Raw genomic sequence first — 144,179 nt, forward strand, 5'->3', positions numbered from 1 at the left:
AGGCATGACTGTGAGTGCGAATGGTTGTTTGTTTCTATGTGTCCTGCGATTGGCTGGCAACCAGTTCAGGGTGTACCCCGCCTCCTGCCCGATGACAGCTGGGATAGGCTCCAGCACGCCTGCGACCCTAGTGAGGAGAAGCGGCTCAGAAAATGGATGGATGGATAACCAAAATATGCGCAGCACAAGAACGCCATAGTCAAAAACCTATAGACTTTGTCTTGTTTTCTTGCTTGTTTTTGTAGAATACATGTACATTTGATGGTTGTGCTTAACCACTTTTCATTCATCGTCTTTTTGTACATGTGCCGTATTAAATTATATTCTTGATCTATTGATTGATTTTTTAACAAAGTGCACTCTCTTGGCACCATCAACTTCATAAAAGCCTTATCAGAGTAATCCCAGTTCACAAGAGGCATTGCTATCAGTCCGGTACCCATTGTTCCTATCAAGAGGAAAAGTGACAACAACAGAACAGGAGAAGATGAGAGGAGTAAGAACGAGACAGTGAGTATTATACGTCGCCTCTTGTACCGCCTTGAGCGATACATCTCCCTTGAGAGGTTACGACTGACAACTTGATATTGAAAGAGGCTGAACATGGGGGGAGAGTGAGAAAGGTAATCACCTGCTACAGGCACGAGAGGTATGGAGATCAGCATGCACTACTCCCATAATACTCACACAGTTATCGTCACTTGAGAATTAAATGGCTAACATCAGCTGCATACAGAGTGACCCACGAAATAAACAGTAATTATTCAAAGACAAGAGCATAAGCATTGTAATCTACCATCTATGACAATCAAAAGCATAGTCACATCAGCACAATATGTTCAAAAGTCTTGGAACATTAATTAAATAATCAAACATCCGTGCATGCCGCTGGTTCCATCATAGCAAGACGACTGGGCTAATTCTGTTTCAATCTTGTGGAAACAGTTTGAGGAAGGCTGTTTCTGTTCCAGCATTCCCTTGTCCCAGTGCACAAAGCAAGCTGCTTTAAGGCTTCCAATACCTTTGGGATGAGCCATTTACTGTATCCTTAAGTCTAGACTAGGGTTGGGAAATGTTGTTATTTGTCCCCTTACAATATTGTGCTGTTGTCTGCTACTAATGGAACCAACCAGATGTGGTGGATTGTACAGTGGACCTTTGGATTTTGAACAGTTTGACAAATTTAACTGTAATTTCCAGGAAAATATCATCCTAAAACGCTCAGAAAGTATGGTCTTAAAATGTCCAGACACGACCAGAAAAAAATGCATAATGCAAATGGGATCAGAGTGTACAGTGAACCCTTGGACTTTGAACAGTTTGACAAATTTAACTGTAATTTCCAGGAAAATATCATCCTAAAACGCTCAGACAAAAAAAAAAAAAAAAGTATCCACAGCACAAATGGAAACAGGGTGAGATAGCACAAGATAAGATAAAGTGATAAATGTATTTGCTATGTATACCCTTTTACAACAATACCAAGGATGACAATTTTAAGAGGAAAATGGGAATAACAAGGACAGAAGCAAAACAGGAGCTTGATACCAAAATTGATACTCAGGTAGGTTTTGCTATACATTTTATTGTTTTAAGTTTTATTATTAACAGTAATTTGTATGTAAAGTGTGACAGTTCAACCCCTGAAACTTAATCTCATTTCTATTATTATGCGGGCAATTTATTGTGATCTGAACTAGGTTGATAGCACCACTATGCAGTATTTTTAAAATTATGATAATTAATGGCTCATTCGGGTCTTTGTGAACATCTGATGTATGAAAGTATCCCATTTGGTTTTCATAAATCACAAGCAACTTAAAAATGAACAGTGACTGCCTGACTGATGTATTTTTCCAAGGGGGAGACCTTCAAAGGGTGTGATCCTGAGATTGTGAGTGAGTGATGTGACAAAAGCACATGTTCGTCAGACTGACAGACTTCCTGTCCATCAAGGTATTTAGGTGGTTATGTGGCTCAAAGGCCTGTCACAGCAGTTTATTAGTTGTCATACCCTTATTATACTAATTATAATCACAGATTTGGCTTGCCTCAGTTTAGTCATACTATGAAACCATTGTATGCAACATCGGCTGTGCTGGGGGGCGTTGATGGTCAATGTAGGCAATTGTCCATTGTCCTTGTCGTATGACAGGATTGTAGCATTATTCTATTCATGCTACCCTGTAGATCATTGATTTGTGATCCATTTCTAAAAAGATTTCACATACTGTATGTGTATTTACTATATGATTACAATAAATGAACAAAAGCCGAATAATGCAAATTAAATTTTCAAAATCTACTGGCCAGCTAACAATCCAATCGTGGTCGAGCCGGACTCTGACTCTTCAGCTCCAGTAGATCGAGCTGTGTTATTTTGCTTGGATAGGATAGGAGAGGATTAAGAGCTAGAGGGAAGTTAGCAACAAGCTGGCAAACAAGTATTTGACAGCCCTCTGAGTATCCGCCAGGCTTGCAAAAATCATGTATGTGTGTGTTTCAGTGTGTGTGTGTGTGTGTAAGTGTAAGTGTGCATGTGTGTGTATTTGTAGGTGTGTTTGTACTAGTGTGCCAACCTTTGTAGCCCATTCATACATGAGAAAATGTACAACATGCAGCACCCGTAGTCAGGAATATGCTCTTACAAATAGATGTAGTTCAACTCGGGCAGCAGGACATCAGTCCATTTTTCATGTCTGTTTAATGATAATGAAACTAAAAACAAAGAAATGCATGTTAAAATCTGAACTCCATTTCAAAGGAAAGTGAACATGTATACCTGTCAACAGGTTATTAGTCTTAAATAGTTCATTCAAGCATCTGTCTTGACTGGCCTCAGTACTTGACTCTGATTTTATTTTGCAAGGGCCAGCATAGTGATGGTTCCCATGTAGCTGCCAATTTCCTGAATCAGTGTGACCCTAAAATCCAAATAAATTAGAGGAATGGAGTAGGCTGGAAGCAGATTAGAAATGTATTTTATGATGAGCCCCTCAAACATGCTCACACACACACACACACACATACACACATGCACACACACACACACACTCACGTGTACCAATGCCCAGTTTGTTTTACTAAATCGTTGGTTATGAGTGTCAGCAACGACAGTATACTCTCCTGTCAGTTTGAGTACCACTTTGGCAAAAAAAAAAAAATAATAAAATAAAAAAATACGAGTAAAAAACTGCAATTCCCAGAGCAAGATTTACAAATGCTTGTGCTGTTGCAAGATAATTTTCCATATTGCTCCTGTCAGGCGGAATCTTCGTATCTACAGAAACGTCATTTTTCAGGAGACCAAAAAAAGGGCACATTTGTTGAACCATCAACATGACATCAAAGAGAGTAAGCACTTTTCAACACTTTAGATTGCTCAAAAAGTTTAAAAAATATCACAGATGTGCAGACTCACCAATAGCATGAATTTGTTAAAAAATATGAAATTTACAAAATTTTGACATAGGAGGTTTCGGCCCGACGCTAGTGTTATGCTCTACGTCAACAGATTATCGTTAATACAAAAAAAGAAAGCACATTAAGAATGTATAAAGAAACAATAGATGAAAGGATGGATTGTAACGAAGTTTATTATGATAAGAAGGCATATACAGTATTAAGTAAAAACAAATGTGCACCAATAGTTATTGCAAAATCCACAAACCAACCAAAATATGTTCATCACAACCGTTGAATTCATTGTCTTTGAAAACATAATATTTTTTTAACGTAGTCTCCAGGTGAATTCCCCAATTGCAACCCCAACATATCTATAGCCAGGTTTACATGGATCCTTTCATTCCGATTAGAATCGAGTTAGAAGTCCATCCATCTATTCATATTCTGTACCGCTTATCCTCACTAGGGTCACGAGCGTCCCTTCTTTAGCAGCCAACTGTATCTAATAGGAGTGATTTGATACTGTACATAATGTATAATGTCTTCTTCACTCAATGTTAGTAACAAATACTTGCCAATGATAAAATCACATTATCACATTATATATAATTACTTGGTGACACAATGTTTTTTTAACTAATCCCTACCTCGAACTCATATTCTCCATAATCTTCACAGTCCGCCCGGTGAGCTTTAGGGGAGAATACATTCTGTTATCAACAGCCCACTTCCAAGTTGTGGTGCAGTAACCCGCCCCAGGTGGGCCCCAGTAGATTTGCCCATAATTTCCCCCCCATTCTTCTTGCTGATCAACCTGATTATTTAATGGCATGTTCTTTGGTCTAGGTCAGGATTTAAATATTTTGTTAATTTTTCCCATTTTATCATTAATTTTGGTCGAAAAATATTTTACCCAAATGAGAGGAAAATTTACAATTTGTGCTATATCAGCAGAAAAAAAGTTTAACTTGGACCAACTTGGAAAAAGTTGGACTTTAGAGTGAAAGACAGAATGTATCGGGAAGAGCTAGAAGCAAGGATTACTTCTTCTGCATAGAGAACTTATCCAGGATCCATATTTAGCCTTCCAAGTATCACAGCTGACCTTCAGTTAAACAAAAAATTTAGCAAAATGTGCATTTGCACAAGCTTTTGGTGTTAATTTGTCCCTCCATAATATTAAAAGCAACATCATTTGTACGAGTTGGTGTATAAAAGGTTTACTGACAGATTGTACCTAACAAGGTGGGCGGCACGGTGGCTGACTGGTTAGCACATCTGCCTCTCAGTTCTGATCAAATCCCGGTCCCGCCTGTGTGGAGTTTCTCCGGGTACTCCGGGTTCCTCCCACATCCCAAAAACATGCATGGCAGGTTGATTGAGGAATCTAAATTGCCCGTAGGTGAGAATGTGAGTGCGAATGGTTGTTTGTTTATATGTGGCCTGCGATTGGCTGGCAACCAGTTCAGGGTGTACCCCGCCTCTTGCCCGAAGATAGCTGGGATAGGCTCCAGCATGCCCGCGGCCCGAGTGAGGATAAGTGGTATAGAACATGGATGGATGGATGGATGGTTTTATTGGACAGACCATGACAACATTCATACGACTGGGTGAAAAAAGTAAGTGAAACCCTTGGCAAATGACTTCTCCTAGAGCTAATCAGAGTCAGGAGCCAACCTAGACTCCAATCAGTATTATGGGATTGAAAGTGTTGATTGAAGTTTTGAGTCAAAACCATTGCCCAATGTGAACCATATCTTGAGCTAAATACTGTAGCCTCAATGATATTTTACTGCATTAAGAATTGTTAACTTGCATGAAGCAGAAAAGGGTGACTAATCTGTAGATCAATGGAGAAAGTTCAGCTTTCAGTGGCCTTCCTGTTCCAGATGACTGCAAGAACACAGCTCATGATGCCCCATAAGGCGACGAATAATTCTAGAGTGTGGCTAGACACCTAAAAAAATATATCTGGCTTATGCTAACATGTCTCTTGACAAATTGACCATAATTAAACCATTAAACATGGAGGACGCTACTGCTGTCAGCAAAAGAAACATTGCTACAGGTTTGAAGTTTGCAAAAATGTACCTGGATGTTGCTAGCGCTATGCAAGCATGTGGACCACACTCCCTCGATGCCTGAAAGAGAGGGCGCAAGCGGGTAGGCTGGCAGCCCAAGCTTTTAGCCTAGCGTTTAGAGCACTCAGCTTTCAACCGGTGAGGACGGTGATGGTGGCTGGACCACGTAGGACACTACCGTCACATATGGGTACCCTTGTTTTGTCTCAGGATCTACGCAATCCCTTCTTTTTAACTGTTGTTGCTAACCAGAGGTGGTGCTAAAATGTTAGCAAAACACCTGAAGCCTGAGGAAACAAGTCAGTGTGAGGCTGCAGTGTTGTGCCTGGCAAAAGATTGACTGTCTCACCGTCTGTCTCTGATAGATTGTTCTTCCTCGGGAACGGTGGCTTCTAAAAATAAATAAATGAATAAATTTGCAAACCCCCTTCAATTACTGTATTTTCTCAACTACTATGGACTTGTGGTTGAGTAGCACCATGGATGGGGTCTTACATTCAGTATTTGCTTTACAGCAAAACATTTCAGCCTGTTGTACGTTTTTTTTAAATATCAGCAGTTATTTGTGTTCGTTTCCACTACATATTTTTCACTATAGAGTGCTAAGTTTTAATTTCAAATTTTGAGATAAATGTTCTCAAAACTACATTAAAGCTTTTTGAATTTAGATTTGCTAAGGATTTAGATAACCCATTCAGAAACACTTGCATTATAAATTTACACTTAAGTTTATATTGCCACAGTCACAGCTTTATGAAACAAATTCACAAATATCAACCATAGGTTTTTCCTGAAGGTAACCTCTGCGATAAATGAGGATTTACTGTGTTCAATTACCGTAAAGCAATTTAATTTATTCCTTAATATGAATTATAGGCTTTATCGTCTTTGATGAGAGCCTGCATCGTAGTCTCGCCAAACCTAGAAGATACCTTCACGTCATCTCTGGAACCTTCCAGTTTCCTCTGACTCCTCCGCAGGGGGGAAAAAAATTACATTACAGCCAGCACCTCATTATCTATCCACATCTGTGGTAGGTTTTAGTCTGGGTGTCTTCCATCTCGAAGCAAGAAGCAAAAATGTCAAATCACAACAGTTGGTTGCACAAAAGCAGCTGTAGAATTTTCAAATATGGCGGTTGAATTAATCATCAAATCAGAAATGCTGTGCAACGTTGCAGACCCCGCCCTTGAGGGAAATGTTCCTCAATAGACGAAAAATTGAAAATGGCCTCAAACTTTTCTAATCCAAGAGGGTCAAATTTGTTAAATAGGGGACCATGCAGTAGCTCAGGGGTGTCTGTGAAAATTCTTCCCTTCAGACTTGATACATTCTACTGTCCTCATAGGGCTCATGTTTCCCCCCACAGCAGGAAAAACGCGGTGTTAGCTCTGGGTCAGGACTTCGAGGAGATTACCTGTCTGTGTCGTGCCTTTGCTTGTTCACACCTCCCTTCCCTGACGGTGTCTCTTTGGGTCATTCCCTTGTCATCTCCATCTGCTTGCGAAAGACTTATCTTCTGTCTTCATCTACCTTCACCTCATTTTTCTCTCTTGCGCACCCCTCACTATTATCTTTACTTCTCGCTTTGCCCTGCCTTGTCATTGTTACCATGGTTTCTGGCAACATCTAAAGCTTTGAGGAGTTAGAGGGATTGATGTAAAACACAGCATCCTGTGATATTTATTCCATTCATCTGCATCCCTCTAGCTCACCTCTTAATTCCTTATCGCTTTTAAGGCTTCATTTAAATGTTGTGAGAGGAAACTCATCTGAGCTTGTGCCAGACTCACTCTATTTGTCCATTGTTTGTTTCCCATCAAGAAAAGCAACACAGGCGTTTGGCAGCGCTAATTCAAAGACAGCCTCATGTTGGGAAGAATTTGAAAAAAAGAAAAAAAGAAGTCATGATGTTATCTTGGTTAACTTCAGTTAGTTATTTAACAATTTATGCAAAGTAGTACAAAGCCAGAAGCTGTACTTTTCTCAGCCAGTGACAACAATGTTGAAAGTATAGGATCGGAATATGTTACAACCTTAAAAGGAGGACACCTCTTTAGCATTTTCTGCTAGTTAAAAGGTTTAATGTATCACGGAGCACCTACACTGGTGTTTGCACGACAATTTTGCATCTGTTATGCATACATATATGCAGATCAATGCATGTAAATAGAAAACTTCACAATTTAAGTTAATATGAATGATTGTTATTGTGCACATCATGTCTATCTAGATCACATCTGGGGGGATATTTCTCATCCAAAGTTTTGTTCAGCTTGTTAGATAACAGGATAAATAAATGCATGGTGCATATGTATTAGATACCTGCAGTGATCCCTCAGCGCCTCAAAAGATAAGCGTCTCCCAATTAAGCAAGGAGCAGTTCACGTGCACACAAAGTCGCAACAGCACAAATGTGAGTATTTAAATCTCCACTGGCAAGATTAGATTAAATTAAACTGTGCTTATAAACTTGAGAAGACAGAAACAAGAGGAGAATTAAATGTACAAGTGCACCTTGTTTTTAAAGCAATTTGCATTGTGATTCTGGTTAAATTCATGTGATTGGACATTACAGTCGGCCGATATGATGTTGTATTTGGACAAATCATCTGCACCCAATGCTTGCCCTTTGTCACTTAACTGTAAGTCATCCACACAATTTATGAGTGAAAAGTATACAACACAGGAAATCAAGAGGAACTCAGAAAGGGGCTCATACGATGGCTCGTAGACAGATGAAGAGCATAGGGCCAACAAGAAAGGGGAGAGATGTCTGATGTGGTGAAGATCAAAGTCTGATACCCAGGGAGTGGGGAAAGAAGAAAAGGAGGAGAAAACACACTGACAGTGTTTGTGTGTGTGAAGTCACAGGAGTGAATCCTGTGAATAGGAAGAGCAGTGATCAAAAGCGAGATGAGGCGATGGCGAAGGTGAACCGAGGATAAACAAGGAAGTGTGTCGGAGCCACAAGACCTGTGTGCACATTCCAACTTTAATGTTTAGTGTACTACCTTTACGGGAGGGCTTTGCTTCCATGTCCCCTTCTCCTCCGGTAGTTGTATGCATACACATACACATAAACCTAGGTTCAAAACCCCGACTGGACCATCCGCCAACATCCCCCGGACTCACGGCTGTGGTGTCCTTGAGCAAGACACTGATACCCCAAAATGCTCCCCGGGCGCTTCAGCTGCCCCCTGCTCCAGTGTGTTCCACTAACATGTGTATGTGTTCACTGTGATGGGTTAAATGCAGAGAACAAATTTCGTGTGCATGCATGCATGTTCATGACAATAAAAGATGATTCTTCTTCTTCTTCTTCTTCTTCTTTGCAGGAAGCGCCACTCCTGTAAAAGCAGTCACACAGTGCCCCACAGCTTTGCCTTGTTTTGCCTGACCAGAAACAGAGATACAGACTGTATATAAAAACCTAAAAGCCAATGGGTGTTGCAGATGCTGTTGCTCCTTCCTGTAGGACCCAATTTTGAGAGTTTCCCTCACTAATGAGCAGTCACACGTAGAGGACAAAACAAGGGAACAGCAGGAAGGTTTAAATACACACGATTCCCACACAGCGGCACAGGAAGTGCTTTGCATAATGGTTCCCTGCTTGCCTCCATGTTGACATACTGGTCTTGTGGGTAAGGTGAGAAAAAATATAAAATGGAAAAAAAAAAGGCACAATGTCTTGATTTCCTGTGTTGCATGCGATGGCTAATGAGATAATAATCTGCACATTTGACATCAGTGGCCTATTTCCCTTGTCTGTTTTCTGTATTACCATATTCTTATTATTCAAGGCCAGGTTGCTAGGTCAAAGCATTCCCTGCATTTTTGTACGCATCATTAAAGCCTTTAAATTGAATAGTTTAATGAAGAAGACATTTTGACGAGAACAGGAATGCTAGTTGAACTCAGATTTGTTCAGATTTAGAATCAATATCTAAATAATGGAAATGTCAATCTATTGCCATAATAAAATCTTCATTAACTACAGTATATGAGCCCTTGAACCTTATCAATTGTCACACAGTGTAAAAACTATTTTAACACTCTTAGCAGTGAAACCTGAAAGTTATTCAGGAGCAAAGCTCTCATTAAGTGCACTTCAGCTCCCATAAAGACAGTAAACAGGAAGTTAACATTGATTGTTTTGTTGACACTCGTGAATGTAGTAACATTGAAAACATTGCCAGCACGTCATCCCCATCTTATAAAAATCCAAAAGTAGTGAATCGTTAGTAGTTACCATTCAGCTAAAGAATGAGAGTGTCTACAAAACCCACAAAACATAGAGTGACTTTATTTGCGAACAGGAGGAAAAAGGAAATCTGACATGAACATGATGAGCTACGGGGCGGTGATTGAAGCCTGAAGTCACATTGGTCGACTCTATTAGCAGTAAAATGAAACTTTACTTTTTAATTCTGTTCCTATCTGACACACTTCATACTTGTGTGTTGTCAGTCAGTTCCTGATAACCGTGATGATGTCAGTGGCAAGTTTGTCCAATTTGCAAGTAAGCAAAAGGACAGCGCGTCGCTCATCAGCATCAGGTCTCTGAGGGCTCAACTTTTGCCTGGAGGTTTGGAGGCTTCGGAGTTGCTGACATTCTCTTTGCACTCCATATTAATGATGCACAACTTAATGGTTCAGTGGTCGCTGTCTGTCACAGAACCAGTGGCAAGGCCAGACACTTGCCTTAGCCCACCCTATGAATTTGTCCTCTTTTTTTTCTTTTTAATGTTCTGTGGTGCGAGCACAAGCTTTGGCATTGACAAGCAAGTAAACCTCGTGAAAATCGGTTGAGAAATTAGCAAATTATGACTTAATTTCAATGTCCATGCTTTACCGACCTTGGGAACATTGACCTTCCCAACATGGCTGCCATGTAGGTAGGTCGGTTAGCCGGGCTGCTACAACGCTCTGGTATATCGTCTTTATATCTATGGTCAGAACTGCTACACACATTTCCAGCTGTGTGAATGCTAATCACCATGTAATGCCTAATTTACAAACCTGACACAATCTATAAAATGACAGTTGACCACACGGCGATGCTTGAAGTGCTCTATGTTATGTGTCGGCACTGACTCGGCAGGGGCTTGTAATGATGCGTACTGCATAGCTATTAGCTAATGAAATCATTAGGCACTTCGATCTATCGCTAGCGAATTCAATAGCAAAGTTTTTTCCCTGTGTATCTGATACGATATGAAATATCTCCGTGAAGTATCTTATGCCAAGATAGATAGATAGATTCATATGTGGTGGCTTTCTTGGGGCAAAAATGCCCTGCAAAAACTCTAAATCTTACCAAAAATATTTTATTTCTAGTTAAAACTAATTAAAATTAGACGCATCACATGAAAAAAAAAATTAAAATAATTGCCAGGCAGTATGGTGTACGACTGGTTAGCACATCTGCCTCACAGCTCTGACAACCTGGGTTCAAATCCGGCCTCGCCTGTGTGGAGTTTGCATGTTCTACCCGTGCCTGCGTGGGTTTTCTCTGGGTACTTTGGTTTGCTCCCACATCCCAAAAACATGCATGGTAGGTTAATTGAAGACTCTAGATTGCCCGTAGGTGTGAATGTGAGTGAGAATGGTGGTTTCTTTATATGTGCCCTGCGATTGGCTTGCAACCGGTTCAGGGTTCTCGCCCAGAGTCAGCTAGGATAGTCTCCAGCACACTCGCGACCCTAGTGAGGATAAGTGGAATGGAAATGGCAAAATTGCCAGTGGAGAATAAAAAAAATACAAAATAAGTTACACCCCTGGCAAACTTTTTGTCAACATATTTCAAGAAAAATTTGTGTGAAACAAGTGAAAATTGTCTAAAAACAAGTTACAGTACAAACAGTTACATTAAATAGACCTGTTACAAATGAGAATTTTAAAATTTGGATCCAGTATTATAAAAATTTGTATTCCAGTATCCTACTGACAATTCTACCAAAACAATCAAGTAATTGGATAAAATAAATTCAAGTATAAAAAGTAAAAGTAAATTAAAGAGCAATTATAAATACACAAGAGAAAATGATGATAATGAACGACCATTTGGTTTCCTTTTTAAAATAATCAACAGTATTTTTCTTGTATTCATATTGTGCATATAGCAAGAAACTGCATTTTCTTGTCTACAAACTTCTTCTGTTGAGGCGAATTCATTCATAAAAATAAATACCACAAAAAATAAATAGATTTCAGTTTAAACTTGGCATTTCTTGTGAGAAAACATAAAAAAACATAAGGAATTAAGTTTAAAAAAGAGGAATACAAATTTGGCATTTTGTTATAAAGGCACAATTTTATCCAACTGTGGTATCTCAGTCAGAACACTAGGGAGCATTGCGTAAAAATATTACGTTAAAAAGAGGCGAAGAAGATGAAAAGGACGAGAAGAAGATGTCGCTTCATGTTGAATAGATGCTAGCTGTGTGCTGATCGGTAAATAAAGTGAATTAAAAAAAGAAATACAAGACTAAATCTTGAGAACCCTACACTAACTAAACCAGACTGGAATGAACAGGATACCCAGACAGCACGCGGCCGGCCCGTCGTGTAACTATTTGTGTGATCGCTCACAAAGCTGGCTGCTAATGCCAACAAAAACAAGCATATGTGTCGTCAAGCCGCTGTTAAAAATAAATAACCTCTAATTAAACATTAGACTAGTGGGACAAATCCACCTGTGTGATATCCAACTTTTTAGGTACATTATTCTGAAATTCTTGTAATAAAATGAACATTGGCATGTTAAGCTCTTGAGAGACAGAGTTTGTCCCTTAATACTTTGGTAAAAGTCGCAAATCTTTTCAAGTCAATGAGCTCAAGTCTGAATGAAATCACAAGTCACTGCTGTTCAAGTTCAAGTCGAGTTGCAAGTCTTGTGACATTTTATCAAGTCGAGTCAAAACTCATCAAATTCATGACTCGAGTCTGACTCGAGTCCAAGTTATGTGACTCAAGTCCACACCTCTGGTGTGTGATGTACTCGAGATGACAAACGCAGCACACGTACAAAGAAAACGATATCGCCTTCGACAATGTTGACTCCACCCTCCCCCAAACCAGATGCAACCATTGCAAAAAGGCTGGCCTGCGAATGGCAGCATGGTGCCACAGGGCATCTAGACAGTCAGAAAGTACAAAGAAGAACAAATACATATGCTGTAGAAGAACGAGAAGAAACTATGCTAACTGTTAGCTTATATGGTATCTACATTGAGGTTGACAACTCTTCTCCTTGTCATTTTGTTGTAGTTTTTTTTGGTGAAGGACTCCGGTGACACATTGTACAAACACTCAACACAACCAGTTGGTCATCTATTAATTTCTGCTTCACATCTTAGTCACAGAGTCTGTGGCTGAGATGAACTCAGTGTTGACAACAAACAAGATTTTCAATCTTAAATATTCAATAGTTTTAACATTTACAATTGTCACCCTCCCCATCCCCCTTTAGATTGGAAGAGAGGAGAAAAATGGTCAAATTTAACCTGATTATCAGTCTGTGTGCATCCTGCTTTCAGAGAAACATTCAAGTGTGTTAACATTATTGCATGTCATCATCAAAGTACATACAAAATTGTACATATTCCATTTACAATGCTCTTAATGCTGAGGCAAACTTTCATTCCTCGATATTGTAATTCCACATCTCAATGTAGTAAACATTATGCAGAGGTGCAATACCTGAATTACTACAATGTAGTATGCGGGTCATACATTTTGGTAAAGATCAATCTTGCTTTTTTTTTTTTTTTTTTTTTTTTACTTTGACAATTTCAAATAATGAATTTTCAAAATGGTCAGTGTGCCTACAGCTGACATATCTGATAAAATATTAGAAAATGTGTAACAACCTTTGATGAATGAATGCGATGGATCAGGTCTGCTGCTCCTGACCGTTCAAAAGTGTTGTCCGTCCTCCAAAATGCATGAAATTGTTGACGTTTAACCTTGCAATCTAAACTTTGAGAATTTAAATAGAGGGCTCTCTTAGATTTGATTTGAAAAACCCTTTGGAAAATCAGCCTTTTATACTGCAGTAGTTTCACAATTTACTTATTGCAGATGTCACTGTTACTGTATGTTGCGTTCACAACTATAATTTGCTTTTTGTGGTCTGAATCAGTTGATGAGTATTTACAGATGGTCCGTTTCCGCACGCTTTAGTTTCTTGTTACACAGTACAAAAACAACATAAGAACAAGCCTTGTATCGTCACTCCTATTACTGAGCAGAATAATGTAAATAGGGAAGCGTGCTCATGAATGCAACATGGGGCAGTAGGCTACCACAGTGGATTGCACCTTAAGTGGACATTGCAACAGTTACCTTTCACACAGAGAAAAGATGCTACGTTGATGTATTCGGCAACTTAACAGTTTCGTCTGTTTCCATGCAAATTTAAGGAGTGTCGTGCCGTTTCATGTCAAAATCAGATTTTTTAATATGCCAACTGGACTAAACAAAAGGGTGCTCAGGTAAAGACATCCTTAAACCCTGGATCACTGTGATCCACTTGCCATATATATATATATATATATATATATATATATATATATATATTTATATTTATATATATATATATATATATATATATATATATATATATATATATATTTATTTATATGTGTGTGTGTGTGTGTGTGTGTGTGCATGTGCCCATTTGTCAGAACATGCTTTTCCAGTAGTTTTTCATGAAATTATTCAAAAGTACTCCGTGTTATAAATTGCTGTTTGCGCCATTACCCCTTCCATTCAGTTGTTCTCAATTGCCTGCTCTCACGGTATTTGATGTGTCTGTCTCGCTCTGTCAACGTCTCAGCTTGTGAGGCCTCCGGTTACGGTGCCTACACGCTAGTTCAAATTGGCTGTGTGCCACAATCCCAGCCAAGTAGACTTTTCTTTTTTTTTTTTTTTTACAGCAGGCATTTTGACGTGTCATGGGCATAAAATGCACAGGTGTAAATAATAATACTAATGATGGGCCCCAAGTGTATTAACTGGCCCTGCAATGCGTGTCAGTCAGTGAACACGCACGATAGCCATGTCCTAAAACTAACTCGCCTGTATGGAATCCAGCAATCATAAATGTAATTAATCATTGTTCCAGATGTAGGTTTCTTGCTTTGACATGCCAAAATGTCTACAGTTTGGTGACTGCCTGCAATCATCCCCGTTTCTAATAATATAATGGTATCTAACAGCATAAGCAATCAGTGATTGTGCTGCATTTGCAGCTACGAACAATTAGTAGGTCATGGAGGTCAAATACATTTTTGCAAATGGCGAATTATAACAAAATAGACCAAAACACATATAACACAATATATGTGCTGTCAACAACTGAGATATTTGTAACATATAATGTGACTGGTTTTAGATGTAAAATTATCCTTTACTATTATCAGTGATCAATGACACCAACCAACCAGTTCAAAACTGGAAAGTCAGTGAAAAATTAAGGATATTACTAGTCAAGTTTAGAAAAGAACTAAACGGCCACGTCGGCTGAAAAGCTGGCATGTTGTTATTTTCAAAGGACTTTATTTTAGTTTTAGATCTTGCATATCTTCCCAACTATATCAAGCAGAAAAATCTATGCTCCTATAGTCTATGATCGCCGGATCTTGTCCTATTGTCGATACCTAACATAATTATACATGAACATAAAGAATTACAGCTTTATAGCTGATTTTGCCAGATGTTTTTTCTTCTTCTTCTTTAAAACCCAGATTTTATTTAACTTATTGTGGGTCATCTGAATATAAATGTCTTGCTAAACCGAAGTGTTGGGTTGCTAGTAATCTTTTCGTCTTTTTTTTTTTACTGGTGTACTGCTTTATCTCTATGTCTTGATACTATGGCAGCTGCATTAACTGTGCTGCTGCGTTCCGGTAAGAATAGATCCAATTGAAGCTGACGACAGTCAGATATGTAAACCACTACACTTCCAATGGCCTGCTTGGGTTGATTCATCCATCCATTTTCTATACTGCTTGCCCTCATTAGGATCGCAGGTGAGCTGGAGCTGACTTTGATGAAAGCCAGGGTACATTAAAGTTCCTTTCACCTGGACTTAAATAGCAAAGTAGGAAAATGGTTTTTTTTTTAGCTCATATTTACAGCTAAACTTTATCAGATTATTAGCAAATCTGAATTGGTAATGCTTTCTTTTGAAAGTTATTATCTATACTGACTTACCTGTAAATGTTCTTTCCGTGGTGTCGTTAAACTCCGCCTTCAGAGACTTGGAAAATAAGTCTGTGAAGTCTTAAACCACTGCAATACAACACATAAAGGAAATCTGTTTGCTTTTATTGAAAGTGAACACGTGTATGAGCTGCATAGCATTGTGTAAACTTGCAATGTGGACACACGAGAGGTTTAGCTGTTTGACTGATTACCCATCTGCCTTTCAGCACCTTTACACTACCGCATCTATCGCTTGCCGCTTTGCACGCCCACCTCAGTTTAAACATGTGCACAGAAGCCATTCAGGGGGTGACAGAGGCCCAGCTAAGAGCATATTAGCCACCTGTGGGCAAGCCAAGTGCTGTGTAAATACTCAGGGAGAGAGGGGATGAGTTGAGGCGCCCTGTCAACCCTAATCTAGGAGGACACCTAATCCCCACAATCTCCCACAGATCCGTCACCATCACTCTCAGGAAGATAGTAATAATTCCAGAAGCACTGCTATGACAAGATGAGAGCAGAAAATCTTAAAATAAATTTAGACTGAATGCATGAGTTCAATAAGTGCCACTGATGTTGCTGAATATGCTTTTCTAAATACAGTGACAAACAGTGGTGGCTGGTCAATAGAGGGCACCACAAATGTGACAAAAATGACAAATAATATATACAAATATTAGTAGTTTAAAAAAAAGAACACTTTGAAATGTTTTTTGTCGATACATTACAGTTTTTACTCTTTTTTAATAATGGTTGTACAATATTTTTGTGTTATCCATTGCTCTTGCTCTCTCTCTATATGTTACGTTTTTAAATGTGTTTGTATAGTTTTAATTTTTTTTTTTAAAGTGTAAAGTTGTTTTGTCAATCTTTGTTGTCTGAAATCATGATGCATTTCTCGTCTGGGGCACAGAAATCTTAAGCCATTGACATGCGCAGTAGCTTCTTTTCAGTTCAATAGATTGGGACAGGGTGGGGTGCTACATTCTCGGAACCCCAGATCACCGACGTCACATCCGACTGTTGCAGCTCGGTCTTCATTGATGTCTATGCATAGACATTTATTTCTATGAATGTCTATATATGTCTATACTCTGTAATACTGCAGCATCCAGAGCTAAGGTACAGCAACAGCGTACGCTACCGTTATGTGTTCTTTTGTTTGTTGTTTTTTTCCTTTATAGCTAAAGTATGTATGCATTCTCTAAAATGAATATTACACTGCAATGACAAATCTGCTTGACTAGAAACAGTTCCTGGTATTACTTGTCGTACCAAATGGAAAAGTGTTGGTAGTGAGTGAAGTCATGTTGAGCCAAGCAGGTCAAAGAGCTGGCAGTCAGACAAAATTGCACGAGGAAATTACTCCAAAAATAGCACTATACAATTAAGTTTATTCATATACTGTACATTACTTTCCCGAATGACACACTGCTCTGTAGTATATTTAAAATATAAAGAAAGAAAGAAAGAAAGAAACTCAACAACTGGTGGGGTACTGCCCCCTCTCCCTTAATGCAGCGTTTAATTAATTATTTAATTGAATTATATGTAACATAATATTTATGTCAGATTTTGTTTTATATCAGCAAAGGCATTTCTCAGAGCGTCACGTTTACCAAACTGCAACCAAGGCGAATATATTACTATCTCATGTTTATGAGGATTAAATTTCTAGTAATGTAATGCAGAATACATTTGGACATTTTTCTTACAAACTTTTAAAGATATGATTTAATGTTGTTGCAGCTGTAATAACCCATTCACAAGACGTTGCTGTTTCCACTAAGGTCTCTAATTGTGGTTGTTGAGCAGCTTCCTGTTCGTAACTCAGCTGAAGTTCAAAAGTGTGCCCTTGACCCATAACCTTGTCTTTTGCGTAAGGATGTGGGCTGGAGGAGGTGTGGAGGTAATGTAACAATAAATAATACATTTGTCTGAATATGAAGCTTGTTTAGTCATGTCTCCAATACTGAATCAGATATGTTGGGCAAGGACAGACATATAATAACTCAATTGGCTTCTTCTGAAGGACATCAAAACACATTCCTTTGGTTTAAACATCTGTTAAAGTGACTGGTCAGAGGCGGAGTGGAGAGTCTGTTTTTATTGGAACAAGGACCTTTCTGTGAAAGTGGATCTGAGCTGCATCTCCACCCCAAATGCATTTACTCATACCCTAATGTTAGCGCTGTAATAGCATGGCTGCACTTCAAATAGCACTCAAAAGGTGATGGTGGGGTGTGGGGCTGTGTGCGGGGGGAACAACAAGCAATTAGCATTTTTCAAGTACCATTCAGACAGTTGGAGTGTTAAAAAACCATTCTATGATTAATTCATCTGGATCTCGTTTGCACACAGCCGCCATCACAAAGTGCCGCTTGAATCTCTGTGGCGCCATCAGAAGTTCTAATGAGACAATGGCATTAATCAGGCAAAAACAAGTGTGAATTCACCAGTAGACCATCCATTAAGTAATAGCTAATTAGGTGACAGTTTAAAATATTTTATTGCCTCTCAGTGCCATGGATAGTCTTTTTTTTTTTTTTTGTATTATGCATTTAGGCGTAAAAGACTAAGAGAAATTGCTACAGCATACATTTTAGAACATTTGAAGAACCTGCCATGCCTCCCACAACCATTTAGTGAGGGTGCATAATGTCATTCATGCAGTCCTAATCTTGCTCGACGATGATATCCATAACACATAATAAATGATTCTGCCCAACAATAGGAGCTTTTTAATATGTTATATAATTTTATTTTCACAGAATACATTTTAAAGCTACCAATCCACATGCTTGTTATAATGCATTTGCCTTCTAGTGTCTCAAGATGCAGATGTTGTTTTTTTTACTGACAGTCAATTAATACAGCTATGGCACCAGACCCATCGTTATAAAAAATGTTTAAAAAAAATAATAATAATAAAAGGTGAGGGAGAGTAGTTCCAGCTCAACCGTGTAACAATAAGCAAAGCATCAAAAATCAATGACCTCTGACATCACAAATGCTCCTCTGGATCAATGAAAAAAAATCCCAGACACCACAACGTTTTGGGTAAACCTTTTTTTTGTTCATGTTCTTATGACCAGGTGTAAGGAATTTATCAATTTGGGCTTGTGCGTGGGGACGTGTTTAAATTTATGCACATCTCTGACCATGCATGCACACAAAACCTTGTGGTAGAACAGTAGAACTACAAATTGAATGCACGAAGCGGGTCACCAAAGCCATCCAAGTGACATCCAGCTTCTGTCATCCTTGGGATTTTTGGCCACCAGACATATGCAAAGATTTCTCAACTATTACTAAGCTTAAACATGCCCAGGGTGGATTTCTTGGGAGCAGTACTCCACCCATTCTGCTTCGGACTACTTGTTCTCAAATCGTTGGTGGAGCAGAATCTTTATGTGTGCGGTTTTGCGTGTTGAGATTATCGAAGTACACTACACACAATATGACCATAACTGTTAAATGTCTCTCTTTTTAGCCACGTGTGCGTATACTGTACTTCAATAATAAAGTTGTAATCTTACAACAATAAAGTCTTAATGTTACAAGGATACATTTGTATTTTACTTGAAAATATGTTGTACGCTTGGAAGAATAAAGGCTCACATTTACATTCACAAGTGTATACAGTACTTGCATTAAGATGAGGACTGTCCAGCATCTTGCCAAGTTACACTTAAAGTATAAGTTGGACAACATTTTTTATATTTTTGGCACATCAACACTATTATCCGTATGAAGAGTGTTATATGATTGTGTAAATATTTGTGTCTGTTCCTGGGAAGAAAAAAACTGTGTGGAATTTGTTTCTTTTTGAGTTTGCGCTGTGATCTAATCTTTGTTTATTATATAACCCAATTACTATATGCCCAAAACCTTATTTCTAGAGGATTATGATTTTTAATTTTTTTTATATATATATAAAAAGAAATTATCTAGCGGCACGGTGTACGACTGGTTAAAGCATCTGGCTCACAGTTCTGAGTACCGAGGTTCAATCCCTGGCCCCGCCTGTGTGGAGTTTGCATGTTCTCCACGTATCAGCGTGGGTTTTCTCCGGGCACTCCGGTTTCCTCCCACATCCCAAAAAAACATGCATGGTAGGGTAATTGAGGACTCTACATTGCCCGTAGGAATGTGAGTGCGGATGGTTGTTTGTTTGTATGTGCCCTGCGATTGGCTGGCAACCAGTTCAGGGTGTACCCCGCCTACTGCCCGATGATAGCTGGGATTGGCTCCAGCACGCCCGCGACTCTAGTGAGGAGAAGCGGCTCAGAAAATGGACGGATGGAAGAAATTATCTCAAGTATTGCAAATACATTATATAATACTGTTTTTTTTCTTTTCAGTGTAGCCCTACAGCTTCTTTGTACATTCATAAGCAAATGTCTGAAAACAGATGGTACCATTAACCATTAGTCTTTGTAAATTAGCTTGACAAGATAATGGTAACATTGTAATGCATTTATTTCCACCTACGCCCATGACATTTATTTCAGATTCATAATAGTAAACACTTGACAGGAGGCTGGCCTTAATGAGAAAGCATGGAAAGCTGTTAGACGACATAAACAATTAACTGTTATGGAAAGTGTATCACCATTTTGCTCTTGATCTTGAAAATCCATTCAAAGAATGGTCTACACAAATATCATGAAAATATGTGAATATGTAGTCCAAACCAAGTCTTGAGAAAATGCGCTATTGTACCGAATAATTAATAAACGCAGTGTTGTATCTACTTGAGCGTGATAATATACAGTTTGGTACCTCATTCAGAGGGATGTTTACCCATCACATACCCCCATAAAAAAATAAATAAATCAAAACAGCATTAGTGCCTCATGTGAACTGAATAAATTGCACTCTTTGTTCTCCTACCTCCCCTTTACTAGCACAGGGAAGAGCTAAAATACTTGAATTAGATCCCAGTGTTGGCCATGTGTCCTCCAACCGGCCTGCAGTGATATGCAAAATTCCTGATCTTCTCAACAAAAAAGGCAGACAAAGCACATGTCAAACTGTGTGTCCCTGAATTGGGACTAGTGATGCCAGAGGTGGGGGGGATATTGGTGCCATGGGGAGGTTATGCAAAGTTGTTGTGTGTTGGCTGGCAAGTGTACAATGGATGCACAGAAAATACAAATGTTTATATGCATGGGTACTTATGTCTGGGTGTTTCGATACGCTATCATCAGTTTCATCAGACATCACCCTGCCACAACATGTCACACAAACATCCGTGCACAAGTGTCACGAGGCTTAAAGTATGGGTGGGGAGGAGGGCGCCTGGTGTTACTGTGGGGCCCTAAGCCAGTTAATGATAGCAGGCAACACAAGCCCCACAGATGGCTAATCTAACTATTGTCTTCCTTTCCTAGTGCCTCCAAGCAAACTCCATCCCATTGCCCCCCCATGTAGCATGCTACCTTTTACCCCTATTCCGCCCAGTTCTAATCTTGTTTAGCAACTTTCTAAGATCTCTGAATGGCTTATCCCCCTCTCTCTCTCCGTCTCCACCCCCCCCCCCCCCCCCCCCCCCCCCAAATGATAGAAAAGCATGATTGTGGGTGAATGCAGTTATCTTCAACTTTTTTCTTTAGAGATTGGGCCTGGCGATGTGGGTCGAAGGGGACCATCGGGAGGACCAAGGAATGTTCAGAGTTTCTTTCAAGGCGAGTTCATGCCCCCGCCTAATTAGCAATTATACTTCATAGTTTAGTTTTTGCCTTCACTAATATGTGGGGTATGACAGATATGGTGCTGACATGCTCAGACTCCTGATGCTGCCCTCGCACCAGGGGGGTCAGCCTTGCTCTCGTCTCGTATCATCTGTCACTCTACATCCACCATGTCAAGTCCAGCTACTGTCCTACTTGCTGATACCACAAGAATTCCTTCCCTTTTATCTGGAGGAAGGTGTTTTTGTTTGATAGGTGCCATTGTGCCATGTCCATGTACAGATGCACCTTTATTTCAGCTAAAATCAATTTTTCAAAGTAGTTTGGCCTTTTAGGTCAAAGGTTTTTCAGCGATTTGTGCAGCCGAAAACCTTTCTTTTCTTTTTCTTTCTTTTTCAATTAGAATTTGGGACCGCAAAAGTAAATTTGCTAACCTCTCTTCCACCATGCTGTTTATAGGTAATATAATCCTTTAATATGCTATCCATTTCTCTGTGATTCTGAGGGTACATCAATTTACCCTGAGTTCGCAAGTGGGATCGCCAACTTTGAATGGCATTCTAATGCCCATTCCAGAGTTCCCTGTTTTATGAAACACAGAATGACTTTACTCCACGATCATTCCTTTTCCTTGTTTCAGTTAGTAATTGTTTGCCTTTTCAAGGAAGCACTTTTTTTGATTTGCTCATACAAAATTACAATTAGGGCTTATACAGTAAGTCTCAGCCGTTCCTTTAGCATGCTTTTAAGTGTGAACAGAATTTCTTTTTAAGATCTCACTCATGTCAATTTTGTTTTTCATTATTGAAAAATTTGTGGGTATAGCCTAAAAGCATCACTTCATTGCTCACACGTTAATCCAGACTGCTACACAGAACCTTGTATAAAATGCCTCAAAGTAGAGCAGATCAAGAAGACTGGGCTTGTGTGTTCACAATGCCTTCTCTGCTCATCATTTTACTTTTGTTACCATACATATCAAAGAATTTTCAGTTCCTTTTCTCAGCTTGCTAATAGGACACGTTGCCATTTATACAGATTTGAATAAGTGGATAAGTAGCACAAAGGCCCCCACAGAATAGGGACTGACTTGGAACGCTTTCATCGGCTGCTGAAAAGGACATTGTTACTGTCCAACCTCACTGCTGATTTCCACAGGCACAGGGGGAGATTACAGGCGACGAAAGAATCCACTTAACACATTTTGTTTTGTATTTCTATCTTTTCTTCTCCTCCTATTTGCTAAATGTCGGATGCATGAAAAGGAGGAATTATTGGTAAATGGGATTTGTGTCTGTGTGTTGCGCCCAGGTATCGGCAGGCCTTGACATCAAAGGCTGCAGCAGTGCTTTGAAGTTTAGCGTGACGAGCAACACCTGTGTCGTTCTCGTTGTTAAAAAACATTCGTCACACTTACACTCAACACCTGTGCCTGAGCCCAGCTTACAATCTGGGATTTGTCTTGGTCACAAAATCCATCCATCCATTTTCTATACCGCTTATCCTGTTCAGGGTCATTGGGGGCCGGAGCCTATCCCATCTGACTTCGGACAACAGGTGGATTACACCCTAGAACAGTCACCAGTCAATCACAGGGCACATATAGAGAGACAAACATTGAAACTCACACTATTACAAATTGGGAATTGAACCCACGCTGCCTGCACAGAAGACAAGCGAGTGGACCACTATACCATCAATAACTCAGTCACAAAGTATCTAAATATGCAAATGTAACCGCACAATATTGGCACAGGCTTAACTAATGTGGGTTTGGTGATCTATAAACATTGTTAAAATGGGATCAGATATCTAAACACATCTCCAATGTCAACCCGCTATAATGAGGTTTCTTAAGCCTTGTGAGAAATGGTTAATGAAATTGTAGTCCCTGTGAAGCGACTTCTCCAAATATGCAGGGTTTGCCTTTGTCAAGGCATTTGTCTTGTAGGTGTGAGGATATCTGACTACATTTGCCCTGATTAAATTTGACCTTAGTAGCTCTAAGGTCACAGTATATCTTCCCTGCCTGATTTCTTTGTCATGGACGTTCTCCAAACTTTCAGAGATTAAGGATAGCAAAGCATTTACCCTTTTAATATTGCATGATCTCTGACAATAATCAGGAAGCGTGGAGTTAACGGTCCAATACAGGTGGTCCTTGGTTTACAATATTATCAACCAATGACATTTCATGGTTCCGAACGGTGCACAAGGAACGAGTTTGCACCCCTTCTAGTGTGCAAGCAACCATAGGAGTAAAGGTAAGGAATTGTTCTCTTTTTGTTAGTTTTCACTATACAGTACTCTGACGTTTCTATTGTATTAGCATACTATAGGTTTGAGACTACATAAAAATCAAGTTAATTCAATTTCATAGGTAGTAAGTGGAATTCATAAGAATTTAGCAATTCACACCTACGGGCAATTTAGAGTCTTCAATTAACCTACCCTGCATGTTTTTGGGATGTGGGAGGAAACCGGAGTGCCCGGAGAAAATCCACCCAGGCACGGGGAGAACATGCAAACTCCACACAGGCGGGGCCGGGATAAGAACCCCGGTCCTCAGAAATGTGAGGCAGATGTGCTAACCAGTCTTCCACCGTGCCGGCCATTTTATTATCATATATATATATATATATATATATATATATATATATATATATATATATATATATATAAAGCAAAATATTGGCATCAAAATTGTAAATAATAAAAACTCCAACGCTTGACGTGATTTAAATGCCTTTAAGCACATTTATTTAACAGCGGAAGGATCGCATTGTTTACATCATTCTCGTGTGTTCATATACAGCTGCCTGCTACTCCTGTAGCAGCAGAAATAGTTTTACACATGAATGCTTTTCTGTCTCATACAAACAGACACACACACACACACACACAATTCTCCAGCCCTCCCATCAACGTGCAGCGTGCTTCCCTGGAATAAAACTAACTGAATTTTACTCTCCCTCTCTCTCACACTCTCACACAAACACTTCTTACTTTTATCACTGACTATTTCAATATTATGTTATTTTGTTTCAAATAGTTAAACATTTCCCTGGAACTACAAATACAGTTGACATGGCAAATTAGCAGCTAGCTTGGTGTTAGTCTGTGAGCTAACCTCTTCACAATTGTCTACTAGCAGCAGTTAGCTCAAGGCAAGACACTGGCATCTTTGTTTATACAGTGAATTTAATACACAAGGTAACTCAATGTGCTGTACATAAATGAAAGTACAATATTTACTGTAAGCAAACTCACAACTTAATAGGCATGTCTGTTGGGACTGTGAGCGAGAAGAGCTGCCGTGTGTTTTATATAACCTTAATGGGATCATGTTACAAGTAGTTGAGCGTTGTAGAGGACTAGGATTTAATACAATTTATGTAGAGTCTGCTGCCTTAACTTAACCTTGAAACATATATTTTCTCCCTGGACCGTCTCTATTTGGTAAAACCTTTCTCTTCTCTGTCCCGTGTGTGGGAGACTGAGAGCATTGTGCATGCATTGCACGGCTTTTACTGAGTGCTGATTGGCTGTTACCCGTGCAGTGGATGTGCACTCGTAACCAATCAGGTGGTGCTGTAGGTGGGACAATGCTGGAGAGAGAAGTCACAGAGCAAGAGGCTCGCCGCGGCTGCATCACAGCCAAAACAACCCAATATTAAATTATCGTCTGTCGGATTAGAAAAAAAAAGGCTGATGCCGATATGTGCCAAAATGCCAAATATCGATCTCGATAATTGTTATTGATTGATAATGGGCACTTTCATATATATGCTTCGTACCCTTCCCTGAGGCGTCACCTTATTTTGGTGGAGGGGTTTGTGTGTCCCAATGATCGTAGGGGCTAAATTGTCTGGGGCTTTATGCCCCTGGCAGGGTCACCCATGGCAAACAAGTCCTAGGTGAGGGACCAGACAAAGCACGTCTCAAAGACCCCTTATGATGACAAACAAATATGGATAACGTTTTCCCTCGCCCAGACGCGCGTCACCAGTGACCCACCCTTTTTGGAGTCCTTGGAGCGGGTGCTGGAGAGCGCCCCTGCTAGGGACTCCCTCATTTTGCTGGGGGACTTCAATGCTCGTGCAATGACAATGAGACCTAGAGCGACGGGATTAGGAGGAACCCCTATCAGAACCCAAGGGGTGTTCTTTTATTGGAATTCTGTGCTCATTATGGATTGTCTGTAATGAACACCACGTTCAGACATACTGTAAGAGTGTCCATGTGTTCTCTTGGCACCAGGACACCCTAGGCCGCAATTGAATGATCGAGTTTGTGGTCATGTCAATCGGACTTGCGGCCGCATCAAGAGAACGTTCAGGGAGCTGTGAACCGATAACCACTTGGTGGTGAGTTGGCTCTGATGGTAGGGGGAGATGCCAGTCTGACCTGGCCAGTCCGACCAAGCGTATTGTGAGGGTCTGTTGGGAATGTCTGACAGAGTTCACTGTCTGTGGGACCCTCTGGGAGAAATATTTATATACTGTATATATATATATATATATATATATATATATATATATATATATATCCATCCATCCATCCATTTTCTGAGCCGCTTCTCCTCACTAGGGTCGCGGGCGTGCTGGAGCCTATCCCAGCTGTCATCGGGCAGGAGGCGGGGTACACCCTGAACTGGTTGCCAGCCAATTGCAGGGCACATAGGAACAAACAACCATTCACACTCACAGTCATGACAACGGGTAATTTAGAGTCTCCAATTAATGCATGTTTTTGGGATGTGGGAGGAAACCGGAGTGCCCGGAGAAAACCCACGCAGGCACGGGGAGAACATGCAAACTCCACACAGGTGGGGCCGGGGATTGAACCCGGGTCCTCAGAACTGTGAGGTGACACCATGTTGGAAAAATTCAAAACCAAAAACACTTCACTCATTTACAACATAAAATGAATGGATATGCAGAATCATGAGACAAGCAAATAACTGATTCCTAAGAATCCAATTTCTGGGAACCAGTTCTCAAATAGAATAGTTTTCGATTCATATCCCTAATCTTAAGAATGGAACTCCATCGTAAACCAAGCAGCACAAGATGACCTATGGCAGTGATTCTCAAAGTGTGGTACATGTATCACTTTTGGTATGCAGGTTCTCACTGAATTAAATGTTCAAACTGTGCATAATGTTACGGTGGGTTAAACCCTTTTTTTTTTTTTTAATCCGGTAGGCCAACAGTACCTTTGTCAAGTACCGTTCAGTTGTACGGTATTTAAGTACAAGACATTTTCATTCATTTTTTCAGAACTTCTTGTTTTCAAATTTTAATTTAAGTACACTTTTTAACTTTTATGTGAAATACATTTTAATTAAATCATTATTTACGTATGTTTTTTATTTGTCTATATTTAAGCGCAGTGTTAATGTTTATGCTGTGTATAATGATACATTCATTCATTCATTCATCTTCCGTTCCGCTTATGGTCATTAGGGTCGCGGGCGTGCTGGAGCTTATCCCAGCTACCTTTGGGCGAGAGGCGGGGTACACCCTGAACTGGTTGCCAGCCAATCACAGGCCACATATAAACAAACAACCAATCGCACTCACATTCACACCTACGGGCAATTTAGAGTCTTCAATTAACCCACGATTATAATGATACAGTGATGTACAATTACAGTATATTAAATACACTCTAGGAATAAAACCTACTGCAGTACTGTATTTTAATGTTGATTATTATGGTGGTATTTGGAGAGATAGGTATTTTTTGAGGTGGTACTTGGTGTATAAAGTTGGAGAACCACTGACCTAAGACATTTTTTTTTTACCCTACTGTAAATAATAAAAACTGTTCTGGTCATAAGGCGCGTTACATCCGTCAATATGATTAGTTTAAAAACATAGTTTCTTAAGCCATGCTTAAATGTTTTTGGGAAACAAACACACAAAAAAAGCTTAATATTTAACAAGCACACTGGTGTTTTTCAATGGTTTGGTAACAGTAAGTTAAAAATGACTTGGGCAATTATGCTCTTAGGCTAATGATATAGGAATGTCTCTGTTGTAGGATGAGTGGCTCCACCTCAGTTAATCTGTAGATATCTTTTGAGTTCTCAGATATGCCTGAGTGAATTAAAATACATGAGTATTATGTTACTAACCTCAATCCAGGAAACACATTCTTTGGAGCAAATTTTACCCCGAATACATTACAGCAGTGAGTGCTGGCATTTAAAATGGGTGTCACGTTTCATTTGTTTACATTGAAACAACTATTACAAATTATTTACAAGTAGTTTATTTATTTATTTTTTTTAATTCCTCCTTTCCAATAATAATTTCAATGACAATGAGTAGAAAATCTGTCAACATGAACCCATATAACTATATGGTGCTTGCATGTAGGCCCTATCAGTCATTTGTATTTTTAGGAGGAAGGTCCTAAAAGGCTGTGAGAATTTTTTTTTTTCTTGTTTATCATACTCAGGGAAAATTATTTACATTCAAAGTCAATCTACTAATACCTGAGACCTCAAAGTCAGCATAGCAGGCAGCAGCATCAGTAGCTCAAACCTGGAATGTGTTTCCCAAGTCTAATGGGAAAGCCCCAATACAAAGAGAAGTTTTGTTCCCCCATTGATGAGCCAGCACAAATGGCCAGCCTCCGCTCTGAATCATTCTCCCAGGAAACGTCCTTCACCACTGGCTTTTTTTTTTAATGCAGTAAGTCTCCTTCTGCCCAGGCTCCAGGCACTGTAAATGGCATGCTGGGTCAGAGTAATTGAAATCATTAATCGTGTTTTATTCCACTTTGGGGCAAAGTAAGCTTCAATTGCAAGGAGGCTAGTATAGATTATGGTCCAGTGTTTGTGCAAAGCGAGTGACACAAAATTGAGTTCCATCCACTATTGAGTTTCAAAGGTGGAATAGATCATTATGCAATCATAGTAAAACTATTGATTTATCACTTAAATTTACTCTCATACTGAACCCAGACACCCTAAAAGACACACGTTAGGCATAAGTACATTTTAATATGCGTGCATACATATAGTTTTATTCTTTGTAATCCAGGAAGCGGATGCTGATTTTATGTAATACTGTTGCATATTGTACCTATTTGCTTTGACATACAGTATGATAAATAAAACAGCCATTATTTTAAAAAAATAATTATACCAATCTCATCATAATTAAGATAATCATTTTGCATGAACACCAATCTCACAAAGAGCAGAACATTCTGCATTGTCATGTTATATCACATGATACAACTGCAACTTTCCTGACTTTGTGGCTTATTTCTGAACAAATTGTCATCATTAATACCTAGATTTTATTAACAACACCGTTTGAAAGTCCTTCCCAGTAGGAAATACTCGTGTTATCTCTTCCTGAACTCTCTTGTTGACACTATCCTGGCAAAACCATGACAATTGCATTCTGTGTTATTGAAGTTGGCTATTAGCCAGAATTCATGAATTATTTGATTGATAAGCACAAGTAATCAATCATGGCCAAAGTAAAACTATCTTTTTTAGATACTTGAATAGGAAGATTTCAAATAAATATATATATATATATATATATATATATATATATATATATATATATATATATATGTATATATTGGATTTGCTGAAAGGCTCTGGGTATTCTTTGATTACTGGTAGGACATGGTCCCATGTACCACTAGAAAATTGTCTCAGGACAGGGTTCATGTAAACAGGCACCTCTTAGGACAGTATGGCAGTGCCAGACAATTGTTTAATACCCCTACTATCAGCCAGATAGTTGAGTTTATCCAACTCAAGTGAACATAGGCTTGCTAGCACATTGACTGAAAGCAAACAGTATGCTTGACCATTTCCAGGGACTACATTGTCCTCCTTATTTCTGAATGTTTTTGTGTTCTGTGCTAAGTTGTTCCTTTGAAACACGTTTGCTAATTGGCAGCACCTCGAGACAAGATACTGTAAGTCCATGGTAGGCAATATAAACAAAGCAGATGATTCCACTTATGCATTCATTGAGAAAGAGTGATGAACTGCATATTGACACGCATGAACTGGAATATTACTCACAAATTGCTGTTCACTGATTTGTTGTCTTTCTGTAAATCCAGACAACGCGGTTAAAAATGACACCAATGACTCATAAATGTTATTGATTCTTGATACAATGGTGTAATAAAATAAATGGTCCTGTAACTTCATTTTACTTTGATTAAATTCTACAGATTGATGTTAAATGTTCTTGTTGCCAAATTCTTAGTCAGCAACAGTCAGTAACCCCAACAACTTTGGAATCTCACACAAATTAAGCTAAGCTTCCTCTAAAGTCTCTGGAGAACATAAATCATCTTTAAATATGTTCAAAGAGACATTTAATCTTTCACAAGGTTAAATGTTTTTTTTTATGTGTAGGACAGACAAATCCTATTAGATTGAAATTATTTCCTTACAAAGAAATCTGAGCACCTTTTCTTCCTAATGGCAATTATCTGACTAACCCCCCTCCAAGAGGTGTGTGAACCCATTTTGCAGCGTGACTGAAAGCTATTCATCAGTCAGACGTTTCCTCCCTTCTATGTTACATCTCAGTCAAAGTGGGAAGAGCATTTAAGCCTAAGGTTAATGTTAAAGACACATTGCACAATTTAGATTGTAAAAATAAATACAAATAGGACCAGAATGTTGTTGCATTTGAGGTAGAAATTTTCCATGACACCACCCATGATTTAATTATTTGCTGCAGGGCTATGCACGAATGAATAGGTGGTGACTTGAACAGACATTCGAGTCCGCTGAAATAAATGATCGCCGAATCAGAATTTTTGGATTCGAATCACAATGAATCAAAGAACAACATACTACTTAATGTATTCTGACAAGCGCTGCAACTGCTGCCATGCCTCATTTACTTAAAAAAAATACAAAACATTTCACCTTTGCCATTTTTTTATGGCCGACACCATTTTGACTTACTGCGCGTGCTTATATATGCGCAGTTGTACAGTAGCTACCAAGTCCTGCAGCTGTTCATGAATGATGGATGCAGGATGGATGGAGAAAAGCAGTGGCCAAAAACGCACCAGCCAAAACGTGTCAGTGTACTCTTTTTCGGTTTCAATAGACAGTTTACAAATAATAAAATATAATTTTTCTATTTCTGAGCAATGATGTCTTTATTTTGGAATAGTACAAGGAGTAACAATTCCACTCAGATTCTGAAGTGGTTCGTTACTGTCAACGTGAAAAACCGAATGGGGTTTTAGGGGCCGAGTTCAAGCCCTAGATGCATTACTTGTTAATATATATTTATTTTTATTTTTGTTTACGCTTTATAAGACACAAATGGGTAACGAGAACACAGTGGTGATTGGATCTTGGCTACTTTTCCTCACTGATCTTGTTAACTAGCACACATAACAAAGGGACTATTTGACATGACTTGAGGAATGGAGGTTGACCATTCAAAACCTCCTTTAGATACTACAGTGGGTTAAATTATGACTGTTTTCTATAGGTAGGCCCTTGAGCAAGGTACCAGGAGCCAACTGCTTGGTACACATCATTCATTGCATGTCCAAAGGATTCTGTTTGTACACATGGATAAATATACTGTAAAGGTTTTTCTTAATTAACATCCAACTATAATATTTCACTTTTCAATACCCTTTCTTTTGTGCAACAATATAATTATTAGAATGGGTAGAAAACACAAAAGCACTATTTGAAATAATACTGTGGATTTTGAAGGAGAATTCAAATGTTTTTTTGTTTACAGGTAGTGTCAAAACACTACTGTCACCATGTCATGTTTAAATTATTTAATCAACTAGCGAAGTACAGCTGTCCCTCAGATATACAGTACTATGATGTCATATGATATTTACAGTACATCAATGATGCCTGATCAGGGTTTACCTGCTCTAAACCTTTTCCTGCAAAGTTAGAAAATATAAAGGACATGGCTTTAAAGTGTGCAAAAGAAATGTTAGATACATTCTTGACGATGCAATCTGGCACTGACAACCATCGACTACAACAAAAGTAATTCAGTTGAGTGCACTGCAAATACATTGAGGTTTCAAAGAAACATACAGTAGCAGATTAGGACAACCAACATGGACAAGCATGTGGTTTATTTACCAGATTGATAACATTTGCTTTTTCACGAATTCAAGCATGCATGTGCAGGCAGGATGAGAAGACAGAGAGAGACTGTGTACATAGAGGAACTCGATCAAGGGTATAAAAATGATCCAACCAGAACCGATCTACATGAACATGACCTCTCTTTGACCCTCACAGCAGAGACGAGAGGCAAATGGAGATATATTAACAAATTGGTATTGGATGAAGGAGGAGGCATCATGCTTCAAGTATGAAGCAACAAACGATGATTATAGTAAGAAATTAACATTTCTTTTTAAGTGATCATCTGTGGCTTTTTCATTCATAAACCATACCAAAGGCGTATAATCATAATCACAGCTTGTCTCCACTACCATCAAATCGATCCATTTATCCTTCCATGTTTCCAAAGTCCTCAAGTGTCTGTGTTCAAGGTGAATCATGTGCACAGGCATGCATGTTTTTTGTAAGATTTTTTTGTGTGTGTTTTGTGTTAAGGGAGGTTGAAAATGTGTGTGTGCACATCTTGTGGTAAGGGAGGTTCCAAACGTGTATGTGTGTGTGTGTGTGTGTGTGGGTGTGTGTGTGCGTGTGTGTGTGTCTGTGTTTGTGTGTGTGACAACGATGTTCCCTGGCAAAGTCAATAAAGTCTGAAGATAATCACAGCCCAATGAGAGGATGTATGTCCTGGGGAAAGAAAAGCTCCCCAGCCAGTAAATACAACCACATGATGGCAACTACACATGGTGGCAAGTTGAGAGTGATAAAATTGAGCCGTTGACCAGTGGGTCGGCAGTTCAAACCAATTTAGAAGGTCTAAACAGGAAGGTATGTGAGATGTCTGTTTCTCTCTATATAACTCGCCATGTCAGTACAATTCATCTGCCCTCGAAATATGACATGTGACCCCTTAAGGGTGCGCAATAGGGCACAGCAGAATTTTTGCTTCTTTGGACTGTTTCTTGGGCAAAGATGCGCATGGGCACGTCCTGGATAATGCAGCCGCTTTTAAATACTTTCACCTTCACACACGGTTTCAAATGTTTGCCAATGTGGTACAAATTGCGATGTTTTTAGTTATAAACAGACTTGTCTAAAAACCCAAAATGTTGTCATTTAAAAAATGAAAGGGAAATTATTATTATTTTTTTTTTGTCACAAAGAACTTTTAGTTAAATCAAGTTTATTTGTATAAGCCTTTATCAAAGTCTCAAAGGCCCATACTTGACAAAGATTGATGACATCCCCTGATCTAAACCCCGCAGTTGGGCAAGGAAAAACTCAAAACCCCATTTTTGGAAAAAAAAAAAAAAAAGACGCAACTTTGAGAAGGGACTGCAGATGGAGGAATCTCCCGTTCAAGATCACCAGGCTGCATTTGATGTCAAGTGGGCAACATTTATCACATATTGTGCTGTACAATGTTAATTAAGTTCATCATGTAAAACTTAACACTTCATCATCATTCATACATCATGTAAAACTTAACCTTAACAAGGAACATGACCAAATATAACTTTTGCCCACACACAATCGTACATAATATATAATCCCCCCCCCAAAGAAAAATATTAATCAGTGTGGAAATACACCATCAGCACAGCCAATAATAGTGCATTGTGATAGCATATACAGTATGATTGCTTTTATCACAGCCAATGTTTTGCTTGTGTAGTAGGAGCTGTGTAGTATTCTTCTTGTCAAGCATGACTTAATTCCACCCCAAACAAAGCTGTTACCCGTTGTGTGTCTCACGGCAAAGCAACACCTCTGAAGAAATGCATGCAAGATATGCATGGTGTCTCAACAGAGCGTTCAACATAACAGTAAACATGTACAGCCAGAGTTAACCACACGCAATCCGTACGATTCTGTATTTTCACTAGTTCCTGGTATGAGCAGCAAAAGCAATCTCATCTTTAGTGCCTGAATAATATTTAAATATTAAGCATTTTTACTTGTTATGAATACAAAACTTATTAGACCACCACCCAATGTAAGGTTTATGCCACAGCTGCTTTAAAGTAACAACACTGGTAATTACCAAATCGTTTTATAATTTTGTAATACACTAGTAAAGAACTAAATACACACGTGTAAGTAATACACAACAAGGAAATACGCATGTAGAAGGAATTCTGAAAAATGTGGAAATTAGAAATGAAATAGTAAGAGCACATAATTATTTTATTCCTCAATTATTATTATTATTATTATTTTTTATAACAAAAAATAGCTTCAATGATTGAATGGTATGCTTGTTTATAATAATTTCTGAATTCTCGTCGAAAATTTGGGTATCAAAAGTCAGTTTGAAATTCCAGTTTCCTGTTCCTGAAGTTAAAACATTGAGACTTCAGATAAAATTAATAGCATTTGCATCAAAGCACTTCATGAAGCTGGATCGCCTCCGCATGATACAGTAGGTGGTCTCATAAATTTGATAAGCACTGGAGTAGATTTGACCTTGGATTTAATCCATCAAAATGGACACATAAAGTAGACATTCATGACTAGAAAATCCACCCGTATTTTAGAAGGCAACTACCTGAAATCGCACCATTTTTTGGATTGATTTGATTGAGTTTATTCTTCAAACAAAAGTAAAATTTTTAGATGACTGCAATTTTGATGCTACATTTCTTAATTAATAGGCAACTTTGTGGGGGAGACCGAAACTGACTAAAGTACAAATGTTAATGCTTTTATCTAGATGCTCAATAAAATTTTATGGATACATATATAATTGGTGCCATTTCATGAAAAGCAGTTGTGTAGTTGTGTTAACTAACTAACTAACTAACTACAATCCCAGCGGTACCTCTCAACATTCATACTTGGCACTGGCAGAAGTTATAAAGATAAAACAGGAGACCAGAAATCACAGACTTTTGCAAAGGTGAAACAAAGAAAAAAAAAATTGGTAGAAAACAATTTATTGATTTACCTGTTGAATTGTTTGAGTGAATTATTATGAAAATACAACTAAGGAGGTTTGTGTGAGTGAGCCAAAACAGAAAAATATATAGATATAATGTACACCTTTATCTGGGAGCCACAATGAAAAATTTAATGTCTTGTTTGTATATAAATTTACCCTCTTGTGCTTGACTTATCTGACTTGCATGACCTGTAACTGTAATCCTACATTACATGTGTGACTCTGATCACTCCAAAACGTCTTGTTGAATAAAAATGATCTTTAAATGTGCAATCAGTTCTTCATCTTGTAACAACAATCACATCATTGTTGCTACCGTGAAAGGCGAATAATACATACAGGACTACTTATAGTCCTTATTATGTATTTAACATGACGGCTCGAATGATCTAGAATGTAATGAGAGGTAATTGCTGGCGCTAACTACCCAACTATCGAAAACCTTTATTGTTCTTTATTGGACACCATTAACATCGTGATAATGCACTCTAAAATAGGCTTGATGCAAATCTTTGTTAATGTGTGTTATGTGAGCTGTGTGTGTTTGGGCTTGTCTCGCTCTGGCGATTAAATACAAAACTCATTGATGTAGCATGAGGCCAACAACTATCATTAAAGTGTGAACGTCTAATTAGACTATTCAAATCTGTGCCTCATTTCAACAGAATGATGGCTTTTCTGTTTACCAGCTGTCCTATTGTGTTTTTTTATTTCACAACTGTACTCATCCTCCCTGGAAAAATAGGACACATTCTACCCAAGATGCATCATGATATGGCCTGAGTGTGACCCCATCCACCATGATGCCAGTGATTGGCTGTGGGTGGGGTCACAATTTTCTCCAATCAGAAGCCTCTTCTGTGACCAGATGCCAGTGAGTGGTCCATCGTCTGACCCCAATGATCTGATTGGACCGAGTGCATGAGAGACAATGCAGACTGTATATGAACAAAAAAAATGGAGGAATTGAACAATGCCCTACTTTTCTCAATATACTATATCTTGTTTTACAAATGAAATAATTGTTTTTCCCACTGTGTTTTCCTCATACTCATTTTTACCCTCTGCTTTTGTTTCATATCGACGCCTGGCGATTACTGTTCGCATGTCAGCGTCAATGCTGCAAAGTGAGTTTGAGACTATAATGAACTGACACCTGGGAAAAAAAAAAAACCTCTCTGGCCTCAGAACCCACACAGCTGTGAAGCCCAGAAGAAGAATGTTAGCACATTAACCAATGCCCCCTGTGTGCGCAACTTTGTTTGGCTGCCACTTGACATTATGCTGCTTTTCTTTGGCCTTGTTAGAGGTCTTTAGTGAGGTCAAGGGCTAAAACTGGACACCTGACGAAAGACTTGCATGGCTAGTTTACGTGTGAACAACAGTGGTTACTCTATCTATCTATCTATCTATCTATCTATCTATCTATCTATCTATCTATCTATCTATCTATCTATCTATCTATCTATCTATCTATCTATCTATCTATCTATCTTTCTTTCTTTCTTTTTTTTCTTTCTCACTCTCCTTTTGCATGGCACTCACAAACTATTTCAACCATGCTGGACTGTTTAACCCACCACAAATCAAGGACAGCAGGGAGGACGAGGTATGATTGCTTTCCCACCCAGGAAGTAATCACAGCGGAACTGCCACAGCTCTGATTAAGACTGATAAATATCGACGAGCAGTTAATGAGATGTCAGGCAGGAACAAGGCCCTTACCTTCATGCCTACCGATGGTACCAATGGAGAGGAAAACTGACCTTGAGATGACAATGTCACCACTGTCTTTCTAAAGTGTGTGTAGTTTCAACTGTTTGTTATCATTTAAGATAGATTTTTCACATGAAAGAAAAAAAAGAGTAACAGCAGATAACTTATTTGGTCTTTATATCTCTTACCTTAAATTGGAGAATATATATATATATATATATATATATATATTATTATTATTATTATTTTTTATGTCACTGAACCATATTCTTAACCCTTTACAGGGCACTCATGGAAATAATTGAAACGATCTCAAACATAAAAACAATGAGTAAAGTGCTTTTCATATTTTAGTCATGTTTTCCTCATATTTGTCTTTAACGTCATGTTTTCCTCATAATTGTCTTTAACATATTTAGTTCTCTTTAATTTGGAATCTGTCATTTTTTCTTTGTTGATTGGCTGTGAGAAAACACATGCCTCATATTGAGGTGTAACCAATCCCAAATACGTAACCAAATCTGGTTCCTTGCCTAATAAGTGCCTACAAAGGTCATATTAACTAGTGGTTATTAGTTGGCTCTCCCACATACTAATGCCTTCCCTTCCCTTTAATCCCATGAAATGCAGAGTCTTCAACAAAGTAATAAAATGCAAGTAGAAACCGATTAATATGTTGTTTGCTATGTGTTAAGTCCTTTGAAAATACAACAAGTATTATTAGTTCAGCAAGCAAAATGCATGGTATTTGTCCTTTCTCAATGAGTTTTCATGTTAGGCCATGTGATTTATTCGTCATGCACAGTATTTCTTTTACGCCCCATTTCCTATAAATTAAGACTCTAATCTTAATAATGGGAGCCAAGGATGTCTTATCTCCTCCCAGCAGCATTTTAATGTCCTTGTTGAACAGCCTCGTTGTACCTGGAGGCTATCATACCACTAACATGTGACACATTCTCGCCACCTGTCGAGCTTTGACCATGAACTTCAAGTCACCTGCTTGGTATGTTGACTGTTGTCCCCGTGCCTTGGCAGACATAATCAACCATCTCACAGACAGAACATGCAGCTGCACCCAAACAATCGACAATAGGAGGCTTATGCAGGCCACCAAAGGCCAAATGCCCCTTTTTGAAGGCGGAAGATATGAGCTGAAATATTACAGGGTTTTGCAAGTTGTCTTATTTTTCCCTTCAAACATGAAATATTTGTAAATTCTTACTTATTACTATTTATGGCTACTGGATATGTTAAAAGAAATCACCTCACATTTATTTACAAATTGCTGTCATTTGTTAAATAATGTATGCAGTAAAGTCACAGATGGTAAGAGGACAATACACAAACTATTTAAGTGCAAAGGTGGAGTGATTGGTGGCAAAAAAGTGTTTGTATTTTGTGGTTAATGTTTTTTCCCTGCAAATGTTCAACAATTCTTCAATTAAGTTTAGGAATAATAAATTCAAATGCTTTCAACCCCAAAGTGGTACCATTTAAAATCAAATTCGAGCGTAAGGCCCAGGCATGTGAATATGCTTATATGTCAGAATTTTTTATGGTGACAATTAATAAGGCTAAGAAAGACAGATTTATTTGGGGGGGATTTAATATCAATGAATGTATTAAATATATTGATGTGACATTTTCCCATTACAGTGTGTGTGTGTGTGTGTCTATTTTACTGAACTATTATTCATTACATTGCTCAAGTTTATTGGCATTAGCTAACTGGCTAAGATGCATTTGTGTAGTATTGTTTTTCATGGTAAGAAATTCATTTATATTTCAGTTTTTGCAATGCTGCTGCTTTAATAATGGACCAAAACAAAGATATGCACTCAGAGTAAATCTTTGTTTATACTTCCTGCCAATTAGCAAATTGTGCAGTTGGAACGGTAATTGGGTTTTCCAGTCGACTGGCGCCTGTGCACAGCTCAGCCGAGAAAGGTCCGACGCTAAACACCTTGCTATTTGTCCAGCCATTATGTCGGGTCCCTGTGTCACCATACAGACGTGACCAATTAGCTGTGCCCAGCTCGAATGAAAGAGAGGGATTACTGCAAAAGCGCGAAGAGGGGACGAAAAAGTAGCTTGTTGAGGGAAGCTTGTAAGGGGGAGGATGAGGGATAGTCAGTTGAGAGATGATTAGGAGTGTGTAGTGGTGGGCATTTCTCCTGTCTGTCTGCGTTTCGCATTGATCGGCATCCTGACCGACATGTGGCTAAGGCATGTTAATGCACACTGATATTTATGCTAATACTGTCCCGCAGACCGACTGAGGATTAGAAATTAATCTTTATTGACATCCCAATCATTTTTTTCCCTGCATTACAGTTTATGACATTTTTTGATGAAACAGGTCTGCACACAATCAATAGTTTCCATCTTGGAGTACTGTGACACAATGTCAATAGATGAAGGAATGTTTATAGTGTTCCAGTTCATCTTGCAATACGTTTACCTCAAAGTGACATAGAAAGCACAGATAGAATACTCCCCAAACAGGACAATGTGCATGATATGGCTCGTCTGTCAGGATGCAATGTCATAGTTCCCAATAAGGCTTGCCAAAAAATTGTGGTAACCTCCAACCTATAGCGTTTGATTCCCCTAAAGTAATGCAATTCAGAATTTGAAAAAAAAAAATTCAGAAAAAAACACAAAGCACATCTTGCAGTACATTCTTCACAAAAATTAAGGCTGAGTATGCATTGCATCCATTTTCCACGTTTCCCGTGGGAACTTGGACGTTGACCCATGTCACTGAATGGATTATGTTCTCCACTGTAAGTAAGTATAAATACTGAGTTCATCAGTGCTAATGCATGACCCTTTAATTCCAATAGTCCAAGAGAAACCTCACCAAACAGCACGGCGAGAATGAGAAACTGAAACTCTCTCAAATATAAGATATTTCTCTTCCTGCCGACTGTGTGTGTGTTGCAAATATCTGCAGCTATCCAGACACCGAGACCACAGATGCAAGGCTCTACATTTTCGGTAATTGGACAGGGAGAGGAAGAAGACAGGAGCCTGGGGACAAGGCGAGTGTTGGATGAGGTAGAATCTATGATCTGAGCATCTTTCTCTTATTAGCTGAGAAACAAAACCGTTGGCTCAGTGCCCTAAGAGACTAGCACATATTAATTGGTGGGTAGGAAATACAATACAGGGAAACTGTGTTGCACATTATTGGCACATTGTGCATTTCCAACTTTTTTTTAATTTGATTGCAACAAACTGAAGATTTTTTTGCCCTCTTCTAAGATAAACGTATTTTTGCTAGTCCATCCATCCACCCACCCACCTCGCCATCTGTCTATCCACAGCCATCCTCTGTTGTTTCTTCTGCCATAAATCAATAGTCACTCACAAGGTGCCTGTAGCATTACCGAAATACCGTATTTTAGTTGTTTTACGTACATTTAACTGTAAATGTCATCAAGCTAATTGAGATAACCAATGCAGTCCAAACTGCAGTCTGAACAGAATCTCAAGTCATTTCAAATCATCCATCCATCCATCCATCCATTTTCTGAGCCGCTTTTCCTCACTGGGGTCGCGGGCGTGCTGGAGCCTATCCCAGCTGTCATCGGGCAGGAGGCGGGGTACACCCTGAACTGTTTGCCAGCCAATCGCAGGGCACATAGAAACAAACAACCATTCGCACTCACAGTCATGCCTACGGGCAATTTAGAGTCTCCAATTAATGCATGTTTTTGGGATGTGGGAGGAAACCGGAGTGCCCGGAGAAAACCCACGCAGGCACGGGGAGAACATGCAAACTCCACACAGGCGGGGCCGGGGATTGAACCTGGGTCCTCAGAACTGTGAGGCTGAGGCTCTAACCAGTAGTCCAACGTGCCGCCATTTCAAATCAGACCTATAAAAAATTAAAGAAAAAAAAAAGTTTTAGAAGCATAGTCAGGAGAACGGGTCATGTTTCTTAAAATAATTTAATTACAAAAGAGTAATTGAAAAATATTCCTACAAGAATGCATCATAATTTTTTTTATTTGTTGTCTGCAACATCTAAGTAATCTCAATACTTTTCAAAGAGGAATTTCATCTCCAGCAGTTCCATAGTATATCCCATCTTCCTGTGGTTTGTACCGAGCATTTATATTGCCCCCCAAAAAAACAAAAAAACAAATGTGAAATGAGGTCAAGAAAGAACAAAGTGGACAGAATATACTGTACTGATAACCAACTGAAGCAAAGACAGCAATGTTGACCGTAGAAAGGTTTGAGACACATTAGCAGTGTGTGTTATATGATATATAAGACAAAAAGAAAGGGCATGTTAGTCAGAATGATGATGATAGTCAGAATCTGAACACAGACTATGCTGAAAATGTTTACTCATTTTCAGGTATAAATTATCTCGGACACATCGAGATAACCTTTTTACAGCAGCCAGGATAGTCACCAACGATTTAAAAGTTCTTTTCTGTCATGTAACTGTTAAATATTACAAGCACTTCAAATGGTCTGTGGTGGAAGTAGAGGCCATTTTAGTGGGCACGTCTGCTGCTGTGTACAGTATATATATATATATATATCCAAAACAGTACAGTCCTGCTTGCCACAGTACAATTTAAAATTTTAAATCCTAATTTTACTTGTGTTATAACAACAGTGTGTGTAGATCACCATTCCAGTGCAACACGGTGTAATACACCATTTAAATCAACAGAGATACACAAAAAGTAAAAAAAATAAGTACAAATATGAAGAATATCCAGAATTTTGTTTTCTTTCGTCTTGGTATGTGGCTGTTTGAAAATAAAAGGTGCATTTTGGGATCTTATTTTGTTCCCGTTGTTGCTTGCAAGTGGCAAATCTGTGCCAACAATCAATGAGTTGGAGTGTGTCTGGCCTCGTTTGGTTACTTTGCCACTGCAGTGAGTACCACAGATGGGTAAGTGCGGTACAGAGTGGAGCAGTAATTTGGTACCGTTATGAAAATGGAAGTACAATCTGAAATTCAAATGGTACTGTATACTGCATTTGTACTTATTTACAACATTGAGCCTGATTGAGTAGTGCTCTATTGTCGACTGATAATATTACCTTGTGGTACAGCATAATTCTAAAAGGCGAGTAGGCCCTGAAGTGCACTAGTGGCAGTCTGTGGAGAAAGCATTGTAGCATAGGGAAAGGGAAAAAACATTTTTGCATAATTTCGCCTGTGGCTATTAACGGGACTCTCTATACAGGAGAGACATATGCATGGCCACAAACAATATCACAATATCACATCAATACACACCTGCTGTAGCATTCACATACAAATGCATTCACCTTCTAAACTTAAAGAACACACTGTCTGGAAGTTGACAAGCACGACTCCTCGACTGGTCTGTATGAAATTGATGCAATTATTTAGTAAGATGGTGCCTGCAGGTTTTGGTCGTGTGCATGCCAGAGCTGTTCATCAGCAGAAGCCTGTGCCGAGACAGGATGATTGCAGGCCAGACAGGAAATGAAGAGAGATAATGATAGGTCAGCCTGCCATATGTCTGTGTTCACCGTGTCCCAGCAAAGTCAGACCAGTTAGAAGCATTAATGGACCTGACAGACAAGACCAATAGGTTTCTCTTCTGACAGCTCTGGATTCTTTGATGAAGATCATCTTTTACTGAAGATCCTTGCATGGAACCTCTTCTCAGGGCTAGTTGATAAAATGTACTTTTGTTTGACCTACCTCTTACTGTATGCTTAAAATTCTACACAAAATAAGTTGACTAAACACAAGTAGTTTGAAAAAGGTTTTTGAATTGAAAAATATGCCAACATTTTGTTCACTACTCACTGCTTCAAAAGGTCAGTTTACATTTAGAGCATGGATTCAGAAGTTGAAATATCTCTTACTAAGGATCAACATGAGGTTGTAGTTTTATTTATTACCTTTAACTAAAGCGCTCAGCTAGCCGAGCTGCTCTTCATCTTATGTCTCTCTCTTCATCCCTACGCCTTCATCATATTTCATGTTGCCAAAGAATGCTTTGTTTAATAGTTACTTATTTTATGGTTCTTACAAAACATGTACTTGCTGTTTGGAGCGACAACAAAATACAATATGCAATGTACTGTATATGTCATTTATTATTATTAATTTTTAATCATCATCAATTCATCAGCTGAATCCTCTTTGCGTTTCCATCTGATTGTTTCATGTCCAGGTTCCCAAATGGTCTAATGATCCATTTGGTAGATGGTGGTAGGGAGGTGTGGGAGAGGGGATGGTTCACAAATAAATACATGGGGAAGGATGTCAACAAATTAAAACAATAATTTTGATTATTTCTCAATCCAGGTACTAGTAAGAAGAAAGTTGTCCACAATGGGTTTCTCTGCATACCATATATGCATATATATGTTTCTCCAAAGTTGACTTTCTGATTCCATAAAAAAAGGATGTTTTTAACAGTTGTCCACAGAATATAGCATAATTGTTCCAGATATAATTGCTCCTTGTCACGGTTCAGTTCATGCGTTAATTCTCCACAGTGGCAAATAGCGGAAGCTGTATTGTACAGTATACTTGTGTGCAACGTGACACACCTGCACATCCAAGCACACTTAATTACACATACGCCCACTCACACACACAGACGCACACGCACACATAAACACACTAAAAAGGCCTAGTGGTCTGTCTATTGTGTTGCCACAGTCATTGTGTCCCCATCTCACACTTGGGGTATTTCATTTTGACCAGCCATTTTGAAACCACAAATCTCTCTAAAATTTAAGAAAGTCTAAAAGAAAGTAAAAAGTTCAATGTGGACAAAAAAAAAATAAAAACATTTTTTTTTTAAATGAAACTGTTGATGAGCAAATGATCCCGATCTTGTAAAAACCCTCCTTCAGGTCAACATGAGTCCAACTGTCCTTAAACAAGTATCTGACTGACCTCCATAATTATCTGATGCTTTACTTCAGTTCATCATAGCACCTCACCCTTCTTGAGCAAGTGCCCTTTTGTACATAACACATCTTCAATATGAAGATGGAAAACAACACATGCTCAGTGAAACAACTTCAGGGAAAGAATTGTCAGCTCTCTCCTTTTAGTTTTTTTTTTCTTCCAGCATCTTCATTCTTTGCTATTGTCCATCAAAACTGGGTTGCAGGGCTGAGGGAAGGGGGTTCTCACATCAGGATCACTGTGACATTTCAGTTACCAAAGACAAGCTCCCTAACACACAATCATGCAAAGTCAGCCTACACCAAACCTGGTGAGGCTTCAATGGGATGGGTAAACTGACCCCTCTTTCAGGGACACACAAATTGTGATTGAATAGAAAAAACTACATGATGAATAACATAAAACAGGAAGTGGTAGTGGTGAAAAACAAAAAGTAAACAAGTCTGAGGCACTGCAAGTCAGTTTTGTAGTGTCTAATTGGCAGAGATGGGTCAGGCAGCTTGGATTTTTCCAATGGCTCAATCTGGCACGGTTCCTCCCCCTTTTCTATCTCAAACTGGCCGTCTTGCAACTGCAACACTGTGGATGCCTCTTTCTTCACACCTGGACAGGAAGTGTTTGGTTCATCTGTAGTCTCATGTCCTGAATGCTACCTAGAATCTTCTTCTGGTGGCCGGCCAATGTAACCCCTATCCTCAGCAAGTCCCTGAATGGTGGAAAGAGCAAAAGAGGAAGAAGGGAAAGTGAGTGCAGGTGGTTCAGTCATAAAAAAATAAAATAAGACAAAGATCACATTTCAAACGTTGAACTGTAAATCTAATTTCAGGCCCAAGTAAACACATGTAAGAATAATGATGATCCACTGTCTTGGTCATCCCCCATAAATGCCTCCCTCACTTTAAGTCAACAAAACGGGAACTGCGGGAACATGCTTCTGTTGCTCAGCAGGTGAGCAAAGGGCATGAGTTAAACTGCCAGAAAGTGACAGCTAATGATTAAATAGCAAATGTAGCTACTGTTAGGCAAGTAGACGTGTAGAGCTGCGCGACATGCCCAAAAGCTTCTGTTTCCAAGAAGTGCAGGTTTTTGTGTTTCCTTTGTTGCAAGTTGTAAAAGGTACGATAATACCCAATTCGTGGAACTAGAAAGATCCCTGGACAACAGAGAATCATCACGGGGAATAATTTAAAAAAAAAAAAGTAGAAGAAGACAAAACCATGCTTTTTGATCAGGGATTAAAAAATATACACAATTCAAAATGGCATTTTTTTCCCATGTTGCAAACTATTTCTATGGAAGAGACAACTATCACCATTTGCCAACACAATCCTGAGTTTAAAATATATATCAAGCGAACTCCACTTCACCACTTGATGGAGGCATGGCTTTAAGGAACATTTTGTTTGGTTGTTTGATGTAACATATAGATATTTCCATGCAGGTAAATACACATTTAAAACACCTAGGAGAGTGCATCATCTTCATTACTTAAGAGGGTCTAATCCAATCCTTCTGGGGCAACGATTAGTTTACTGTTGGGACTCTGCCACAGTCTGTGTCTGCTCCGTTCAATCACACACAAATAGTGGATAATCTAATACTGTATTACACTCAGATACCTAACACTGTGCTTGACCCAGGGACTTGTGGCTTTATCTATTTGAGCTCAACCCAGAACACAAACATGCAAATATGAGCGAACACACCAATTATTCATCGCACAAATACATTAAGGTTTTTGTTTTTTCATAGTTTTTCATTCCCATCAGCACAGCGACAGAGGATAAAATGATAATAAATGGGCGCCATTAGAGGAATTACTGGCCATTTGGGGCAACAGAGAGCCACAGTACACCACACCTGTCAGCCTGACCAAATTGAAACAAATTACCCCCACCTCTAGTGCCTATTACGCGGCTAATGAGGAGGATTTATTTATCATTACAATCGTCATTCATTTACTTGATCATCACCGGCATCCTATTTTCATGAGTTCCATTACATAATTTCCTGTTTGTGAACAGCAGGAGGCAGGTGAATTTTCAAGGTAAACAATTAGATGGCTGAGGGGAAAAAAATCCATAGTCAATATTAGTCTGAATTAAATCATACTGTAAACGTTCAAGACAAGATTTAGAAATAGAGGACAGTGAAGCAATTTCTACAGCGTTACTGTGTCTGCTTAGTGCTTTATTTCCATCATTTGTTTTTTCTATTCATGTGCTAAACTTACACTATGACTGCCCCTTCACTATCATCACCACCACAACACGTTTAATTTAGCCTTTTTAAAATTCTGGCAAGGTCAAGCCACATTCCGCTATTTAGGCCTGATTAGCTGAAGCGACTCCACTCACTCTGCTGTCATCTGGGCAACCAGGTCAAAGGAAGCAAATCCGGCATTGATGAAATTGTCATGGTAGCGGCTCATCTTGATGGCATCCAGCCAGTCTCCCACAGTGGTGAAAGTTGTGTAGTCTGGCACGCAGCGGTCAAGCAAGGGTTGGGATACCCTGCGTGGTGGAAGGCAGGTAAGGAGGAGAGAGAAAGAGAGAGAGGGTTAAGGTGGTTACTCCATTGCCTCTATGGGCCAACCGAACACTCTCAAAACGCCTCACTGCTGAGCGCCACCTCACCACCTCTCCTCCTCTCTCCTCTCCTCTCCGCCACATGTAAGGAGTTGTGCCATTTGTGTGGGGGGGATGGAGCTAAGTGGGTGTCACTTTAATGAGTGGAGAGACTGGCTGGAGGTTGGTTGGTGGATGCTGGCGCTGCAGCTGGTGAAAGGTATAAAAGGGGCTTTTAGGTCTTTAGAGTAAAAAAAAAAAATCCTCTGTGTACAGGCGACACTGGGATAATAATGATGGGTGAATATGAAAAACCCTTTAAATTAGGAATTGGAATCCACAAAAAACATCTATGAATGAAAATGGAAAATAATATTTGTAGTAACAGCTTTCAATCAACTTTAAAGACTTTCTGCAGGGCTTCGGCGCGTGCTGGTTAAAATCAACGGGTATTCATGAGATACTGAATAAAAAGCATTGCAAAAACCTGTAAATATGGAGATGGTAGACTTCCTCTGAGTTTGTGGGAATGTCTTTACAGTGTGAAGTACCATTTGAGGGAGTGTATTTAGGCGACAAATTGGGTGACAAAGTGATGTTTTGCTTATCAAGACAAACAAGGTTTAGCACTATGCAGTATATATTGATTAGTAAGCATAGGGATCATTTCCAGATTACCATTAAAGAATATTTGTGAGTGAATGTATATTGTATCTTTATATTGCTATTGTATACTGTATACCATTGTTGTTTTGTATGAAAAGTATTTTATTCCTGCAGTGTTTTGCATAATCCTTCACCCATACAGTATTTCACAAAAGGCCAAAGAAGGAAACCTTTTAAAAAAAAAAACAACTCAAGCCCGTATGCTGATCAGTGCTTCAGATAGTGAGGCCACCTTGGAAGTTTAATAAAACTGTAACAACTCAGAGAAAATTGGAAGGGATGCAGAAGAGATGGGAGAGGAGAGTTAGAGGGAGGTGTGTTGAGGGAGAGTTGGGAGAGAGAAAGACCTGGGAGCAGCCAGAGAGAAAGAGCGCTACTGTCTCCTCTCTTCTCTGCTCTGTTGAGCCCTGTCATCCTTTTTGATGGCATTAGATTCATTAACAATTAAAAGAGGAATGAAGAACGGTGGAAAAAGAGAGAACAGGCAAGTAACTGGTGCTAATAACTGTGATACAGAGGCTCCATTGAGTGGTGTAGATTGAGTGATTTTTAATAAGAGCTATGCTTCAGCGCTCAAGGCTTCGAGCTGTCGTTAAAGCCAGACTAGGGCTCTTCTTTAATAGGCTATTGTTGGTGCGCCTTCTCTAAAGTTATCTTAAAAAAGACCCAGAATGTTGCTGGCCACATGTGCGCAACTAGTAGGAACACAGTAGAAACACAGGGTAATGTCCTAGTATCTCCAATGGTAATGACATGAGCCACAACTAAAGGTTTCTCCAAACTGGAGGTCATTATTTTTTTTGAAGACTGCAAAGCAGTGGGTGTTTGGAATATCTGTTTGTAAATCATGAGAGAAGCAACAGCTGAAAGAAAACTACATAAACGGCCAAACGCAATGGGAGCCTGGACTAGTATCACAAATACTATTGCTCATTACTCTGACCACCTACGGTGCAGTTTGTAATGATGTCAAACATGACGATTTTACATCATTCAAAGAACTTTATGACAAACTATGTTAGGTAGCCCCCAGCTAGCCTTCAATGCCAAACAGGACAAGCCGTCTCTCCCTATCGCAGATTTGTCGGCAGGAGGCCACCTCTCTGCTGGCCCGTTTAAAATCTTGTTAGTGGCTAATTAAAAGGCGCTCCCATCTTCTTTTTGCATCGCCTTAATCGAGCTAATTAACTGCAAGCTTAATCTTCTAAGAACGGCACTACAGTGGCCAACCGAGACCCTGGTTTCCCCCTTGAGCACAACCCAGGATTGTCGGCAGACTTCCCTCAGGACAAAAATACCCTGATGCAGGGACAGACAGATAGGTCACCCCCTCCCCAATCCCAATCACTCAAACTCTGCCACCTTACAGTATATCCTTCAAACTCTTTCCAAGAAACAGCTTGTGGATAATGACAGCGCTACTCAGATAGACAGAGAGGCCACCTTGGAAGTTTAATAAAGAGACATACATAGAGAGCATAACTGAGCTCCTTGTTTGCAAAAATATTTTTTTTAAGTGACTAATTTAGATCCACATACTGGCCCAAGTTTAATTTTGCAGGAATTGTGTAGATCTAGTGGAAAATGGTGACCCTTTGAGAATGTGTTGGATAAAGAGTGTTTGCACAGTAGAATACAATATTGTGATAGTTCTGGATTATGCTTAACTACCGGTAGCACAAAAAGTCTTGACTAGTCGCATGACTAAAGCCATGATGTCACCAAAGTCTGATCCAGTAAACATCTAAGATTTTTAAGGGACCAGTCAAACCAAACATTGATTCCTGCCATCTGCCCACCAATCCTCCTACTTACCCGGTAGACTGTGTGCTGTTAGTGACCACTTTGAGGCTTGCGGCATTGCGGATTAGTTTATCCAGGGTGGCAACAATCTGAGTGAATTTGGGCCGCAGGTTGCGCTCTTTCACCCAGCAGTCTAACATGAGCTGGTGCAGTGCTGTGGGGCAGTCCATCGGCGGGGGCAGTCGATAGTCCTGCTCCACAGCATTTATCACCTGTGAAATGATCATACAGAAACAACGGTAACCTCCACTTGCCAAATACTTTGTAGAGCAAAAGGGAAAGCGAAAAAACTCTGAAAATGAGTCAAATGACAGAAAAGCTCATCAGAGAAAGACTTCTAGTAAAAGATGTAGATTGGTAGTTGTGGGTAGGTGAGAAAAATGTTGAGAAAGGCAGAAAAGCCAGAATGGTGAGACAGAAAACAAAGTATTCCTAGTATGCAATGCAATGCATTTGAACAAAAACCTTCAACAGTCTTAAATACATCTGCACTTGTCATTTTGTGAGCTTACATCTTGATTGCTCATGTCCCAATACGGCCGCTCTCCATATGACATCACTTCCCACATGACAATGCCGTAGCTCCACACGTCACTTGCTGAGGTGAACTTCCTGTAGGCAATCGCCTCCGGTGCCGTCCATCGAATAGGGATCTTCCCTCCCTGTGGATATGCGAATGAGTAGGTGAGCATGAAATACTGGAGGGATGGAGCACAAACACAGAGTCACACACATACAAGAGGAAAAGAGAGGGTGAGATAAATGCAATCCGAGGAAACATTTATGCACGAACACAAGGGTGCAAGACATACAACATACAAGGTTAGTAGCATGGCTACAAAACAATGACATTTAGGAACATATGAAGTTTGGATAACAACAATATGTATGTGCTACAAATTTATTCATCAATCCATTCATTTTCAACACCGCTTATCCTGGTTAGTGTCACGGGGCGTTGGAGCCTATCCCAGCTGGCAAAAGGCAGACAACACCATGAACTGGTCAACAGTCAGTCACAGGGCACATATAGGCACGGGCAACCATTTGCACCCACATTCACACCATCACTGAGTGGGAACTGAACCCACACTGCCCGCACCAAAGTCAGGCAAGTGTACCACTACACCATCAGTGACCAAATTTATTCATGTTGGCTAATAATGTTTACTGATTAGCTGAACAAGCTAGTGTTAATTTCTATATTTAGTTCATATTTGTGTATTTTTAATTTAATAAAAACAACAATAAATGAATTAGTCTAATAAAGTAGAGGTTGCTGTTGCTAACTGTCATTAGACAGTTGGTGTTATAGAAAAAAAACCAAATTGTCCCTGCACTAACTGCTTTGGTGGCAAATTTTGCAAAATGCTGCATTTTTTTGCTACAAAATATAGCATTTTCAGCAACTGTTAGCAATTATTGTAGAGTGCAGTGCAAAGAGGGTTAGCACATGTAAAAAATGGCATGTTAAAATAAAAAGTAATGTAATACAGTGTATACAATACTGGACTATATCCCTTAATAGAAAAACATGGTGGTGTCAAGTCGGAGTAGACCTGTTCCACTCTCATGGATTCCTTTGGTGAGTTGGGCTCAGATTTATAATTTACTTATTAATACATGATTTATTAATGTAAAAATGTTAGATGTAGCACGAGTATACACACACAAGCACACACGGACACACACACACAGACAGATATTGTCAGAAGCTTACTAGTGAGCTTGTGTAGGTAGGGTCTGTAGGGTCATCCTCAAGGAAACGAGATAGGCCGAAGTCAGACACCTTGCACACCAGGTTACTGTTGACCAGGATGTTACGGGCAGCCAAGTCTCTATGCACGTAATTCATATCTGAAAGGTACTTCATTCCTGCTGCGATGCCACGCAGCATGCCAACGAGCTGAATCACTGTGAACTGCCCATCATTGAGCTGGCAGAGGAAAAGAGAACAGAAGATTAACTGGATTGTAAAACAATGTCAATATAACTTGGCTTCTTTTTATTTATCTTTTCTGTTGTCAGTTATGTGTACCTTTTTAATATACCGTAATTTCTCGTGTGTAATGCTCATTCCCCCCCCCAAAAAATGTCAATAGTGCACATTATACATAGGTATAGGGGAAAATGGGGGAAAAAAACAATGTATCAATGTATACCGCCATCTAGAGGTTATGAAAAAGCTATACACGTCCATTCCAATATGCCACTGCCACCTAGAGGTTATGAAAAAAGTGTAGCCTACACTTTCATTCCAATAGGACAGGGGTACGTATGATGGCATATATGTACACTTGTGCTCATAAGTTTACATACCCAGGAAGAATTTGTGAAATATTGTTTTCATAAATACGACTGATGACTGAACAACAACCATCATTAATTTCTTTAAGGTTATGTTTTGTTTAATGGTAACGCTTTTCTGAAATGCTTGACAGTTTAATTTGAATCCCATTAAAATAAAATAAAATGTGTTTCTCCATGTTTTCATTAAAGAATTGTACCCATCTTACAAATTCTGCCTGGGTAATCAAGCATATGAGCAAAACTGTGTGTTTTCTCATTTACTAAATAAAAGTAGGGCTGTGAATTTCAAAATAAGAGCAAGTAAATAAAAACAAAGTATTACGTGTTCAAATAAAGTGATTAACTTCAGAATAATTCCTTGAAAAAACTAACAAAATACAGACAATCATGTTTTGTTCATATGGGTAGAAGCAAAATCATGCATTGTAAAAATGCATTATACATATGTAGAAAGGTTTTCCAGAAATTTTAGGTCAACTTTGGGGGTGCATTATACACAAGAAATTACGGTAGTTTACATTTTCTACTCATTTTGTTTACTGAAGCTTTCATACTTCATACTTTACAATCACTGTCACCAGTTACATAGATCATAATGTCGAGCAAACCTGAATAACTTGTATCTCCAATGTAACTGAAGTAAATAATAGCATATTTTTGTGCATATTTCTGCAGATAATTCTCAAAGCATTTCTTAAATTGAATATCTCACAATTGCGATAAAAACTTGAGCGCATTAAATTTGTCCTCACCCTAAGGAAAGAATCCAGTGCTCCATTTTCCATGAATTCAGTCACAATCATCACTGGTCGACTCTTGGTGACCACACCTTCCAAGCGGATGATATTGGGGTGGTCAAACTGGCCCATAATGGATGCCTCTGAGAGGAAGTCTCTCCTCTGTCGGTCAGTGTAGCCCACTTTGAGAGTCTTGATAGCAACAATGATCTCACGGCGGCCAGGAAGCTTGAGGCGACCGCGGCATACCTCACCAAACTCTCCTGCGCGAGCCCAGATGGTGACAGCCAGAGAGAAACAGCAAGGAAGGAGAGGAATGATGGAAAGAGAGAGAGACAAAGGGTGGGGAGAGATGTATGATGGAAGAGTGGAGGAGAGTGGGGGAGAATAGGGGATAGGGGACAATTAACTGGTTAGAACCAAGGAAAAAGCAAAGGGCAGCAGGTGTAGGACAGGGGAAACTGCACGAGAAAGCCAGGCCATAGTCAAAGGACGGCGATGATGGAGGAGCACACTGTGATTATGTGCTAATAAACTAAAGCATTTAATACAAAATATGAGTTGATGTACAACCCCAATTCCAATGAAGTTGGGACGTTGTGTTAAACATAAACAAAAAAAGAATACAATGTTCTGCAAATAATGTTCAACCTATATCGAGCATCTGTGATGGTATAGGGTTGTGTTAGTGCCAATGACATGGGTAACTTACACACCTGTGACGGCACCATTAATGCTGAAAGGTACATACAGGTTTTGGAGAATGCCGCCATCCAAGCAACGTCTTTTTCATGGACGCTCGTGCTTATTTCAGCAAGACAATGCCAAACCACATTCTGCACGTGTTACAACAGCGTGGCTTCGTAGTAAAAGAGTGTGGGTACTAGACTGGCCTGCCTCCAGTCCTGACCTGTCTCCCATGGAAAATGTGTGGCGCATTGTGAAGCGTAAAATACGACAACGGAGACCCCAGAATGTTGAACAGCTGAAGCTTTACATCAAGCATGAATGGGATAGAATTGCACCTACAAAGCTTCAACAAATAGTGTCCTCAGTTCCCAAACGTTTATTGAATGTTGTTAAAAGAAAAGGTGATGTAACACTGTGGTAAATATGACCCTGTCACAGCTTTTTTGGAACATGTTGCAGCCATAAAATTCTAAGTTAATGATTATTTGCTAAAAACAATAAAGTTGATCAGTTTGAACATTAAATATCTTGTCTTTGTAGTGTATTCAATTAAATATAGGTTGAACATTATTTGCAGAAGATTGTATTCTGTTTTTGTTTATGTTTAACAAAATGTCCCAACTTCATTGGAATTGGGGTTGTAGAAATTTAAATAATGGCATGTGATGGCAATAGGAGTGGATGAGGGCGGTATTAGGAAGGGTGACATTTACAGTGGGGAGTGGAGCTAAGCTTTGGAAGGGTCGGAGAAGTAGGCACAGGAGGAGGAGATAGGTGGAGATAGAAGTTTTGGGGTCCTGGGGCCGGTGGATGGTTTATGTTTTGAATCTATACCAAGTGTGATGACCACAGTAATCCATGGCAACAGGGGTCAAAAGGTGGCACAGTGAAGGAAGTTGTGGGCATTGGGGGCAGGAATGTAAGGATGGAAGAGGGACATAAAGGAGAGGAGGGGGACATGGAAGATGAGATCGTCACTGCAAATGCTGGGAAGCAACGGGTTTCAAAGTAGTAGCCTCAGCAGCAGGAGAGCTGTCGTAGTAGTAGTAGTAGTAGCAGTAGTAATGGTAGTAGCAGAAGCAGTAGTAGACACTCCCTTCTCTGCCATCACAACACCTTCTATTTTGGCTCGCATACAATGATAAGAAAAATCCGTCTCACTTGGCACAATCCTGCAGTATTTTGAGCAGATACAGTATATAACTATAAAATATATCAAATACATTGAAAATGTTTACCATTTACACAACAACAACATAAAATGTCAGGGAAGGCTCTTCGAGGAGAGAACTAACCAGAAGTATTATGTGCAAGGACTGTGTGTCAAAGTAAAAACTAGATTGGCTGAATGTATTCTCAAATTAGTTCAGTGGAATCCAACCAATTTTGGTTTTAGGGTCACTATGATATCCTGCCCCTTCAAATATCTATATTATATTTTACTCCAGGGGAATCTGGGGAAAATGTAAGTCAATGCTACCTTTTAACTAAACAAGTTATGGTAATTGTATTAGAGCCCACATTCGCCCCAGGAGATGCTTCATAGAACAACTGACAACATTTTACAAACTAGAACCATCTGACTGTAGGTGGTTTTCAACTTTTAAATCCACCAATTTAAATTAAATTTGCAAAAATGGAAGTAGTGTGAGACTACGGTATTGTCACCAGCAGCCTAATTTCTGTTTTCCTTTGAGTCATGAGACTGTTGAAATGTGTAGTCATAAAATACTCCTTGACAAAAAATAACATCATTGTCCTTGCACAGCTACTCTCTGGTTCCCTGGAATGGTTTCACAAGAACTTTAGACTAGATAATAAATCAAGGGTCCTATTTTTGTGACTGGTGTAAATCCGGCATAGCGGGCGTTGCAACTGTGTGCCAGGGCCAGGTTAGACTGGTGTTGGTAATTTCATAGAACAGTACAGGTGTTGGAGAAGTGGGCGGTCTGCGCCACTGTGGTTGTATTTACAGCCGTCTTCATTCTGTGCTAATCAAAGCGGCTCCTCTCATTCCCTGTTAATGTGGCGTAATGACAATCCTGATGAAGTCATCTCTGTGCGGAAGAGGACGATGCGTCCTTGCAGAGATCCTTGCGTGGGTGGAGCATTGTCACTGCTCTTGGCGGGTGTGGCAGATAATGTAAGCAACCAGGTACACTTTTTAAATACAGAATGAGATGGTGAAAACAGTTGCCGACTTAAATATGACTGCGGACCTCAGTATCTGTCTGCCTGTGCCCCAATAAAATTCACCAAAATTGAGACCAGCTGTCAGTTAGATGTGGTCTGAGCAGATAAGTTTTAGATCAAATTCCTGCCACCAAATTGTCACTCTGCTCTGCGCATCCCGATGGACAAACTCTCGCTGCACCGGAATGTCCAGCTTTGCGCAGACCGGTCTGCCAAATTGGTAAACATGCGCCGGCAGCCTTCCACTTCATCAGAAATGCAAACTAAGAGTCGGCATATGTGAACTGCCGCAGATGTGCTGTCTATGAAAATAAAGCCCCTAAATCGTGACAAAAGATAAAATGTGTTTCAGAATTGAGGGTTCTACGAAACTCAATGACTATTTTAGTCTACTTCAAACTTGACTTTGAATGAACTCTTAACTGTATCACAGAGGTCAGCAATGTTTCAAAACAGTGAGCCAATATCTCGAATTTCCATGAAAGTTGTAAAATAACTGTGAGGTCACTTCTACAGTATATTGCATGACCTTCAATGTTTCCCGATAGATGTATATTTTTTACAAAGAAAAATGAAAAGAATAAAAGCATGTTTCTAAAAAAAGATAACCAGCTACAAGGGTCACAGCACAAGTCCAATGATTATGTGACTTTTAATGTTCTCGGGGTTATTTTATGTGAGCTGTATGTTTTGCCTTTTGCTCAATTTAATGACTTAAAACTAGCAAAAACAACAGAATTATTTTTTTCAAAATAATAATTAGCTTTGTAGGTAGTCAATAATATTCTCATATATTGCTTGCATGCACATATTTCATGTAATTCAAATATTGTTTTCGCAGTATAGCAGTTTGAAGCTTTCTTAATCGACTTGATAGAGATTGATAAACAAACTGCTGTGCGTCTTTATGAAAGATCTATGTGAAACCAGTCCAAGGATTGGACTCAACTTTCGCAACACAACTGAAACAATCATCTAACAACTGTAAAAAAATTGGGGTGTCTCTGAGAATCACGTTTAATTAAAGAATAAAATTTAGCTGGAGAAATCTGTGAGACTAGACTAGAGAGGAATTACTAGAGGTGACAAGTCTGACGGGGAAGGGGGTAAGGGCATACCGATGAATTGAGTGAAAGTACCGCTTGGTGTGAAGTCCTCTAACGGTATGGCCTGGAGGTGACTAGCAGTCTTCCCCCTGTAGCTCAGGAGCTTTGGTGGGTTACCTGCGCCGATGACCTCCTCGATCTTCACGCATGAGACGTCAATCTCTTTGGCAAACTCCCTCACAGCTTCGTTGGGGTCCTCGTAGGTGAAAGGGTCAATGTAGACCTTCATTCCAGGAGTGACTATAGGGGATTCAGTGGCAAGAACAGGAGAGTGAATTTATGTTGCCAAGGTTTAGTTAAATAGCTATACATGTTGACATCTAGCAGCGCGGGTCAATTTAGTTTAGGTTGATTCTCAGAAAATATGATCGGGGTTGGGTTTCCACGACAGTGTGGAAAAGAATAGAATGGAGCTTGTCTCTGTCACAGTACTGTATAAAGGCAGGATGCCGTTATCTGCAATTGAAGTGACTAATCACCCTCAACCAATCATCGCACTGCAGTGTGCCATGTTCCACCCTTTAGGTAGTTTGGCACTGCAGTTGGTATCGCAGACCAGGATGCCGAATAGTGGCATGATAGTTAGCAGTTATTTTGGAAATCTGCAAAACTAAACAGTACAGAAATAAACTGAGCTGTACTGCTTAGTGGTAACAAAACTTTTGTGTTGCTCTGAAAACATCACACAACATCTTTTTCCAGTTTAGAGATGCTTAGTCATTTCTCAGTGGGAAAACGTGATTTTAAAAAAAAAATGTTTAATGGATGACAGGAAATGGAAAAGCATGCTAGCAAAGATACTTACTGTACTGCTGTAGTTTCTCTGTGTATTCTGACTCCGAACCATTCCTTTGCTTTCTGTTTAGAGAAAAAAAAATAATAATAATCATATGAGCAACAACAAGGTGAAAATACAGTGACAGTGCAGATACAGATCTCTATTGATGTCTGGAACAGCATAACCACACACTGTTTTGGAAACAGAGAAACATGGTGTATTCGGATTGGATCAGTGCTGGCGGGTGTCACAACATTGTCTGAAACAGCAAGTAAAACTTCAGTTTCTGTACCTTCAACATGAGCAGCTTAGACAAACACAGACACACACTGTTTGCCCCCCTTACACTTGCATCAAACTGTTAATTCGCTTCGCCTTAGTTTCTCCATAGATGCTTGCTTTCTTGCTGTGTTTTTAATCCACTCCACAGTTAAATTTTTCGCCCTACCCCTTTCTCTCTTTCTTTTTGCTAGAATTTTCCATTTTTCCCAATTTGTACTTGGGGAAGTTGGAGGTCGGCTACAAATATAGTATTGCATAGCGAGGGGGCAGGGTTTTTGACATTACATGTTTATGTGCTTCGTTTGTTGTGTAACTAGTAACCAGGGCAATAATACCCGGTGGTGATCGCCATCTTATTTCAAATTCTAATTTGGACCCGGAATATGCCTAAGCCCATATTATTATTTTCTCTCAATTCTTTTATGGAAGTACAGGCAGTAGTTAAGCTGAGAACCTGCGAGAGACAGAATGAAATGGTATGAAAACAGAAGAGAGTGGAGAGGCAGTAGGGGTGAGAGGAGGGGAAGCCAGGGAGATTATTACTCATTGTAGCATGACCGATGCCCACGCTTGTCAGCCACTGCCTGAGCGGGTTTGAGAAGGGAACTGAGTAGGCGCCTGTCGGTGGTGGGTGACAACCTTTCACATGTATATTTGCATATATCTGCTTGACAAATAAGTTGTATAAGGACAAACAAATGCAATATGTTTAAACCACCGTGATATTTGACTTTGTGAAAGCTGTGAAAAGCAGAGTTTGTCATCCATATGAAAGACCCCTGGGCTGTTTGTGGTCACAAAACTGTACACTTGGTGCTGAGCTTGGCGCTCAAGCCAATGAGGTCAAACATCTGCTCCATCATGTTGCGTTCAGTGTGTAAAGTGACATTTTACCCCAAGATGCTTACTATTCACAGACTCACAAGGCTGTCTGGTATTCAGCGGCCATATAGGTGGCACACAGCAATCCACTGAGGCAGTTCTGGGATGAACTGAAAATATCCTCTGCAAAAGTCCCACTATTTGAACATGTTCTGAGGTATAGTACGTTTTGAAAAAGTGATTTTCCTCAAACTGTGTTGCTACGCAAAAATGTTTCAGCTCACTAATTCATTCATCCACTTCTATAGCATGACTTAACAAATATTATCTGGATTGACGTATAGAGTTGGCGGCACGGTGGTCGACTGGTTAGCACATCTGCCTCACAATTCTGAGGACCCGTGTGGAGCTTGCATGTTCTCCCCGTGCCTGCGTGGGTTTTGTCCAGCTACTCCGGTTTCCTCCCAAAAACAGACATTGTAGGTTAATTGAAGACTCTACATTTCCCGTAGTTGGAATGTGAGTGCGAATGGTTGTTTGTCTATGTGTGCCATGTTATTGGCTGGTGACCAGTTCAGGGCGTACCCTGCCTCTCGCCCAGAGTCAGCTGGGATAGGCTCCAGTACGGCCGCGACCCTAGTGAGGATAAGCGGTACGGAAAATGGATGGATGGACATATAGTGTCATTTTTTTCATTGGATAAGAATCATATTCATACCTGAGGCAGACAATGGCGATGACTACAACAGCAATGATGAAGACAAAGACTGCAGTGGCTGATCCTACGATGAGGGGTAGTTGCTCCTGCCACAATTTCGGTGGGTCAGCTTGAGGGTCAAGGAGAAAGAAACGTATGTGAAATTTATGTGAATAGGCTTGCATGGTTTGCTTTTCACAATTAGGCAGGTTCTTTTTGTATGCAAAATGGGTATAGTAACATCAAGCTCTATAAGCCTCAGAGCCACCATTGTTATCAAAGGCATATCCATATACTACCATGAAGTTTCTCTGCTAAGACCCATATACCCCTGAATAATAAAAACTGGTATGAGAGTGACATACTTTGCAGGTTGGTACTGAAGTCAGCTGGGCTGCTATAACGGCCATAACCAGCCACTGTTCGTGCACGGACCTGCACCACATAAGGTGTACCAGCCTTGAGACCTTCGATGCGGGCATTGCTTCGTTGGGCCGTCATTGTATGAGCGATGGCTTCGCCCTGATCCTGTAGAGACACATCGTCAATGATGAAAACTACTGAAAAATAGCATAAAACATGCCGTACAAGATCCCTGGGATGTCTCATTAATCCTCATCCCACTCCGATGAGCTGCTGTTCCTAACACGGCTGACCAATTTCACTTTGTTAACTGTTGAAAAGGGAATGAAAAAGTAAGAAGCAGAAATAGTGAGACATGTTTTTGCTGGCTTACTAATCTTTTGGGACGAGGGCAAGACAACAAACAGCAGATATACACTGAATGCCTTTGTTTACTCCCTGAGGCACTCCAGTCACAGTTCTGTGCGCCCCTGAAAAATAATTTCTAATGGAAGGATGGGGAGAAGACTAGGGGTAATGTGGAAGGCAAAGAGGGAGGAAAAGTATCATGGGTGTGCAGAAAGCTAGAGCAGTGTGGCGATATAGTAAATACTCAGGCAGGGAGAGAATGAAAGAGGGAAATAATTTGGGGAGGATTACGCAAACAAAGATTGGGAATGGTGACTTCTCTGCAACCATGTGTTTATCAGCAGTGGCATTGTTTTCCTCATTTAAAAATGCACAGATGACACGGTGACCATGAGTGTCAGTGAAATTGGATTGAATTAGAGGACTTACATTTCTGCTTACCTTCTCATGGTACTTAATCTCATAATCCAAAATGATTCCATTGGGTTTTTCTGGAGGCAGCCAGGACAGGCTCATGGTGCTCGCTGTGGCTGCCATCAGGTGAACTGTGGGTACTGCAGACGGAGCTACAAGAAGCAAAATTAAAAGGACAAAACCCACTATTTTAGATTTCTTGTTTGGAGTATTCAAATCCTAGGCCATTGTGTACACACAGAGGCAAAGTGTTGACATTTGTAAGACCAATCACCACTATTATTGGTGAAACTTGCCAAAATGTAAAATGAACCACACATTAACGTGGACACCGCATGGACTGTGATGTGAGCATAATGATATACTAACGAAACATTGTAAAAGAAACACAGAAAATTAATATAACACAGTGGTATACCACCCACCTGAGTTTTCAGGCTTTATTTGCCTTTTCAAGCCAATTGAAATGCTTTGGTGTCTCTTCCCTCTCTTCTCATTTTAGGCCTGATCTGTATCTCTGACTCACACTTTCTTACATTTGGGTCTTTGTTTCCTAACTTGAACAGTCTCACTATGAGCTCACTTTTTCCACACTTGCACCTTCGTTTGACATTTTGCAGTCTGTCAATCTTAATGTTTTTAACCCGATTGCAGCACTGTATCACCCTTTTGTCTTAAACTGTCTCCCTTTTCTCACCAACACACCAGCCCTGCAGGCTCCCAATTCTTGTTAAAACTGGGGATCAAACCGCAGTTTTTTTGTTCTTTGATCCCCCAACCCTTGCATTTTTCTCCTCAAAATCCAGCTTGTGTCTGGCGCTAGGCATCTTTCTGTTCCTCCACTCCCCTCCTTTGCTTCCCAAAGCCTTTTTTCTGTCTTTCTGTCTATCTCCCCTGCAAGCCCACCCTTATGCCAGACCTCGTCCACACCTCTTTCTTTCTCAAAAGACAATGCTGACGGAGTAGACCCCTGCATACACCGGCCGGGGGATTAGGCTCTGTCCTGCAGGAGCAGATGTAGAAGTCACCATGGAGGTGGCCTCCGGGGCTTATCACCACCCTTGTATTTATTTTGGTTCTTAAAGTTGAATGCACATGTGGAAGGTCTCGGGACTACACCGGTAATAATCTAATCACAGATGCTGCACTCTTGCCCCTGTTTTCCACTCCTCCTTCTCTGACCTGACCTAGGCTACCCATGAAAAGACATTGGGTTCTGTCCTTGTCGTGCAGCACCCCTCATAAAACAATGAAGGCCTATTATAAGGGACTAGGAGCCCTCGGGTCCAAGACCCAAAAGGAGAAGGCATTCCAATAGCATCTTTGAGAAGAGAAGTGGCTCTAGGTTAAAGGAGAAGACCACAGGGAGAAGATGATGAGGGGGATGGGGCCACAAATAATCCTCTATGGTGTCTGAGCCTACAGAAAGAGCAAATTTAACTAAGCGACCAAATATATCCAAAGCTGAACTTAAGAGGCCAGAGAAAACCTTAACAAAAGCCTTTTCCACAGACTGTCACCATCAAGTATACCAAGCCATTTAAAAAACTAATAAAAAACAACCAACATCATAACAATCATAATAATAATAATCATAATTAGTGGTACTGCTTGGCTACGCAGCAGGCCCATAATAACAACCAATATAATCATATATTCAATATGTCTACCTTAAAAATGCATTTTATATGGTACATCACATGCCCAAAAAGGTATAATCCTGCAATCATCTATGCAAAAACAAACAAAAGAAAAGAATGACTGATTACATTGACCTAGTTACTAGTGTTGCCGTTGGCTGGTGGAACAGTGGCATAGGAACAGTTGGCTGCTAGAATATTGAGGGTTCAACATGTTGAATCCACTCCCTATTGCTCTTTGAAGTGGTGATAGAACAACGGAAGCTGTGGCTGTCAGAAATGTCCTTTACTAAGTATATTTTGAAAAAAAGCCCACGTTTAGGCTAGGTAGTAGAGCTGTGTGATATACCGATATACAACCCCAATTCCAATGAAGTAGGGACGTGGTGTTAAACATAAATAAAAACAGAATACAATGATTTGCAAACCATGTTCAACCTATATTTAATTGAATCCGTGTCGCACAGTTGATAGATACGATAGCTGCATAGCTGTAGATACTTTATTTATTCTGAAGGAAACTGTGGAAGATGAAGTGGCCTCATAACTGCAAAGTTGAACTTACCGGCCTGATTAGTGGTGATGTTCACAGCAGAAAACTGAGGTGTGTAAGGACTCTTGTTCGAAACTCCATTGACGGCCTGGATCTCAAAGCTGTACTGTGTATGGGCTTGTAGGTTGCGGACCGCCACTCTGCGCTGGGTCAGACCCAGGTGGCGCGGCGAGATATCCACATTGTCATCGCAGCGGGAACACATTCCCCGTTCAGGCAGGCACTTCTTACAGATGACGTTGTAGAAGGTGTCATCGCGGCCGCCCAGATCCCGTGGTTCGCTCCATTCCAGGACAAGCGAAGTTTCATTCACACTGGAGATGACATTGCGTGGGGCGGAAGGAACAGCTGCAAAAGACGTGATTTGATAAGGAAAATAGGTTGGGAATGAGTCTGAATTAAATCTCCGTGCATAATTGGTGTGTCAAAATGTGTCTTTTTGACAGTGCAGTCATGTCTGAGACAATAAGAGTTCTGATTGTATCATTACAATTTAATTTACTGTATTTTCACAACCGTAAGGCACACTTAAAAGTATTAAATTTTCTCCAAAATGGATATGTGTGCACCGCTCCAAAATCTGTAAATGTTGTTGTGTGACTTTGATGAGCGCTCCGCTTGACTGACTGAGAGCATTTCCTGCCGACACGCTGCTTATATAGTGGAAAGGCGGACGTGACTTAGGACAGCATGCGGATGTTAAAGGGGAAAGGGTGCACGTGAAAGAGGATGCTAAAGGCACGCCCCCAGTAGGTATATAGCGTCGGCATGTGTATTGTGCAAAACAACATCGGTTTGGCTAAGGACCCCCGAAAATGGCACCTACGAAGAGACACGGTTACGAAGCACAGTTTAAACTGCAAGCTATCAGTTACGCGGAGGAACGTGGGAATCGAACAGCCGCGAGAGAAATCAAGATCAACGAATCCATGGTTCGCAAGTGGAGGAAGCAGGAATATGAGCTTCGCCAAGTTAAGAAGACGAAGCTGAGTTTCCGTGGAAACAAGGCGAGGTGGTCCGAGTTGGAAGACCAACTCAAGCAATGGATGAATGATCAAAGATCAGCCGGGAGAAGCATCATTGCTGAACAGCCCCCCGGCAACGAGACTGACTCTGACGAGTACGAGAGGGAACCCGGCATGTTTGATGGAGAACTTGCCCAGCTGTTTATTTCGGATACAGAAGATGAGGACTTTGAGGGATTTGTGGATGAGGATTGATCAAAAAATAATGCGAGTACATTGTTAAATACTTCAATAAAGTACAACCGAACTCAGTTTTGCTCCCGCTGCCTTTTTAAAAACATACGCTAGCCTGCATGCTAGCGTATGTTTTACCATGACTGCGCCTTTTAATACGGTGCGCCTTATGGTCGCGAAAATACGGTAATATGTTTTCAATCATATTTGCAATCAACAACTTGTGACCCTCAAATGTTCCCTTTTGCTGTGTTATTGTAGTAACGCGTTAATTAGAACAGATTTTTCTTCTTCTTAATGAGTCTGTTCCACCAGTTCAGTGGGGAAAAAAAATGGAATTGTTTCCACTCCCTGCATGTGTGTGTGTGTGTGTGTGTCTGTGTGTGTGTGTGTGTGTGTGTGCATGTGCATGTGCATGTGTGTGTATGTGATTTGGGAGGGATGGCAAGAGTGAGAATCTATTGGCAGACACTTGGCAATTCTTATCCAATTACCGGAACCTTATCTCTCACTGCGCTAGGGGACACTCAGCCCCTCGAGACAAGGGGTAACCACCTCACCCCCGCAACAGACAGGAAATGTATATTCTTCCCAGGTCTCCGGTGAATGTATCAGCTCCTATGGGCGCATGTTTGCGTTTAATAAAAGCGCTATGGTTAGTCTGTAAAAAACTTTGAGGAGAGATAGACCTATGTTTGAAGGCAGCTGGGCCAGGATGATAACGTTTCAGATAACATTGGGAAAACAAGCAGAAGTGTTTGCCTTCTGTGTGCCCTGGTGGGAACAAACTCCTGTTTCAAATTGTGACAACACTTACTGATGGCCCAAAATGCATGAGGGAAGTTTGGGATTTACGACTCTGACTTTAAAATCAATTGATCTGTCCAGCCATTTCTCACCCCAAAGTCAACTGTGACAGGCCTGTTTATGGGACATGGAGAAAAGACAGCTGGATACATAGAAAAATAAAAGCAATCTTTACTTACTTGTGCATGGGGAGTCGGGTGTGTCTATGTCTGAGCGGTAGTAACCGTTTCGACAGGAGCAAACACTTGCCGCTCCAGCGCTGGCACGGCTGTTTGTGGGACAAGGCAAGCAGAAGCCTTCCCCTTGCTTGTACTTGAAGGTGCCAGGGCTGCAAGCTAATATGGAAAGGAAGAAAGACGCAAACCAAAAGTGTGACTAATCCTAATTTACTGATTCCGAAAGGAATTTGAATATTACAAGATTATGTACAATCATTCTTGGGCAAACACGTCACATTTTCCAAATAGGAAATATGGATCACTATCTTCCTTGAATAAAAATGAGATTTTGAAAGGATTTGCGACACAATTTAATTCCATAACTATGATTTTGCAAATATGTGGCCTACATTTGAAAGACTGTCTGAGATCGCATGACTCACATTTTATCTGATTGGTTAAGCTTGTTGGTTAACCTCCTTTGGTGTGTATTCACACGACTCTTTGCTGAACAACTCGCATAATATAAGGAAATGTGAATGAGACTGGTGTTTCGAATTAAGCCATTAAAACATAGTACATAGCAATCTGAACCAAAATAGTAGCACTAATTTGACGTATGCATTTTTATATAGATATATGAAGATGTATTTTAACACAGCCTGCCCTCAGCCTGACCTCACACCATTACTGAATCTCTTTCACCACCATGCCACTTGAGTTTTTGAAGAAAAGAGCTAAGCTTTGAACAACAGTACTAACAATTGCACAGGTGTGGCTTTGGTGATTGATTTTTGCTACATTTAATAAATGTCATTTGTGTAGTTGTTAAAACTACCTTTAAAACAAAAGACTAAGTGCAGAGATGCAGATAATCTGGAAGTGGGATTTAGAAGCTCTGTATCATTGAGGAAATGTCTAGTTAATATATGAATGACTTTTTAGAATTATATGTAATATGTATGTAATGAAGTATGTAAAGAACTTACTCAATGTTGCTCACTACTGTTAAAGATCCAGCTGCATAAAATTGTCTCTCACTAGTTTCTGAGTTCCATTTACTTTGGTTTAGGCTTCCTGTTAAAAGGTTGGAGGTCACAGCAGCAGACCACTTATTGCTCCTGCTGCCGTGTTCCTGTTCTCCAAAACTCAATATTAGCACATGACCGCCAGTTTGCTGAGTTGTGTACATTAACACTGAGTGTGTTTGTTCTTCAACCATTAATCAGAGTTATCCACCCCACTGGCTAAAAGGAAGTCGCGCTGGATAAACGTAAAAATGACCTTGATATATAGCAGGCAGCTTCTTGCATGGCCACCAGTTGGGTGAGCAGATGCAGGTTCATTTTAGTTCACACCAATACAAAGAAAACCATAACCAATTTCTCAATTCAAGGGAGTTAAAAATATAGGATTTTCAACGTGTTAGCCAAATGAAAGAGGTTGAGAAAGCGTCCCCATTAAATTAAGCTTTTTCCCCGTGTTTTAAAGTGCTGATCAATCACTTCTCCCAAGTAAAGAGGTCATCCTCTGCCTTTCATCCATTTCCCCCTAAGGAACCAACAAGAGAAAGAAAAAGAAAGAGACAAGGGGTAGAAAAAAAGAGAGGGAGAGGGAGAAGATGTGGAGGCAGTGAAAATGTTAATCCCGCAAGCGTTCCCCCCTTCCCCTCTCTCCTGTGTCTTATCCTCTCATGCAGAACATGGAGCTTAAGAAGCTGATTAAAATGAACAGTGAAATTGGAAAGAGAAAAAGAAATAGCAGCGCAAATGAGTGGAAAGGAAAGGAGAGGCTCATCGATTAATAGCAATGCACACGTCCTTACTGTAAATCGGATGGTGTAATAATGAGAGAAATGGCCTTCAGATTAGAATGAAATGAGGTGTGGGGGGAGAGTGAGCAGGATAAAAATTGAGGGGCTTAAGGAGATATTGTCCTTTTGAAAAGAACACAGGGGTAAAAAAATAAAATAAAATCATAACTATTATTGAGTAAAATAGAAACTAAGAACACAAATTAAGACTGGACCAATGAAGCTTGGTATCGGGTCCAGTTATCAGGGCCTTATCAATCTGCTGCCAGGAATAAATTGGTTTCTGACTATTGACAATATGATGTAATACCACTAACTGGCAGAGATGTCCAAAGTATTGGATTGACTGAAACTATAGTTTGGGCTTTTTACGGTTTTGTTTTGGCAGTGGGCAAATAAATGTATTGGAAATATTATGTTAATGCTCAAATGATACTTCATTGCCACCGAGGCAGAATTCAACAAGCTAGTTTTCTATAAAGCTAACGTGGTTCATTCATTGCAGGCACTTTTGAAAAAAGAGCCATAAAATATTCTTACCTATGAAAAATTATTCCCAGTTCAGAGTTTCCCTGTTGTGATTGTACAATGTCCGCAACCGTGGAATGCGCCGACAGTTCGCCTCCACTAGTTTAGCTACATGGAATCTGTCGACACGTTCCCCCGACTAGCTTAGCGTCGCCATAGGCACGCGAATGAAAGGGGAGTGTCGTATCTATGATGTCTATGCGCTTGACTCGGTCACTTCGTTTTTTTTCGGGGTTGTGCTTTTTACGTCATGTCGTCGCTAACTTTAATAGGTTTTAAAAGTAACAAGCTCGTTTTATAAATGGAAGGAGTAGAAACTGCAGATACTTGTGTTTAAAAAGTAAGGAATAAAAGTAAAAAGTCGCCAGAAAAATAAATACCCAAAATACAGATACCTGAAAAAGTACAAGTGCTTTGATCTACTTAAGTACAAGTACTTCATTGTACTTAAGTACTTCTTGTACTTAAGTACAAGTAATGCGTTCCTCTCACTTCTGCTAACTGGTCACTACTTTAGGTACATGAGATCCAATGCAAGAGCTCATTCAAAAGTGGAAGGTTTAGAAATGTAATGTCTCTTAGGAACGAAAGCCCAGTTTGATTTGGTTAACTTTTTTTTATTAAACAAACTTTCAGACATTTCACACATTTTTAGACAAACTCATTAAATTTTTGTCTGGCTTCAATCATACCTTCACATGCTCACTGAGCCATACAAGTTTAAGAGGAACATATGTCAGTTGCACGCCACTGCAAACTGCAATTACAGTTAAGACCATATTGTTAAATCAATACCTCTCTGACCGTGTCAATAAAAACTGATGTTTTATTATGTTTGTAAAAGCAAAATTTATGATACAGCTCTTGTATTGGATTTCATTAGATTGTGCAAGTGTCCCTAATGTTCTGGCTGCTGATTGTTCAATGCGGACCAAGAAAAGCGCTTGTCCAATTGTCTCTCTACAAAAATTAGCCTTCTGAACCCTAAAATCAAGGTAACTGTGCTGAAAATGCACAAACTGTGCATACATAGGCAAGTCTCCATCACCTGCGCTCATCAATAACTTTGCCAGCTCCCCCCTTATCTCATCCTACTGTCTCTATTTGTCCTACACAACCAGAGCCTAATTTTACGCCCTCATACCCCTTAACACACACTTTCCATTTAACCTTCCCTCTCCTGCTGTCACCTACACTCCATTTCAGCAGAGACCTTGCTTGGCTAAATTCACCTTGCTCTCAACCTCTGTGAACTCACTGTGTTCTCAATCAGCCTTGAAACCATCATCAGGGACCTCCCTGCTTTCATAAACAGACAACCTTTCCTGCATTTCCATTTATTTAGCAACCAGGTGCCTGGCTAAACCAAGGTCAGAAGGGTAAACTCCTGCTGACAGTGTGGATTGTTCTACCGTCTAGATATTGGATTGCAAAATGCTAAAATTGCACACACACACACGCATATATATATATATATATATATTGTAATGTAAGCGTAGGATTTACCATATATTTGATACATGGTATGAAGTAAAAAAAAACATAAAAAGCTGAATAATATCCATTAAGGGTTTAACATGAAACAGTTCAGCCAGGATCAGGCCGCCATTTTGCATTCACACAATTCACGCCGATAGCAAAATAAATGGTGTTATTTCTGGGATATGAATGAATATGTAAGAATTTGTGAAAGTATCAGAACTATTGCATGTCTTTACGATTGTATGAAGACAAGAGTGTAATAGGTTTTAATATAAGTAGTAGAACATAAGTAGCATAAGTAACAGATTATGAAGGGCAGCACGTAAATTGTTTAACGCACACGGTTTTTATGAAGCTGTTTATGTCTTTACCGTTACACGCTCTTTACTGTTATAAAAATAAGTGTATTTCATGGGTCACCACCATTTGCTCTGTCAATAATAATTGCCTTTAATATAAACTTTTAAATCCTCAATAATGTTTTGAAAATAGGACTTAAGGCATGGCTGTTTCAGCATGGAAGACAGTTACCCATATAAAACCAAGGCAGCATTAAAAAAAGTTAAATTAGAATAGTTATTTTTTTTTTTTTTTTGTCTTTACTGTTATTTATCAAATGATATAAAAATGAGTTTAGCAATGATTTATGTCACTTTAACCCCAACTATTAGCTCAAATGGGCAAATTCTAATGTTTCATAAATGAATGATTAATTAATAAATTGTCAGTAGGTTCACATTGATAAGGTTTGGCCTCATCTATTAATGTTAGATGTTACATTTCTATCATATACTCACCTTGGCATTGCGTGTCCTTCATGGCTGGTTCAAAACCAGCTGAGCAGGTGCAGGCACCCACGGGAACCATCCATTCCCCATCGCCATTGCAGTAGAGCTTTAGTGGCACAGACACCTCCAAGGCATTGGGGACACACGTTCCAGGTGCAATCACCAAAGAAGTTGCCTCAGCTCCAGTTGCTGTTTCTGGAAAAACTGCAAAGTTTGCAATGGTGGTGGAGCACTTCTTATAAAAAACCCTCACTGAGATGAGTGACATGCAAGCCCCAAGGTCCTGGAAGGCCAAGTAGAACCCGGCTTTGGACAAAGGCCCAAAACTTCTGACTTTAGTGTTAACCAGTCCGGAATCGAGCTTGGAAAAGCTTGTATCTGGGGCAATGGTGTCCACTTTCACATATGGGTTTTCCATCCAGAATGGACTGGTTGCTGTGGCTGAGTCGGAGTCAGACTCATAGTAGAAGAGGTTGAAGGTCTCTTTGCAGGAACCTGGGATGTTTGGGATGCTGTTGCAATCACGCACTGTGAATTTCATCTCTACGTATACACGCAGCACATCTTTTCTTGGGATAAAGTCACTGCGTAGCCAGTTATTCTGGTTGAGCTCTCTTACATTACATACTTGGTAAGTCCGGATGGGATTCATGGCATCATCATAGCCACTCACTTCTTCCCACTGGAAAGAAAGAGGCAAAAACAGGTTAGACAAGCTTATTGGTATGTGCTGTAATATATATAGGTTAGCTTATAGAGTAAATGGAGAAGGCCTATATATTTGAAACACTGAAGTAGGGGAGTTCTGAAAAACACCACATTCATAAACACACTGTCAAAGTACTACATTTCCCCATCAATGCCAATCAAAACACAACATCGCTATCTTTTTTATCACTTCTATATCCAGAGCGGTTGCATGTTTCAAGCACACCAGGAGAAGCTAATGCATGCTCTTATTCCAGGTAGACTTGACTATTGTAATGGTCTTTTGACTGGACTCCCCCAAAAGAGCATTACACAGCTGCAACTAATTCAGAATGCTCGGGTTCTGACCAGAACAAAGAGATCAGAACACATTCCTCTAAAAGTCTCTACACAGGCTCCCACTCAGCTATCGAATGTACTGCATAGTTCTGCTACTGGTCTATAAATCACGACATGGCATCGATCCTGAATACATTAAATAAATGCTAATGGATTATAAACCCAGTTGGGCTCTGCGATCGACAGACTCAGGTCAAATATTGGAGCACAGAGTCCAAAGCAAACATGGTGAAGCAGCATATACAGTAGCTGTTATGCTGCACACAAATGAAATAAATTGCCAACAAAAGTGAAGTCAGCCCAAAGTGTCAATGTTTTTAAATCCAGGCAAAAAACTATTCTTTTTTTCTAATGCCTATGTTTGAGCATGTTTTTTTTTTTTGTATGATCTTTCCTGCACTGTACATTTTTAGTAATATTAGTAAGCTGTCTTTTAATTTACTGTCTTTTTGGTCTTTGTTTTTAAATGCTTTTAATCATGAAAGCACATTAACTTACATTATGTATAAAATGCGCTATTTGAATACATTTGCCTTGTCTTGTATTGGATGTTATTCGATTCTGTGGGTACTGTATATCTAAGTTGCCAGTGATTGAGTGTGTCTCCCTAGTTAGTGTGGAAAAAAGACAAAGATGAGAACTGCAAATTCATCACAATTACAGCAGCCTGACATATCCTGAACCCACAGTCACCACTGCATGTTTAACACATTCAGATATCTGGGTAGAGGGAATATACAGATTACTTTTTAACCAATTACACTTGAAAGTGCAATTATTGTGACATCCTCTGATATGAAAGAGAGAGTGTGCTGTTTAACATGCTTCTTGTTTGTTTCATTTCACTACATCTTTCAATGCTACTGCAGCACCCTAGGGGTGAATTACTAAGGATAAAACTGGATTAAAATTTCCTAAACTTTGATTACCAGCTTCATTAAATGAGTGAACGCAAACCAGGCTGTAAAAAGCTTCGGTGTGAGACACTGTAATCTAATGCAATTTTCAGTCGTAAATGAGGACACCACAATTAAATACTCTCACTTCAAACGGCAATTCCTGTGAGCTCAGTGTGTCTGTGTGGGTGGATGTGGTGGGGACCTGCTCTGATTTCCACGCAAACAGTGTGTGTTCATTTAGTAAGCTTAGCCGTCGTTTATTTGCACGATGCATTTAAACCACAAAGGCAACTCCAAATGTTGTATGTGTTAATGTTATGCTGTAGTAGTTAATCCTTACAGATGAAGAATGTTGCTCTTATTATACCTCATCTAAAGCATCAGCTTGACCCTGTGACCTTCTGCTTGCAGAAGGATTTTTTTGTTTTTATTGTCCAAGTCTAGTACACTTAAATAGAGAGAGGGATTATATGAAACTAAATGAAAAGCACTTAGTAATAAGGTTCACATTTGAACATTTGAAACTAAGACACCCGTCAAACTCCAGCATCAGTTGTTTCCTTTAAATTGCTGAGCATGCTAATTAAGGCTAAAATGTGGATGTGAGGGGGGCAAGGCTATTCATCTAAGACCTGAGGTGCTGTAAAATAGAAGGACGAGATGGACATAGCTCGGCCCTGAGATTAAAACGACGGTCTGGCAGGAAGTAAGTAGAAGAGGGAACCCATAATCACTTGCTAGGTCAATGGGATGGCTAAAAGCATGAAGTGCCAATGGAGATTTAGTTAAGTGTAATGCATCACTCACCGCGAAAGAGCAAAGTGTTTGTGTGTCCGCGCTTGAATGTATGTTACTAAGGGTGTGTACTTTCCAGGACAATCTACTCTATATGTGTGTTTACAGAAAGGTCACCAGACACACACAGTAGTAGAACACATTTACATGATCATTTACGCAGACTGAATGAATTAAGTAGTTTGGGTGAATAAAGGAGCGGCACGGTATACGACTGGTTAGCACATCTGCCTCACGGTTCTGAGGGACCGGGTTCAAACCCGGTGGGGAGTTTGCATGTTCTCCCTGTGCCTGCAGTTTTCTCTGGGTACTCTGGTTTCCTCCCACATCCCAAAAATATGCACGGCAGGTTAATTGGAGACTCTAAATTTTCCGTAGGTGGGAATGGTTGTTTGTTTGTATGTGCCCTTCGATTGGCTGGCGACCGTTTCAGGGTGTAGCCTGCCTCTCGCCCAGAGTCAGCTGGGATAGGCTCCAACAGGCCCATGATCCTAATGAGGATAAGTGGTTCAGGAAATGGATGGATGGTTGAATAAAGGTAGTCATGAAATGGGATAGCATTGGTGACCAAAATTAGCACTGCTATCCGTACTATCACAATATTCCTGAAATAAAAATTGCAGATACTCACACCGAAAACCTTTTTTTTTTTTATACAAAATAAATTTTCATGCATGCAAGACCCTATAAAAGGTATTTAAAATGACTAACAAAAGTGACATGCAATAAAATATTTACCTAACAGCAAAGTTGTTTTAGTGTACAGTTTTGTTTGGTAATCACAGAAATGACTCAAAAAGATTTGACATGTTGTCCTAACTAATCAGTATCCATATTTACAACCACTTGAATCATTAAATGTATTCCTTCTTTCCAATTATTTTATTGTTTTTTTTTCATTTTAGAAGATAACCACTAACCATAGCTTTCTGCTTTGTAAAAAAAAAAAATAAAGAGCAAGATACCCAAAATTTGGGAAAATGACATTTATTATGCATTATCACTAATAGACACTGGGCACAAACACTCACTGGCTACAACATGGATGCATATCCACAATTTAATGAAATCAAAATAAGTGGTGAAATAGAAAGTCTGAAACTCAAGAAAATACCCTTCAATACTTACACAAACGCATAAATCTGGATTTCGCATTACACTACAAAAAGGGCGCAAAATTAGAAAATACAGGGGGTCCTTAACAGCCCTGCGATGGTGTGCAATGAACTAAGAATACGTTATCACGTGGCCCTAGACGACACACTCCGTTAGCTCTGCACTTACTGTTTTTCATTTGCATGTTTTTTATTCATGACATAGAAAGGTTTTTAATACCAATAGCGTATTTACTCTAATTAAGACCCTTCTACTGAATTAGCGTAAGTTTAGTGATAGACTACAGTGCATGTCAATTTAAAGAAAAATTTAGGTTACGTCGCCCCCATAGGAACACAACTCATAAACCAAGGACCCCTGAATACTGCAACATATGTCTGCTTTTATTGGATTTGTAATGCCAAAAGCGGGCAGGGGAAATTTTAGCGTAGACGTTTTTTGTTGTTGCAACACTGTAAAGCATGACAGAGAAGTCGTGACTCAGACGAGCCAGGAGAGCCTCTCGGGATAGTGTTGTCTGTGAGTGATTCTATTTTGAGGCTTTTTTTTAGAGTACTGAATTTGACATTTATCTTTCTCTCTTCCTGGTCTCGGTATTTCACTATGTATTTTCAGTCGCTGTAATGGCACCTATTAAACACAAGTCTATCATAACAAGCAGCAAATGTAAAGAGTGAGTGTCAATAAGAGCAACATGCACATTTGGTGGTGATAAGCACAAAATGAACATGTCCTAGCTTCTAGGAATGGTGATTTTGGAAATCTGGAGGTTCTCCCGAGCCTTTCCATCATTTAAAAAGGAGCATCTGTTGCTCAGGGATGTATGTGTTTTTGAATTTGCATGCTATGTCACATTGGCCCTTTGCTGCCACAGTGAAGCTTAATGATGGGAGTTGGGGTCAGAGAGCAGGAGGAGAAGATGGACAGCAGTGAGAAGGCAAAGAACTATGGTGGGCGTTTGTTAATTTGATTGTTGCAGCTCGAGTAATCTGGCTCCATTAAGGGCGAGTTACTTATAGCAAAAGAAAAAGGGAAAGCAGAACTAGAAGGGTGGATGACTTGGAACAACTGGGGTGGAATTTCCATGTCAGTGTGTTTGGATGTAAACAAAATATAAATATGCGTTCCCCACCTTTTAGAGCACAACGACCACAGTGGCAGGGCCACACAAAGGCATTGGGAGCAATGCTGGTAGGCTTTGAAGTATATTTGAGGAGAGGTCAAGACTGTTTTTTGGCCTCCTCCTTAACCCATTGTGGAAACCACATGGGGAAACAAAATGAAACTGTCAATGTGTGTGGCAGATTTCAGTGCATCCAATGGGTCAATACCAAGAGATAGCTTAACCTTGAGAGGCGAACTGAGTTTTACATTTTTAGTATATTGAGGCACGTGGAGCTAAACATCTGTTGCATATAATGCATATCTGTTTGAATAATTAAGCATATTGGTTAAAAAAAGATGCATATACATAACCTAAACCTTTATGCCAACAAATGGTTAATCTACCTCAAAATCGATGCATAAGTTTGGTAAAATAACTTTGCCAAACGATCCATCTATCTGACAGGTGACCTGCACTTCTTTGATGAATTTGTAAACCCATCAGAAAGTGAATCAACATCCCACAAGGCACAGTCAATAAACTTCTACATCACTTCTACATATGCATTGGATGAGTTACTGTACGTTGTATTGTGTGAAATAAATGATGGTCAAAACAATGTGAAACTTTAGTTCAGTTTATGTTAAAGAAACTGCACATTTTAGAGTGGCCTTTTGCTGTGACTGAGCCATATAGGATTTACAGTGTATATTGCAGTATTGGGCATTGGTAGTATAGTGCTTTACCAAAGCTGAGACCAGTCCAGTGGGAAACCTTTTTTAATTTCATGGGAAGTCAAGGTGAAAACGTGTTATGTTAATGAATGTTTGTGCACTTCAAACAGGCTGCACCATAAACTCACCCCAGTCTCAGGGTGTGAAGTCCAGGCTAACTCTGTAGTGGCCCACTTGGTGTCCATGAGTGTTTCTGGAAACGGAAGCAGAATATCCAGGTCAGAGAAACAACAATAATGACAGATGAGTTCAATAGAAATTTCACTCGATTTACAATCCTTGTCATAAACATGAAAGAGGTTTGCTGTGTTGAAAACTGGAAGAGATAACAGTGAATAACTAATTGATAAGTACAAAAATATGGTACAGTATTGTGGATTAAACAAAGAAGGACTGTATGTGTTTGAGAGTGTGATTGGAAGATCTCCAAACAGAGATCTCAGTGGTAGAACTGTGAAGTGATGTGGACCATTTGATTGCACCTCCTTGTTAAACTAATTAGCCCTCATTGCATATGTGCTTTTACACAGAAGGAATGGGGGAGATGAACGTAACTAAGTAGCAGTACCACTAAGAAGAAAAGGGTTCTGCTTTCCACAAGGCACTGTCTCACACACACACATACGCTTACAGTAACAGGTTGTAAAACTTGACATGATATATAAGCCGACAGAAGGGTTGAATAAGGGGTGATAAAGTTGGGTGACACAAAAGAGCAGCTCTACACTGGAACAAAGGTCAACACGCTTCAATTAATTTCCCTTTCTGACAAAACGACACACTTTAACTCTTGACTTGCAAATAAACACGTACGATACGCTCCTCAAACACAATATGGTGGACAACGTACACCGCTGCAAATCCACTTTTCTACTCTCAACCTCTATTTTCCGGTCTCGTGCTTCTTCTTGTTTTTCTTCTTCCATGCTGCCAGCTTTGTCCTAGCGGAGAAGGAGGAAAATAAATGGGGAGTCTTTTATTACCTGGAGCTCAAAGCACGGCGTGCATCCACGGTTATTATTTCTACCACTGTGGTGTGCGATAAGATAGTATAAAATGATGAAACGGCAGTACGGATTATTGGGCTTGTGCTACTTCTGGTCATGGGTAGAAGCATTTCCTTTCCCTGTGCGCGTTTCTTCATAGGGTGCCACTGCTGACCAACAATTTAGACTATCCATCTATCCATTTTCTGAGCCGCTTATCCTCACAAGGGTCGCGGGAGTGCTGGAGCCTATCCCAGCTATCTTCGGGCAGGAGGCGGGGTACACCCTGAACTGGTTGCCAGCCAATCACAGTAAAAATATTCACTGGTCACAAACTTCGGACACTATTTTGAGTTTACCCCAAAGGTGTTAGATAGGGTTAATGTCAGCAATATGGAAGCCAGCAAAAGTCCTTACTGAGCAGAACTACATAAACACTACTTGGAGCATTTCTATCAATGGGTGGTTCTCAGGCCAAGGAAAAACCTATTAATTCAGTATAAAGTTGCATATCCATGATTGATTAAAAGGTGTGTTTCAAGCCTTGAATGCATACAGTGTATTTACTTTCCTATGTGAACAAACTAGTAGGTGCAGCAGAATGAAAAGGCATGTTCTACGGCTGTCGACATACCTTCCAATTACTGTAGTATTGAAGAGCACCAAAGGTGACAAGCATCATTCAAGTCAAAGACCTTGTGAATTACGACTGTAAATTTGGCATGTGCGTGGAGCTGAGAATTCCTGGTGAATTATAGCCCCCGTGTGCTTCGAGTTAACGTTTGGATATGGATGTGTAACTGTTGCACTGCCGAGCAAAAGCGTTAACAAGGTTTATAACAAAAAGTAACATAAAATGTGATTGTGTACGTAGCTTTAGCGTGGCCCCCCTCAGGCGTCATGGCCTGGAACTGGGAAACTACTGACAACTGTCTCTATTGGAGTGGCTGTGGGAGCTGAAGTGAATAGAATGTACACGCAGCTGTACAAAGTCAAAGCCGGCTTGCTTTGTCAAACCATTCTGCGCTTCTGTGCTGATGCTGAAAATGCCTTAGAAAAAACAAATCACAAAGGCAGTTCGCTTTTGTCGATGCTCTCTCATTGTATGACCGCGCCATTTGCCCCAAACAAGGACAAACTTGTGTTTTCATCTCAAAAAGTGTGTAAATGGATATTAGCTGCAGAACTTCCCATGACTCATAACATGACAATGGGTGATTTGAGGCTTGTTACTGATAGCTATGCAGGTAGTAAGGAAGCTGAGTGGTGGAAATGATACACCTCCGCTGACGGTGTTTTATTAATATTTTGACTGAGCCGTTTGTACCTTGCGCCCGGCTTATCATGAAAAGACCTTTCTGAGAATGATGCAGACACACTGCAGTACATTATGGTGCAAATAGGAAGTAACAACGAGGGAGAAAGCAGCAGTGGTGGGAAATAGGAAAAAAGGAGATATGCAAAGCACACACCTGTGCAGTTTGGCTTTGTGGTTTGGATTATTCAGGAGTATGCAGCAATAACACACACACACACACACACACGCACACATACACACAAACGCCGTCCCCTCTTTCTAGATGCATCTGCATTGTTGAAGGCCTGGGTTTGCATGTATCCAAGAGTGTGTATGTGTGCATGTGTGCATGTGTAGGTGTGTGTGTGTGTGTGTGCGCGTACATGTGTGTGTTTGGTGCAAAGCCCTGTATTGTGCCCAAAGTTCTTAGTCAATGGGCCAAAGTTAAAACCTGGATGACCTCTCTCTAACCGGGCCACTCCCTGTCATTTAGTATGTGTTATCTTTCTGTGTTGGTTTGACTAATACACCAGACAAAAGAAACTCATGTTTATAGTATTAGCAATATTCATGACTTTACGTTAAAGTCAAAGCCACCTGTACTGTCACAGGAGAGTTGTTTGGTCTCAAAATATGGACTTTTGTTGTTGTTGCTCTTTGAAAACTTCAACAACAAAAAAAACCATGCTAACCGTGTGACTGTAGTGGGAGAGTTAAAGAACCAGAAGGACAGGTTGAGGGGAAAAACAAGCCTGATGTCACTATGAGACCCTCCTCAGTACAAAGAACTGACTCAGTTTACGTTTTAGCTTCCCTATGTTAACATCATTTCAATTAACCTTTTCCAATTCCTGTATATATGAACTAAGATGTGGAGTGAGTGTAGCTAACAGGACATGGAAAAGCAAACAAAGTAAATCAGGTGAATGATCATGCATAACATTGGATGGAAAACACACATGCAGAGGGGCTCCTAAACTTCTTGTTACCTGTTGCTTACTTTCTCTAATGTGACCTAGCTCTTTTCAAATGTTCTTCCTCGTTGCCCTCCATTCTCCTTTTTGCTGATCTCAATGTGTGTTTGTGTGATAGATATGACTTGCAGCATACATGAGTGTTTTTCTAGCTCCTACCGCTCACTCAGCCTATTCAATTAGCCCGTCGCTGTTTGAGCAACCTGGGGAACGCTTTGGTGAAGCATTATTACTGATTGAGGTCAAATGCACCCAGGATTAACATAAAAAACATGGCAGTGACATTTGTTTTCTCTGCATGCCACTATTGTATGAGGGGGAAAATGTAGGAATATAAACGGTAAAGATCTTAAAGTGGGCACTCACGCACGCACACAAAAGGGTAAGGTACATGCAAAGCACCCCTTCACCCTCTCTTTAATCCTGTAATGACAGGGCTGTGCTAATAACAGGGGAGGGCACTGAAGCATTTATCCCTATGGCCGCACCACACACACTCACTCATACACAAACTCAAAACACAAACACACACAGAACTCTGAGTTACAAAGCCCCTTAAAATATTTCTTTTGTTAAAACGAGACACTAGAGATGTAAAGTTTTCATCTTTGTCAATTAATTTCAAACATGAGCTTTCGGCAATGATTTTTAATATATTTATTTCAGATTAATGCCTCGATACAGAACGCATACGGAAGGAAGGTCGAACAGTTCTTTGGGAATCGTAGTTCACTTACTGTGTGTTGCCAAGAAGTGACGTTATCGGGCAGGACCGTCTTATTGACGGCTCGCCAGAACAAGCCCATGTTTTGCTGTGACGCTAACTTTACGTCCAAGCTGTTTTTGTTGCTACGCATTGCTAACGGAAATGGCTAAGACGGCTACCAACAGCAAGAGCCTTCACGGAACCTGCATGTCGTTTTTTTTTTTTTTTTTGGGGGGGGGGGGGAACTCAGAGAAACAGACAACGGCCTAGAGTCTCACAATGCTCCTGCTTCCATCCACGAAAGGCAGATGTGAAAGCAGACAAGGAGTTTGTCTCGCTGACACAGCAGGTGATTGAACTACTGCAACAACAGGACATTTTCAGAGCACTACTTCAACAGCAGGAAAACTTGCTTTGTCACAATTATCGTAGAGTCAAAAAGAAAAAAAAACAGACTGGAAGCACTTTCAATGGAGATACAGTACAGACGGTAAAAGCAATCTTAGTTTCTAACAGTCACAAATCTGAAAATCCACCTGAGAAGTTTGCAATTTAGCAGAAAGTAAAAAAACATGCGAATAAGAACTAAAGGCCTCTTTAAAATCCCTTGTAAAATCCCGCCCGCATTGCATCACGTGACCGACGAATTGGTCTGCTCGGCCCCGTAGCTTGACGCGCAGATGGCAAAAATTGTTGCTGCGCGTCGAACACCGCAGATATCATCTCTCATGATTGGTCCGTTTTAGTCACATGCTGTGATGATGCACTCAGCGTGCCCCTTGGTTCTATATACCATCTACGCCGCCACCTTCTCGATCGATTTTGCAGCATAATTAAACGTATCATTTGGTCATCTAGGTCCATTTGTTCTAACAGACTCTGTTCCACGGTCGCCATTGTTGTTGCTTTGTTCCTTGTTACTGCAAGGAAAGCGGCTATCGGAAATGGCCAAATAAATGCAGAGGAAACTCCACCCTGTGGTGTCCTAGCCAATACCAGCCGTAGCAACACCCCCGACTTGGAGGTGAACTTGGAACTGCAGTACATTTTCAAAACTGCGCGCGTGGGTTGCGTTCGAGTATAAAGGCAAACTACGCACGGGACAGCCACAGTGATGTCAGCGCGGTCGCTGTCCGCGCGAGTATAAAGAAGCCTTTCGAAACATATGAACACATTTTTAAAAAGGCCACACAACAGCATGTGTTTCATGAATGGTTTTAATGTATGTTGTGAGGAATCTAATCTAACCTTAGAAGCAGTATTATGCACTCCACTTATTGCACTTCAAATTTTGTGGACTGTTATACAGTACCTGCATTTGATTTGTGGACAGTTCATCTGATAGAAAGTTAATACATTTTTCTAAAATTGGATTTTTTTGTTGTGATTTTATTACACAATGCTCATTGTGATCTTTTATTTTTAATCTCACACTTTACAAATACCCCAAATAAAAAAACTGAAACTAATACTGAAACTAATAATAACTAAACTAAAATGAAATAATAAATAATAATAAAAAACTAACAAACCTTCTCTAAAAAGTAATTAAAAATAACTGAATTTGAAAAAGAAAAGTCAAAAGGAAATAAAAACTAACTATAATGGAAAATCCCAAACTATTATAACCTTGGTTTGCAGATACAGCAATTTCGTCAAGTCTCTCAGGCATCAAGGAAACACGCCACCCTCAGATTCAGATTGTCATTGCCCGTCTGCTTGCCGTCCTCCATGAGCCAGGAAGTAGCATGCGAACAAACGAACAGGTAGATAAACAAGCTAAAATATGACCCTCTGCAATTTTTGGCTTTGGTGAAGGCCTGTGCTCTACCGAGTGCCCCTTTAGTAAATAATCCATAAGAAGCCAAGACGCTACATGAATGTTACACATGGCTTGTTTTCTCTGGGGTGCACAACAATAAGGCTTCTCTTCATTTAAGCTGACATATTAGTAAAACACGACAGGTGCAAAATGAGTAAAACAAGGCAAATGAAGGGCCTTAAACCCCATAATGACTCCCTAAAATCCTTCTCTTTGGGCCTCCTCCTCCATAGCTTAATTATCTTCCCCTGACCTTTTTTCTTCAAATTGCTTTTGTTGCGTTGCTCCACAGTCAAACACGACAAGCACATGGCAACCTGGCATGGGGTGGCCACTCCATTAAAATACTGTGGCGCCTGGTTGCCAAACACTTGAGCTTCTGTTTAGCCACAGAAACAGTGAAATGTGTCAACATGGAGTGTGAGGACCCCACGCTCAACTTATTAGCGCTATTAGCCCGATTGCTTTGTGCGCTATCTTTGTTGGCTCGGCTTTTGTCATCCACAGAGGAGCTGTGGCACAGAAAGAGGAAGAAAAGGGAGAAAAAGAGAGCAGGAGGAGAGGTGCTATTGAAATTCAAATTGCTCAAGCAGTCTTTTTTTGCCTTTGTACGGGGCCAGAGAGCCATGATTAAGAGAGGTCCACCCCCCTGAAACCCCCTTTTTTTTTGGTCAAAACCACCCCTTTAGCACGCACATACACACACACATGCTCACACACGCTCACACTGGGATGGTCGGTAATTGGTTGCTGTGACATAGACGGGGGCCAAGGAGGTGATTCCTCTGTGGAATTCCTGAACGGACTTGCCTCCCATGACAAATGCCCCCCCCCCTTCTTCTGTCTACACACACACACACACACACAGACACACACACTCACGCTCATACTTCACCCGACTAGCTCGCTGTGTCAGTCATGCCACAATGGCTGTCACACAAGACGTTTGCGGTGTGTTTGTGCTAACAGGGTTACACTCCCGAAGGCAAGCAAATAAGCATCTCTGCTTACCTTGCTGTCTGTCTCTTCCCCGTGCGTCATCGCTCTCTGTGCGCAAGTCTGATGAACTGTCTTTGCCCTTTGCATTTGCCACTAGGCTCTTGCCCTCAATTATTTCCTTCCTCGCCAATCTCAGCGCTGCTCGACTTGCAACAGCAAAATGTTGGAGTCAATAGAGGTAATTTGTGACACGCTGCACAGTGCAAGTTGTATTAATATGTGTATGTGTGTGTTATCGCAACCACTCATGCTATTGCCTTTTTCAAGCGCTAATGATGTCTAGCGTAGTTCCTATGTTGCTGATGGAATGGGCTCTTTGTCTTTGCCTCCTCGTCCATCTTTCATCTCTTTCCCCTAAGCCCACCGCTAGTCGCCCTCCCCATCCCCTTCTCTCACTAACTCCGCTAATTACAAAGCAAAGAGGATCTGACGAACAGGTAGCCCCGGGGCCAGCTGTCTGTAAACCAGGTGTGCCTCTCCATGTATATGTGAGTCCAATGCGCGTCAGGATGTGCCATGTGCAAGACTGTGTGCTCATGTTAACTCATTAGAAGCTGTCCGTTTGCAGTTGGGATGAATTTATATATATGTAGAGAACTAGTCAAAACGAAACCCTCATTGTTTTGACATTGCGTCAGCAATAATAATAACTTTTCCAATTGAATTATGCCAATTACATGATGAGACAGAGCCAGTTTAGTCTGTATTTGTTAATGGAATTGGGAATATCAGTTTATATGATTTAATACAACAATCAAATGAAATAAAATAAATATTATTAACAGAAAAAAATTCTATTTTTTTTTTTTACTTTTATTAACCTGTCCTGTTCATCTGCATGGCCATGCAGAATGGTGGATCTGTATGCCTGTTGAGCTGGAACACGTTTGCTGTGCAACAGGGGAGTTTGAAATACTCCCTCTGCTTATTTTGTATTTTTTAAGTATTCTGATGTTTATTGAAAATGCAGCCTGACAGAAAAGGTTTTTAGGGGGCAGACCGAGGGACAGAACCGACAAGGGGACTCGGGGTGCGAACCACAGCTGAACAATAGACAGTCTAGACATTTGAATACAAATGACTAAAACTAAATAATTGGCTGGCAACCAGTTCAGGGTGTACCCTGCCTCCTGCCCGATGACAGTTGGGATAGGCTCCGGCACGCCCGTGACCCTAGTGAGGAGAAGCGGCTCAGAAAATGGATGGATGGATTGATAAAACTAAATAACTAAATTTTGGTCTAAAAATGTCAGTTTTCAACTCATGATCATGTAATTACCATATAGTTTGTATGAAATCCCACTAAATTATTGTGGGAATAGGCTGGTCAATCAGTAGTCCCTTAATGCTGTAACTATAACTGATCTTTGACTTGTGTACATACATTATATTTCACTAAGGGATCTGTGTTTGATTGCGATTGAATAAATCACTGATCCACTCATTAAATGCAGTGACAGTTTAACTGATTTCTACACAAACATAGAAACACAGTTGGAGGCGACGCATCAGCACTTGTTTTATTTGGCTACTGCACTCACCTTCATTCATTGATCATTGATAGATTTCTTCAAAATCAATTTCTACATAGGGTCCATGTGATTTATTTCTGCGTAATCCCATTTGGGTATGCTTTGTTATTTTCCAAGTGCAAATAAAATATTGTTACCGCTCACGAATGTATTTGATCGCGTTAAACCTTTCACGGTATGCAACATCTAAGATCTGATAAGCTCATGTAAAAGGTTTCGTTTCCCATCAGTGACATTCCACATCTATCTTCCTGTCTCGACGTGCCTCTTCGTCGAACATGGACGCTCTTATTTTCATGCGTGTACGGCGCTCACAAGACTGCTCACTCGTGATTTAATAGCAGAGTTCCCGTGCTAGTTCCGGTGACTTTGTTTTACATTTTTTGTTAGGGATTCTGCTTCATAGGGTGATGCAAAGCTTTGAGGCTTTACTGTTAAATTGTGTCAGAAATGAGTCATTCCCGCTGTGCTGATTCACGAGGTTGTCTGACATTGTCATTATGTTACGTAAAATTCGGGTTTCTCACAGGATACTAATCACAGTGTCACATGTCTGATGCTGACATCATCCTTAAGTATAGCTCTTTTTAGTGTAAACCCGTACTTCTCTATTTTGATTTCTCTCGAAAATAAGTTCAATAAATGCTGGACAATAAATTAGACCCTACCGATGATATACTGTTCTTTGTTTGTAGGAATCAAAGTTTTCCTGTGGGAGTTCACATCATACTTTGGAATGATGCCTTACTCATTTGTAAATGTTAAGGGCATCAGGTCTGTATTTAACCACATCCAGGATATCGGCACAGGGCCAAATTTCTCAGCGGGCATGGAATGTTTACATGACATACATGGAACCTCTGCCAAAAATGAAGAACTTTTTACTCTAAAGTAATTTCTCCTCTCCTATTTTGGATGTTTTGTTTTTACCAATTCATTTCAGCTCCAAGTTTGAACATAGAGCTGACACTAAATACTGTTTCATTCAGGAATTTGATTGCTGTGACCAAACATAGGATGACTTGAACAGTGTTTGAGCTCTGCGTGAGATGCCTTGATGCCATCATCTGATTTTCTGGTGAATGACTCAGCCGTCTGCGACTGAAAAAATGCAAACAAGCGGGCAGGGGAGCACGTTCGCCTTCACCCTGCGGATCTGCATATGGAAATAACGATCTCCTTGTCGAATTCTGCAGTCGTTCGCGTGTCTGCGTTTGTATTAGTCAGCGTGAGAAAGGGAGCGAGACCAAGTAATCTAGAATATGTGTGTCCGTGTGTCTGTGTCTGTGTGTAAATCTACAGCTGTTGATTTCATTCCATTTCACCTCAGCCCCCCTAGGGAGGCTGTATTACCTGGTATAAGACTCATATTTAAACCACAATGTGGAGTAAGTGCAACCTCAGCAAGCTCTGATTGATTTATGAGACTGTCATGGAGATGAGAGGCAAACACTCACTCACACACAGGCAGAGCACATCTCAAACTTCTATAAAAAGACTTGAAACAAACCAAAATAACAAGCAGGCAACACTTATCTAAACTCTTAACTTTATCATTACCAACATTCACCCAATACTATTTATAAGACTATAAGACGATACTGTTAAAGTATTTTGTGTTTTGCGTTGTTGAGAGACAAAAATACAAAAATACAAAAATAAAAAATCACCTGGTTCTTCTGCCCTGTTTCCACCAAGCAGTACAGTTAAAAGTAGTGAAAGCTATTTCTTGTTTCCTTTGCGAAAAGGTACCATAATAACTGAAGTGTACTGTACCACTTTTTACAGTTGGACATCCGATTATACGGCACCATAAAAATATCTTAAAGGTACACTGTAGTACATTGATTGGTACATACTGGAGAGGGTCAACACTTCCAGATTACAAATCAGACATAATTTCTTTTGGAAGTGTGGGAGAAAGAAATGTTCCAAGCAATAGACCACGAAAGAAGGAAGGATGGGCAATACCGAGAAATAGATGGAGATGAAGTTGGTTGTAAAGGTAACAAATGAGACATATAAGACAAGAAGACGAAAGAGGTGTTCAGCTCTCTTATATTCTCTGAAGCATCAGCTGTGCTTTCAATGCCAACGTGTTTTTGGCATACTGACGACATAGGCCTTCAGAGAGTTGCTGTGTGTTTGTGCTCAGGCATCTCCAATGTCTTGTGTGTTCCCTGAAGTGTCTGTGTCTCACATGCAGCCTTATGGTGCCTGTTCTTTCTCATTGCATTACTGTAGCCCAGGGAGCCATCATCTACTTCGCGACCCTCCTCCCTGTGGTCGCTTCTACGACATGCGCGCTTTTTTGTTTACTCTCCGCTCCTGTGCCACCCGTCAGTATCCACAGTCACAAAACCTCTATAGATGCAGAACTCCACCGTGCAGTAGGACAAGGGACACTGCGATCGGAGAGAGAATGTTCTCCAGGGAGCTTTGTGGAATTTTAATATAAACACTTTGTTGCGGCAGTGTTTGTGTACATCACTAGAATGGATATGAATAATGATATGAATGAATGAATGCATGCTCCTTTTTCCAAGTCTTTGATTATTTGACCGTCTCACTGTGCGTATAAACATTCTCCAACACACATGTATAAACACTCACATAATTTTAATAATTGGAGGTGGGCTATTGTGCCACCTATTTAAGGAGATTGTCTGCAAGTGTTTGCCTCACAGCTCCAATAGCCTATTTCAGAAAATGTTTGTTGTTCCAACCAGGAAAGAGTACCCTATGACATGGGAACTGGTGATTGTACACTTACATAATGCTAATGGACACACATGGTGCACAGTGCATTATTTATTTCAACATTATTAACACCATCACAAATACAAAGAGTGAGAGAAAAAAATGTCTGGTTCTCGCGCTCTCTCACACACACACAGAAATCCTGTTTATTCATTGGGCTGAACTCGAGAAATAGCTGGAACTGGGCTACTGAATGAAAACCACAGCTTTTTGAATGGCTGAACACCACAAGAGAAAGGCTGAGCACAGGGCTTCAACTCTTTGTCTCAATAGTTGGTGTCTTTCTTTTTTGTCTATTCGTCGTCATGTAGGTTTTTTTCTAATACAGTCATCTACCATGGTATCAGATCACTTGACAATACACTTCCAGAACATCAAGTAATGATCATGTTGAATCTAATTAAAGATGTCCACTTCCTGTTACACCCGGAACAGCTGCCTGCAAGTCTGCAATAAGGGGCAAAACCCCAGTGCGGTCTGCATGTTCCACATACCAGTGGCTTCCAATTACTTTAACACAGTTTGAAAATCACTGCGGTGGTAAAAACCAAAAATCTTTGAGGTTTGCTTTTTTGTCCTCTGCTTCTCATTGGAAATGTATGGACGGGATGAACAAAAACTAAAATTACCAAAATTAACAGTGGACCAATTTGTGCAGACTTGACATGAAAAAAAAGATGTCTCTTGACGAATCATGAGGTGATGTATTGAGATGTTGTAATTATCAAGTCCATTATTAATGTCTTGTAAATTTCCCAGGTATGCCCTTGTTACCTGTAAGGAAAAAAAAACTGGGGAAATTAAAATAAGGAAAAAATTGCAGGTGGGGAATTTTAGCAGATGAGTAATTATACTCCACCTTCACTATCATCACCCATACAGACCAAACTAAGGCAGAAAACAATGGCTAAGGTGATGTGGAAATCTTGTGCTTCTCACAGCGGCTCTTTAAAAAAAAAAAAAAAAAAAGGCAGATGGCTTGTTACAGCTTACCTGCATGCCCAGTCATTAAGCAGTCGGGTCAAAAACTGAGAGAACAAAAGGGAGGTTAGGGCAGTTAAAGTGCGGAATGTAACCTGGCAGGTCAAGGCTCTGAGGGCGTGTATGACTGACAAGCAGCAACACACAAAACCCTTTCTACGGAAGGCACGCAAATTCACATCCGCCAAGATCGTATTAAAGTACAGATATCTGTTTCTCTATACTCCCACATACAAAGCAGCAAGGGAGTGTCACTTAAAGCATTGGACATCCCCATGTCAAATACTACAGATGCTATCAGGAACAACTGCACACATGCACATGCACATGCATCTATTTATAGGAAACACTGGGCAGGTAGTCTGTGTTTGTCCTTTATTTTTGCCCCCATGAATCCTTTCTTCTGTTTTCACATTGTGAATATGCTTCTGCTTCTAAGTTTTGGAGTAAACGAGTGCCTATGCAACAAAATATTGGCAGCACATTATCCACTTTTAAAAGATAGATAAAGCCTAATTTCAGTCTGCTTGTGTTTGGTAAATGCACTTAAACAATGTTTTATGGTCCATTATGACAGAAAGAAAAGTGGCAACTAAAAGGGGTTAACGTATTTATCCTGGGATTCAATTCCCTTTCTTGAAGTAGGTAGTGTGCAGATAAATGTCCTTTGTCTGGGATAAACGACTTTAAGTAAGTGACATATGGGGGATATTATCATTATTTATAGCTCATTTGTTTTTCGATCCAGCATACTCTTTTAAGTGTTTGAGTAAATACGAGTTGCTCACACACTGTCTCTCTCCCCCACTTTTCACTCTCCTTCTACTGCAAGATCTTATTGGACCCTGATTCCTAATCGCCACCAAGTTAATTAATCTCACACTTGGCTGCTGTAATAACTTGACTTGTTAGACCTCTACTGTGCGAATGGAAATAGCCTCTTGAGCAGCTAAAACGACCGCTAATGAACCAGCGTGGACAGAAACTGTGTGTGTGTGAGAGAGAGAGCGAGAGAGAGAGAGAGAGAGAGAGAGACAAAGAGCGCAAAACGAGCTGCTATAAAAAAACATAAAATATGGTCACACCAGTGCTAATATCTGCTTGGCCTTTCATATACATTTAAAGAACATTTTGGCAATGTAATTCTAAACTCAGCAAAGGTGTATAGTATTGCAAAAGAAAAAGGGAAAAGGACCGGGTAGGTGTTGTCTCATTACACTGTTTCGATTTTACCATAAAATTAACTAAATCATTTGTGCTTATGATTGACAACCTTCCACTTCCGCAATAGACTCAGGTTAAATTTACATTTTGTTCCTGGAACCCACGGCACGCCCATTTGCCCGTGGGATTTTGGCCATTTTTCTCTCAGTATTCAAGTGTACCAGAGGATGAGGGGAAAGGGCTGCTGAGTCCTGGAGGCTCAAAGGCGCACCACGGTTCAGCTCGTGGTCTACCACGGATACCAGTACATTCCCGGATGGCCTGTCACGTTCTGATGGGTCCCTCACGTTTCTCATATTCTGTCTGTCTGTCTCTGGCTATGGATGAAACGTGGAGGCTGGGCAGCTTTGTAGCATGCTTGTGGCCCCGGCAGAGTCAAAAGAATCTCCAGAGTCGGCATCAGCGTGGGGGAGCAAACACTGCTGCTCAATAAATGTTTGATAATAGTACTATTCTGTCAACAATTAATTCACTAATCCATTGCTTGTACCAAAACATGCACAAGAGACTGTTATTCGCATACACACTGCACAGTGTACTCACGTTCTGTCTTGCTCACTCACGCTCACACACACACATTCAATATTACGTGTTATGAACAGGTATGCCACGACGGGCATTGTGAATAAATTAAATACATGGCTTAGGTTTCGAAGAGTTGTAGGCGGCAATTATGAGATTCAGGGGAATACATATGCTTACCATCTCACAGACCGCCTTTAAGTTTTAATACGCCCTCTTATATTGTGTTCACCCCTTTTTACTACGGTCCACTAGGTTTCTCATCTGCACTGTGACTGCCGTGGCAATATTTTTGACTGCTGAAAAATCTCGCTGGGCATCCACGGCAATTACAGCCTGTCTCATCTGCCCAACCAGTCCCCCCGTGTTGTCTCACAACCACTCTGTTTTGTCACCGGTGTGAGTGTAAACGTAGCCTTAGCTGCCTGTTACAAACTGAGCAGCAGGACAAAGCAGGACAAAGCAGGCACACAAAATCGTAGAGGATTCCTAACATATTCTCTTTCCGGAATATGAACTTTTGTCCTCCGGTATTGGCAATATCGAGCTTATAAATATTCATCAAATTGTTACAGGCTCTCGTTGCTCGCAGCAACAATCTCTATTTTGAGTAAGCGACTTGTTCAAACAAATAAAATATTTTCTCCTTTTATTATTGTGAGCATAAGTCTTGATTTTAAAAATATATATATATATATATTTTAGTTTTTCTTAAAAATCATATTGGTTAGAGTCATGTATACTTCGAGGTTACACCACATGTAGTTCCACGTCTTATTTAATTGCTAATACTCTGGTAGACAGTATGACGATGAATTGAGAATTTTCCATATGAGTCTAGATATATATGTGCATTTTTTTTTTTGGTAGGATATATGAAGTGATTGTGTGCGGAAGAGTATACATATAGGGGTGCAGCTGCCCGAAGGGACAATACAGTTTATTCTGATCATGACTAACTTGATGTAACAGCGAACTGGAAACTATTTGCATATCGATGCAGTTACATCATTTTATGTTACTTGGAGGTTCAGGAAATTTTAATCCTCTAATGCTTCAAAAATGACTAATTACTAATCAAATTAAAATTACATTTGAAAAAAGGACATTGTGAAATAAATGGAGGCTCATGCAACATGTAGCATCCTGACGCCATTATCTGGTCAGTCTCATGGTCAGGGATTGGTATTGTCCCAAGGCTTATTAGATATTAATGTACTTAAGCCATGGCGTAACCACTGGATAGATAACCCAGGCACATGTTGTGGGCAATTAAAAGATAATTGATGGATGGACGGACATTCAATTCTTCTGGGGTCCGTATGGCAAGGGGGCTTTCAGAGGCCCGCTTCAATTACATAAAGACCTCTGCGCATTGGCATGGCACACAGAAGGCCCAGCAGTAGAAGAAAAACGGCATGAATCACACATAACCGCACGCATACAGTTCGTAGAATGTGTGTATTCGCATGCACAAACACAGACTGGCTTTACATACTCCACACCCAGAAGACAGGCTATCTATCTTTCTTAACCACAGGCGCAAACAAACTCATATTGTCATCATCCCAGCAAGATGGATGCCTAAATAATCGCATCATGATTACAGAACCCCTTGCATCACTGACCCATGCACAAGGACCCCTCTATGGCGACTCGATTAGACTCAAACCAGCCAAGCGGCCAGGAGTTTGTCTGCTTTATGGCACTTTCATCTGGAGGTGTCCTGTTGTCCTCAAAGCTCCCTTGAGGTAGCGTAAATCTCTGAGAAAGAGGCTAGTTATACATCATGGTGAAAATATAAGAGACATTAGGGACTAAACAGGAAGTGAGGTATGTTGAAGTTTCACAACTTGGCTGAACATTTGCTAACTGTGAAACTTCAACATCCTTCACTTCCTGTTTTCTCACAGGACATTTGGGATGATAAAATGATAATAAGGAATGACCTTAGAGTTGAATGTCGTCCCTCTCTGATCTTGTTTGCCCTGAAGATACACCATGTTTTTTCAATTTATCATCTATTTATTTATCTCACCATCCTTTTTGGGGCAAGGCAAGATCACTACATGGGCTAGGCTGCAGGCTAATGTATTATTCACCGTTCAATGACATGTTACTACAACTGGCAACTTGGAAGGAGAGGGATGTCACACATCACCCCCACACCACATCTATCTCCACATGCACACACACACACACACAGACACACGCACACACACAAGGCCAACAGGCATTGACTGATTTATTTATGGAGCACACAATGCATGTTAGTGCACATACACAAGTCATGGCTAAAACACAGATTTCCATGAAGTTTTGCATAGACCTAGAAGGTCATTCAGTGAAAATGTTCAGGAATAGTGTGTTATACACCATAAAGTACAGTGCTAGTGCCCCCCCTCTCCCCCCAGTATTTTTTGTTATAGAAGTAATAACCACTTAAAACATTAATAGGTATTTATTAATTAATGTAAATTTTGAATATTTGTATTACTCATATGTATAACATTAGAATCTGTAAAATAGGTAGATCAGTCAGAATTGTTGTAAATTATCAGTTGCAGTTTATATGATTGTATTGCAAGTTCAAATTCTTGCACATAAGGAAACGTTTTAAAAGAAAATAACTAACTTTAGCAACTTTATTAGTCACCAAGTTGTTTACCTCACCTCCCCGCCAGTCGTAGTGTGATCCTTAAAGCTCACCTTGAGTAAGTTAAAAAATAGCAATCTCTCTGTTTATGCCTAAACTGGCCCATTAGCGCAAGTGTTCAGTGGGACAATCCCAAGAGAAGGAACAACAATTACCTTTTTTTCTCTCTCTAAATGGAACAGGAAAACAATTCTTCTCTTCCATGTGCATCCAAGATGACACACCACAATCCTAACCTCTTGGGGTCTCGGTAAGCTAGGTGGAGTCTGTAATGCTCCATCGCCTGGGTGTGGATCAGGACTGACCTGATTAGTCATTGGCCCTGACACTGAACCAATCATATTGGGGAGAGTAGAAATGCCTACCCAGGGATGGTGGTCGGTAAATCTGATTTGGGACTAGTGTTAATGGGATTCTCTTTTCACTACACCAAGGCCACAACAGATTGGACCAGCTGACCCTGGGCGTTGACATCATGATTAAATGGAAGGAAAAAGGCTTTTTTGGGGAAGGATGTTTGTATTGGTAGTTTCATAGCTACAGTAATTATTGGATTTGAGTGACCCGTTTGGATCTATCTACTGGTATAACTGGAGTTTCCATTCTTGCAGCGAAGTATTCTTGAACTCTTTAAGCAGGCTACAATTGTCATGTGTCAGTAGTAGGCATAGAACAGGCAGCAACAACGCAATCTTCTCAAATGCGATTGAGAAATCACTTAATGTACTCCAACAACTGTTTTAAGGTTTGAAAATATTGCAATAAATGCCTAATAAAGAGCTACAGTTATGACAAAGACGCAACTACACAAATGCACAGAGTTACTTCTTGAGTTGCTCTGGGAAAATGTAGTGCTGTACCGCCAGGTTCTCATCCATTTTTACTGACAGTCAAGTCTAACATAAACTTCTCTATTCTTAGATTAATTAATAGGTGAGGAATTGTTTAGATAGACTTTTTTGTTTGTTTGAAGTGTTTTCCTATGTGGGGCTTTAAGTATTACAGGAATGCCACACCAGAAAGTGTTTTATTTAACTTCAAGGTCATGGGGGTTCTTTACATACAAAAATATTGGGGCAGCAGTCATAGCTGAGACTGTATGGATTGCTTTCAGGCTGGACTAATTAAGGGGAGACAAAAAGATTTCCAGACCCGGTCGAAGCAGAGATTCATAAATAAGTAAATGCAAGGGCAGTGTGGCCGCTTAATTAACAAAATGTTAAAAGAAAGGTGTATGAATCTAAAGAGGGGTCAACCCGATTTGCTTCCAGGGATGCAATATTGGCAGCGTCCTGTCTATCTTTGTGGCATTGATTGATGGTAAGCCAAAATGAATCGCTAATCATCACCACCCTCTTAGTCCCTACCCCCCTTGGGATTGACAGAGGCCAAAAGTGGCAATGGAGGTAATTCTTTTGTATCCCCTTTCTGACACCGGAGGCTTAAACATTATAATTCCCCACAATTCTCCCCGAACCACACCCCAACCCCTCCTCACTTGACCCCTCGACCCTCCCTTCATCTGGCTAGGGGTTAGCTGACTCCTGTGGGTGTGTGTTCCCGTTCACACTTTCTTCTGCTTGTTTTCACACTTTTTCTCTTAGGCATTTAAAAGCTAGACGTCTCATACCGCTCACGCTTAGACGCCCTGTGGCAATACATCCTGCTGTGTTGTGGTTCTTTCTTTTTGCATTACACCCCACTGAATCAAATTTTGCATGGCTCATGTCGACAGACGTCAAACAACAACAGCAAAAAGTTGACAGCAGCAAGTTAAGAAAAAGTAACATCAAAACTGGCATATTTACAGTATATGTAAGTTGATGTGAGTTGTGTGTACACCAACCTTTGTGATGCCTTCATGAGAAGCAGGAAACAATTTCAGTGGTATTGTGGGGATTGCATTTGCCGTTGCTTTTTAATGACAGACTCTTTGCTTAATCCACTGTAGTGGAAGTCATGGTCATAGTAAATTTAAGAGTAGCCACCTCTATATAGTGAACAGTAAATGACATCTGTCTCATGGGCCTACTGGGACTTTTATATTAAATTAAACAGGCATGAGATCAAAGGGAGAGGAAAATAACACTGCAATTAAGGCCCACTGTATTTGTGATAAGATGAAGCACAAGTGACGAGTGGTTGCAGGAGAGGAGTGGTGAGGGAAAAAAAGGAGAATGACATTTCAAGAGGACACATAATCTTGGGGCAAGACTGTGAGAACGAAGGCCAAATGAAATGAATGAAAGGTGATGCAAATAAAAGGAAGCTTTTTTCTGGATATGCTATAACTGTAGCCCATTTGGGGTTGTCCTCTGTGCTGCATGTCAGCCAAAGGTCAACATCTCCTCTTGATTAAAAGATAAACACATATTAAACAAAACCATGATTTTCCCCTTTTGCTGCACAGAGCTTTGATATTAGGTAAATTTCGCATTTACATATTAAATAGAAGCTATAGTACTGTTATGCTTGCAATCACTGCTCAACTGAGATTCGTGTTTACTCTCTCCCTCCCAACCTTTTGTTCAACTTTATTTTCCTCCCGAAATCCTCACCCATTTTGACATTATCAGAGGTCCCGTTTTGAAACTGTCACACATTGTTGGCATCGATAAGCACTGGCTTGCACTGTCCGTCATTAAATAATAATAATAATTAAAAAAAAACAATCAGACAGATACACCCAGTCTGTTACAGAAGGCAGCCAGATCTTTAATTTTATAGGACAATATATTTTCCAGAAAACTACCACGACAAACGATAATATCGTTGATTTAGTTTTTTTTAATCCCACTGATATAATGATGTTAGAGCATAATAATTCAAGTAGATCCTTTTTAAGAACACTTAACTCAAAGAATATATTGAACATTCCCTTTGTAATGTCGAGCAATAAGTAGAATATCTTAAATAATTCAAAAATATAAATAAAAGACAGTCAGGCTCTGTTGCCAAAAAGTGCACTTGAGCAAACAGTAAACATTTGGCACAGATTAACAGATTACACACTTTAATGATTTAACAGCCAGTATACTGCCAATCAAGTTTCCAGTTGGTTAAGAAAAAGTGTAGTAACATTAATATCACAACAAGTCGATTAAAGCAACATGTTTTGAGTCAAGATTTGTACTACTTTTCAAAGTCTGCAGCCTTTCTTTAAACACTGCTTTGTCAATATGTTCAATTTCTTACAATAGTGAGTAACGTTATACTGTATATAACGTGCACTGTATATGCTGTCACGTTTGTCTTTGCATTGTTGGGAAAACGGTTCCATAATCGCAAGCTGACGGGAAACGGGAAATATCCCGCCGTGTTTTTTGTTCCCAGCTGAAGAAATTGGGTGGGATGGTTGTGTTTAAAAAGGATTTTGTCACTTTGAGGTTTTAAATTGTGTTGTCCTTGCTGCAAATTCCTACAAATTCGACATACCAGCTCGTTGGTATTAGCAGGAGGGGCGCGTTCATCTGGTTTCAATCCAAAAAGTCAAGGTGGCGTTCGGCTTTGGAACAATTTTTTTCTGTATGCCGCTCAGTTTTCTGTAACTCGCCGTCAGAAAACTCAGCTTTAGTTACGCTAGTGCCCGCACTCAAAAGCACGCAAGCACATACACACGCGGGCACACGCACACAGGCACGTACACGGCCAATTAGAGGGAGGGTCTCTCCCCACCCTTCACTATCTCTGATTGGTTTAGAGACCAGATGGGTTTCATGTGTCTGCTTTCAAGTCACAGATTTTTTTTTTTCTGCCTCAAATGGCTGCACATACTGTTGGACCCTCTCTCTTTTTTTTAACCACACTATTCAGAAATTAGAGCACATATGCGACCAAATTAGTCGCATTCTAGAGCCCTGTCTTGTCAGAAAAAATCATACGCCGGATTTCCAGCACCACGCCGGAATACTAATCCATAGCATTGTGTCATCAGGCGCAGATTGATCTTCTTTTATGCATCCCTTTATGCATCGTCTCAGACTCGGGATGCACATCAAACGAGATCCCTGTACATATATTTATTAAACACATTTATTAAACACAAGGGAAAGTAATTTTCAGAATGCCAATCCCATCTGATTTATATAAATATATATATAAATATATATATATAAGTCATCTTCATTATTTCTTATGTAATAATCAAATTTCTTGAGAGGGTGAATTTTAGGTTTGCATAAACTGTTAGCTATAATCCTCAGAAACTTCAAAAAATCATGAAATATTTGACTCTGTTTAGTGAATCTGTATGATTAGCTACATGCGTTAAATTTTTTAACTGAACTACTGATATTTTTTTGTACAAAACATCAATTCCTGACAAACTTGTGTCACTTTATACAACTTTGTGTATTTAAGTCAGTGAGTACACCAGTAATCATTGTCAAAAAAATTCTCATTTTATTTTTATTAAAGTGGGGAATAAACTCCAATGAATTTTAAGATTATCTGCTGTACTGATTTTAAGGTCAAATACAAAGTATACCTGGTTTGAAACTGTCTCGCATTTTCCTCTTGCTCTTTCTTGTCTCCGATTAAGTTGAAAATATGAACACACAACTCTTCCTAAGGTAAAAATGCAAGGTCAGATGCCATGAATAAACTCTAGACGGAGGCAAGTTGCATTCTTGATCTCTTTTTAATCCCTTCACTTGGTTCAATTTCAAACACGCGCACACATTGCTACCCAACATCCAAATGCCATAATTCAGGAGGAGTACAGCAGATAAGAAACGCTTGAGTCTTTCAACTGTCTGCATATTTCAAACCCCTTCTTTACTCTTGATTTCTGAGCTCCCCTGCTGCTCTGTTGAGACTGTGGAATGGGAATGGGCTGATCGATGGGGTCTGACAGCAATGAAACAAACGGTACCAGCTGATTGATTCATTAGTGGTGGAATGGGTGGAGGTGGATGCAGAGAGTGACCCCAAGAAGCAGGTGGGTGTGAATTTGGAGAGTGGTGGGTGCATGTGCAGTGAGTGAAGGTAAAGTGCACATGTTGATGGCCATCTTATTAAGCAACTGTCACTTCTTGCTTTATGTGAGTGTGTGTGTGATGCCGAAATGCGAGGTTAGAAGGGATTTTGGTGGGGTGTGAGAGGAGAAAAGGAAGCTGTTTGTGGTCTGACTTGCCACAGAGGCAGGGGTCAGACTGCATTGTGCAGCACTTTTATCTGGTGCATTGCAATTAGGCTTCACAGCACTCATTGTCAAAGCTCTGTTAAAATCAGTCCTAACAACCCCCATGTCACAAGTACGGAAATGAACCGAAACATGCTTTAGTAACATACGATTCGAGTAAATGAGAATTCCTCCTGAGGTTATGTCCAGCTGACGACTTACAAATATAATAAAAGTAGTAGTAAGTAAATATTAGCGGTATTACATTAGTAAATGAACTTTTAAATACATGCGAATTCATGTTGATCAAGTGCCATGTGCTGATTCGGAGATTTTACACTCCAAAAGATGGCTTCAACACACAAAATAGCACTTAAACATGTCTTGTTTTGTTAAAAATTGGTATTATTTCAAATAATTTAAGAGCACATTATTTTAAATTGGACTAATCAAACCGAGTGTGATAATTAAAATGTTCATACTGACCTTGTAATGCACTACAATATCAGCATCAATGACGTAATATTTAATGTCAACCTTTTTTTCATAATATTTGTCTCACTGTAAACTTAGTATTAAATCTAGACATTTAAAAATTACGTTTATGTCCAAACAACTCGAGTAATACATTCTGTTTAACAGCTGTCTGCTGTTACCAAATGGACTGGTGTCAGGACTGTCGGAGTCATTAAACACCCAAAGGAAAAAAAAACCGACACCTCCACATTTGCTCCACTGCCCATAAGATGAGTGTGATTTAACAGGGCATTTAGGCTATTTGGTCTGTTTATCGTCCCCTTCTTATTGCACTTTGAAACATTAAAGTCAGCGTGTCAGGGAGACTCCGATCTAACTTGAAGTAAGGTTAAATAAATGCTGCCGCAGCTGGCAGTGTCTGCAGGAGGCAGCGCCACGGGACCATGGGGATTATGCAAATATCGCGACAAAAGGTCAGTGATTGGTACTGCTTCAACTGAAATGTGCTGGAGTGTGTGGTAAAAATGCGCTTGTCAACGCGTTGCACGGCTGAAAACATTTGACTGTTTAAAAGTGCTGCTGTTTTTGTCCTCCAAACTGAAAGGATGAATATATAATCAACGGTGAGATCTCTTAGAGTGGGTGAGTGTTTTTGACAGGAAGCATGAGAAGCGAAATCAATATAATAGGAACCAGCAAGGTAAATGGACAGAACTGAGTTCCTCACTAAAGCATAAAATACACACTTCGTAAATGTCTTCGCAAATGTATTCTGGTTAACTATTGGATGTTTGACCCTACCAATTTAACCCTGACTTCACGTGAGTCATCAAAGTTGTTCCTACCATTATATGCTCACGACAACACTGCTTTTTGAGAACAAACCATTTTTATTTTTTTTTGCGTGTCTTGAATTGTCTTCAAAAAACGCCTCTCAACGCCCTTAACATTTACATTCATATATTTAACAAGCCCCGCTAAACTGAAACTAGGCTTTTCTCCCCTTGAAGGCACCAATGTTGCATGGCGATGGCCACTCTCCAGACAGCTGAAACTGTCTTGTGTTTAAAAGACATTCAATATATCAAAGATCTTTTTTTTCCCCTGCATCGTCAGTTGAATTTGTTAGAGGAATATGAGGGTGGCAATCTAATTGTGGAAGTGAGCGCTGAGGTGGATTTCCCCCAGTCTAACGTCACCCTCCCAACCTCCTGCATTCTTTCAACTGCCCATGAAGTTAGGCGCAAGGTAATGGACATCACATGTGCATAAAGGTTCCTAGTCCAATTCTGCATCGTACTAACTAGCACACATAGAGTACCACATGCAAAAGCACATTGCTCCCAAGTAGGGCCGTTTGGTCCAGTGTGTTCTCGTTTCCAGTGCCAAAATATACATATATATATATTATATATGTAGAAAAGTTGCCCAGCCAAGCTATTTAAATATATAAATCCTCTTTCATTGTATTTGTATTCATGACTGGAATAGGATAGCCGCTGGAGCTTGACAAGTATGGTTAAGAAGAAACCAGCTCAGCCTTTTGGGATTTAGTTCCCCCACTCTTGCAGAGGTCCCAACAGGGACCCTCATGACCTCTTGTTGAGGGTCACGGGACATGGGTAGTGAGTGGGTGAAAAGCACAGCAGGTACAAACCCTCTTCTAAATTGGATGTTTTTTGGCACATGGTCATTCAGGATGCATTTTATGAACATCTGGCGCAGGCGCCACTTAGGAGACGTCAACTTCACTGGCCGTTAATACCAAGTCAAAGGTGTCATCAGTATTTGGAAAGTCACTCAGATTGTACAGTCAAAGAGGGGAATATCCCTCTCTCTGTGAGCTCTCTCCGTGAACGAGGACAAGTTAACTAACGAAACTGATTTGCTTGTTCCAACACCCCCCAACTATAGCCCCTTGCACACACTCTTTGCCACCCATCTTGCTTGTGTTCACTCTTTTCCAACCGCTTGAATTTTGTGCGTGTGTGTGTGTGTGTGTGTCCTGTTCTGCTCTGCTGACTCGAGACAGCAGCAGTGGTGAGCAAGCCCAGACACATTTGCCCTCTCTAGCTTGGGCTCAACAGTGGGTGTCAAAGACGTGCCATCCCGCAGGGCCCCTGGGCTCCAGGCGGTGCCAGCATGAGATGAGCCAACACACACACGCACGCAGACGCACGCACGCACACACTGGGTTTCTTGAAAAAGGTATCTTGATCTCCTTTTGGACTACAAACTGCGGTTTGATAACATGAACACACAAATTTGAAATGAGATACAATGATCATGGAAGTTAGCTGATGTCTTTCTAAATACCCAAAAACAAATATTAGTATTGTACAGTAATTGTGTTTGCTCCACAGATTTTCTGACTTTTTGAGGTAATGAGCAATGTAATATGTGTTACTGCTTACGAAATACTAATCAGATTAAAGTTCCTATTTTATACCATTGTGTGTTACTGCATTGAGAATACAATGCACTTCAACAATGCTGAAGTGAAATGTTAGGTCTACTTGGGCAATAGAAGAAAATTGCCACTAGTTTGCAGTAGAGCGTAATGAGGCGTATGAACAAGACGCATCACTCAGACCAACTTTCAGCCTTTGTTTTACAAAACGAATAATGAAACACAGTATTCCTCATTAAAAGGCACACAACGGACAATTGTACATTACGAAACAAAGGTGAAATATTAAACGGAGCCGTGAGGCATTCTGGGAGGGATCATGTCCTCCCGTAACATCACCGATGCCCCAAGTCACATTTTCAGTCAACAGTGGAGAAGGGGAGAGGCTCGCATTTTCAAGCTGTCACTATTTTGAGTTCGTGTCAGCTAAAGATGAAATTATTGTAGTTTGTTGTATACTCCGTGCTGTCGACAAAATGTTATATATCTTCAAGAACACTACGTCAATTTTGAGGAAACATTTTAAGTCATGCGGTTACATTGAAGCTTACAGAGAAAGTCCCACCTGTAGATATGAGCAATAGGTAGATAAGACATGCCCCTTTGAGATGCGTGCTTATGATGACGCAAAGCTAGTGGGGGTAATGTCATGAAAACCAAAATAAAAAGGATGCCTGCACATTGCATACTGTATGTACAATGATCGAGGAACGAGGCAGGAGTAACCTTTTAAAGGTATGACTATTTTTTGTGTCTTTTTTTTCAAATGTTCTGGATTGATCCCACACGCGTTTATAAAAACAAGTCGCTTATTTATGATAAGTGAAATTCAGAAGAACTGTCATTATTATTTTTTTATATAAAAACAAGTATTTATGTTGCGTCAAAAAAATTCTTTATTTTATTTTTAAAAAACTATTATTATTATAATTATAAACACTTTATTCTTAAACATTATTGTTAAAAATGCACTTGCAATAAAGTATTGGCAAAGCCGGTTGTCATGTTTATGTTGAGGCGTATTGTTGGCATCAGTTGAATGTAACTCATAAAGTTACATGTAAACTAACTTTTAAAATCAAATAATCAGTAAAGTAACTAAGTTACTTTTTCATGGTTCTTGTGGCAACACTGGTATTGTATTCATCAGAGAATAGCAGCCACATATCTTTGCCAACATTTTGATTCCTTCCCAATGAGACACAAGTTCATATCTGTCTACTGCTGTGGAACTACTCCAGTTTTTCTCAACCATAACTGTGCCGTTAGACCCACACTCAACTTTTTCAATTCATAAAAAATACAGTACAATTATTTCTTGTTCCCTCTCATAATTACCAAGTAAATCACAATGCGCTTATCATTATGCGCAATGCTTGAAAATTACAATTCTGTTCCATTACATGTGGGAAAATAGCATTTTCCATTTTTGAAAAATCATTTCATATGTATATCTACTGTACCACGATACTATACAATATCATTTATATGATTATTACATCTAACTACTAATTTTGTCCAATTTCCTGTATTGTTGACAGTCAATTTATATTCTGTGTTTTGTCCCCTGCGATTGGCTGGAGACAAGTCCATGGTGTACCCTGCCTCTCAGCCAAAATCAGCTGTGATAGGCTCTAGCTTACCCGTGACCGTAATGAGGACAAGCGCTACAAAAAATGGATGAATTATTTTATCACATAATAATGCCTCAGAAACTGTATTTGTGTCAATTTACAATGAAGTACAAGCAACTGAATCTTTGATTTTTAAATAATTGCGCAGCTAATTAGGAGATTTATTGCTGTTGTTCAGTGCAGAGTCACTGTCATTTATATCTAGAAATGCATGTCAAAACACAACCCCTTTACAATGACAGTCTACGCAAAGTTTTAATAATACGCTCACTCCTGTGTTTAATTAGCGGAAAAAAAATCATATTGCTTCTACTTTTATATTCCATCAATCATGTTTTATAAGTGCCTAAACTAATACTAACACGGCTTAATTGACAACCTAAGCACAATTTCAAATTGGCATGAGCCGATTTGAAGAGTTCTTATTATGAATAAAGTAGAGTAGAAAAATCATGTCTGCTCTGTCAGTCCTCCAGCATTGTGTGTGAACGCACCAGCTGGCCAAAGATGGCCGTTGCCTGCCTTCATGAGAATTCCAGTTTGGTAAATCTTTCCACGCCACCATTTGAGCCACAAAGTACAACTCCGTGCACATGAGCACTCCTGCAGACCCGGATAGTATAAAGCTTGTCAACAGCGCTGCTTTCTGGTCCAGTTCTGCCCACACCGCCATACCACTACTACACAATGACCTCCGCATCATCGTCCCACCGTGGCATGTTGCTGTCTGCATGCCCCCCGCCCGCCCTTCTTCCCGAGCGTCTTATGCTCATCTAAATCTAAATCACTGTACATCTGTTCAATAGAGCTGCTGTCAGACAAATGAGCGACAGATCAGATGGAAGAACCTGAATACTAAGGGCCCGCGCTCCCAGGCTTCGGTCTATTGCTCACGTCTACTGGCTAGTATTTAAGAGGATCATACAGACAAACGCAGATAAACAATAGAATAATAACAACAGGAATGGCGCAAAATTGAGCAAAACTGCTCCTTAGAGGCCGGACAAAAACAGTGTGGATCAGCACCAAATTGTGCTCCTCACAGACACCCATATATCTAAATTTGATCAAATGACGATGCATTTTATTCACTGGGAAGTTAAAGGAACTGCCAAAAATTGGGAATAAAAAGTGACCCTTCTACAGAGTCATGTTGAAATACGCTGAGGAGTTTTTGCACAATGCTAACAAAGCAACGGCAATCCTCCGGCCAAATAAACATAATGATATAGCCACAAAATATAATAATAATAATAATAATAATAATAATAATGCTGCCCCCAAACAAAATCACAATAATTAAACAACGGCAATAATAATAATAATAATAAGAAGAAGAAGAAGAAGATGAAGATTTTGTTGTTATTTAATGGATGTGAGCTTGTGCTAGTTGATATTTTTATTTTATGAGAGCTGCTGAACAAATCGCCCCCTCAATTGATTCAGGACCAGTGATAAATAGCCTTATGAATTGGTAATTGCTCCTTGCAAGAGCACTGCAAGAAAGTCTGCCTGCCTCGCATCTAATTTTGCCCTTTTAAAAGGCTGAGCAGCATCGATCCACTCGATCGACGCGGAGCACATCAATTGACACTTTGTCGGAGCCTCCGTGTGACAATTACACCCTTGCCAACGCTTTTATGCGCTTTCATAAAACGAGGTAGATGATAGATAGATAGATAGATAGATAGATAGATAGATAGATAGATAGATAGATAGATAGATAGATAGATTGATAATTTAAGTATTTATTTATTGCAAATTAGCGCTCTTTTGTCCTCAAATTCCCTCGCAAAAAATCACCTAAAGATCATTTTATAATTGGCGGTCCGAAACACTTTTTGCTTCGTAATTTGCCTTATATTGTTGCGGAAGAGTTTAAATCGCTCTTAACATATGAAAAGCTCGTCGGACAGCTGCCATCTAGCGCTTTGTTGTTGTTGTTTTTTTTAATTGACTCACTGCAATAAATACTCGCGCTGCATTATTCAAACAGTTTTTATTCAACTAGTCGCAAATATGATTTAGCGCCATTGCTCACGCTTGGAAGAAGCCGTGATAATTGTAATAACATAAAAATGATGACAATGACAAGGAACCCCGCTGTCACACACACAGACAGACGCACACGCGCACGCGCACACAGACACGCACAGAATAAATCATTCGCCAAGTGTAAACGGGCCCAGGAAGCCTCCCGTGGAGGTGTGATCTCACCCACGTAAACACATAAACGTACGTATCAAAGCTGCGCAATCATCCATATTGCGCCATAAATACAGCTTTAATATTAAAAAGGAAGACTGAACGCCCATTTGTCTTATTTATTTGCACAGGAAATGTAATTTTCAAAAATGAATAATAGCCGCCATCTAGTTAGAGGCTCCCTTCAAAAGACATATTTCATCCCACTTGGACCATTATGATCAAATAAATGCACAAATAAAAAAACATGAGCATGAATACCACTGCTAGTGTAAATTAGAAGGATTTGAAATGTTGGATGTATTCTTCAGCCCGCAAACTCGAGAGTCTCTGCACATAAGAGACACCTAAAATCATCTGGATTCACTTTTCGCTGCAGGCCTCGACTCTGTAAGCTTATTTACTTACTTAGTTCTTTAAAAATATATATACACTGTACCTAAATTCCCTGGAGCTAAATATCAAACACTTAAACCCTCAATATTCAGCCTCCATAGATAGAACTAGCATCCAATAAACTTAAAAAAAAAAAAAAAACACACAAAAATAAATAATTTAATGCAACTTAGAATATTTGTTAAAATATGTGCCTCCCAACTCAATTCGTGACTATTTTGTATTTTGTATTTGTCTAAAATGTGAAACCCACTTCACGGGTCACGAAAAAAAAACCAGCCACCCCGAACGAGACGGAACCATACGAGTTGGATGGAAATGATTGTTCCGCTGCCCTGTACACGGGGAAGCCCACAAGACAACTTGAAACTTCAAACCTTAAATGGAAGTTGGAAGAATGAGAGGGAGAGCTGAATCCATGAATTATTCCCCGGGCTGCGTGACCTCGGGACCCGGGGAGCCTCGCAGTGGGGCCGGTTGAACTTCCCCCGCAAAGCTCAGTCTTTTGTTTTTGTTTTATTCTCAAACTACAACAAAAAACAATCCGTGTTCACCATAAATCACTGTGCTGTATTAACAGCTTCTAGGTGCACCCTGCACAATTTATGACATCACTTTTCTAGCGAAATATATTGTTGAGTGAAATCCTTCCCTTTGCAAAGCAGAGACGCGACCCGCTCGTTGCTGGTGTCAGGGGAAAAAAACAGAACTATATCTACTATTGCAGCTCTTTTCAGCCCCATTCTGTCTACATCTGGAGTTAACTTGAGCACAGCAAGCCGCAATTCATCCATTCAAACCATGTGTTTGAAAGCACGAGCGTCTAACTGGGGAGCCAGGGGAGCTCCACTGCAAAGAAATAACAACAATTTCAATATATATCATAACATTTCTGCCTCCTTTCTTGTCTTCCATACTCTTATATTTAAAGCAATCGTTCATGGTGTTTCTTTTTTTTGGGTGTGTTCTGATGAATTTATAGTTGAACAATTAACTTCTACAGCACAACTTTCTTATCAAGAGACCAATAAAAGCAACATGCTTATCAGATAAGAGTTATATATTTTCACCCTCAGAACTTGCATGCATTTTCTGGTTTGACCTTTTTCTTTACCACATCACAAAATGTAATTTACGTGACGAAAAACAAAATGCAATAATGTGGTGGGACTGTTAATTAACTACATCCTGTCCAATAAATTAAACTCAAATGACTTTTTGTGCAATGAATTTATTTGTGTCATTTCTTTCGAGTGAAACAAATCGGTTTCACTATAATAGGCGAGACTAATTTGAGCGTTTGAAAGTGATTTGTTAGAAAAGTAAAAATGACGATTGCACGCCGCACACGATCATGCAGGCAGTGCGCACCAGCCGGTGGTCCGATGGCCCACTTTTCACAACACGAGGCACCCTCGAGTCCACCATTCATCATGCACGCTTTAGGGCTCTCGCAGCCTTATTTGCCACTTTTTCCCCCCTTTTTCTTTTCCAAAGAGTAGAACATATCCAAAATAGACAAATTGCTCACGTAAATTCCCCAATAAATAAAACTAGTCATTGTGATTCTATGACTTATCAGTTATCAGTTTACTTTCATTCAAAATCAGTGACAATTGAAAACATTTTTTTTGGAAATTCAATTTAATGACACGTTTCGAAGATTTTACAGGTTTTCCGGTTAAATGAACGACCCACTTTGCATGTGAGACGTTCTACGTGTCAGAAGGCCACACAACCCAAAAAGATTCGCAGTTAAATTCAGAAGTGTTTTTAAAGTGCGTCTGTGTGTGTGTGTGTGTGTGTGTGTGTGTGGCGGGGCGGGGGGGGGGGGGGGGTGTCCTCACGACCACCACCGGCAGGCACCTCAGTGTGCCGCTAATTTCCTCTAAAAGACCAAGAAAGCAGCAGCAGGCGATGGCTAATGTTACAAAAAAAAAAAGAGCGAATACACAACTCCCATTGTGGCGCATGACTTCCATTCCTTTCAATACAACCTTGTTTTGAACTGCAGACTGACAAGTGAACAATGATGTCGCTCCTGACCCATTTGGAAAGCATCTTAAACACGCAGCGTTTACCTTGAAATTGAAGGTGGCATTTCTTACCTTCGACTGCGGTGGCTACGGGCAGCAAGAAGCTGCACAAGAGCAGAATGTAATCCATTGTCATAACGCGCTCATGTAAACAGAGCCACAATCCCGGGCTGCTCACACTCTCCGCACAGTCCCAACCGTGTTATACCCACGCAACCATTCACAAAAGGTGCGCGATTGGGGGTTCGAAGCACAGTAGCCTTCTTCTTCTCTTCGTTTCTCCAATGCGCCTTTGAATCGAAACAGAGGAACCGGCAGCAGACCGCCCCCGGTGTCCCCCACTTCTCCGCGCACTGAGCGGGTCAGCTACGAGTCCGGGACCACACCATTGGCGCAGTAGCTCCACAATCAGGATTTTCCCTTCTGGACAGTCACTGAGAAGAAGCCCCCCGCCACCCCCACCCCAAAAAAAAAAAAAAAAAAATGGATATATATATATACACACACTTCTGCGTGGAATATCCTCAAAAGACTTTCTGCTTTGGTCACAACAGAGAAGAAATACGCACTTGTGTCACCACCATAGTGCGTGTAGTCCACAGCAAGAAATTTAATTCAAAAACAAAAATAAATAAAAAAGAGAAGAAAAAGACCAAAAGGACAAACGATACTCCAGGAGCTGGGTTTCAACTGGTACAGTATGTATTCCCTGAGCGGATTGATCAGCGCTGGCTGCTGCTGTGGACCGTCTGCCTCGCTCTGTGCACTGGAATGAAGCGTGCAGCCGTGCAAGAATAAGGAGCGCCAGAGAGCGACAGACCTACAGACGAGAGAGAGAGAGAGAGAGAGCGAGAGAGAGAGAGAGAGCGAGAGAGAGAGAGAGAGAGAGAGAAGGAGAGGGCGAGGGCGAGGGAGAGGGAGAGGGGAGGGGGTCAGGCAGCACCGACAAATGTCAACCTCCACAGTCATGTTGGCTCCTGTTTATTGTTCAACTGAAATGAAAGTTGACTTCTTCTCATTAGATACGAGCAACTGGAGTCTCGCGACCAATCTGCGTGCGGAATCGGGACGGCAAAAAGGTCCGTATTAGACAAACAAAAAGGTGAAAACGCAATGCATTGACATTTTAGAGAATTACAGCAACAGCAGAGCAGCGTCGTTACAGGGGTTTATGTCAATGTTGGCGTGACGTAGTTGTTGGTCCTTTGTTATCGTTCAGCAATGTGGCACTGCTTTTTCCTCACTGTATGGAATTCAAACAGTCAGTCACTCGCGCTCCTGTCCACAGGCATGGACACACAGCGCCCCCTGCGGATCGCCTCAGAGAGGGAGAGAGAGAGAGAGAGAGAGAGAGAGAGAGAGAGAGAGAGAAAATAGAGGCAGAAGCAGAGCGTTTCTGTTTATGAAAAAAATATATATCATCAGGAAAATATGGTCAATCAAAAGTTACTCTTTGGGTTCATCTGAGTGTGATAGGCACATCACTATGCAAAACGTGATATTTTACAGCTTACTGAAAAAAAATGAATACCATTATATTACATTAGGAATGTTCAGATTTTGTTCTGCTTTATTCACAGCTACATACAATATTAATTGACCACCACACTCGGATGCACACTAGGCATAACAAAATCTTTTTTTTTTTTCCTTCCTCGGCCCATAGACCTGCAAAGTGTTTTGCTGTTGCTAAAGCCGACAGCAGGAGGTGAGAGGGTATCTGCCACGGTCTGAACTTGACAGCCGGTCTCCTCATTCCCTTTTGCCTTCACATTTGTTTTGTTGTATCACTAAGTGCTTGGGGTGGCTTCTCAAAAGCGTGCTGAACCATATTCTTCCTGGGCTTTTAGCTTCTATTTTCTTTTTGCAGTCATTATAGGAGATATGATCAGGTTAACAATCTTAAAATATTTGTTTCCTTCTTCCATACGCTTTAGGAGATGGGATTACAGATAAAAGAAAAACCTACATGGAATCACTGGGACATGTTCCAGCTTTATGAGACTATTTAATCAATATTCACATAGCTTGAATGATTTCGCCTTCTTAAACTTCTGAAATATATATAAGTAGAGCCGGGCTGAACTTGGCAGTGTCACATTAATAATGAGATACCAAATTGCACGAGCTGTCTCCATTACTAATTATGTTTAATATTAATGTGTTCTCTGCTCTATGTGAAGATAAGAGTGAAGTGGAAAGTAGACTACTGCTCTCTGCGCATAAAGATATGTCAATGTTAATTCAAGCAGGTTACAGTATGCAGGCCACCTTTACTTTCTAACTTTATTCTGTTTACATGTACCAGCGTTGATGTCAATTGAAGGGAATGCATTGCCTGGAAGTTTTTCAAGAACTGAATATAAAGACTTCAGGCATTTGCGAGGCAAGTAGACCTGTGAAATGTTGCAGTGAGGCCAAATGACTGGTCTGTTAGTGTAAAGTTGAAAGGCGATTGGATGTCATTTCCTGGGAGGTGCAAGCAGACAGACGTAACCATGTGGTCTGTTGTGTGTCTGTTACACGGACACCTTAACACTGACTGCTGGATGGGGGGAAATATTTTTGAAGGGAAAAATCCACATTTGTGTGTTTTCCTGTCAGGCTATACTCAAAGGAATAAATTGTTGGACAATAAAACTTTGACTCCTAAGAAATGCATATGTAACTTAAAAATGTGTATTTGGATATTTGGGATTTTTTTGTCATATGCAGCAACTAAATGCAAAAATAGGGGAATATTTTTCCTTACATTATAATGTTAGTACTAAGCATAATTCCTCAGGAGGTGTTTTTCCACTATTTTGAAGTCATTACTGTTACCAATGTTATTTAAATAATTAAAAAAAAATCAAGAATACAAAATCTCAATTTATTACTTTCATTTACTTTCAGGTGCTACTGCTACAATTAGAAATGAACAATTATCATAACAGTGAAATGCATTTTTAATGTAAAATAATGTGTTGTTATTTCATTATGAGTTTTTTTTTTTAGATAAAGTAATTAGGAGTAAATACATTTGAAAAGGTTGACTATTTTATGGTTAAAAGACGGGAAAAATAAATCCCTGCATTCATAAAGTGTCTTTTTGGTAAGAGGATCTGTGGCCGCTTCAAAGCACACCAGCTAAAGATACCGAAGCCGCGTCTCGGCTGCCTAGTCGCCGTTAGAGGCCAGGATTACAACTGCCACCCCTGTCGTTTCGACAAGCTTCTGACTGCACCGGCTCGTATCAAAATAACCTAACACAACGTTCCAAAAATGTAGCTTTAGATTTCAAGCCTTAATGTGAGATTTTGTAGAGCATTTGTTTCAATGATAAAACAGCAAGACACTTATTATGTTTTATGACATCAAACACAAAGAGGAAAATCGTATTAAACTACACAAGGTATTGGGTTATATCCGTATTTACTAGCAACTAGAATATCCACATTATTAAATTGATGTTTCGGAGCTTTACAATGCCACATTTGTTGGAAGTTTTTTTTTCCTTTTATGGAGTGTATCATTCCGGACCCGTTTCAGGGTGTTCCTTGCTATATAAATGGCAATAGTAAAATTTCTACATTTCTCTTGGTTAACGGTGATAACATATCAAAAGTCCATTGTTACCGTGGGCACAAAAACGAATGATGACATTATATTATCGAATGCACTTTATCCTATCTTCTCGGCGTAATAACAACAACTTAATAATCCAACAGAGCCAAAACAAATACATTTTGGTCTGATCTGCTTTCTATTGTGTGATCTAATATAAATAGTAAAGTACAGACACACATGCACAGATTAAGGTTCACAATGTGATCCAGGGAACGTCTCACGGCACCTGGCACATATTAGAAACACAGTTTGCAAAGTGGTAGACATTTTACTGCCACATGGAAATTTTTCATGCTTACACCTACTGGGCCCTCAGCAGACACTCACAAACCTCAGCCGTCCTTCCTCCCACTCATCTTGTGCCAGGATATCAGTGTCTCTGTACTATTACCCACACACGCACAGACAGACCATGGACCTTTTCCGACACACAGCAAACTTTTACTTCTCTTCCGCCCTTACAAATCTTATGCTTGGGCTCAAACACAAACACACGCATTAACCCCACCTCTCACATGTATATAAAACCTTTACACACACACACACACACACACACACACACACACACACACACACACACACACTGTCGCTCTCATGTCTGGGTCTGGTCTAATAGCAGTACTAATGTGACGTGAGTGTGAGCGGATCGCTTTATTTCAGTAATATTAAGGGAATGGTACTGCTAGTTATGCTAGAGTGTCTTTTGACATGTGTTTGTGTGTGTGCATGTGTGTGTGTGGGGGGGGGGGGGTGAACAGGCGTTGAGTGCTGCTGGTAGTAGTACTGGTGGTGGAGGAATGGGTGGTGGGTGGCTCTGGAGAATCTCAATATGTGCATGTGTTGGGGTGGGAGGGTGGTTCACAAAGGTTTTGTAGCTGAGTGGGGGTAGGGTGGGGGTCAACCTAATCCTTCAGGCCTTCACCACTGACCAAGCACTTAACACAGGATCACAAATGCAGTTCGAACTGAACCCCCCTGAGGAGTGCGATCAACCAGCCTCCTCTACACACAGCCCGGCAAACACGCACGCAAACAAACACACTAAACACCACATGCACTTTTGAGGTCTCAGGTCTTGTTCCAGTCCCCAAATGGCAAATCAGCACCTCTGTGCTAACTGCTCAATGCTACTCTTCCTCTCCAACACCCCAAAGTCTGCAGCAACCAGCTACCGTCTGACACTGTTGACTAAAGCCACAATTCCAACAAGTGGTACAGTTCCACACACCCAAAAGGGGATCATTAGATGCCGGCTAAGTAAATATCTTGACATCATACAAGACAATATACCCACTAACAAACGTGATAAAATATGAAAACAATATATATCGAGATAGATAGATACATGTGCATATATAGTCAGTCAAATCAAATTAGTCGTTTTTTTAAAAAGATGCATTTTGTGTTCTTTCAAATATAAATGAAGTAATTATTTCCCCACAAATATTCAACAAATTGCATTTTGTATGGCTTCTCACTACCACTATCACACCATATTGAGTTCGCTAATTTGCTAACTGTGATGTAAGATGATGATGTAAGTTTATGGATAAATAGGACAGAGGTGCGACACTATGCATTGTTTCAAATTTTGACTAGACTAATTTATGCAATACAAATTAGGTTACTGAACTGCTATAACGGTTCTCACGACCATTGTAGGAAACGGAAAAAAAACCTAGGAATAAGCTTTAATGTTTTCCAGCATGAAAGAAGAACAGCAAAGGACATGTCAGATGTTACAAAGAGGCGACACATGACATGGATTGCAGCATTAATGTATGCATGCGTTAATTTGACAACACCATAGAGGTCTGTTCTAAGCATACCTGCATGTTTAAAGTGATTGGGTCAGTACAATCATGCGCACATTAACCTCGGTTTTGTGGTCCCACTTGAAAGTGAGGACATGACTGCCTGAAAAGTTTGTGAATATAAACTGTGCCGTTAAAAAGTTTGGAGGTGCCATTTTAAATCTACACCTTAAAGGGGACATATTTTGCCAAACCAACTTTTCTAGTATCTGGGATGCAATATTGTCTATATGGTGCCGCAGTAAACATGCAAAATTAATTCATTCGTTCATCTTCCGTTCCGCTTATCCTCACTAGGGTCGCGGGGATGCTGGAGCCCATCCCAGCTTTCTTCGGGCGCGAGTCACACTCTGAACTGGTCGCCAGGCAATCGCAGGGCACATATAAACAAACAACCATTCACACTCACATTCACACCTAAGGGCAATTTAGAATCTTCAATTAACCGACCATGCATGTTTTGCAGATGTGGGAGGAAATCGGAGTACCCGGAGAAAACCCACTCTGGGAAAATCATCCACGCATTCCTGAGTTCCAGACATTTTTCTGCAGAAAGGCCTGAAATCAGGTCATTCGAATTTCTCAAGCTTATCTACATCACTAGCGAAGATCTCCACCTTCCCTTTCTGCTCCCGAACCAGCGTGCTTTCACAAGTGGATCTTCAAAACGGAGGCAACCAATCAGAGGAAAGGGGCGGGCGGTTTTAGCCAAATATGGACAAAGCAGATACAAAACTGGGTCAAACGGATGCAGTTGTCATATAGGATTTTCTGGACACGTTTTACAAAACCAAGGTGTTTTTTGAAATGAAATTGACACTTTATACTAATTCCATGTTAGAGAGTCACTCTACAGACGTTTAAATGGCCAAAATGGGACCTTTAACTAATTTATAAATGTACTGTTTGCATTGTGATTTGTCTCCTCATACTGCCTGTTAGCCTGCCTGTTATTGTGTTGTTTTGATCATATTGGCAAACTTGGATTGGCAAACTTTATTGTAGTTGATAAGGTTGATAAGGTTAAAAAAAAAAGGCTCTGTCAAAATGTATACAGCAATGCAATGCAGTTCACAGTATGTGACAGTGTCAGTCCCTGGTGGATATTGAACTATAAGTTGCTTTGACTTTCCATTGCAAGCAATTTACTTGTGCAATGTGTGTTGTCATTCATTGTGTAGTATACTCCCAGCAGGATGGGATAATCCTTATAACCTAAAAGCACCTTCTTCACAAATTAATTTTCTGAACTGAATGTGGCTATATGATTCATCATCCAGTCACAATGAGACTCTGACTGACAGAGACACACTCATAGCCAGTCATATATTGTATGCATAAGGAGCTGTCTGTGCCCCAAATAATTACCCATACTGGGGACCAGCAATGAAAGAATCAATCTTTCATCAGTACCACAGGATTATGTGGGGAAGATTGGAAGAAACGGGCGGTTGTCTGCACGCTACTTGGATGGGAAATGGGAGTGTTGCGGATGAGGTGGCAGACAAGTGATTACATTTGTTCCCAACTCAAATGGCATGCAGTTATTTTCCTCCTAAGAAGTGTTCAACTGTGATTTAAGATTTTGTTTTTTTCCAGAAGGGTTTTGGAAGACTGAAAATCTGTTCTTTACTTTTTCAACAAGCCATTTTGATGCCATTAAAAATAATGTGTTTTTAGGGGAATTACTCCAGCAAAGACTAAACTGTGTATCGGGTGGGCTACAGTTGAGTTCAGAAAAACAAGAAGGTGAACATTTAAAGCCCCGCTTTGTTAAAAATCTTCACTGTGCAGATGATGTATGTGCAGAGTCTGGCACTTTAAAATATAGACTTAAAACCAATGGAAAGTTCAATGTGCAAGTACAAAGTACAACCCCAATTCCAATGAAGTTGGGACGTTGTGTTAAACATAAATAAAAACATAATACAATGATTTGCAAATCATGTTCAACCTATATTTAATTGAATACACTACAAAGACAAGATATGAAATGTTCAAACTGATCAACTTTATTGTTTTTTGCAAATTATCAGTAACTTAGAATTTTATGGCTGTAACACGTTCCAAAAAAGCTGGGACAGGTGGCAAAAAAGACTGAGAAAGTTGAGGAATGCTCATCAAACACCTGTTTGGAACATCCCACAGGAGAACAGGCTAATTGGGAACAGGTGGGTGCCATGATTGGGTATAAAAGGAGCGTCCCTGAATTGCTCAGTCATTCACAAGCAAAGATGGGGCGAGGTTCACCTCTTTGTGCGCAAGTGGGTGAGAAAATAGTCGAATAGGTTAAGGACAAGGTTCCTCAACGTACAATTGCAAGGAATTTAGGGATTTCATCATCTATGGTCCATAATATCATCAAAAGGTTCAGAGAATCTGGAGAAATCTCTGCATGTAAGCGGCAAGGCCGAAAACCAACATTAAATGCCCGTGACCTTCGATCCCTCAGGCGGCACTGCATCAAAAACTGACATCAATGTAAAAAGGATATCACCACATGGGCTCAGGAACACTTCAGAAAACCAATATCAGTAAATACAGTTTGGCGCTACATCCGTAAGTGCAACTTGAAACTCTACTATGCAAAGCAAAAGCCATTTATCAACAACACCCAGAAACGCCGCCGGCTTCTCTGGGCCCGAGCTCATCCAAGATGGACTGATGCAAAGTGGAAAAGTGTTCTGTGGGCCGACGAGTCCACATTTCAAATTGTACAAGCTGTACATCAAGCTAGAATGTGAAAGAATTCCACCTACAAAGCTTCAACAATTGGTGTCCTCAGTTCCCAAACGTTTATTGAATGTTGTTAAAAGAAAAGGTGATGTAACACAGTGGTAAACATGACCCTGTCCCAGGTTTTTTGGAACGTGTTGCGGCCATAAAATTCGAAGTTAATGATTATTTCCTAAAAACAATGACGTTTATCAGTTTGAACATTAACTATCTTGTCTGTACTGTATTCAATTAAATATAGGGCGAACATGATTTGCAAATCATTGTATTCTGGTTTTATTTATGTTTAACACAACATCCCAACTTCATTGGAATTGGGGTTGTAGTTCTGGCACTACACTACCAACCGCACAGGTATATTACCAAAAGGGTGGAGCTAGAAACAATGAAGTCTTTCATTGTTCAGCAAAGAATAATTATGAATAAAAATGTACCAGGATTGTTTTATTTATAGTGATGCAACTATATTTGTGAATTACTAATATTCATTTATTTTGTCACAATGCTGACATACTGTAGCTAATACTGTATCACCACACCCTGTACTGGAAACCAAAGCAAAATCAGGTTTTTGTTTCATCAATGTTTTTTTATACACTTTGTCCTTACTTCTATAGTTGAGGTTGAATTACAGTATCTCTTTCTTTCACGATGCCTTATTTCCTATAAGTTAGACTGATAAAACGTTTGAAGAAACATAGAACAACAAAGCTGCCTTTTGCACAGCTGGCCTTGGATCAATTTCTCAACTGCCATCCTTCTACTTGTGATTGATAGAGGATTGGTCCATGTCTGCCTCTTGTTCTGGTTCAGCTGGGATGGGGTCCAGGCGTCCCTGTGGCGCTGAAAAGGATAACCGGCAGAAAATGGATGGACGGATGGAGTCCATTGTGAAGGAAAGAGGTTCATGCAGGATGCCTTAAGTCGTCGCCCAGAATCAAAGGTCCAGGATGAATAATCACCGGCGCTGGTCTAATAACATAATGATTGATTGTCCCTCAACCCCACACTGTCTGAAATAACATTGCTCAAAGTGTTCAAACACAATGTCAACACAGTGTCTCCCTTGTGGGGCCCCCGTTCGCGCTCTGTACCCAGAAATCGTATGTTGGCCTTTGACCGTTCAGCATGTTCAGCTGCAAAATACAACGCTCCCTGCAGTCTGCGTAACCTCAAGGGCAGGCAACAGTGGCACATGCTGTTTACTGTAGGTCAGTGAGGTTCTCTGTCAGCATCCCTTCAATAAAACAGACAAATATACTGATAAAACAACCGTGAAGGAATTTACTGCAGTTTGAATAACTATCAACCACTGTGAGTATACTGTATTGGAAATCTCATGTCTCATATGGGAGACTTACTGTAGTTGAGGACACACAATAAAGTGCAGGTCAAAGCATTGGAGTCCCCTTATGAGGATAAATTTGCAGCAACAAATGGACTCTGTCCATACTGTCAGTCAAGTTAAAATGGGTTCAAGTCTCCAACCAACGCCAATTCTCCCAGAGATGGTTATTTGGGACAAACTCGCTATCCTTTAAATCAAATGGTTTTAGTTTAGGGCAGCACAGTGAAAACTGGTTCGCACATCTGCCTCACAGTTCTGAAGAAACAGGTTCGAATCCGGCCTCGCTTATTTGGTGTTTGCATGTTCTCAGGGTACTCCGGTTTTCTCCCAAATCCCGAAAACATGCATAGTAAGTTGATTGACGACTCTAAATTTCCCATAGGTGCGACTGCGAGTGCGAATGGTTGTTTGTTAATATGTGCCCTGCGATTGGCTGACGACCAGTTCAGAGTGTGTCCAGAGTCAGCTCGGATAGGCTCCAGCACGGCCGTGACCCCAGTGAGAATAAGCAGCATGGAAAATGGATGGATGGTTTCAGTTTAGCAATGGCTACCATTCAACATGGCTCCCATCTGCCCACTCTCGATCTGGTGCGACATACCATGAACCAAATGTTGTCTCATGGGAAGCAGAATACTTTTACCCCCACCTAACCCCCAAATACACGTACACGAATATGGAAATGTCTCCCGTATCCCAGGACGAATGACTAACTTCTGAAGTGAAAGCCAAAACAAAGGCCTCCAAATGAGATACTATAGGTACATGAATCAACAAATGAGCACTGTGTGAGAGCACCCAACACCTGGAAAGATGTCATTCAACAGAATGTGTGTGTTTGTGTGCCTGTGCTTAAATGTGTGTGCCAAGCCTTTATTACCTGTGTGAGTGTGCGCAGTGGTCTGTATAGTGTAGCCTGTGTGCTTGCATGCAAAGTCTTTATTACCGCAAGAGTATGTGTAATGCACCAAAGACTTTATTATTACCTTGGCATTGTGTTGTGCGTGTGCGCTGTCCCTATTACCTTCTTCCTTGATACCAGATGACTCTCTCTGATCACAAGTTTGCATGTTAGGAACAGAACATGGTGGAATCAGGCCAGGACTGTTACAAACATTAGGAAGATGCAGCATTTACCCAGCCGTTTTTTGTAGTAAAAACCATAAAATACATAAAGAAATGTAATAACTTGAAATTTGAGCTTGAAATTAGGACCAAATAATTTGATTGCTTGATGTGAATGTTTCTTTTGATGACTAAATTTCACTAAAATGTTGACTTTTGAAGCATAATATTATGAACTATTAATCATATTACTAAATGTTGTTATTAAAAAGGTTGTTCATTATTCTTTTAGGGCAGGGTTACCAGTAAATGTGGGTTAGGTTGTCGATTTTTACAGCAAATTTCTGAAAGCTATTTTATTGATCATCAAGCCGGCACACAAGTTCTTGGCAAAGGGCTTTTACAACCCCCATTCCAATGAAGTTGGGACGTTGTGTTAAACATAAATTAAAAACAGAATACAATGATTTGCAAATCGTGTTCAACCTATATTTAATTGAATACACTACAAAGACAATATATTAAATGTTCAAACTGCTAAACTTTGTTTTGAGCAAATAATTATTCATTTAGAATTTGAGAACAAGTGCGTGGGAAAATAGTCCAACGGTTTAAGGACAATGTTCCTCAACGTACAATTGTAAGGAATTTAGGGATTTCATCATCTACAGTCCATAATATCAACAAAAAGGTTTAGAGAATCTGAAGAAATCACTGCATGTAAGCGGCAAGGCCGAAAACCGACATTGAATGCCCGTGACCTTCGATCCCTCAGGCGGCACTGCATCAAAAACCGACATCAATGTGTAAAGGATATCGCCACATGGGCTCAGGAACACTTCAGAAAACCAATGTCAGTAAATACAGTTCAGCGCTAAATCTGTAAGTGCAACTTGAAACTCTACTATACAAAGAAAAGCCATTTATCAACAACAATCAGAAACGCTGCCGGCTTCTCTGGGCTCGAGCTCATCTAAGATGGACTGATGCAAAGTGGAAAAGTGTTCTGTGGTCCGACGAGTCCACATTTCAAATTGTTTTTGGAAATTGTGGACAACGTTTTCTCCGGGCCAAAGAGGAAAAGGTACATACAGGTTTTGAAGAAACATATGCTGCCATCCAAGCAACGTCTTTTTCATGGACGCCCCTGCTTATTTCAGCAAGACAATGCCAAACCACATTGTGCATGTGTTACAACAGTGTGGCTTCATAGTAAAAGAGTGCGGGTACTAGACTGGCCTGCCTGCAGTCCGGACCTGTCTCCCATTGAAAATGCGTGGCGCATTATGAAGCATAAAATACGATAACGGAGACCCCGGACTGTTGAATAGCTGAAGCTGTACATCAAGCAAGAATGGGAAAAAATTCCACCTACAAAGCTTCAACAATTTGTGTCCTCAGTTCCCAAACGTTTATTGAATGTTTTTAAAAGAAAAGGTGATGTAACACAGTGGTAAACATGACCCTGTCCCAGGTTTTTTGGAACGTGTTGCAGCCATAAAATTCCAAGTTAATGATTATTTGCTAAAAGCAATCAAGTTTATCAGTTTGAACATTAAATATCTTGTCTTTGTAGTGTATTCAATTAAATAGAGGTTTAACATCATTTGCAAATCATTGTATTCTGTTTTTATTTATGTTTAACACAACGTCCCAACTTCATTGGAATTGGGTTGTAGATTCCGGTCTACTGTTCCTTAATATTAATTTATGTTAGTTACAGTGTGTATGTCACAGTAATTCATGAGTTATTCATTTTATTAAATTTTATTTAGGATAGCCCCTTGACCACTTTCAAAGCCCCCACGCCTCACGCGCTCCATCACCAGGTCAAATAAAAAGGTAATGATTTACACACACCCATAACTGCACTGTGATACAATCCAAGATCAGGAGAAACAGGATGCCATAGCAATATTGTATAAAGTAGTTAAAAACAAACAAACACAATATCAAAAACATGAACAGCTTGCTCGTCGGTGGGGAAATGAATTTGATCTATAGAAAATAAAAAGGTGATACACTTTAAAGAGGAAGGAAGATTATTCTAATCAGATTGTCTGAATATTATAAATTTGGGTATCACAGTGGAACTACATTTAAAATTTGGGTCTGGGTTTTGAGTATAATATTTTGTCCCTTTTATACAATTTTGCTATGGCATCCTGGGGTGGTACCCTCAACAATACAAAGAAATCCTTCACTAACCAATTATGACTTGGGAGCACGAGTGTAACTTTATAGCCCTGAAACAGTACAACCAGTTTCATTGTATTCTGATAATTACCCTATGGGTTATGTATCGATTTTACCTTGGGAGACAGAAATGGACTTTGCCTGTACCGAGATTCAAGACAATGCAACGCAACAAAGAAAACATTTGTAGTCTTTGGAGGGCCAGAGATGTAAACAAAAGTAATTTTACAAAAATATTTAGAAAACGTCATTCATTGACTTTTGGTCAGATGTTCTTGTTCAGATTGCCAGGGAATGTCTAAAGAGTGTGGGAATGTCTAAAGAGTGTGAAAATGTTGGGCAAAGTTTGCTTTTCTTGTACACTGGCCAACAACTACACTCAGTCTTGTCTTTATGAATGATGAATACAGACTAACCCCACCTAGAGGTGTGGAGGGTAATTTCCCCTTACATAGATGTAGAAGGAATGTATTTGTTTACCTTCTGCTGAGGTCGTGTTGGTACGTTCAAGTGCACCTTTCATGCTACTGTTCTATTTACCTCTGCTTTACTGTGTAAGAAATTTAAACATGTAGTATGTTCAGGTAAGGGAAGGAATGGTGACAAAAGAGCTAATATATTACAATATATTAAAAAATGAGAAATCATCCAGAAAACATTCTTAAATTAACAATATACCAAAGTGTAAAGTGCAGTGCAGCTTACAGCTTTTTCTGCAATTGAAACATTAGCCCAACAAAAAAAACAAAAAAAACAACAAAAACAATTTACCATGCACATTTATATTCCAGTTTCACATTAACAGTAAATAGTGTAGTTGTCACAGTGTCTGCCTGACTCCTTAATTGGAGATAGAACAGGCAGTGTCGTTATTTTGCTGCAGGGCTCTGACATGTCTGTGCATAACAAATTATGACATCATCGGTGTTTGAGGAAACAAGTGGAAGTGTTGCTAAGATGAAACTCATAATATCAATCAAGTTGTGTTGCCAATGATTCCAGGGTGTGTGTATGTATATATATATATATATATATATATATATAATTTTTTAACACTTGTCCTGCTCAGCTGCATGGACATGCAGGATGGTGGATATGAACGCTTTTGCTGTGCATCAGTGGAGTTTGAAATACTTCCTCTGCCTATATATATATTTGATAATTCTGATTTTTATTGAAAATAAAGCCAGACAGTAAAGGGTTTTAGGGGATAGACGAAGGGACAGAACGGACAAGGAGAATAGGGGTGCAAACCACAGCAGAACAATAGTTAGTCAGTCTAAATATTTGACTACAAGTAATGTTACAAAATCCTATCGTTTTCTTATTTGTGGACGGGGGGACACACCCGATGAGGACATGCAACAACTAACCAATAGGACAAGATGAGAGAGGACAGAAAAGGCGAGAAAAGGGGAGGACAGGACACCCACTCACACACCCGTAAGGGGGGCCAAGCCAGTGAGCCCATCCGAAAGTGACCCCATGTTAAGCGGCTGCTACAAGCAATGATGGGCGAGGGCACCAGGAGAGGGGAGAGGAAGGTGGGCTATTTTTTTTTAATTCAAATATTATGTCATTATGGTATGGAAAATGTTTTACCAACTACAAAGAGTATTACTACTTCTATAGAAAACATTCATGAGTCATTGGATTAATCTGTTTTTTTTCTTCAAAAATTACCACAAAACTCATTTTAGTAACTTAATTGTTTCATTGATTCATTCAATTCATAAAGGTTCAGGTTCACAGGTGAATTGGAACGCATCTCACCTGACTTAGGGTGATAGGTGGGCTACACCCTAGACTTGTTGTCAATTAATCACAGCGCACTTATAAACAAACAGTGATTAACGCTGACCTTCCATGTTTTTATTAATGTGGGAGGAAGACGGAGGGAGTACTGCAAGCACTAGAGAGAACATACTAACTCCAGATGGGAGAACCTGACCAAAAGCTCATATTCAGTATATCCATCTATCTCAATTTCTTCTTTTTTTTTTTTTTTTGTCTCAGTCTGTCTCAATTTCTGTAAACTTGCAAGCTGTGATAACCTAATAGGCAGCACCCCCAGTAGAGACGGTCATAATTCAAGAACACTGACTCATGTCCAGACAAGCTTATGTGGTGTTCACATGGCAGTTGGAATGACTGCATCCAGTTGTGCGTGCATTCACAAGTGACAGTGTACAGCAAGAATTTGACAGACGATAACACACATGGGGTAACAAGAATTGCTGTACTTTCTAAATGCCACCAGCGGTGTTACACAATGTCAGTATCAAGTAATTTGTCGTGATCCTCTAAGAGGGAAAGACGCGGATTTATTCTAATGATATGAGAATGACGTTAAGGATTTTATCAAGCATGGTACATTTATAATTGTTAAGGTGGTAGCTGACCTAATGAGAGTAGAATGCCACTCAGTCTTGGAGTTTTGGCCCAATAATTCCAATTAAATGATCACCTGCATATTGTAGATACCTATCTCCTGCATTTTGCCATTAACATTCATATATGCCAGCATCTCGTTCTGCATCAAAATTTAATGCGTTTTTCCTTGGCCAATACCTCACCCCTCCACTATAACTTGTAGAAGTCAGATAAGTAGTTTTTTGTAAATTCTTGAAAACAAACAAACAAACAACACATAAAACATCGTCTCTGGTGTAGCTAAGAAAAAATGCCTACACTGCCACCCTGAACAATTGTTACACTTATATGAGTTTGTATGTGTGTGACGTACCAACCAGATGGATTTTATTTGACTGACGAAGGAAGCACTTGAAGTGTACGTCAACATTTGCGAGGACAATAGAGCCATTCACAAACAAAGAAGGACATCAAAAATGTCTGCTTGACCACACCATTTAGGCAGAGCTGCAAAATAGCTTGAATATACTGTCTTTCCAGTAACATGCTTGCATGCCTGCACACTTGGTGCCTGACCACCAATTGCTAATCCTAAAGGACCTATCCAAAAAAACATTTTTATTCTCTGTTCCGCATATGTTCAGGTTGACCATTACATTTATGGGAGTGCTATGTTTTTAGTGTGGTTGTACACTTTGTCAAGCTCATCATTTTGAGCGGTATCTTGAATTTTAAAAACGAGACTTGTTTTACTAGTCTGTTCTTGGACCAAAGTACCCATAGAGAGAAGAGCATGGGTTTCATGCTGTTGCATTCATGTTATTAAAAAAATAGATAGATTAAAAAAATGGTACAAAACATTGCAACCCTGAACAGGATAAGCGGTATTGAGAATGGATGGATGGATGGGTACGAAACACTGGCGCTGTGCAACAAAACAAACATCACCAGTTGCTAATTTTCACCATTATTGCATTATTTCATGTTTCCCTGCTGAAAGTAATCAGTGGGTGTTTAGTGACTTTACCCAGTGTTCCATCCACACATGCCTAGACCCCCCCCCCCCCCCCCCCACACACACACACACGCGCACACACCCACCTACACACACACACTCACAAGTCTGTCACCCATGGCGATGTGCGTGATCTCTGTATGGACGCTGCTGAGGTGCACAAGGGGGGCATCTGGTCTTTTTCCCCTCTCAGTTGCTGAAATGTAAACACCCCAGTTGCCTGGATTTGCCAAATGAGCACCTGGTATTTCAAAGTGGACTTTTTCATGTTGGGGTGGGGGCAAAAGCTGTGCAGCATTATGTAGACTTCCACACAAACAGGCTGTTGCACACTCGCCGTTTTCCACTACCAAACATTTCACGAGAGGGGGGTGAAGGCACATGGGTGAGACAGGCCAGCAGGCCCACACATGCACATGTACATTCACAAGTACTTGAAGGCCCTGCTATAAAAACATCGTCATTTGTATATACATGCACACACACAGCAAACACTTTGTCATTCTCTCACCTGGCCTTATTTTTGTCTCTATGCAATGTAATGGCATATGGTAGGATTCATCTGCAGTGCATTACAGTGGCATGTATCAAGACTTTCTATCGTTTTCCCAGTGGGCAGCTTGGGCTCTGCTAACAGAACAGTTAGCCAGAGATGAGCCAGATCCCAAAGCTTCATTCTCATAATGTGAGAAATAAATGGGGGTCACACAGAGTAGGTATATGGGGATGTAAACTCATCAAAAAGCATTTCTGACAGAATTTGACCTTGTTAAATTATTTTCAAACCTTTATTCTCCTAAGTGATTTAGAATATGAATGTGTTTTACTTTCAATAAACTACTTTGACACATTTGAAGACTTTTGAATTCATTGGACCCCAATGAAGATGACAATAGACTTTAATTGCAAGTTAAAAATCACAATAGATTATGAACATCTGTTGTGGTATGGTATCAATTTTATTAAGAATGTTATGAATTCTAATTAAGAATTCAGTACTATTACATAATCAAAAGTTAATCAAGGTGTATTGTGAATTGATAACATATAACATTCTTTACATTAAATTAATTTATTCATTTCTACACATCTCATGTGGACTATTTATTTGTCTTATCTGAATAATTGTCTGTGTTCTCACTTATAATTCATTTAATTTCTTTATAATATAATATAACAGACAGCTCTTGTGCTCTGATGGAAAATACAGTTTATTGCAGACAAAGTGACTACCTTTCCTACTCATTATTCACCTTTTGATGAATTTAAACAGTTTGACATGCTTGCTTTTTATTTGAACTGGCTAAGAAACAATTTTTGAACCAGGCCTCAAAAGGTTTACTGTACCACAACTGAGAATATCCTCTAGTGTACTTGCTTATTGTGTTTACGGTGTTACTTTACAAGACAGAAATAGCTCATATATTGTGTTCTTGTTTAGTATTTATAGGCTATTTATATGAGAAAACTGCGATTGGCTGGCAACCAGTTCAGGGTCTACCCCGCCTCCAGCCCGATGACAGCTGGGATAGGCTCCAGCACGCCCGCGACCCTAGTGAGGAGAAGCGGCTCAGAAAATGGATGGATGGATGGATGGATAGATATATGAGAAAAAAAAAAGATTATTGGGACACCTGACTATTACTATACCAACAAGAACTGAAAGTGGAATAAAATATGTTTTTGTAGCTTGAATGACTTCCACGCTTCGGGGAAGGGCTCTGTGTGGATCAATGAAGTTGTTCCACATTGAACTTATCCGAGCATGCCTAAATGGACCATACTTTGTGCACTGTGGCAGTCACACTGGAACATTAAAGGGCTTCTCCTTGTTCTCACAAAGTTGAAGCATGGAATTGTTCAAAATGTAAGATCAAGTGTTAAGATTCAGGAGGTCTAACTCAGCTATTATAAACACGTTCATTAATGTCATCACTGTAGTCACAAAACTGCAGATAAGAAAAATATTTCAGATACAACATCACCAGTTGGCCCAGGGAGCCTTTTACTCATCACCCTTGGTCTCCCTAAAATGGAAAATGTGGTCATGTTGCCGTCAGTGTTGTGATTTGTGGTCTGTTGCTTTTGGGGTTGATTCACATTCGTGTGATAACAGTCTGTCATGCTACTGCATGCCTCATCTTTAACAGTGAACGGAGAGAACACTGGCTGTCTGTCATCAGCACACACTGACACTTACTGGCCCACACCCTCTCAAACCTGACTATGGCCTCACTGGTTGAAAGTCAAGGAGCGCCTTTGAATTCCGAAACACATTCCATGAAACACAATCATCCAAATCAGTCAGAAAGAGTACGTTTTGTGTATAGTTTGTGTGCATGCATTTGTAGTACACAACACAAATGAGTCCAAACTTACTTATTACATTAGCATTTAAGTCTTACTTTTCCACAATTGTTTCAGATGAGGGATTTTTGGCTGTAATTGCACCTGACTGCGCCATGGAAAGCACACAAAGAGTCCTTCCTATTAGCTCGCTACCAAAATAGCAACAAAGCTTTGTTGATGTCGGTATAAATGGGGCAGTCGGAACATCTGAGCAGATCATTCAAAACAATGCACATGTTGAAACGCCTCTGATGCAAAATGCTATGACTATACAGTATACAGTATACTTTGTGTATTTATGCATGTGCTGCTGTTGATTAGTTCTGTAAATGAACAAGACATCATAATGATAGCTTCACATCAATGGGATTGTTATACTGTATTGTGATTCCTGTGTGGACGGAGTGAGTGTTACTGATAGTGTGTACGCGGGTCAGGATAAAACGGAGGATGTTTGTTCATGTTTTCACAAATAAATCAGGCATTTCTTATGCTTTTATTAGTTGGTGACGCTCTCATACAGTGGCACATTGAAGAAAGAAGGCACCATATGGCATAAAATTTGGAATACGATCAAAAATGTGTTGAAAAATAGGACCTGAATTTCAAACCTTTTTTTTAGTTTGATGTGTCATCATGCACCACTTTTGTTACTGTCATCAAACATGACAAGTTGACCTAATTCAGCCACCACCATAGTCTTTTTTTTTATTATTATTGTTTTGGTTTTTACTTTGACTTGTCCTAACAGTTATTCTCAAAGGAGAAGACTGGTATGAGAAAATACCCACCAAAAGTTACCTTGGAGCAAAAAGCCTTGCATTCTAAGTAAAACAGACTCTGACTATGCCCAAGTACTTTTGTCCGGTGTTGATTAGCGTTTCAATCTCGTGCCAGTTGTACCTTGCACTGGAAATGTACTCTACATGTTTTTAGGTGGAGGAAACTGGAGCACCTTGAGAAAACCCACACATGCATGGGGAGAACAAACTGTACCGGAACACATCATCCTTGGTTCTGTCCAAGTTTTGTTCCTGTTAGTCCCCCGCGAACAGCGGGGGTCGACTGTATATACTGTACAATATCCTGAAAGTGGTCAACTAACATATGAATGGACAAACACAAATATTGTATTTCCATCCATCCATTTTCTGAGCCGCTTCTCCTCACTAGGGTCGCGGGCTTTTTTAAATGTATTTGTATTGTCCATCCATCCATTTTCTGAGCCACTTCTCCTCACTAGGGTCGCGGGCGTGCTGGAGCCTATCCCAGCTGTCATCGGGCAGGAGGCGGGGTACACCCTGAACTGGTTGCCAGCCAATCGCAGGCCACATAGAAACAAACAACCATTCGCACTCACAGTCATGCCTACGGGCAATTTAGAGTCTCCAATTAATGCATGTTTTTGGGATGTGGGAGGAAACCGGAGTGCCCGGAGAAAACCCACACAGGCACGGGGAGAACATGCAAACTCCACACAGGCGGGGACGGGGATTGAACCCCGCACCTCAGAACTGTGAGGCTGACGCTCTAACCAGTCGCCCACCGTGCCGCTATTGTATTTCCACTTTTGTTAACTGTTCAACATTGGCAGTGATCTGCGTTCGACTAAATATAATTGTTGTTTATTATTCTAAAACATTTTCTGCCTGTACAGTTACATCTTGGAGACTTTTCGAACTCACCAGACTCCTCAAGGTAGTCAGGCTTTCGCATGTTTGACTGCCATTAGAACACTTTGACTTTCCTTTTTATCCTTTTGCCCTTTCCTCTTCTGTAGTTCATCAAAACTTTGGCAAATTTAGAGCTCCGCGGTGTCCTCCTATGCGCTGGGGGCAAAGGTGCTCTAGATTAAAAAGAAAATTGCAAATTGAATTCACACTTGATGAAACAAACAGATTTGCATGAATCTCTCCATTTGAGATGGGGGTGACCAGCTCCAGGCAAAGAACTGTCCCACCTCTGAACTGTGTAATGTACTAAACTAATTACTGGGTTGTAATTGGAGAAATGTGTCATCGAGTTTGAGGAGAGGTCATATAGAGTAGTGTGACCCAGGTCCAAAAAGGTCACACTTCTTACTCATAGGTATAAACTAGGTGATTTATTAAACTTGTTCTCTATTGTATTTTTTAGTTTTTGAGGTATCCATCCCTTTGCATGAGTCAGTTCAGCAAATGGTTCTCATAATTCTGTCACGGTTAGCTTATTTGAAGGCGAGGAAGGCAAGGCAAAAATGTGGAGGACCCAAGTGCAGGGAAGCAGGGAGGCAAGGTAGGAGTGCGGGAGTCTCAAAAAATAATATTTAATCTCCAAAAAAGGGCAAACATGGAACATGGATAAAGCAAATTAAATGAAGTCCCACAACAGATAACCAAAGTAACAAAGAAACACTTAAATAAACCAAAAATGGAAACAAAACATGACTGGTGAGTAAGACGTGGAACAGAGAGGGACAATGACATAGCGCAATGACATACTGCAATGACAATGAACCGACAAGAACTGAACGAAACCAGGTAACTAAATACAGATTGACAAGACAACGAGGAACACCTGGACAAGACACGAGTGGCTGGAGAAAGCTGATTGGTTGACACAAGGTAGAAGGTTGACGAGAACAGGTGGACACAATAACTAAATGAGCACACGACAAACATGGAACACAGGAAAACATGGAACAAAACTAAACACAACCCAAACCAAAACACAGACCATGAAAAATTATCTTATATTGTGATTGTTTTTGTGTTATATTATCATATTGTAGAGGCAGCTGTGTATTCACAATTGATTATCTTGTTCTTTTTATCAACAAATGATGTTTCATAACATTGCATCAATTTAAATTCCAAGTGAATTCTGATGCAATTATTGTGTCAGAGCTGTGGGGCCAATTTGTGTGATCCATTTTTTTTTCTTATTCAACATTTTGCATTAGCACGAAATCTTTCCGACTTTTTGAGGCCACTCATGGGACAACACCAGGGTGTGTCCAGTGTTCAATCGTTGTTTTGTTATTGGTCTTTATAACTGCTGGTGCCATAAATGGTCAATCGGGAGGGTAAAACCCTCCTCGCTCTACCAGGGCATGATAGGGGGGCTCATGGGGCAAGTGTGGGCAGACAGGCTGACGTGTTTCCTCTTTCTTGTTGTGCTTTGAGCCACTTACCAGATAGAAGTCTCATCCCAGCAGGAATTTCACACCCTGTTGACAATGGCTTCTGTCAGCTGCCGCTCAGGGAGCCTTTAACATCCTTGCTTCCGTCTCTTTCCAGGCTCTTCTTAATTCATCATGGGAGTTCTTTACGTTGTTAAAAGAAAAGTCAGGGGTCCGGATGGCTGGTCATGAGTCAAAGGATGTGTGCCCAGGGTGGGGCTTCTTATTTTTTAAGGCGGTCTGTTGGTTTAGTTGAGGGAGGACATTGTTGTTTCACTTGATGTTGAAAACATAGCTTGGTTAAGGGTCAAGCTTATCTGCTCATGTAAAGAAGATGATCACAGTCTGCAATGTGAGGAGGAGGGTAAAATTCAGGAACCCTTTCTATCTGTCCTTCTTGTTACACCTTCAGCCCATCTTGGTGCTCATATTCACTGAAACGTTACTCACTAAAACCGGCAAAAAAGATTTAGCGCGAAAGTACATGTCCGTCCATCCATTTTCCGTACTGCTTCTCCTCACTAGGGCCGCGGGATTGCTGGAGCCTATCCTAGCTATCTTTGGGCCAGAGGTGGGGTACACCCTGAACTGGTCACCAGCCAATTGCAGGCCACATATAAACAAACAACCATTTGCACTCACATTCACACCTACGGGCAATTTAGAGTACTTAATCAACCTCCCACACATGTTTTTGGGATGTGGGAGGAAACCGGAGTGCCCAACGAAAACCCACGCAGGCAGAGGGAGAACATGCAAACTATACACAGGCGGGGCCGGGATTTGAATCCCGGTCCTCAGAACTGTGAGGCGGATGTGCTAACCAGTCGTCTACCATGCCACGAAAGTACAAAATGGGATTTTTTTTTTAAACAAACCTGCTCGTTCCCATCCAAACATAGAAGAAAATATCAACGCTCATCTGCAATAGCAGATGTTGTTTTTGTCACTGCTATTTTCAGGCACCAAAACATAGTTCTCATATTAACGAGCAGCCATAACAGTTTCAGTTGAAAACAGTCCCCTGTAAATTAAGTTAAGGGGTACTTATTTAAATTACCCCAACTTGTTTTCTGTTGAGTGCAGTAAATTGAAGCTTGTTGTATCTGTTTATTAGTCCAATATTTTTTAGTCCAATGTAAAACAGCATAGATAAATAACCCTAATAGCACAATTGTTGTTCAAATGTAGGGCATGTGAATTCCCTTGACTAACACTGTCATAAAACATCTCTCATCATAGATATGGGTTCCTTCCTGAAAAGGAAAGGCCACATCCTTTCCTGCAGTGATACACGTGTTACATGTTGCTTTCTCTTCCCAATGTGCTCATGTGTCATTGTATGTTAAGACAGACAAAATAAAAGGTACCTCTAGCTTGTTTTGGGGGAAAGGTTATGCTGTACTCCATGATATGTTTTATGATCAATGGCTATGAAATAAATAAATAAATAAATATTGTTGTTTATCAGGGGGTTTGTTGAAAAATATAAGGCTTCCCTGGACAGAGCAGCAATAATTAAACATGCCGTGCCACCAAATTTCCAGGATTGGTGTCACAAAAGATATATTTCAAAGCAAAACTACAAACTACAAGTTTTCCCCTTGAACGAATCTCCCAGTAGTATATAACTGTGACCGCAGCTCTCTGCAGCCATTGAACTTCTTTCCACTTGCTTTACATATTTTTGTGTCAGGTCGTCAAGCAATGATCAAAGTGAGTGATGATGAGCCCAATCAGAACAGACTTGGTATCTTTGAGTTTGACCCGGAAACCAAGCGCCAGAGCCTTCAGAGGAAGAATTTGATGTCGTCAAAACCGAAGAAAGCGAATCAGTCAGTCATGTTGACTGCATTATTTGATGAGAGCATTGTCCATTGCGAGTTGTTACCACAGGGCTACAAGATAACCAGCACGTCAACAAAAAGGTGCTGCGGCATTTGCTTCATTCACTGTGGAACACGAAGAGAGAATTGTGGCAGGACAATTTGTGGCTGTTTCAACCTGACAACACTCCTGCTCACAATGCCCGAAACATCGGACAGTTCCTGGCCGAGAAGAACATTGCCATACTGGAGGAACCTGCCTGCTTAGACCTAGCTCTTTGTGATTTTTGTCCTCTCTCCCAAGGTCAAGGGTTTCATCAAGATGACTTGTTTGGAAGACGTAGACAACATCAAGATGACCATGATGACAGAGCTTCGGAGAATCCTTGCATGAATGCATAAAGGCATGGCAGAGAACGCTCTACACCTGATGATCTCTCATGGAGGACCATGGCGGGCCCCTAGTAAAACAAAACCCAGGACGAAGCATAAGAAAAAAAAAATACAACGTTAAAAATGGACTTAAACATAGCCTGCCTAAAATAAAGAAACTTCTAGTATGGGGGGCCTCATTAAGAAGATTTCCGACTCTCAATGTGTCATTGCAGTGTCTACAGGGTTTCTAGTTGTATCGTTGACATGGACCAATATCAGCCGTCTCTTGGGGCCATCAGCCAGCAACAGGTAAATGGAGTGTACTTACAGTATATAGCTCTTTACAGAGGCTCACATTCACACATCCACGCACACATTCATACACTAATGGGCGGCTGCTGCCATCCAAGGGGCTGCCAGGCCCACTGGGAGCAAATTAGGGTTCAGTGTCTTTCCCAAGGACACTTTGACAGCAGACAGTCAGAGCTGGGACTCGAACCGTTGACCTCTCGGTCACAGGACGACCTGCTCTACTGACTGAGACACAACCGGTAGCAAGGAGACCCTATGATGGGGGTTTCTGACATGCTGTTGTTGCAGTGCCGGAATCTGTCATTGTTTTGTCATTGGACAAAAATCAGCCGTCTCTCCTTTTTTTCCTGGGTTGCCTGGTCCAGTGGTGTCACCAGGCCTATTTTAGGTGGGCTTCAAGCCCCCCCACCCCAAATATTTATATATAATATGTGTTAATGGCAAAGGTTCATAGTCTAAGACTCCCTAAAACTGAAACAAATATTGTTCTCCACAAAATAGTCTTCCAAGTTCTATGAAAATGAAGTCATTACATGGAAATACAATGTTACCGGTAATCATCCATCCATCCATCCAGCCATCCAGCCATCTATCCATTTACTACACCGTTTGCCCTCATTAGAGCAGTAACCTATACCAGCTACGATATTATTATTATTATTAGCCTTTTTGTTTAGGGTAAAGTCCTCTCTTTTGCTCACATTTCTGGCAAAGCTACTGTGAGTGCCTTAGAAAATGATTAAGAATGGAGTTGTAGATCGAACACAAATTAGATGGAATTCAATTGGCGTAAGGGATGACGAGTTAATTATCTTATTCTGACTAGGGAGACGAGGAGTGTTTGAAGGATGCTGTTTTTTTATTGGTTTATAATCCCATTGGACGTCTCCAGAACATGCCAGAGGTACAGTGGGGGAGGTAATCTAGCAAATTGAAAGGTACTCTCAGAGAATCGTGGGGGTACAGGTGTGGCATGTGGCCTTTGATGCATCAAATGTGGAAAAATAAATTAATTTTTGACTCCTCAGATTCAATCCCACTTCTGCCACCAATTGATTGAAGTTGTATTGTACCTGTAAGCCTTGTATTTGATGAAAGCGTGAAGGGACCAAATACATTTTTTATCCGGTAAGTTCAACACCAACCTGATCTAAATCAGAGTGGGGTTGCGCCCCGAATTTAGGCAGAGTGGTGGTGGGGGACGGGGGGTGCATACCAGTTAATTACAGAATCTCTCCATATGAATATACACGCTGATATACCTATAATTGCTTGGGATCAAGTCGTTCTTTAATGGGGATCTCCACAGATAGTGTCTGGTCAGTTCAGGATCAATTTTAATGATTCTATTGATCAGTTGGGCATATACTGGGCATAGGCAAATTATGCATTTTTTTCAGCCTTTCTTGAGATGCTAACTCTCTTTTGAATGAGTCAATTTCAAATTGGTATCTATCTATCTATCTATCTATCTATCTATCTATCTATCTATCTATCTATCTATCTATCTATCTATCTATCTATCTATCTATCTATCTATCTATCTATCCTAATCTAATCCTTTTCAAGTGTTGTCGGGCATCGCTTGTTGTGTAGTCTCCAGGGTCAGGGGGGTAAAACGTTTGCTCATCCTTTAAAACATTTGTGAGAATAAACAAACTGGCCATGTAACTGGGCTCAAACAGAAGTCATGTTTTAAAAATGCGATGACTGCCACTACTTATCCATTATTTGCATGAACAATCTAGTTACATGTACATAATTCCTCCGTTTATCTATCTGTATATGTAACTGATTTTAGACAGGACATAAAACAAACCCTTTTATAGAAGCTCATATTTTCCATAAAATTAAAATCATGACAATGTTTGAAAGATCTTTCATTGGGAGAACTTCAATTTATGTTTTCTCGGTCTAGGTGAAATTCCATAGCATCTATCATTGACAAAAGCACAATGTGGATGGTGTTGCCTGTAGTTACCTTATAAAGAGACAGAGAACCAAATGCCAAAATCTAACGGGAGACATCAGCGTTACTTCAATGATCTCATTCCTTTCTTTTGGCCTGTTTGCCTCAGTCCATCTCAGTGCTTCCAGGAACAGTAATAGATTGTCCGAGAAAAATGCAAATACGTACTGTAATTCAACGCATGACCAAATTTACAATTTCCATAGCCAATTCTATGGAATAAATATAAAACGTGGCTTTTGGTGGAAAATATGTAAACGGTTTATTTAATTAAGAAGAGAAGTGTTCTTACAGTATTTCCCAGAAAGCAAATATGTGTGCTTGATACAACTAACTTTATTCATAATGCCACTTGTTTGACTGGGTCAAAGCTTGAAATAAATGGCTGGAGCCATCCCAATGTATCCATCCATCCATTACCAACACCGCTTATCCTGTTCCATGTCGCGGGATGCTGGAGCAACAGGCCAGTCGAGTGTTTGGAGAGGGTTTTCTCATTCTCTACTTTTCTGTTCTCAAATCACTAACTTTCCATCCATCCATCCATTTTCAACACCGCTTATCCTGGTTAGGGTCTCGGGGGGCTGGAGCCTAGCCCAGCTGACTTCTTGCGAAAGGCAGACTAGACCCTGAACTGGTCGCCAGTCAGTCGCAGGGTACATATAGACACGGACAACCATTCGCACTCTTATTCACACCGTCACTGAGTGGCAACTGAACCCACGCTGCCCGCACCAAAGTCAGGCGAGTGTACCCCTACACCATCAGTGACCCATCCCATTGTAATTAACAAAATACCTAAGACACACTGAGTTCTATGGCAACAGGCCAGTCGAGTGTTTGGAGAGGGTTTTCTCATTCGCTACTTTTCTGCTCTCAAATCACTAACTTTCCCAACATTCTTTATCTCCAGAATCAGAATGTGCATGCACTTAATCATTCTAGGGTGGCTCATTTGACTATAATGCAGTGGAGTGTGTCTTTAACTAAATAATAATGAATAATTATATTAATTAATAATAATTCACTATATACACTATTTTATATTCATGTGTGCTCACACTCACCGGATTGGTACTTGTGATGTAATCATATGCCTGGAAGCCAATTTTATACAGCTTCAACTTCTTTGAATTTATGACTGTCATTTTGTTTGTTTCCTTAACGTAATTAAATTGTAACATTTAGTTGTATCTATACTTTACTGATCAGTCCAAATGTATGATTCGTCTCTATCTCGATTTGCCGTTGTTGATATCAGAGGCGTCACTGGGCCTATTTTAGGGGGGTTCAGCCAATAGCAAAAACATAATAATAATAATAATAATAATAACAGCTGTACCCTCTAGTACAATAATAATAATCATCCATTCATCCATCCATTTCCTGAGCCGCCTATCCTCACTCGGGTCACAGGCATGCTGGAGCCTATCCCAGCTATCTTCGGGCGAGATGCGAGGTACACCCTGAACTGGTCGCCAGCCAATCGCAGGGCATACATTAACCCCAACAACCATTCGCAGTCACATACACACCTTATTGATTATAATGAATGCAACTGTAATCATATACAAGTCTTATAATTCAGTAAATATTTTCATTGTGGTCCATAAACAATGAAAGATTCCCACATCATAAAGTAGAGGGGCATTATAATGATATCCTATCATGCAGGTTTTGGTCACAGAATGTTGCAGTTGCTCATATTTCTGAATAACCATAACCAAACACAAGTAATAATTTCCCATCAACCCTTCATGTATATACTTTGTAGTGAGTTTGGATTAAGGATGGATTTACACTGTATGGTTCAAGGGAAAAAATGCATGGAATTGGATATCCTCAGGTCAGGTCTAAATGTGCATAAAAATATGATACCTATTGAACATCTGTCAATGTGATTGCAACAAAAAAATGGACAGTCCCGTTGAAAACAACAGCAACATTTTATCATGTTTAGCATTAACCAATGTTTAAAAAACTGGTGTGCATTTTTATGTCACTTTTTTCCCACCATCACAACATTTTTCAACTTTGGTATTTATTGTTAAATCCAAATATATGTTACACCTTAATATTAAATATAAAATCTAAATGCTGAATCTAAATGGGTATGTTAAATTTAAATGTTAACACTAAATCTGAATGTTAAAACTAAATCTAAATGTTAAATCTAAATATAAATGATGCATATAAATGTTGACTCTAAACCTAAATGTTAAATCTAAATGTTTTGCGTAAAAGTAAATATTTAACTACTATGCAAATTCAAAATAAAAGCTCGAGGGGTCAGAATGTGTTTATAGTGTCAAATAAAGAAACAAAACATCTTATTTTGGAAATTAGACTCTTAGATACAGATTACAATAACTTCACCCTCACGCCGCCTTATATTGATTCGTCTACATAGTCTCAATCTTTTGTCATTTTGGGCCACAGCTTAAATTTTGTTCTCCTATTGATTCCAACTTTTCTGGCCTTAATTATATGATTATGTGTCATGGGTGTGTGTTCTGGTTGTTTTCTTCCCCACTGTCTCGTACACACCTGCTCCTGAGAGCATCCTCCCCACCTGTGCCTCATTCACCCTAATTACCCCTTGCATTTAACCTCGTGTCTCATTCTTTCTAGTCGCCAATTTTTGGATACTGTTGCCTTTTCGGATTGCCTGCCTGTGTACCGACCTCTACCCGCATATTAAACCTCTCTTTTTTTAAACTGTCCATTTGTAGTGGAGTCGTGCATTTTAGGGTCCTATCTTCTGTAGCGTTCATGACATTATGTTCACACAGCCTTTGGAACTGTGTCGTCTTTTATAATAAATTTAGCATTGTCAGGAGTCAATACCATGGAGTGGTTTCATGTCAAATACCCATCCATCCCAGTGATGAAACCACTTCCATTAAGAATGAATATCAGTCAAATGGAAAAACCCAGGTAGAGTAGATGAAGACACCAAATGAAATGCCAGCTACAGATTTAAATGTCTAAGTGGAGGTTCAGTGTAGATTTGTCCATTTGACCATTTTCCTTACAGCTCTCTATATATACCACAGGATGTAAATTAACACACATTTTGATTTCCAACCAGTGCTTTTTTCGCAGACGTGCCAGGATTGGAGATGTGCTTATTTACTATGCACTCATTCATTATTCATATTTATGTGTATGTGCCTCATAACTGCTTTATTCAGAGTCAAGTTTTGGTTCTGGTGAGCAGTGTTTTGATGCCTTACAGCTAAAATCCTTGAATTTTGGTGAATTGGTGGTAATCAGTGAACCAGTAAGTGCATCTGGGAGACGAGACATTGAAAACCAGCTTGCTATATCACAGAAGACTTCACAGCTCTGGATGAACAGGTGTTCAAGGGGACCTAAACCCAAAAATCTTTCAAGCAAGAATACATTGTATATGCCAGCACTAGTAAAAACACCGTACTCTGATTAATATTGCATTTGTGGAATAAGAATTAAGCGGGATAATTCTTCAACGTAAGGGCGATCTGACGTTGAAGTACAAGTAACGCCTTGCTTGCTAAAACAGTGATCTGTTGAACTGTATCGGCTGAGAAGTTTTGAGAGTGATAGATTGAATCATTCAAACCTGTGTACAAATGGTTGAAATGGAAAACATGCAGCAGCCATCAGAGAAAGTGTAGCAAAGAGTAAAAGTGCTGCTACTTCTTTATGCGAAAGAGATCCGCAAAAAGAAATCCAGATCAGCTCACAACTCTGTAAGTACATGGAGATAACAATGTTTATGATCGTGATTTATGTAGTTTTTCTACACAGAATAAAATGGAGGACATGTAATGAAATCAAATACGTAGCTTGTCGTTGCTGAATATTTACTCACACGGTTTTATGAGTAAATAAAGTGGACAGGAATTGGTGAGCATTTATCACATTCTCGCAAATTCGTACTCTCGAAAGAGTGAAAAGCCCTAAAAATGCCGGTCCCCATAAGGAGGTAGATGCAATGTTTTGAACATATGTTTTAGAAAAAAGACTGTGGATTTAAAGCAAAGAAAAGCAAAGCAAATTTATTTATATAGCTCATTTCATACACCAGGTATCTCAATGTGTTTTACATGAATAAAATAATTTTAAAATAAAGAAAAAAAACAGCTCATAAACATTTTAAACAAAGAGAAAAATAAAAATACAATTAAAACAGCGTACAGTGCAAGAAAGATCATTTAAAAGTGGAGATTCTCTAAAAAGCATGAGAAAAAAGAACTTTTTTTGAACTAACCTGGAAAACATTGACACTCGCAGCTGACGTCATTTCTGTTGGCAACGTATTCAATTTGTGTGCAGCATAACAGCTAAATGCTGCTTCACCATGTTTGCTTTGGACTCTTGTGCTCCACTATTTGACCTGAGTCTGTTGATCTCAGAGCCTGACTGGGTTAATATTCCATTAGCATTTCTTTCATGTCTTCAGGACCTAAATCATTTGTGATTTAAAGACAGTAGCAGAACTTGAAAATCTATTCGAAAGCTGACTGGGAGCCAGTGTAGAGACTTTACAATTGGAGTAGTAGTTTCTGACCTCTTTATTCTGGGCAGAACCCAAGCTGCAGCATTCTGAATGAGCTGCACCTGTTTATTTTAAACAACATCTGAAAAATAAAATATACACATTTAAACTACAACAACAAGCTTTTACATTTGGATTTGTTCTTCTTTAATATAAGGGCAGGGCAATTTGAACCGCTAAACTTAGCTAGACTGACTTTTATGTTAAACATTTTGATAAACATTGCATCTGTTACCCAAAGATAATTCAAAGTGCTGATGAGAGTTTCGGACCGCCAACAGTAGTAGTTAGTAACAAAAAATTAGTCACATGGATCTTTTAAAACAACATTCAAGACAAATTATGATGTAGAATTACTTGTCATTACTTGTAGTAATGAATTCTATGAATGAAACTTATCCATAATGCTCAGGTAGATAATTATTTTCTAGTACAGTTCACCGGACTGAAACCACAAAGTGTTTAAGAGGTAAAGCATTTTTTTCTCCAGTGTGACCATCCAGAAACACCTTGGCCAATCTCCCTTTGAGAATGACTCACGCAGGATGCCCTTGTGACCAAGTACCTCACACTTCCTGGGTCATCTGTCGCCTCAGTTTTAACAGGCCCACACACTCTCTTTCTGTCTGGTTCACAGCACAAAGGATGTCTACTATTGTAAAACCTCCATCCCCTGACCATTTGTGCTTATTTGTCACAGCAAAACGACACATTCCAAACACAGTTTGTGTGTGAAAACATTCTTTGAAAGTCCACAGGAGGGGATTTTTGCCGTGAAGGTGACTTGGTGTAAAAAAATGAGGGCAGGTATGAGTGGGGTTATGGATTATTCCATTCAAGTCCTCTTGATATTTGTTGAAAAACAGCAACATCTCAGTAATGTATTTCTTCATCGACTTTCTTTTATTATTTCCAGAAGTGCTTCTTGAAATTGTGTACACACTCACTTCAAAGTCTTCCACTTCCTCCAGGCTGTCAAGAGTAAGAACAATCCCATGACTGGTGGTATGAGAGTAATCCTTGACAAATTTCACACCAACATTTACAGGCAAAAGTTAAAAAAAGGGGGGGAAATGTGTATTACCTCACATACACCCTATGTCACTTTGCATTTCAAAGGATCAGACTCCCTGGTTTGTCACAACCAAGTTAACGCTTTAATCCTGACACAGATGAAGCTCATTGCTGCCTTCTCTGAGTAGCATCCTGGATGGCCAATAGGGGCCTGGTATGGAAGTGATGGAACCAGTGGCCCAGTGGGGGCCTAGGTTTTGGACACGTGGTGTGGGGCCTACTTTTTTTGTGAGAAGTCGCACTAAGTGACAATCAATGCGGCAAAGAGATTAGTGAGTATGTGTTTGGGTTAGAGGAACAGGGGGAATGACGCATCCTCAGAGACTCCTGAAAGTCAGGAGGTGGCAGAAAGGGGAGCGGTACAGGAGACGTGTGTGTGTGTGTGCGCGTGAGTATATGTGTGTGTGCGCATGCGTGTGTGTGTGCATGCGTGTTTGCTCAGCCACAGTATTTGGTCAGTCAGAGGTGACAGCTACAACCCATGTGTCTGATCCCACTTTACTTAACCTCAATGCATTTTTCATAAACTAATCTCATTATTACCAATACATTATCATCTGCCCTTGAGACATCAGCAGTCAGTCAACGCTTCGCTTTTATGTAAAGTGAGATAAATGCTCACCAAAGATTGAGTCTGAGATTCTCCTTTAATGACTCCTCTCATAAGAATACATTTGCAAGAATGAGATGATAAATTATTTATCTGTTACCCTATCGCAATAAGGGTTTTTCAAGAATGTTCCAAAGAAAATGTTTCCACCAAGTACAGGTGTACGTAGTTAATCTCGCCATAATATAGTTCAGAATGGAAAACTCCAACCTGATTGGTCCACTTCGGGGTAGCTATGAAAATATTGATAAATCATACCAGCGCAAATAAATTTTAATTACCAGTGAATTCAACAAAGAAGTGTTGTGGTCCGACATAGTTGTTGATTGTGATGTTGTGGCCCATGCCCCGACTGGACATGTTCTGCATTTTCACAAACATATCTACAGCAGGGATGCAGATATGAATACTGATAATATTAGAGACTTGTAGAGTCATGGAAGCACACCAATTTCAATAACACTTGATGCACTTCAAATGAACTAGCAATAGTTCTTGTACATACGAACAGCTGACTCCAACAAGATCATGTTTTGAAATTAACTATGGTAAATTATTTTCCAGCTCTTGGCAATTTGAGAAATTTGTGTGTGGTTATGTAGAGGTGACTCGGTCAAATGTCAATGTCAAATGTTATATTTCTCTTCCTCTCTGTTTTTCAATTTTTTTCATTTTCAGGATCCATCATGCTATTGTTATGTAAAGAAATGAAGAACTGCCCCTAAATGTAAAAAAAAAAAAATTCACATCTAGCGAAGGCTCACACTTTGATGACCTTCTTTGACATTAATTTCCATGTGTATGTGAGTATTTGAAACCTATTACACCTGGCCTACGAAAATAATGTTTACACCAGGATGTTCACACAGCCAATTGTCATTCAAAGTGTCCTTTCTGACACCAATTTAATTTTCTCAGCTGTGGCCCAAACACTTTGGATCCATTCCATTGAAACACCTAAACCAAATGCGGATGATAACGATAATACCATATGCCTGCAATAGTCACTGAAGTGAGAAAAAAAAACAACTTGCATTTAAATCACCAATATATTAAATATGCTTATATGGGCACTGGTTTTCGCATAATGAGCTCTGGTTACACTCTTTCTACAATATGTATATTGTCAATGGAAGACTTACCTTGTGAAATTGTATCACAGAGATTCTTTCACAATATGTGGACTTTGGACTTTGTTTTATGTGTTATTAGAATATTTTTCTACATTGTATTTGGTGTACTTATGTAAAGTGCATGCTACGGTGCCATCAAGTGATTCATTGCATTTGAGTTTTTAAATTAGTATTGAAATTGTATTGCATTCTACATATTGTTGGATCTGGTGAGGGTAGGAAATGCACTTACTTTCCACCCGTATTAAAGCTGCATGTCTGGTAGAATAATAATGAAGTTCAAATGTGGATGTCAGATGGATTTTTAAAAAAGTATATGTTGAAAAAAATCCCGGTGTAAAACTGCCATATACTGTTTTTAGAGCAACAAAGCAGCTTGATTATTAGTGCCATAATCCTATAACTGCATGAACCACACTATCTCCCAACACAGTGACCTCTCTGGAAATGGACTTGATCTTTTAACCTCTCCTCTGTGACTTCTACTGGTCACAAGGTGAGGTAAGCTGTGACCCTGTTGGTTAAAGGGGGCACAGCTGTGTTGGGGAAATCAGACTGAGCTACTGCGGATAACAATTTGCACACTTTTAACATTTCGAACTGCAAGGTGAAGCTCAGCATGCTTAATTGCTTCAGCTGCAGGAGGACCAAGAAGAAAGATGTTTGCGAGCCATACCTTTGTGAACGCCCATGTGGAATAACAACTGCTTTGGAAAGAAGCAGAATCCTTTTCCGAGTTCTGACCTGATTTACTGTATACTGTATTTCTCTATAAAGTACTTTGAAGGTTATTAATATTTATCAATGTATATGTAATGATGATGATGATCCAATATGAAAGTACATATTTTATAACACTTCAAAATGGAAATGTTGGGGGAAAAAAAAGATGTACCATCCTGACATGAACGGAACCAAACTGCTTGGTGAAAACAACACTTTTCATAGCGATATGAGTGAGAAACTGCTGTTTGTTTAGAGTGAACACATGATCATTCCCTGAATGGAACCAAGCCTATCACAGTATGAAAGCTGTCTACGAGGCTTATTTGTCTTAAAGATAATAGTGTCAGACGGTTACAGTGAGTGCCAGACTTTATGCATTCTGGGACAGATTAGTACACACACACACACACACACATACACACACACACACACACACAAGGTAAACCAGAGGTTCTCAAAGTGGGGAGCACGAAGGAAAGCCTATAAAACTGGAAAAGTGACAAATGGATCTTCAGCTGACTTTCAAAGCGAAGAAAAAAGGATACAAAGAAGGAAGGAGGATCTGCAAATGTTACAACAAAGCCACTGCACACGAAAGGTTTATTCTGTTGTGCCTTTATATGCACCAATGTCTCAGTTTTGTATTTTTCACACAGCTCAGGTTACAAATTATAAGAAAGGGATGCCAATTTGGTTTCTGTATTAGGGTTCTTCTTCTTCTTCCTTCCTCTTCAATTTTTTGATGGATCATAAATACATTGCCGCCACCAACAAGCCTTTAATGGAACAGTACCGGCCAAACGTACGGTGAATGAGCATCTTTTAAGTGTGGGAAGCCCTTCATAATACAATCCCTGGAAAACTCTTTTAGGTAGACTTGTACAATGTAATACTGATGTAACGTAATATAAGCCAATTACAGGGCACAACCATTCAAGCACACTATAACACTTGTGGACAATTTAGTCTTCAATAAAGATAACGTCTGAGGAACCTGGACTACCGAGAGCAAACCCACTCAATCACAAAGACAACATGCAAACTCCACACAGGAAGGCCGGAGTTAGGATTAAAACTCTGAACCTCAGAACTGTGAGGCAGACATAAAAACCAAGTACAATCAGTTTTGAACTGGCTGTGTTTATTGACACATACTGACTAGAACCACAGTACTGCACTACATTTGCCAATAACCTTACAGCCACTGAAATCCTGACAAAGATTGAATGAAGATCCATCCATCCATTTTCTGAGCCGCTTCTCCTCACTAGGGTCGCGGGCATACTGGAGCCTATCCCAGCTGTCATCGGGCAGGAGGCGGGGTACACCCTGAACTGGTTGCCAGCCAATCGCAGGGCACATAGAAACAAACAACCATTCGCACTCACAGTCATGCCTACGGGCAATTTAGAGTCTCCAATTAATGCATGTTTTTGGGATGTGGGAGGAAACCGGAGTGCCCGGAGAAAACCCACACAGGCACAGGGAGAACATGCAAACTCCACACAGGCGGGGACGGGGATTGAACCCCGCACCTCAGAACTGTGAGGCTGACGCTCTAACCAGTCGGCCACCGCGCCGCTGATTGAATGAAGATGAAAAATGAAATGTCTTTTCCGGGCTTCCTCACATTTGAGCTGATTGAGCAAATGGTCCCATCATGCAAACTAATATCTTGTAATATAATGTGCTGTTTGTGTAAAATGTTATATATTGTTGTAGTCGATTTTATATATTTTTGTAGTTACTTGATATACTATACTATATTATTTTATAGAATCCATGCTTATTTTCCAAATACATGGAAAATCTCATGTATTGGTGCCTCCAGACTATTTTCCTTCTCTGTAAATTGGATTCAAATCAGGACCTCTAATACATAATTTATTTGATTCTTCCAGGAAGCTAAACTGTCATAGCTTCACCTGCATCCCATCATATGGGCAAGTCTTTTTATTAAATGAGAGTATGCCGTTTGTTTCAAGTTTGTCTTGGCAGAGCTTGAGAACAGCAGGAACTCAGAAATGCAGACGAGCCCCCGTGGCATAAAATCAGCTCAGAGGCGCTGGTTTCTTTCAGACAAATAAATATGGTGTGATATTGGGGTCAGTGCCACCGGGTGTCTGCTTCATTGTTGTGTTCACGATTTACGTTTCTTCGTGTACGTTTTCCCAAGTTGTGTAATTATCTCTGTCATCTCTGTTGCACAGCCAGCGCAGCTGTGCCAACAGAAATGTACAGCGGCAAATTAGAATAAAAAAATCTTGGCTAGTATAATCCCGGTAGGACCGGTTTCAGTCTGCTTTCTTTATTCAAAGGGTGTACAGCTGAAAACCTTCCAGTGGCCCAAGGGTCCAATTTTCTCGCAGTGCCGTCAATGGAAGGCGTGGGTGGGTGAGGGGGGTAATGCCACACAAATAGCATGCAGGTTTATGCTGCTTTGGTTATGTAAATGTTGGACTGAGGTGACAAACTTTGAGAGGGCTTCACACGTGCAGCCACACTTTGGTGGATAAGGCATCATTACTTACTGTGCGGTATGCATGAGTCCACAAACCCCGTGGTGGTCTTATGTGTGCAGCTCTCACATGGCCACATCTTCAACATTTTTTCTGAATCATTACAAATTCTGATTGAGAAACTTCAAACCAGTACTCCCAGAGGAGTATGGCTGATTCCACAACAGAGCTGAGATGGAGGGCGACCCACTGAGGCTTCCCATGTGGTTCTGAAAACTGCAGAATAAGGGGGAACTTGTGAGAAAGAGACTGTGGAGGAATGTTAGAGTAGTTGATCAACTTGCCATCTTCTCAACAGCTGTGCAGTAGGACAGGCCTACACACTTGTGGCTTTCCACCACTGTTATGCCTGTGATACTACCATGGATGGAACATGGCAAAAAAAAGCTATTTCACTTCAACCCCCCCCCCATCCAGCATCGATACACTGTAAAAAAGCCATTGGAATTTACTTAATTTGAAGATGTACATCGGTTGCACATGATTAAAATCTAGTTAACTAATTTTTCAAGGAGAAGATGGGGGGTGGGGTGGGGTGGCGTACATGATCAAGAATCAGAATCACCTTTATTTGCCAAGTATGTCCAAAAAAAAGAAATTGTCTCCGGTAATTGGAGCCGCTCTAGTACGACAACAGACAGTCAATTGACAGCACACTTTTGAGACATAAAGACATTGAGAAAAACAGTCACTGAACAATAAAGGGTTGCTCGTCATCTGGTAATGCCGGTACATTTATTTATTTTTTTGGACAATTGTGCAATAAGATGCATATAGTATCGTATATTGGTTTTTGGATAAAACGTAATTTATTTAAGAAATACATTTGTCAAAGCATTGCTGCTGGTTCAGCGTGATTTGACGCTTAACGTTATAAATCAAGCTATTTTGTCTCGTAAAGGGCACCACGTCGCTTTTTATATGTATAAAATTTAGGAGAAAGAAACAACAAACCTTTTATGAGTCTCATAATCTAAAGGTTGCTACATTTTATGAAATACGGGTTCTAGATGACAGAAGTGTACTTAAACTCAAAACACACACAAAACACAACCAAGAGTGGAATTTGATAGAATATTTAATGAAATCTACAAGGGATCTATAGAGAAACATAAAGTGGCTAACAACAGGAAGAAAATAACACTAATAATGGTGAAAGCAAGAAAAAATAGGCATACCAAAAGGGAAATAGGATATCATGTGCTGCTGGGCTAAAAATGTGAATGTGAGCGTTTAATGCGTTACGTAAGAGCGAGAGAGAGCAAAGTTGGGATTTTGTGTGACGCTAGTTATTTCCCCCAAATTATTCAGCACTAATCTTGTACATTTTGGCAACGATTGCAGTGTCTACTCACAACCGTAAATCAGCTGGTCGGTGGGATGGTCTGTCTCAGGCTGGCGACCAGTTCAGAGTGTAACCCGCCTCTCGCCCAGAGTTAGCTGGGATAGGCTCCAGCACATCCGCGACATGAGTGAGGATAAGCGGTCCAGACAATGAATAGATGGATATATAAAACGTGTAATGCCCCAAACAAATGCAATGCAAATTGGTTAAGCTTTGGCTTATCTTGGTTCAAATTCCTGGAGTTATGGTGGCCCGCACACGTAATAAAAGGCTCACCTGGCTCAGTACTTGGACTAATGAACACACAGAAAGTTACAGGTCCTTGAATTTGAGAATGTGAATACTCGACTGACAAGCCACATTATGCCACACTGAACGCACATGTACCTCGTCCTCTTTTTCACAGGTCAATGTTTACATAGAGACGATCGATGAAAAATTAACACTTTGAAACCCGTTGTGTTTGTATTGCCATGTAAATGTGATCATCCCTGTAGAAAGAAGCACGTAAGGCTCCTAATCAGATACCTGGCCTTTAAACAATTAACGGGAGGTTGTTTATTAAAATGATGCCCAGTGAAAGTTGTGTGCATCATTATGTCAACCAGAGGAATATAAGGACATTAAGCAGAAGATAATGAGCGCATCAGTGCTCCTTTGTCCTCAAATCACTTTGTTGTCCCAGGAAAAAAAGACAAATAGCAATGTTCTTTCACTAAAGTGAGAATAAACAAAATGCTTGGCATTTAGAGCCATTCTGTTACTGGATCTCTCGTTTACATGAGAGATATCGGTTGGCTGTGTGGGGATAGTGCAAGGTTTGGGAGGTGGCGATGGTGGTGGTGGGGCTAAAAGAAAAAGGGTAAGAGAGGGAAGAAAAGGGGGGCGGGGGGTCCCAGTCCCCTGGAGAGAGCCTGGGCAGGCATTAATCTTCTCCCTTCGACAGCTCCCTGAAAGTTTCTCAAGAAGGGCCATTTCCTTGAGCTATTATAATGCTTCACTCAAGCACAACCCCGATGTAGTGTTTAGGGGGTGGGGGCTAAACTGAACGGATGGAAAAAGAAAAAGAGTGCTGTTTGTTGAAACTAAGGAGGACACTGTAAGGGATAATTTATCAGGTGTTTCCATACATTTTGCAAGCTTATTTTGGTGTTGTCTGCAGCCCAATTTCAAGAATGTTACACTTGGTACACCAACTGTTTCTTCTCTAGAGTCTTTGAGCAGCCCTGTGGCCCCCACACTCATTGTTTTGTTTGTGAAGTATACATGCATGACACGACTGAAAACATCACTTCAGTTTCACGCAAAATGAAAACGGTCTTTTTCAAAAAACATTTTTTTGACCAGTTTTGAAATGTCTTGTGTTTTCAAACTTCAAGATGTTGTTGTGATATGTACAAGTACCACTATAAACAGCTCATTATATTGAAGGGTTAAAGGTGGTAAATATTGGAAGTAACCAAGCAACGATGCTTGTAGTGTAAAGTGAACAAGAGATGAAACATCACAAAGGGATTCCTTGTTCGTGAGCTGCTGTCAGTCAGGCAGCTTCAGCTTCAGATTAACATGGCACAACAGTCGAGTCAAAATGCAAATCTGCAAGATCTAAAAAATGTTCTAAACTGGCCATAATCACATGGGGATAAAACCGTTTGCACTGAAATCCTGATGGCCTCAGGATTCAGGCACATCATGACAAACTATGATATGCACCATTAAAAATATAGTTTGTCAGTACATTGTGTAAATGTATACATTTCATAAAATAGTGAAAAATATTTCTCACATAATTAAC

At 40.1% G+C, this 144,179-nt stretch overlaps 1 protein-coding gene across 15 annotated transcripts; it reads right to left on the reverse strand.

Moving 5' to 3' along the window:
- Positions 1–42,264: 42,264 nt before the first annotated feature.
- LOC133480527 (ephrin type-B receptor 3-like) lies at positions 42,265–105,073 on the reverse strand. Of its 15 annotated transcripts, none has more exons than XM_061778695.1 (16): positions 104,360–105,069; positions 73,677–73,741; positions 67,862–68,534; positions 63,263–63,418; positions 61,090–61,425; positions 58,912–59,036; positions 58,125–58,287; positions 57,781–57,889; positions 55,986–56,038; positions 55,214–55,432; positions 51,207–51,454; positions 49,865–50,080; positions 48,657–48,842; positions 48,157–48,356; positions 45,466–45,621; positions 42,265–43,814 (listed from the first exon to the last, which is right to left on the reverse strand). In XM_061778695.1, exons 1-16 carry the CDS (start codon positions 104,421–104,423, stop codon positions 43,706–43,708), a joined length of 3,078 nt encoding a protein of 1,025 aa, XP_061634679.1. In that variant the 5' UTR covers positions 104,424–105,069; the 3' UTR covers positions 42,265–43,705. The 15 variants fall into 15 exon arrangements, with proteins under 15 accessions (XP_061634679.1, XP_061634676.1, XP_061634683.1 ...); XM_061778692.1 differs by having other exon boundaries at positions 55,193–55,432; XM_061778699.1 differs by having other exon boundaries at positions 55,298–55,420; positions 58,900–59,036.
- Positions 105,074–144,179: the final 39,106 nt, after the last annotated feature.

The sequence above is a fragment of the Phyllopteryx taeniolatus genome, chromosome 7, assembly GCF_024500385.1.
Source record: "Phyllopteryx taeniolatus isolate TA_2022b chromosome 7, UOR_Ptae_1.2, whole genome shotgun sequence".
Lineage (NCBI taxonomy): Eukaryota > Metazoa > Chordata > Actinopteri > Syngnathiformes > Syngnathidae > Phyllopteryx > Phyllopteryx taeniolatus.

Bases quoted from the DNA above. Each gene is read 5' to 3' on its own strand.
- LOC133480527 (XM_061778691.1), bottom strand. From the start codon at position 104,423: ATGACAATGGATTACATTCTGCTCTTGTGCAGCTTCTTGCTGCCCGTA. The intron at 61,426-63,262 runs GTAAGTAAAGAT...CGTCTTTTGCAG, and splicing joins ACCCGACTCCCCATGCACAA to CTGTTCCTTCCGCCCCACGC. The intron at 56,039-57,780 runs GTATGAATATGA...TTCTCTAAACAG, and splicing joins ATCGCCATTGTCTGCCTCAG to AAAGCAAAGGAATGGTTCGG.